At 40.9% G+C, this 144,179-nt stretch overlaps 3 protein-coding genes and 2 non-coding genes across 5 annotated transcripts; 1 reads left to right on the forward strand and 4 right to left on the reverse strand.

The window, feature by feature from the left end:
* Positions 1-3,768: 3,768 nt before the first annotated feature.
* On the reverse strand, positions 3,769-13,671 carry AHSG (alpha 2-HS glycoprotein). Its single transcript, XM_049775802.1, has 7 exons — positions 13,398-13,671; positions 10,316-10,426; positions 9,819-9,903; positions 9,039-9,202; positions 7,610-7,711; positions 5,984-6,067; positions 3,769-4,276 (listed from the first exon to the last, which is right to left on the reverse strand). Exons 1-7 carry the CDS (start codon positions 13,605-13,607, stop codon positions 3,998-4,000), a joined length of 1,035 nt encoding a protein of 344 aa, XP_049631759.1. The 5' UTR covers positions 13,608-13,671; the 3' UTR covers positions 3,769-3,997.
* A 36,771-nt stretch (positions 13,672-50,442) lies between these two features.
* DNAJB11 (DnaJ heat shock protein family (Hsp40) member B11) lies at positions 50,443-77,142 on the reverse strand. Its single transcript, XM_049775745.1, has 10 exons — positions 77,071-77,142; positions 74,041-74,197; positions 67,262-67,359; positions 64,962-65,094; positions 61,775-61,917; positions 59,540-59,622; positions 54,576-54,633; positions 52,604-52,715; positions 52,041-52,200; positions 50,443-50,910 (listed from the first exon to the last, which is right to left on the reverse strand). The coding sequence occupies exons 1-10, from the start codon at positions 77,136-77,138 to the stop codon at positions 50,846-50,848; spliced, it is 1,077 nt and encodes a 358-aa protein (XP_049631702.1). The 5' UTR covers positions 77,139-77,142; the 3' UTR covers positions 50,443-50,845.
* LOC126012280 (U1 spliceosomal RNA) lies at positions 65,627-65,790 on the reverse strand. The gene has a single exon (XR_007496800.1). It is a non-coding gene; the product is annotated as a U1 spliceosomal RNA (small nuclear RNA).
* A 3,329-nt stretch (positions 77,143-80,471) lies between the features above and the next one.
* Positions 80,472-80,598, reverse strand: LOC126012483 (small nucleolar RNA SNORA28). The gene has a single exon (XR_007496946.1). It is a non-coding gene; the product is annotated as a small nucleolar RNA SNORA28 (small nucleolar RNA).
* Positions 80,599-81,612: 1,014 nt separating this feature from the next.
* TBCCD1 (TBCC domain containing 1) lies at positions 81,613-104,708 on the forward strand. The gene is made up of 8 exons (XM_049775721.1): positions 81,613-81,647; positions 85,045-85,425; positions 87,193-87,342; positions 91,093-91,459; positions 95,432-95,618; positions 95,799-96,296; positions 102,691-102,841; positions 104,590-104,708. Exons 2-7 carry the CDS (start codon positions 85,087-85,089, stop codon positions 102,818-102,820), a joined length of 1,671 nt encoding a protein of 556 aa, XP_049631678.1. The 5' UTR covers positions 81,613-81,647; positions 85,045-85,086; the 3' UTR covers positions 102,821-102,841; positions 104,590-104,708.
* Positions 104,709-144,179: the final 39,471 nt, after the last annotated feature.

Consider the following 144,179-nt stretch of genomic DNA (forward strand, 5'->3'; position numbering starts at 1 on the left):
ACTGGGTTTTCATCAGAGACCGAAGTCCTTATAAATAAATACGATTTCACCCTAGTCTGACCTCAAGGTGGATAATCTGAGTGTGGTCTCTACTATATGATGTAGTGAAAAGGCCAGAGTATCATGGTGAACTATTAAATACGATTTTTCACTAGCTGAATGACTTCACTTTATATCTCTGACTCTTTATATCTGACACTTTATATCTCTGACACTCAATTTTGCCATAAATAAAAGTGGGACAATATATAATACTACAGTACTAAGTTAAATCAAGCATTAGTTATGCATTTTAACCACAATTATATTTTATACTATTATAATTTTCAAATATAAACACAATAAATAGTAAGCTTTTTAATGACTATCATCAAACCATTTATGTGTAGTGTAGAAAATAAAAACCAAAAAATTAAAAGAAATTCGATTACACTTAGAGTGGAAGTCTTTCTGGCATTTCTTCCATGCATATATAAATCAATTTAGTAAAGCTTATAGACTGTACCTAGAGTATGGTAACTGGCTTTTTAAATTCTAAATTTATTATAGTAAATAATACATTGATTTTTAATTACTACACTGCATTCTTATTCTAAGAAACTCTCTTTGAGAGATATATTGACTGTTTCCAATTTTCTAACATTACCACCAATATTATAACTACCATTATTGTGGAGATTGTCTTTGCTTACACTCTTTGCTTTACTCAGTACCATTGTTAGAAATTGAATTATTGAGTTAAAGACGATTCAAAATGATAAAGCTTTTGAAGTATAGGCACTGTGTTACATCAGGGGATAGAGAACCATAAAGCATATTTTCTTCCCTGATGAGAATATTTTCTAGTTAAGTTTGGAAAGTATAATCATATAGCAAGTTTAGAGGAAAGCCCACAACCCAGCCCTGCACAAAAGAGGAGACAAAAGGAACTGACAAAGAATTCCTAGAAGAGATAGCATCTTAGACTAAAGCTTTTCCTTTTGTTTGGTGGGGATGCCACTCCTGTGATACTCAAAGGCTACTAGGATGAATGCATTTTAGAAGATTAACAAATACATAAAGGTTCTTACATGACTCCAGGCCTTGTAATCAGGAATTAATACTGGTGAAACTTTGGATAATAGAAGAGAGGAGGGGAGAGGAGAGGAGAATCCAAGAGATGAGAGGAGAATACAGGAGGAGAGGGGAGGGGAGAGGAGAAGGAAAGAGAGCAAGAGAATGAGAATGGGAGAGTGTAAAAATAAAGTTACAAAACTAGAATGTCAGTCTGGGACCTGAAGGACTTCTGTGCTATAATGAATGATTTCTGTGGTACGCCCAAAGTATAAAGAAATCATATAAAATTTTAGAATTTAATAAAAACATAACTCCTTTAGGAAAAGGCTCATTTTAAAGGGTAATTTTACTCATTTGCTTCACTCTCATCAGTAGCTAGTCTGCAACTCCTGCATTTGGCAAAGACATTTTTAGAGAAATACAGACTCTGCATCGTGGTCGCACACCACTCTGAATATTTCTATTGCATCAAAGATACAAAACTAGGACATTACCATACTATCTTGAAGTAAAGAAACTTGGGTTTCTCAAGTAAAGAAACTTGAGCCACTTCTTTAAAACTATTCTTTTAGGATTATTTAAATTGTAATTTTAAGTTGGATATTTTAAATTGTCTTTATTAAAAACAGAAGTGTTTTTGATCACCCAATTTTCACCCCTGACTTCCCAAATGAGCAGCATAAGACTCGCCGAAAGGTGGGGTAACAACTAGACTGGGACAATCACTGCATCTATATAATGTTCAATACTTTAATGAACATTCCTATTTTAATGTCCATTAAAAATGGGCACATGTGTATCTGAAATTTTGTCAAAGATCATGCAAGATCTGAAAAACTTAAAATGGGTTTTAGGTGAAATTCTGCTCTCATGGCTTTGAATTTATAAGGACACTCCTATAGGAGTTATGTTTTTTATTAAAGTATTACTATGGGAATGGAACTTCTGGGAGGGTCACAGCATTTCCTGACAGGACCTGCCAACTGTTTTCTGGCAATTCTGTTGGTTTTGAGGTGATAGAAAGAATGTCTTCTGAATGATTTGGGTGGGGAGCTAGCGGAACCAGCCAGTGAAAGGTTGGGATGATTAATGAAAAAAGAAAAAGCAAAACAATACAAGGGACTTGATTTAAACTGATGGCTTTATTTTGGAACCAAAAATCTTAAGTATTCTTTTGAACCTTGAACCACATTTTCCTCAGAAATTATGCCATTTTATTTTCTAGTAAAATTGGGGGGGGGGAGCGAGGTGGCGCTAGAGGTAAGGACCAAGGAAAGGTAAGGCCAAGGAAAGGACCACGGTTCGATCCCCCGGCGTCCCATATGGTCCCCCAAGCCAGGGGCAATTTCTGAGTGTGTAGCCAGGAGTAACCCCTGAGCATCTAATGAGTGTGGCCCAAAAAAAAAAAAATTGGGGGGGGGAAGGTTATGTTACTGAGAAATGAACTGAGATGAATATGTGGAAGTTTTATTTAATGGCATAGTGTACTAGAAATATGAAAGCCTGCAAAGGATTTTAAATTACAACTCTTGTTAAAACTTTTTAAAAGATTGTGAAATTACCAAAATGCACATGAAATCAAGTTTTAATATACTGTATGATGGGTGGATGATGAGGCTGTCCATTGTACCATTTCTTTCTTTGAATTCTCAGGCATGGTTTGGCAGTGCAAGAACTCTGTAACATTAACAAATTCAATAAAAATTAAATATATGGATTTTGAAAGTGTAAAAAATTTTTTTTAATTTTATTTTTGTATTTTTTTGTGGGTTTTCTTTTTGTTTAGTTTTTGGGTCATACCCAGCGGCACTCAGGGGTTACTCTCAGAAATCGCTCCTGACAGGCTCGGGGGACCATATGGGATGCTAGGATGGAACCCTTGACTGTTCCTGGTCTGCTGTATGCAAGGCAAACACCCTATCTGTGTGCTCTCTTCTACTGAATCATATAGAATTTTTTTAGCCAGTCAAATTGAGCAGTGGGGTGTTATATACCAACTTTTGTGATACCAACGTTAATAAGTTCTGATAATCCACTGCCATCGGACCAGCCCAAATCATATAGAATTTTAAAGTCAGGCACTCATAGAGGGTGTCTGGGAGTTGGGTGGGAGAAATTGGTGGTGGGAAATTAACTGGTGAAAGGATGGGGCCTAGAACATTGTATGACTAAAACCCAACTATCAACAACTTTTTAACTCTGTATCTCACTGTAATTTAGTAAAATTAATAAAGACATGCATTGGGCCCGGAGAGATAGCACAGTGGCGTTTGCCTTGCAAGCAGCCGATCCAGGACCAAAAGTGGTTGGTTCGAATCCCAGTGTCCCATATGGTCCCCCGTGCCTGCCAGGAGCTATTTCTGAGCAGACAGCCAGGAGTAACTCCTGAGCACCGCCAGTTGTGGCCCAAAAACCAAAAGAAAAAAGAAAAAAAAGACATGCATTGTCTATATGAGAACTTATACTTCACACTGCTAGCAGTCAGAAATAACTTGGTTTGACCAGGAAATAGCCTCAGTTTTGATATTAGTGTGGTTTTTTGGGAAGAGATACTACACACATGAATTCAGGTAAGAAGGCAGTAATTATGACCATATATTAGCTTAGAACCATTTTTTTTATTAAGGAAGTTTCTTCGAGTACTTTTATTAATAAGCAGTATAAACTTGAAAAGAGCACCTCTAAAAGTTACAGTTTCAATTATATTTTTCAGGTCACGCAGAAGACAGAGACCATAACAGTGATGTTTAAGCATTCAAACAATGACAACCAAGTTGTTGGCCTGCTTTCCATCAAACTCAACCCTCACCTTTTCTGCTTCTGTCCTCTGAAACAGTTAATATTTGTCCTGGCTTTAGATAAGGTTACTACCCATAACCAGGTACTCAGGCACATAGTGGTGATGTTCTTGGTGCCAAAATTTCTTATATTTGACCTTCACTTAGATTTTAAAGTATCTGATTTTCCCAGGGCATGGACGAACCAGGGGGTTAACAACGGCTGGCTTAGGTTGTTTCATTCGAGTGAATGTTTCTCCTGATGAGGACTCCACTGAAGTAGCGCCTGAGAAAGCATGGCGCAGGTCATAGTGTGCCCGGTGCTCTGGAGGTCCCTGGGGAACTGGCATCACCACAGGTCCCATCACCATGGCAGCTGGGGCTGGGTCAACTGCAACAGGTAAGTCCACCACTGGGTCGATGACCCCTACATCTGCTGGGGGCTGCAGAAACAAATGCAAAAAGAGGAACATTTCCTTAGATTGTCCCTCTTCTTCTTCGAGTAGATCAACCACACTCTTGGGGAACTCTCATTCATTTCTTTCACAATATAATTTTTATTAGTAAGGAAACATTTCTAAAAAAACTGGTTAACCTCACACCACTGAGATTGGCACACATCACAAAAACGGAAAACAAGCAGTGCTGGCAGGGATGTGGAGAGAAAGAAACTCTTTGTCACTGCTGGTGGGAATGCTGTCTAGTACGACCTTTATGGAAAGCGATATGGAGATTCCTTCACAAACTGGAAATTGAGCTCCCATAGGATCCAGCTATACCACTCCTAGGAATATACCCGAGGAACACAAAAATACAATACAAAAATCCCTTCCTTACACCTATATTCATTGCAGCGCTATTTACAATAGCCAGACTCTGTAAACAACCAAGATGCCCTTCAACAGATGAGTGGCTATAGAAACTGTGGTACATATACACAATGGAATACTATGCAGCTGTCAGGAGAGATGAAGTCATGAAATTTTCCTATACATGGATGTACATGGAATCTATTATGCTGAGTGGAGTAAGTCAGAGGGAGAGAGAAAGATGCAGAATGATTTCACTCATCTATGGGTCTTAAGAAAAATGAAAGACATTTTTAACAGTATCTGAGACAAGAGAGATGAGGGCTGGTAGGTGCAGCTCATGACATGAAGCTCATCACATAGAGTGATGAGTGCAGTTGGAGAGATGACTACACTGAAAACTATCATAACAATGTGAATGAATGAGGAAAATAGAAAGCCTATCTCGAGTACAGGTGTGGGGAGGTGGGGAGAAGGGAGATCTGGAAAATTGGTGGTGGGAATGTTGCACTGGTGAAGGGCGTGTTCTTTACATGACTGTAATCATACAATTATAATCATATTTGTAATCATGGTGTTTAAATAAAGATAATTATAAAAAAAACTGGTTAGGTGTAAAAGATTGTATCAGAGCTACAGAAGGGTCATCTGGATTCTGTTGGTTCTAGAATCACCAGTTCTCTACTGCAGGGCTATGTAGCATTTTTAATGCCAAGAGCCATTTATAGCACCATTCATGGGCTACACAATACAAGAAGATGGGTCACGGTGATCAATAAAAGCATAATGTGTCCCATCATGCACCAGGTCCAGAACACATGATTTCATTCACCTTATAAGGTCCTCCCAGGCTGTATGTTTCCCATCATTGGTATAGGGAATATTTGAATTGTATGTCTAAAACCCACTAGTTAAAGCATCCTAACTCTTGGTTAACCTGAAGCTTGAAACATATTCCTTTTCATATGTGTGTGTGTGCATTTATAATATGGAAATATATAGAGAGCTCCTATGCCTGCAGCCCCTAGGACCTGCCAGGCAGTGTCTCTGTGATCTCAGAAACTATGCTCAATCTCTTGCCAACTCAAACAATGGCTATGGTACCACACAATAGCTCTGCCCTCAGACAATAGAAGTCATGGTTGCCACATTCTTTCAATTGTTGCTCACAACACAACTTTCATAGTGGGCTCAGAAAGAGAACAACAAATTTCTAGTAGTTATAAGGACACTTGTAACAAGGAAATGTAAACTTGTAAACATGTAAACTTGTAACAAGGATATGAGCTTTAGGGATGATGAATTCTACAGAGGAGGGGTGGCTGTCCAGGATGCCATTACCTGTCCTGGGAACACCGTGCAAGTCACTGCAATGTCTTCGCCATTGACCTTCTCAGTGAGTGTGGCCTTACAAAATCCATATTGCTGTCCCCAGAGAAAGAGAAATTAGATAAACTTATTCAAAATGTAGCTTTCTCTTCCAATTCATTGATCCCCAACCCCTACCAAGAGCCAAAGCATAAGATTGAAAGTGCAGTCCCTCTTTGTGAATATTTTTGATAGTTTCGTAGAACATATATATAATATACAATTCTTCATATACTATAGAAAATACAGAAAGATTTTTTTTTTAAAATAACGTATTTAAGCACCATGGTTACAAAAATATTGGTAGTTGGGTTTCAGGAATCAAATGTACACCACCCTTCACCAATGTAACTTTCCAGCCACCACTGTTCCCCATTTCCCTCCTCCCCCACTTCCTGCATCTCTTCCTATAAGCATTCTATTTCTCTCTCACTATCATTGTCATAGAAATTGTTAGTGTAATTATTTACAGAAAGGTTTTAAGTGAGAGAGATCACCCACAGTTCCAGCTATTGTGCTAACTGAAGAAATATTTCAGAGTATTCCTTTATTATTTTATTTATTACTTTATTATTCTTTGTGTTTATTCCTTTAAAATATTATTAAATATAATTTTAAAATCATATTTGTGATTATTCCATTTTTGTCTTTTCCCTTTCACTCATTAAATTCATACTTTTGTATTATTTATGTCTATTTTCTTTGAAAATGTAATTTAGAGAGTGCATATTTTTTATTTTCTGATGAGTTGTATTTTATTGAATGATTCCTTCCTGTTGGGCATTCAGAGGAGTCACTTTATGTCTATGAGAAATTAACTTTATAGACATTTTTCTCTCAAACATCTCTGATGTTTTCTTTAAGCTAAATTTCTGAAAGTGGAAATATGTGACTCAAAAATCTGAGTTTTTTGTGGGCCGGAGAGATAGCATGAAGGTAAGGCGTTTGCCTTGCATGCAGAAGGACGGTGGTTCAAATCCCGGCATCCCATATGGTCCCCAGTACCTGCCAGGAGCGATTTCTGAGTGTAGAGCCAGGAGTAACCCCTGAGTACTGCCGGGTGTGACCCAACCCACCCCTACCCTAAAAAATCTGAGTTTTTATAGCAGTATACTGAGAGCCTATATTTCAAACTCCATGGCATGTGGGCTTACTCAGAAAACAGCCTCTGTCTTTGTCCTAACTCCAGGGGCCTCCGGGGTGAGATTATTTATTAGTAATTGGAAGATTCCTTGTGATCCAGTTGCGTAAGAAATGGGGTATTTTTGGAGTATTTTGCACCATTACCTTTATTCTGCAACATCCGGGTACTAACTAATTTGTTTAATGTAGCATTTTATTTATTTACTTATTTTATTTATTTATTTTTTATTTTTCGGGCCACACCCGTTTGATGCTCAGGGGTTACTAACTCCTGGCTAAACGCTCAGAAATTGCCGCTGGCTTGGGGGGACCATCTGGGACTTCAGGGGGATAGTACCGGTCCTTCCTTGGCTAGCGCTTGCAAGAAAGACACCTTACCTCTAGCGCCACCTCGCCGGCTCCAGAATGTAGCATTTGATAACAAGCTTTGCTCTCTCCTGATCCTGGTCCACCTACCTTATCTGCCAGCATATTGCATGCAGCTGGGTCTGTGACATCTTTTGCAACACAGTCAGTGGCAGCCACGACAAACTCCACATAGGTAGAGGGTGGAAGAGACTGGTGAGAATAATGAGAATGCTTGTGAGGCAACTTGACTTAGTGTGAAAAAGGCTAGAAGGAAAAACTGGAAAGCAGAATAAACAGCACCGAAAATGGTAAGGAGTTCATTCACACAGCCCAAATTCTGTGGCTAGAAACACCCTTCATGGTTCCACAGGGCAGCTGTAGAATGCAACCTGAAGTGCTTGTGTGCAGATTTAGGTAGGTGCTTCCCTGAAGCATATTTACTGACTATTGTTGAGGGCAGAAGTGAGTCTTTAGGCAGGAACTCAGAGCACACTGATCTGATTGGGACTCTGGGCCCTTCCAGGTCCTGTCTTTCTTGGGGCTGCCCTCTTTTGTCATCCAAGTCTCAGGTTATTTCAAGATGGAACAGAAAAATAATAAGATAAATAGTTCTTTTAAATTTACAGAGAACAGAATAAAAAGTGTAAATAAAAGTATGGATAATACCGCTTCTTTCTTTCTTTCTTTCTTTCTTTCTTTCTTTCTTTCTTTCTTTCTTTCTTTCTTTCTTTCTTTCTTTCTTTCTTTCTTTCTTTCTTTCTTTCTTTCTTTCTTTCTTTCTCCTTCCTTCCTTCCTCTCTCTCTCTTTCTTTCTTTCTTTCTTTCTTTCTTTCTTTCTTTCTTTCTTCCTTCCTTCCTTCCTTCCTTCCTTCCTTCCTTCCTTCCTTCCTTCCTTCCTTCTTTCATTATTCTTGGGAAACTATGGGCACTTACAAAAGTATTTATTTGGCATAGTCTGAGGTGGGGTATATCAGAAGTACATATGCTGGCTAACAGAATTACCACCTATACAATGTGCTTCCAAATAAATACACTATAGCTGGCATCCTAGAACAACACTTTAGAAAGCTATTGCATTTAAATACTTTAAACTATTATACAGATATATTTTAGTGATTCCAGGGGCATTTGAGGATCCCTTGTCCTTATGGATATAAGGAGACCTGTGACTTTAAAAGCTTTTGTTAGGGCAATGCCAGAATGCAAGAGGGAGGAACAGGAATGTACACCAAAGAACCGCAGGGGCTGCTCCGGATAACTGGGAATTTCTTATCCATAACAGGGAGTCCCGTTTTCACTGGAGGGAAACTGGGAACATGGCAGGCAGCCTAAGTTACAGTGATTCAGTTTAGAGAAGGAGCAGAAGGTTCTTTGGTCTTCTTGATACTCTGGACACGTGTAGCCCTTGAGCTCTTTCTCCTTGCTCCCATTATCCTCCTCCCATTGCTGCCCTGCCCCTGTTCCATCTGTCACCCCTACTCCCTACAAACATTCCTGAGGAGCCACTACACTGGCCTCTAGGTTACACATGTCTTACCACAATTTGAGCCCGGGAAGCCTCCACAAGCTGGAAATAGGAGCCATTGTTCTGTGCATTGAAGGCGGCCAGGGCTGCGTTCACAGCATGCACCACCCTGCTGTCGTTCAACGGGGCCAGCAGGCGGCAGTGGGGGCAAACTTTGATCACGTCCTCGGCAGAGTCTAAGCACAGAGACACAACCGGCTCACAGAGGAATGTATTTTCAGACCTTCACCCCAACTTTCCTTATTTAGCAAGGCCCAGAAGCACACCAAATGTGTTCTGGCATTTCTCCACTGCCCATTGATCGCTCTGTCTTATGAAGATTCCAGGAGCCTCTTCTCTACTAGGAACAGTTTTTACCCCCACTGAGAAGAGGTCCTTAAAACACAGTTTCCTAAAGGGATAGAGACAAAATGATTTCGCTCATACGTGGAATTTAAAAACACACAGCAAGGTAGCAATGAAAGTCCAAAGGTGGCAGAATAGGAAAACAGATGAGGGAGGGGGTAAACTGCTGATGGTATAGTGTTGCAATTCTGTGCATGAGAAACCTTTATTAATAGCATTGCATTAGCAAGAATAGTAATTGTAGCTATTGTAATAGCAAGAGTCTCAATAACAAATTACTTTTTAATTTCCTTAAAACTTCTCAGATCTAAGTTATTTGGGTTCTACTTTCCCTTATCAAACAAATAATTTCAACTACATTCACTGAAAACAATCCTAGCCCTTTCCTCACTTTACCATGCAAAAAAAGAAAAAAGGAAAAGAAATCGCAATCAGAAACATATCTACCTGGAGTGGAATCACACTTGGCAAAAATCACAGAAAACTGGCCATCCTGTTTCAGCAACTGGACATCACAGTCTCCTTCCACGGCCTGGAGAAAGAAATTCTCCAGTGAGAGCCAGAAAGGAGCTCTGGCCTGTTTCACCCAGAAAGGGGGAGTGACACAAAAGGAGAGAAGCAAAGCCATCTCAAAGGGGAAGGCAGCATATCAAAACATTACATCCTCTGGGTTTAGCAAGGGCTCCCAAACAAGAAAGTGAATCCATTTTATCAGTTCCTGGGAAGGTATTCAATGACTCTTGGAGAATCTGGCACTGGCATCCTATGAAGGCAAACTGGGAAAGGAAGACAGGAGGCCAGTTCTATGCAGAATCATGGCAGTCTAGGCTGGGACAACCCTCCCACCTCCCTCTCTCCCCCATCAAGCACACACAGACACAGACTCCCATACACACACATATGCACATGCATGCAAGCACAGTGACCCTGAGGGTTTCACTCACATGCTGTGTCAACTGCCTCACAGAACAATTTGCCAGAGGAGTGGGGTCAAGTGCATGGCACGTGGTTTCCAGCATGTCGATTTCTATCTCATAGATCTCTCCCATGGGCCTCTGTGGAGAAATGGAAGGAAGAAATGAGGGACCTATCCTCTCATTCATCTGAGTAGGCCAGTCCTTGGACTGGAAACACTTACTTGGTCAAACTGAGGGGAAAGGATAGTCGTAAGGTTGGTTAGCCTGCAACTCTGTCTAGCTCCAGGCCTGAATTATATATGAAAGATTGAGCTATTTCTTGAGGTTCCCCCCTCCCAGTGGCATTTGTGAGGGGAGAGAGAACTTGGGCTTAGATGGGTGGTTGAGGCAACAGTCATCACTCTAAGCTTTATTTGGAAGAAAACTGTGACTATGAATGCTTCTCTGATTTTTGAAATTTTACCCTTTCAAGTTGTGCTTTGACAAAGTCAGTTTGGGATTTTTGGGGTAGTGCAATAACGTAAAGCTGTTTCTGGATGATAGCATACTGTCTCTACTCTCTCTCTCTCTCTCTCTCTCTCTCTCTCTCTCTCTCTCTCTCTCTCTCTCTCTCTCTCTCTCTCCCCTTTCCTTCCAAATGGAAAGGCTGCCCTTAGATTTTTGTCCCTAATTTTGTCACACCATGAATGCAAATTTGTTGCTCTCTACTGCTTTCCAGTGCACATAGGTGGAAGTCCCTAAAATCTCTTCCTCTTCCTAAAATGAAGCAGTGTCTAAAGGCAGAAAGAAAGCAGGCAGTGCAGGGGAGAGGAGCTTGCAATACTCCTTGCAGTTGATCTTGCCAGTTCACCTCTTTTTGAATCCTTGCTTTAAATCCCAGAAAATTCACCTCTTTTTTCCTTTCTTTCTTTCTTTCTTTCTTTCTTTGGGTTCAGCAGAACTTGAATCACTGGTACTTGAAAACATTAGCATCTCCTCTCTTGGAGAAAGCCCTTTATGATGTACAAATGTGCCCTCAGTCGATTCCCTAAAGACACAGCTGTGGTGAATAGGAAAAAAATGTCCCTTGATTTCTGAAGAAAAGTAACTCTCCAGTTCTGCTTTTGTGATACTCATAATGTCTGCCGCCCCCCTCAAAAATACATGTTGCATTTCAACATTATTCTCCTGCAACTGACCCATGTTTCTTCAAAACCACTACTCTTCAGTATGGTTGTAGCATGCCTAAAACTCATCGGGGACCACCGTGGTTTCAAATATTTAGTCCCATTGTGAGACCATGTTTGTTTTACTTCTTAGGCTGTAAATCTCATATAGGCACCACATATGCATTTGTCAACTTAAACTTAGGTTGAATCAAGAATATGTTCTTGGGGCCGGGCGGTGGCGCTGGAGGTAAGGTGCCTGCCTTGCCTGCGCTAGCCTAGGACGGACCGTGGTTCGATCCCCCGGCGCCCCATATGGTCCCCCAAGAAACCAGGAGCAACTTCTGAGCGCATAGCCAGGAGTAACCCCTGAGCGTCACAGGGTGTGGCCCAAAAACCAAAAAAAAAAAAAAAGAATATGTTCTTAATTGGAACATTTTTGACACTTAAAAAATGTTATTCATTGGTACCAGGTCCAGACACTTGCATGAACATTTAATGGAAATAAAAAAATGGTCAGACCTGAACATCAAACCCAAAGTCAATGACAATAGAATCTATACCTAACCCACAGCAAGCCGTACAAGTACTAGTATTCTGGGGGGTAAAGGAGGGAGATATGGGATGCATGCTGGGAACAGGGGTAGAGGGAGGACATCACTGGTGGTGGGAATGCTCCTGATTCATTGTCACTATGTATCTTAAATATTACTGTGAAAGATCTGTAATTCACTTTGGCCACAATAAAAATTTAAAGAAATGCTATTCATGTGTTTGAACCTATTTTCTCCTACAACCTCTGACAATAGTTCTTGCCCTTACAATAATGCTGGAGGAAATACCTTTTATCATATATATATATATATATATATATATATATATATATATATATATATATATATATAGTCTAATTTAGGGGTCAGAGAAATAGTACAACAATTACTCTTCTTGTCTTGAAGATGGCCAATTTGGAATCAATCCCTGGCACCTCATTCCATTGAACACTGCTAAAAGTAATACCTGAGCTCAGCTGGTTCAACTCTCCTTCCCACAAAATATCTAATTCCAAAACAAGTAGTTAAGTACATGGTCTCCTCACCTCTCCAAATCTTTCACTGACCTCAAAGCCTATTTTCAAGTCTGATGTTTACTGAATCTTCTTTACGACAGTTTTCCACCTTGGAGGTGGGTAAATATTTTTGAAAGGCAGTTTTTATAGAAAAGGGGATGCAGGTATTGAATAAAAACACAGCTGATGGGGGCCAGACAGGTAGTACTACAGGAAGGGTTCTTACCTTCTAGGTGGCCAACCTGGATTCAATCCTTAAAACCCCAGATTGTCCCCCAAACCCCGCCAGGAATGATCCCTAAACACCAGGAGTAAGTCTTTGGCACGGCATTGTATGACCCAAAGCAAAAATTCCAGCCTAATGATTATTATTTGTGCTTCCACAATTTCCTAATGTGCCAGACCATCTCTTATATAGGTCAAAGATAATACGTACCGTAGGGTTCAGAGGTATGAAGAGTTAAGGAAATGACATATCAGAAGGGTCTAGCAATGGAAGTTTCTATGAACAGCTAATATTATTCATTGCCTTCATGAATCAGAGACACAAAGCAAAGAAATAAAAGTAATTTCTAGCTAGCGGTAATTAGGCAACTAGAATTCAATCTCCTGGGCTCTAAGTTTCTAGCAAGTTGCAGACTCTAGTTGTGATGTTTAAAAATATCAATAAATGTGTCTTCATCTACCTTCCTCTTTAAGCCCCATTCAGGAACCTCCAGAAATGCATGGCTACAAGATTGAATGTTTCCTTTCAACCTCTACCTTCTTCATTCTACCCTCCTGGAGGAAACTATCAGAGCAATGATCTGTTTGGCTGGAGAAAAATGTCTTCTTTTGAGATACCCCAAACTCTGAGCTGGAGTTCCCTTATCTCCTGAACAGTAGCTTCACTTACCCGAGACCACACTTTTACTTTGTCAATCTGGTTCCAGGTATACTTGTAGCCCAGTTTACGATTGCTGTTGATGTAGTCCACGGCAGCCTGGGCTACTTGCTGTGATTCTGGGGCATCACAGTCTAGTTCCCTAAAAGCCCCTGGGCCCATTGGGACAGATCCACAGTCCTTGAGCAGAGCAAGGCACAAGATCAGGAAGAGTGACTTCATGGTCACTTAAAGAAAGGTCCTGGTAGGTGACTGGAGGCTTCAGGACAGCCCAGCTGCTGCACTGGGAAAGGTAGATGAATGGAGAGACTGAGGCTTTTATTTATCTGCCAGAGCCTGCCCAAAGAATTGCATAAGGACATAGGATAGTTTCTGTTCTGGTTCCAAGAAAACCCCTGCAAACATCAGCCCTGGAAAAGCAAACAGGTTAGGACATTGCCAGTCCCCAAGACATTTGCCAAAGTCAATGCTGCTGGGGGCTGGGAAGGGGGAGTGGGTGTGAGCATGGGAGATACTCCAAAGAGCATAGCAATGGCAGTGCAGAGAGGAGGTGAGAGAAGGTGAAGAGGGGCCGAGTTTGGGTTATGATGGATTTCATAGAGAGCGAGTCTATGCTACTGTGAGTCCAGTATGCCATGGGATCAGTGAGAAGAAATTATGCACACTCAGCAATTGATAAAATTGATAAAATTCTCTAATACCAGGAGGATTATGTTTTCTAAACATTCCTAAAGGGAGGGTAGAAGCCATAGAGCTGCAAAAGTAAAGATCATGTGGAATAAAAAAGGTCATTTATGGTAAAGGTCATAATTTTGAGTAAGATTTTTAGAGGAAAAATATGAAAGGGAGAAATTTATTTCTGCTTGCAGTAGGGAAGGGGCTTGGGAAATGAGTTCCCACAGCCAGGCAGAGCAGTGTCTTCAACTCTTTCATTTTTCTTTCTCCAAACCTCATTCATGGCGATTCCTCAGATGGACATTAGTTGTATCTCCTTGGGGACTGAGTGTGATTGGTGCTGGTAGTCCCAGGCTACCCCCCAGCTTCCTTGGACACCTCCAGCTAGAGCACCAGTATGGCAGAGGGAAAGTCCGGGTCTAACATCCTGTCCCAGGTAGAGCTCAGGGTCTGAGTTCAGCTGGTAACCAGAAAGCTGCAGGGACAACTAGGGACATAAGCACTGGCAGAGTATTTTTTGAGATCAATGCAAAACTGAGATCTATCTGAACAGAGTCTGAGCTATAGGGTTGTGTTTCAGACACTGCTTTTAAGTGGTTTTTGACAATGCCAGGTGAGAGGTACAAGGAAGCTTGTAGGAGAATGAAAGATATGGAAAACATCCTCAGAAAACATCCAGGCTTTGAATTAGCCTGGAGTAAAGAAGTTCTTTTATTATTATTATTATTATTATTATTATTATTATTATCCTTTATTTTAGACACTGTAGTTTAGAATTGCTCACAGTGCAGTTATTTCTAACATTCAATATTCCAATGCCAATCCACCACCAGTGTAACATTTTCTCTCCCATAGTCACCCAGTTTCCCAGCCTCCACAAAACCTGCCATTGGCAGCTATAAATAACTTATCTAATATTGTTTTGTACAATTAAATGGTAATAGATCTATCACAGTCCTTGAGCAGAGCAAGGCACAAAATCAGGAAGACTTCATGGTCTTCATGACTTCATGGTCACTTAAAGAAAGGTCCTGGTAGGTGACTAGAGGCATCAGGACAGCCCAGATGCTGCACTGGGAAAGGTAGATGAATGGAGAGACTGAGGATTTTATTTATCAGCTGGCTGCAAGCACCCAGGATCCACTCCATAGCCCAGAAGGTAACCAGCAAGAAGACTACTCAACAGCTTGGTGAGTTCCCCAACAACTCTTACTTGGCAAGTAACCAGAGCCAATCCGTGGGCCTAAAGAGAACCAGCAGGAGGGTTGGTGCAGCAAGCCCTCCCACTACCATCCCCCAGGCAGCAAACACCCAGTACCCACCCATGGACCAGAAAGGAACCAGCAGAGGACTGACCAACAGCATGCTACATGCATATCTTCTAATTAATGAACCTCAGCACAATGCGTAGAAAACACGCACTGCAAAGGACACAATGGGAAAAATAACATGGAATACCACCATGCTTAGAGAATGATGAAGGTAGCTCTGCAGACCCAACAAGTGCCAACCACTTATATAGCCTCTTCAATAAAGACTTTAGAGAGAAAATCTGGAGAGTATTCAAAGAACTCAAAGAAACCATGGAACAAATTGAACAGACCACAAATAAGAATCAAGAAAATAGAAATGAGAAAGCTCCAAAATGAAATACCAGGACTGAAAATCTTGGTAGGTGAAATGAAAACCTCTTTGGAAAGCCTCTCCAACAGAGTAACAGTGGCCAAGGAGAGAATCAGTGAGCTGGAATATGAGACACATAACAACTCCATACAACAGAAGAGGCTGGAAAAAAGCCTTAAAACAAATGAAGTAACACTCCTAACATATATGTACCCAATGAGGGACCAGCAAAATATTTTTAAAAGTTGCTGACAAATATGAAGGAAAATATCAATAGCAAGACAATAATAGTGAAAGACTTCAACACCACCCTGCCACTCTTTGATAGGTCAACCAGGTTAAAACCTAGTAATAAAATACTGTTTCTGAAGGGAGAAATGGAAGAGAGTGATTTAGTCAATATATAGAGGGTTTTCCATCCCAGAAGACACATTCTTCTCCAATGTATACAGGTCATTCTCCAGGATAGATCACATGCTAACCCATAAAACATACCTCTATAAAATAAAGAATATAAAAATTCTTTTCTTTTTTTGTGTGTGTGTGTGTTTTTTTTTGGGGGGGGGGTCACACCCAGCAGTGCTCAGAGATTACTCCTGGCTCTATGCTCAGAAATCCTGGCAGGCTTGGGGGGACCATATGGGATGCCGGAATTTGAACCACCATCCTTCTGCATACAAGGCAAATGCCTTACCTCCATGCTATCTCTCTGGCCCCAAGAATATATAAATTCTAAAAATTATCTTCTCAGTTCATAATGCATTGAAATTAGAAGTGAATTGCAGACACAGAAGAAAAACTTTAACACTTGTAAATTAAACAGCTCACTATTGAATAACAAGTGGGTGAAAGACAAAAATCAAAGAGGAAATCAATAGATTCCTGGAAACAAACAAGAGCAGAGACACAAATTATCAGAATTTTGGGGACACAGCAAAAGCAGTAGTAAGAGGAAAATCTATAGCTTTTCAAACAAACACATATCAGGAAGGAAGAACGGGCCTACATAAATAACTTAATGGCACAATTTATAAAACTGGTAAGTGATGAACAAAATATACCAAAAAATAAATAGAAGTAAATAACAAAGCTTAGAGCAGAAATTAATGAATTAGAAATCAAAAAAAAATTCAAAAGATCAGTGTAAACAAGAGTTGGTTCTTTGATAAAATAAACAAGATTGATAAAACCACTAGCAAAACTCACAAAGAAAGGAGAGAGAAAATTAATGAATTGAATTAGAAATGAAAAGGGGGAGATTACTACAGATACAATAGAAATTCAAGGGTTATCAGAGACTATTTTGAGAAATTCTATGCCACAAAACAATAGAACCTGGAAGAAAGAGATAAATTCTTGGACTCTTATAACCTCTCAAGGTTACCAAGATGATCTAGCATATTTGAACAGACTTGTAACTACTGAAGAAATTAAAATGGCAATCAAAAGTTTTCCCAAAATCAAAGCCCAGGCCAAGAATTCTTCCAAACCTTCCACGAAGACCTACTCCCTATATTTTTCAGGCTCTTCCAGGAAAATTGAAGAAGCAGAAACATTCCAAAATAATTTTATTCAGCTAACATCACCCTGAAATTAAAAGCAGACAAAGATGTCACCAAAAAAAAGAGAACTACAAACCAATATCCCTGATGAACACAGAAGCTAAGATGCTCAACAAAATCTTAGCAAATAGGATCCAAAGCCTCATTAAGAAAGTCATACACCCAATATCCATCAGATAAGGGGCTAATATCTAAGACATACAAGTAACTGACAGAACTTAACAAGAAAAGTGTCAGGAACCTGCTCTGGATGACGACATCACAACAAGAGCAGAGAATAAAAGCAGATAAACTGTCATTTTACTCTAGTGGACCAGATAATAAGTGGAAGAGAGACACTAACAAAAGACTCAACTTCTCACTTGTGCTGTCTCCTCACTATGTAGCCGTAGGTAGGCCATTCAGTCTTTCTCTTAACTAAGCCCTAAATTGAACCTAAGATTATAAATTTGGGTCTGAGTTTGTACTGTAGAAGAATTTTGAGGTTCTAAATTTGTAATGGAGAAATCCTATCACACATTGGAATGCTTTCTGCCCTTCCCCCTTCTTTGTATTCTCTTGAACAAAATCTATTTTAAACTTAGCAAAAGTAAAATAAAAAACTTATGGAATTTTGGGGCCTGAGTGGTGGTGCAGTGGTAGGGCGTTTGCCTTGCATGTGGCTGACCTAGGATGGACCTCGGTTTGATCGCCCAGCGTCCAATATGGTCCCGAAGCCAGAAGTGATTTCTGAGCGCAGAGCCAGGAGTAACCCCTGAAAGTCACCGGGATGGCCCAAAAACGAAAAAGAAAAAAATCTTATGGAATTTTTACTTTATTTACCTTATTCTAAAGCTGTTTTCCCCACGAATGAATATCTGAATTCATAGGAGGTTGTGGTAGTAGCTTCAGGTACAATTGTGGGAAACTTGCTGTTTATTCACTCTAGAAAGTAGATTGGGGAGCACTGGGTGTTTTATTTTTTTCCTGAAAAGAGGGAAACAGACCAAATAAGTTTGAGGAGCCTTTGCCTTAAAGTTTAGGTAATGCATGAAGTTCTGATTACAACAATAACATTGAAGATTGAGCTAAAGAATTGATTAAAAGTTTGTGAAGGAATCTCCATATCGCTTTCTATAAAGGTTGTACTAGACGGCATTCCCACCAGCAGTGAAAAAGAGTTCCTTTCTCTCCACATCCCCGCCAGCACTGCTTGTTTTCCTTTTTTGTGATGTGTGTCAATCTCAGTGGCGTGAGGTTGTACCTCATAGTAGTTTTGATTTGCATCTCCCTGACGATTAGAGATGTTGAGCATCTTTTCATGTGCCTTTTGGCCATTTGCCTTTCTTCTTTTTCAAAGTGTCTGTTCATTTCTTCTCCCCATTTTTTTGATGGGGTTAGTTGTTTTTTTCTTGTATAGTTCTGTCAGTACCTTGTAAATTTTGGATATTAGCCCTTTATCTGATGAGTATTGGGTGAATAATTTCTCCCACTCAGTGGGTGGCCTTTGTATTCTGGGCACTATTTCCTTTGAGATGCAGAAGCTTCTCAGCTTAATATAGTCCCATCTGTTTATCTCTGCTTCCACTTGTTTGGAAAGTGCTGTCTCCTCCTTAAAGATGCCTTTAGTCTCAATGTCCTGGAGTGTTTCACCTACATGTTGTTCTATATACCTTATAGTTTCAGCTCTGATATCAAGGTCTTTAATCCATTTGGATTTAACCTTTGTACATGGTGTTAGCTGGGGGTCTGAGTTCGCTTTTTTGCAAGTGGCTAACCAGTTGTGCCAACACCACTTGTTGAATAGGCTTTCCTTGCTCCATGAGCTTCCATACGATCCAGCTATACCACTCCTAGGAATATACCCGAGGAACACAAAAATACAATACAAAAATCCCTTCCTTACTCCTATATTCATTGCAGCACTATTTACAATAGCCAGACTCTGTAAACAACCAAGATGCCCTTCAACAGATGAGTGGCTAAAGAAACTGTGGTACATATACACAATGGAATACTATGCAGCCATCAGGAGAGATGAAGTCATGAAATTTTCCTATACATGGATGTACATGGAATCTATTATGCTGAGTGGAGTAAGTCAGAGGGAGAGAGAAAGACACAGAATGGTTTCACTCATCTATGGGCTTTAAGAAAAATGAAAGACATTTTTAACAGTATCTCAGAGACAAGAGAGATGAGGGCTGGTAGGTGCAGCTCATGACATGAAGCTCATCACACAGAGTGATGAGTGCAGTTGGAGAGATGACTACACTGAAAACTATCATAACAATGTGAATGAAGGAGGGAAATAGAAAGCCTGTCTTGAGTACAGGTGTAGGGGGGTGGGGAGGAGGGAGATCTGGGAAATTGGTGGTGAGAATGTTGCACTGGTGAAGGGGGGGTGTTCTTTTCATGACTGTAATCATACAACTATAATCATGTTTGTAATCACGGTGTTTAAATAAAGAAAATTATTAAAAAAAGAATTGATTAAAAGAAAATGTGTGAAAATGGTCACCTCTGCAGTGGAGCCATTTTGTCATTGTCTGAAAGTTTTCTAAGCTATTTGAGTATTCTGCTGTTGATTTTGTTTGTTGGGCTTATGTGATTTCTACAATAAATTCACATCTTATTTGGTGTATTTCTACTGGGAAGTAGTATTAAAATTATGGCAGTGTCATGCAGATGCATAAGCAACTGCACAGTCCAGGACTTTGAGGATCTGTGGAGCTGGGACAATGAGCACATATGGCGAAGATGATGGTTCATGGGTGTGGCTACTAGAACTTCTGGAAGTTCAGAGGTATGGTGGGGGAGGCAGCCCATCCTAGCCCCAAACCGTTCCAGGATGTAAGCCACAATAACTTCATACCTAGTGTTTTTGGCTGTTAAGAGACAATGCAGAGATTAGTGGAAAAGCAGTGAAGCTGGGTCTTTAACATGGCAATATATATATATATGTTTTGTTTTTGGTTTTTGGGTCACAGCTGGCAATGCTCAGAGGTTACTCCTGGCTCTACTCTCAGAAATCACCCCTGGCAGGCTCAGGGGACCATATGGGATGCCGGGATTCGAACCACTGACCTTCTGCATGCAAGGCAAATGCCTTACCTCCATGCTATCTCTCCGGCCCCAACATGGCAATATTTGTAGGGTGGGTCTGTGTGTGCAGTTGCCAGAGTTTCAGCATGGTGGTAGACTTGCTCCATACCCTTTAAGAGACCCAGTGAGATCAACTGTGAGAGTGGTATACCTCAAAAAACAGTTTTTTACTACTGGTTGTCAAGATGTTCAAACATAGATACCAATATGTTCTTCAACACTCAAAGGTCAATATCTGTGTAGGGAAGGATTTGTCCCGTGTTTGATGCTGCTTTGAAGAATAAAGCTTGGCTTAAAAAAGGGAGTGGATTCCACAAAGACCCCAACAACACTGATTTTCTGATTTTCTGGGAAAAGGATGGCAGTGGCAGGATAATAAGGTAGAGAAGGAAATTCTCAGGACTTCATATTTGTTCCCAGGTCTACATACTCATATAACGTCTCTATGCTGGAGGCTCAGATGTGTAGTCAGACTCCAGGTTCTCTTCCCAGAGGGGGCTCTTGGCTTTTAAACAAGAAAACATCTCTCAAGATGACCCTCAAAAGTGGACACTTGTGAAGAGATTGGTGCTCAAACATTCTACCCATGACACTCTATCATGAATAACTTTTTAATTTACTATGATTCAGCAAATTAATTTTTATTATAAAAGTATAATAAAGTAAAATAATTCCAACAATCAAAAAAAGATGACCCTCAAATTCAGAAGCAACTTTCCTATTCCCTATTTTCTTTAATGAGTTAAAAATTGACTCATGAACAAAGTTTTGGGGATGAGATGCTTTTAAAAAAATAATCTTGATTATTAAATATGGTCTGACTAAAATTCTGGCACAAAGATATACGCATTAAAATCTATTTATCCGGCACTCTTTTAGGGCGCTCACAGGTGGACGACCCGCAGCCGCCAGCCACCCTGCGCGCGACCCCCCCCCATAGACTGCAGAGGCCAGCCGTGCCAACGGGGAGTAGGGACCCCCGGCGTCCATGGTGAGTGCACTCTTTTAGGGCGCTCACACGTGGAAGACCCGCAGCCGCCAGCCACCCTGCGCGCGACCCCCCCATAGACTGCAGAGGCCAGCCGCGCCAACGGGGAGTAGGGACCCCCGGCGTCCATGGTGAGTGCACTCTTTTAGGGCGCTCAAACGTGGACGACCCGCAGCCGCCAGCCACCCTGCGCGCGACCCCCCCCCATAGACTGCAGAGGCCAGCCGCGCCAACGGGGAGTAGGGACCCCCGGCGTCCATGGTGAGTGCACTCTTTTAGGGCGCTCACACGTGGACGACCCGCAGCCGCCAGCCACCCTGCGCGCGACCCCCCCCCATAGACTGCAGAGGCCAGCCGCGCCAACGGGGAGTAGGGACCCCCGGCGTCCATGGTGAGTGCACTCTTTTAGGGCGCTCACACGTGGACGACCCGCAGCCGCCAGCCACCCTGCGTGCGACCCCCCCCCCCATAGACTGCAGAGGCCAGCCGCGCCAACCGGGGAGTAGGGACCCCAGGCGTCCAGGGTGAGTGCACTCTCCTAGGGCGCTCACAGGTGGACGACCCGCAGCCGCCAGCCACCCTGCGCGCGACCCCCCCCCCCATAGACTGCAGAGGCCAGCTGGTTGGCACAGAGACCACACCACCCGTTGCCTCAACTTCCAGGCCCCAGAGTTCATCCCACCTGACCCGAGCGTAGACTGGGGAGGACATTCCCTAGTACCTAGTGGGCCGGAGTCACCTGCCCAGCTGGGACAGGTGGGACGAATAGACTAGGTGAGCTTGGGCCTGCCCCCTGGACCTTTAGGTAACCTAGAGCAACCTAGCCCCGAGCCCCAGAGTGGACCGGAGACCCCCCCTAGGGCTGAGAGCAGCTACCGGGAGGGCTTGACTGGGGGAATTTCTTCCACGGTAACTCGGAGGAGCAGAGCTTCATTGACCCCCAGATAAGGGAGGGAACAGAGAGTCAGGCTCAACAGCGCCCGCAACCAGTGTGGCCAGAAGCGGAACTACACCTGCTGACAGAAATTAAGAGGAAGACTGACTTCCAAGTAGTAGAGGAGAGGAGAAAAAGGAGAGGAGAAACAGTGCCCCCCACCACTGTGGTCAGGAAAGGGCCAGTACTAGCTGCCAACAAAAGGGGAAAACAACTAACCAGGCCACATAAAGAGTACAGGAGGATCAAAACCTCAGCGAGTTCACCCAAAAGTCCCTCTAGAACCACCCTCAGGGAGGGAACCAACTCCCACACCACAGGGGATCAAAACAGGTGAAAATTAGAAGCACAGCACTCTAAAACACACCATTAAATACAAAGAAGTATGCATAAATCAAGGAGATCACTAATATCTGGAGATATGGTGACAAACTCTTGCAAGCTTCCAAGTCCACCAAAACGCACAGATACACGCGATGAAGACCTAAAAGCAGCCATGAGGAAGGAAATGCAAGAATTAATAAAAGGAATGAGAGAAACCCTAGCTATCGAGTATAAGAAATCTATGGATGAGCAAATCAGCCAAATTAAAGAAGAAATGTTAAAGAACATGAGAGATTCCATACAAAAAGAAGTGAAGGAATTAACAGACAAAGTAACAAGCCTTACAAGCAGAAACACAGAATTGGAGAAACACATTGAAGAACTCGAAGGAAAACTGCAAACAAAAAATGATCAAGAAACCAACAAAGAAATAAAAGGCAAAGCACTGGAAGGAAAGGTCCAGTATCTAATGAACAAGGACAAAAGAAACAACCTAAGAATTGTGGGTATACCAGAAGGGGAGGAAGTAGGGAAAGGGGAAGAACAAGTAGTCAGAGAGATAATAGCGGAGAACTTCCCCACCCTCTGGAAGGATACTGCAATGCCAATACAGGAAATAAAAAGAGTTCCCAATAAGATAGACCCCAATAAACAAACACCAAGACACATGGTAATCCAATTGGCAAAAAACAAAGAGAAAGAAGAACTCCTTAAAGCAATAAGGAAGAAAAGAAACCTCAAGTACCAAGGTAGGGACATAAGAATCAAACCAGATCTCCCATTTGAAATAATTCAAGCAAGAAGACAATGGAATGACATATTTAAACGACTGAATGAAAGAAATTTCCAACCTAGGGTCCAATACCCAGCAAAACTTACATTCATATGGGAGGATAGACTAAAAACATTCTCAAACAAGAACGAATTTGAACTATTTGTGCAAACAAAACCGATCCTAAACGACTTACTCAAAGACGAATTACACAATCCAAACCCCCGATTGTAACAAAAACCACCCTACACAACACAGCTACACAACAATCCTCTCTCTCAATAATCTCCCTAAATGTTAACGGACTAAACTCTCCAATTAAAAGACACATAGTAGAGAACTGGATTAGGAAAAATAAACCGGACTTCTGCTGTCTGCAAGAAACACACCTACAGATGCAGGATAAGCACAGGCTTAGAATAAAAGGATGGAAAGTAATTATTCAGGCCAATGGAAAACAAAAAAGAGCAGGGACAGCAATTCTTATATCAGACCAAATTGCATTCAACCTCAAGAAAGTGATCAGAGACAAAGAGGGTCACTACTTACTGATCAGGGGAACATTAGATCAAGAAACACTAACCCTGGTCAATATCTATGCACCTAATGTAGAGCCAGCAAAATATGTGAGGCAACTACTGGCAAACCTGGAGAAACACATGAAGGGAAATGTGATAATAGCAGGGGACCTCAATACTCCACTATCACCACTGGACAGATCCACCAAACAGAAAAATAGCAAAGAAATAAGAGCTCTGAATGAAAAATTAGAAGATTTAGGGCTAATAGACTTATATAGAGCCCTCCACCCCCAGAAAGCAGAATACACATTCTTCTCAAGCCCACATGGAACCTTCTCCAGAATAGACCATATATTAGGATACAAAGCCAACCTATATAAGACCACAAAGGTAAGGATCATTAGAAGTACCCTCTCAGATCACTATGCCACAGAGCTCAAAATTGAGGTCAAGAAGAAGCAATGGAGAAAAACTAATACCTGGAGATTAAACAACATGCTGCTCAACAACAGCTGGATCAAAGAACAACTCAAGGAAGAAATAAAAAGATTCCTTGAGACAAATGACAATGAAGAGACAACATGTCAAAATTTATGGGACACAGCAAAAGCAGTAACTAGGGGGAAACTCATAGCAATACAGGCCTATGTCAAGAATCAGGAAAATAACAAAACCAACAGTTTAAAAGATCACCTCAAAGAATTGGAACATCAGCAACAGAGAAGTCCAACCACATCCAGAAGGCAAGAAATAATAAAAACCAGAGCAGAAATAAACAACATAGAAACCAAGAAAACAATACAAAAAATCAATGAGACCAGGAGTTGGTTTTTCGAAAAAATAAACAAGATAGACAAACCACTGGCAAAACTCACCAAAAAAAAGAGAGAAAACACCCAAATCAGTAGGATCACAAATGAAAGGGGAGAGATTACAACAGAACCCCAAGAAATACAACATATCATGAGATCATATTATGAACAACTATACTCAACTAGGCTAGAGAACCCAGTAGAAATCGATAGATTCTTGGAAAAACACCCTCTTCCAAGACTGGAAAAGGAAGATCTAGAAAGCCTAAACAGACCAATCACCTCAGAGGAAATTGAAGATGTAATTAAAAAACTCCCTAAGAACAAAAGCCCAGGCCCAGATGGATTTACAGGTGAATTTTATCAAACATTTCAAGAAGACTTACTACCACTTTTCCATAGGCTCTTCCAAACCATAGAAAAAACAGGAATCCTCCCCAACTCCTTTTATGAGGCTAATATCACACTCATTCCCAAAGAAGGCAAAGACACTACCAAAAAAGAAAACTACAGACCAATCTCACTAATGAACATAGATGCAAAGATACTCAATAAAATATTAGCAAACCGAATCCAGCACTTCATCAAAAAGATCATACATCACGATCAAGTGGGATTCATCCCAGGAATGCAAGGTTGGTTCAACATATGCAAATCAATCAACATTATACACCACATCAACAACATGAAAGACAAAAACCACATGATCATATCAATCGATGCAGAGAAGGCATTTGACAAAATCCAACATCCTTTCATGTTAAAGACACTCAGCAAAATAGGGTTAGAAGGAACCTTCCTCTAGATAGTTACAGCTATCTATGAAAAGCCTACAGCCAACATTATACTCAATGGTGAGAAACTAGAAGCATTCCCACTAAGATCAGGAACTAGGCAAGGCTGTCCACTCTCTCCACTCTTATTCAATATAACCTTAGAAGTCCTAGCAATAGCAATCCGACAAGAGAAGGAAATCAAAGGAATTCAAATTGGGAAAGAGGAACACAAGCTATCTCTCTTTGCCGACAATATGATGATATACATCGAAAACCCTAAAGAGTCCACAGTAAAACTCCTAGAAACAATTAACCAATACAGCAAAGTGGCTGGTTACAAAGTCAATACACAAAAGACAGTAGCGTTTCTATATACAAACAATGAAGTTGAGGAGAGAGAGATTAAAAATACAATTCCATTTAAGATAGTATCAAAAAATATCAAGTATCTAGGAATCAACCTTACAAGAGAAGTGAAAGACCTATACCAGGGAAACTTCAAAACACTCCAGAAAGAAATTGAAGATGATCTAAAGAAATGGAAGAACATCCCATGCTCATGGATAGGTAGAATTAACATAATCAAAATGACTATCCTACCCAAACTCCTATATAGATTTAATGCAATCCCTATCCAAATCCAGACACAATTCTTTAAAGAATTAGAACAAGCATTCACAAAATTCATCTGGAACCACAAAAGACCCAGGATAGCCAAACAAATACTGAAAAACAAGAAGCTGGGAGGCATCTCCTTACCTAACTTGAAACTATACTATAAAGCCATAGTAATCAAAACAGCATGGTACTGGAACAGAGACAGGACATCAGACCAGTGGGTCAGAACAGAATTCCCAGACATAAACCCCCAGGTATATAGCCAACTAATATTTGATAAAAGAGGCAAGAATCTGAAATGGAACAAAGAAAGCCTATTCAACAAATGGTGTTGGTACAACTGGAAAACCACATGTACGAAAGTGAAAATCAACCCATACCTTACTCCTTATACAAAAATCAACTCAAAGTGGATCAAAGACCTTGAAATCAGACCCGAATCCATAAAGTTTATTGAGAATAAAATAGGCAGAACACTCAAAGACCTATATATCAAAAAGGTCTTTGAGAATGGAGCACCAATGGCAAGAACGTTAGCATCAAATATAAACAAATGGGACTACATCAAACTAAAAAGCTTCTGCATGGCAAAAGAAACCCTGCTTAACGCAAGAAGACAGCTAACAGAATGGGAAAAAATCTTTTCACTCGACATATCAGATAAAGGGCTGATATCTAGAACATACAAAGCACTCAGAAAGCTGAGCCCCCCAAAACCAAACAAAGCTATAAAAAAATGGGGAGACGAAATGAATAGACACTTCTCTGAGGAAGACAGAAGGATGGCCAACAAACACATGAAAACATGCTCACCTTCACTCATCATCAGGGAGATCCAAATCAAGACAACAATGAGATACCACCTTACACCAGTGAGGATGGCCCACATCAAAAATAATGGAAACAACCTTTGTTGGCGGGGATGCGGTATGAAAGGAACTCTCATCCACTGCTGGTGGGAATGTCCCCTAGTCCAACACCTATGGAGGAAAGTCTGGAGAGTGCTCAAAGAACTCAGAATTGAGCTGCCATTTGACCCAGCAATTGCCCTCCTAGGCATATACCCACAAGATGGAAGGACATTCATTCCAAAATACGTATGCACCCCACTATTTATCGCAGCACTCAGTATAATAGCCAAATCTTGGAACCAACCTAGGTGTCCAACAACGGATGAATGGATCATTAAGATGTGGTACATATACACAATGGAATATTACATGGCAGTTAGAAATGATACAATCACAGACTTTGCAGCAACGTGGATGGACCTAGATCATGTTATGTTAAACGAAGTAAGCCAGAAGACAAAAGATAAACACAGAATGGTAGCACTATTCTGAAACACCTAGAACATATATTTTATACACAACTAATACCTAACAATCATATAACAGGGTTTAACAGGGTAGAAACTCCGATCACTGTAATAGTCAACATATACGTGGGAGCAGTGTCCAAAATACATGAAAAAGGAACAATGCAAACTCTTGACTGCACATTATACCACAAGGAAAACAGCAACAACAGAAACAGCAACATGGAGAGAACAGGTATGTAACCAGACTCCTACAACAAAGGCCCACAATAATCCCTTAGAGATCGTAAACAGGAACACAAGTATAGAACACCGCGGGAAATCACGTAATGCAATGGCAACATACCATAACACTACGTTTTAATCCCTTTACCTTACTATATTTTAAAAATAACCTCTCAGCTTTTCTCTCCACAGGCGCCCTTAGATACAAAGGGCGGACAAACTAAGATGGCAATTCGGGATACCACACGAGATACCATACCTTGCTTGCACTATGAGACGGCCACGAGAAAACTCTTTAACATACACTTTATCTCTAGGTTAAACCTTCTTTTAGGAATCGAAGCACGTGACCAGTCAGACCACCAAAGCAGTACCTGCGATGTACAGACCTAAACTACAGGCTCTAGTCATCGAACACATTCAACCAAACCAGCATTCCCTTGCTATTCTCTCCTTTCTTCTCTCTATTTTTTTTCTCTTCTCTTTTCTTTTTCTCTTCTACTCTTCTCTTTACTTTTTTCCCTTTCTCTTCTCCCTTTCTACGGTATTTTCTCTTTTCTCTTCCTTCATACCCCTCCCATATACCTTCCCCTTTCTCCCCCCCGGAAATCCAACTATCCCTTCACCCCTCAATCCCATCCAGATCTCCCACCATATTAAAACTCTCCACCCTCAGTCCTTAATCTTTTAGGCATCAAGATCGACCTCCTACCCAATGAACCAGTACCCAGCACCCAGGCGAGGGGACACCCAACCGAACCCACACATCGTCTCCTGCAAGAAAAGACAGCCAACTCCCCTGTGGACACATGCTGCGAGACCCTCCCTACCAACTCCCCCTAACATGGACTGTTTCTTGAAACCGGACTTAGGTCCAATAGTATCCCCAATGCAAGAACTCTTCCAAGACCTCCCAGCTGCAAATTTTTACCAATCTGAAGGGGGGCAGGGTGTGTGATTGGAAGATGCCTGGGAACCCACACACCACAAGAAAAATCCAAAAGACAATGGGAAAACTGTACTTCCAACATAGGCATAAGACCTGTAATACACCAACTCTTTACCTGTTCTCTCCCAAATGCAAAGTAGTCTTTTGCACCACGTTGGTCCTTTAAAAACTTCGCTAACTCATTTTATTTTTTTTATTTTTTTTAATTAACTTATTTATTTAAATGTTTGCCTTACATATACATTTGTGGGCACATACACTTTTATTTCCTTTTTTTTTTTTTTAATCGTCTTTGGGTATGTGACCTATCTCTGTTACCCACTCTGTCCACCCCAAATACTCCGACATATAATGGAGCACCACTTCCCCCTGCAAAGGCACACTAAATAAAGGGGAAATCTTACATATTTAAAAAAAAAAGAGCTCTTATCTACTAGAGATAGGAACTCATAGTTGTTTACAATACAGGGTTATCTCCTACCTTGAAAATATGTCAAGTGGAATCAACTTAGACCTCAGGTGATTAGATACCATTCAACCAGCCTTGAACCCTGGATCCCAGACATAGAAACGGCACAGCTCCTCACAACAGCTGTAAGAAACAATCTCCATCTGGGACAGCCTTATTACTGCAGGGTCAACAACAAGGGCCAGCTCTAACATGATATCTCGACAATGAGGAAAATGTGAACAACTTGACCTTAGAGCAGTTTAGCCTACCTCACCAGCTAACGACAAGACAAAACCAGAAGACACGGCACCCTTTGGTAGGTCCAAAAGCCAAGATCGTGATTTACAGATGACTGGATACTAGAACCACGACCAGACTGTATACATCTTGGGACCAATAAAAAAGCCCTAGTCTAGGGTTTGAACTAAGACCTGCACAATAAGCATGATCCCCAGTCCCAAAGGTCCGGCAGAGACAATTGTAACGGAAAGGGGCTTCTGGAAGAACAAAGAAAGACGCTATCCTAGATGCCTTCCTAGGTTCAGCGCAAAGACCAAGATCACCAACCACAGAAGATGGATTAAAATGGCACTGAGGTAACAGAACCTCTAGATTCACAAAGACTGACTTCACCATAAGTCCCACCTCAGGATATGTACAGATACTGGGACTGCTAAACACAGAGCTCTGACGGTATCACACTGGACAGAGCAGAAGCCTTCCACACACCAAAAAAAAAAAAAAAAAAAAAAAACCACAACCTGGAGAGTAATGATCCTGAGCAAAGACTAGAGCTGATTCCATGACAGTATACTCCAAGGACGGAGAAACCCCATATCTTATAGGGCAAGTGAATTCCTTTTCGAATGACCCCAATATTTACTGTGCCAGGGCAGGAGGGAAAAAAAAATACAAAAAACACAAAACCTTGGTTATGTGTGTATATATATATATATAAATATATATATATATATATATCTTACCTTCATTTATTATTGTTATTATTATTTTTATTTACCTAGCTATTTTGGTCGATTCCTCAGTTTGGATGTGATTATTGAAATTGTTGGCCCCAATTATTCTTTTTTTTTTTCTTTTCTTTCTCTTCCTTTCTTTTCTTTCGTTATGTGCTACGCCATGTTTCTTATTTCAAGACCACGGCGTGTTTTTTGTTTGTTTGTGTTTGTTTTTAGTTTGTTTTGGTTTGTTTTTTATCTGTTTTTTTGTGGTGCTTATCGTTATAGCTGGAGTCCTCACTGGATATTTGACACTTCTTTTGGTACTGGTGGAGTGTTTCAACTTCTTTTTCTCCTTCATTTCCCAAATCGATGATGAGAACCTCTAGAAGGATTCTGCCCATTTTCGGGGTATTAAACTCTTACCCCGGTTTATTTATTTTCTCTTTTTCAGGCAAAACCACGCAACTTGAACTAGCTACCCCTGCCCCTACTTAGAGGGGGAAATAAGGGAGGCATCAAGACCAAACTGATGCAAGACTACTAAGTAGTTGGTTAGAGACAGAGGGGACCACATATTCTAGCCGCCCTGGGGGTGAGGGAAGAGGAAATGGGAGGTAAGACAGAAACGGGGGTGTAGGGAGGACAATTTGGGGATGGGAATCCCCCCTGATTTTATGTAAATATGTACCTAAAATATTATTGTCAACAATATGTAAGCCACTATGATCAAAATAAAAATTATATTAAAAAAATCTATTTATCCAGAAGAAGCTCAGGTGTGTGAAATATGACTCTGCTGTACATTACACAAAGCAGTCTTTGGTCACTATTTAATCTAGTGGTTTTTGGGAAACCTGATTTCCCAGATGTTTTGGTTGAAAGCCAGTCCCACTGGATTTGTTTCATTTTTTAAAATTAATATCTTTATTTAAACACCTTGATTACAAACATGATTGTGGTTGGATTTCAGTCATGTAAAGAACACCCTCCTTCACCAGTGCAACATTCCCATAACCAATGTTCCAAATCTCCCTCTACCACACCCCACCCCACCCCCACCTGTACTCTAGACAGGCTTTCTACTTCCCTCATTCATTCACATTGTTATGATAGTTCTTTGCATTAAGAGATCTAGGTTTAATCCGTAGAGTGATACTACTCCCCAAACACCATCAGGAGCAGCCTTTGAGAATAGATTCAGGAGAAGCCCCAAATAGCAAGAGATGTGCCCTACCTCCCCATAAAAAATGCATGACAATTTTGTCTGTATGTCTGGGGGTAGGGGTTAGCCCTGCAGTGCTAGTCTCCCAGTATGACCTCTACACCTTCTGGTTTGAGATTCCCACTGTTTTAGGGGTGGTTCTATTATCATCTCAAATTGAAGGTTGGGGGATAAAACCAAAGTCTCCTCTGGTCCTCATCTTGGATCACCCGGAGCATTTCTTTACTATTTTTGTTCTTGGATCTTGCACAAATGATTTTTTTTTTTTTTTTGGTTTTTTGGGCCACACACATTTGATGCTCAGGGGCTACTCCTGGCTAAGCACTCAGGAATTGACCTTGGCTTGGGGGGACCATATGGGATGCCAGGGGATCGAACCGTGGTTCTTCCTTGGCTAGCGCTTGCAAGGCAGACACCTTACCTCTAGCGCCACCTCGCCAGCCCCGAATGAATATTTCTAAAGCATTCTCTGAATCTAGAATACAAAAGCACAATTAATATCTCATCCATCCTCCTGTTACAAAGAAGGAAAAACTCAGCCACAATCTCCCATCTATGAATAAACAGCATTCAAAGTTTTGCTGCATTTCATTTTTCTTATGCAAAGCATAATCCAAATATAATTTGGAATACACTGCATATATAACTTTTTATTATCCTTTCCTTACCCTATTTAACATTATAATTTAAATATTTCCCATATCAAAACTTAAAAATGTTTGTGATGACTGTGCCATCAAGTTTGGCTTGATTGTGTCAATCATTATCTAATGATTTATCTAACCTTTCTCTTATGGTTGGGCATTTAATTTGCTCTCAATTGAGCAATGCCATGAACAAAAATGAAGCATTTACTCTGTACTTTCCTTAGTTGCTGTTGTTCTGACAAGGGTTATACACTTGGTTAAGTACTCCTAATGATCACACTTTTTTTGTTTTTGTTTTTGTTTGGGGGGAGGGTCACACCTGGTGGCACTTAGGGGCTACTACTGGCTCTGAGCTCAAATATTGCTCTTGGCAAGCACAGGGGGCCACATGGAATGCTGGGATTCGAACAACTGTCAGTCCTGGATCCACTGCATGCAAGGCAAATGCCCTATCGCTGGGCTTTCTCTCCGGCCCCATGATCACACATTTTAGTTGTGATGCTTGCACACATGTTCACTAAGGATAGTACTCTCTAGTTGCAGAACTCTCATCTATATGATGCCGGAGATTGAATTCAGGTCGGCTGAGTGCAAGGCGAGTGCCCTACCCACTTTACTGTGCTCTGGCCCTAAAAATAAATTCTTTAATTGAGTCACTGAGAGATAGTTACAAAATTGTTCATGATTGAATTTCAGCTACACAGTGCCCAAAACCCATCCCTTCACACCAGTGCACATTTCCTGCCACCAATGTTTCTCTCCTGCTCTCCCTTTACCCTCTTCCCTTCCAGTTTTCATGGCAGACATTTTCCTTCTCTTGTTCCCTCATCTTATTTTTTTCCTTTTAGGCACTGTGGTTTGCAATATTCTTGCTGAAAGGCTATCCTGCATATCACTGTATCTCCTTTCAGCACCCAGTTCTTGTCCAAAATGATCATCTCCAGTTATCATTGTTATAGTGTTTTTGACAAAGGGCTCCTTTGCCCTAACTGCATTCTCCCAAGCTTCTTGCCATGGACTTGTCTTCCTGGCCTTTGTCTTTATTGTATTAAATGGTATTAATACCTCTCTCTCTCTCTCTCTCTCTCTCTCTCTCTCTCTCTCTCTCTCTCTCTCTCTCTCTCTCTCTCTCTCTCTCTCTCTCTCTCTCTCTCATATTTTAGGGCCACACCGGTGACGCTCAGGGTTTACTCCTGGCTATGCTCAGAAATCGTTTCTGACTCAGGGGACCATATGGGACGCCAGGGATTGAACCAGGTTATCCACCGCGTACAAGACAAGCGCCCTACTGCTGTGTTATTGTGCCGGCCCACTCTCTCTCATTTTTAATTTTTTTTTCTTAAAAAGAAATGTCGAGGTGGGCAGAGTTATAGCACAGCAGGCAGGGCACTTGCCTTACATGCAACCAACTGGGTTCAATCACAGCATCCTATATGGTCCCTTGAGCCAGCCACGAATAACTCACGAGCACCACCCGGGTGTGACCTAAAGGGAAAAAGAAAAAGAAATGTTGCAGAGCCAGAGAGCTAGCACAGCCATAGGGCGTTTGCCTTGCACATGGCCGGGAGGGGCCCTGTTCGATTCCCAGCATCCCATATGGCCCCCTAGACTGCCAGGGGCGATTTCTGAGTGCAGAGCCAGGAATAACCCTGAGCACCACTGGGTGTGGCCCAACAACCAACCAACCAACCAATCAATCAATCAATCAATCAAGTTAAAAAATGTTGCATGTACTTACTAAAAATGTAAACAGATGACATTTTGCTCCGATATCCAAAATCGTTGCAACAAATAGTGCCAAAGTGAAGGTGCAGAGATTCCATTGACCCTAACGGCACCAACTTCAAAGTTTGAAAGACTTCTATTTGCCCAATTCATACACTCAGAAGGGTTGCTTGCCTCCAGTCATTTCTTCCATGCAGATTCAACTTCTTTGTATGCCAATAGGAGGTTGGCATTTACTCCATTTTCTGACCATTCTTCTCACAGGAGACACTATTCACTACATTGAACTAGTAATTTCTATTCACACTATACCTGATGATGTATTGAGGAGGTCATGGGCTTGTTAGAGGGAGTCTGAAACAACAGATCCAGCGGTCTGTGGAACTGGGACAGGATCTACAGCCTCCAGGGGCCAGGACTGTGCTGGCTGGTGGAGGCCCCATGAGGTAGATGGCGGAATTTCCAAGATGGCGGCTGAGGATGGCACCAAGTTCCTCTGAAGGTCAGTGGGACTCTCCTAGAGGGTAGTGTTATATAAAAACAACTCCTGGGCAGAAGCCAGTGTTTGTAGAAGCCAATCAGGAGGCAGGACAAAGACAGCGTACACCTAGGGTAATGGCTGCTGAAGACTGGATCTGACAACTGTGCCAGCAGAGCAGCCATGGGTCTTAGAGTGGATTGAGTTCAAGGGAAGAAAAAATAAATAAATCAGCAAGCAAGAGCTAGAAACCCAGCCTCTCGCAAAATGGAACACCAACAAGGTGACGTAAGCAAAAGCCAGAGAACAATTGGTCTTTGCAGGGAGGAAGTGGCATTGGTTGGTGTTCAAATCTTGGGCCAGTTCCTGGCTCTGCCCTTCTTGGGCCTTAAAGGGCCTAGGCTCCAAGAGTATTTATTTTTGATTAGCCAGGTATTTCTTCATTCATACACTTATTCTCTGTGATGTTAGGTGCCTAAGTGTGGATTGATGAGGAGGCACCATCTGCCCTGCAGGAACTCACCTTCATGCATTTGGTCAAGGAACATCTTATCAACCAAGAGTTATTACAAATATATATATATATATATATATATATACATATATATATTTGTGTGTGGATATAGATTGATATTGCTTCACATTATTATAAAACAAAACAATCAATGGTCCTTGTCTGAGAATGTCAAATATCTTATGATGGTAGCTTAGCAGTAGTTGTCTGGGAAGTAAGGCTAATGCATCAAATTTTGGGAACTGTAGATCTATCCATGGAATGATAATTATTAAACTCCAATAATCAGAAGAGATGACTTTTTTCTTTTGGCTCTGTAGGCTTTCCTCCAATCCTTCCCTTACAACCTTGACCGAGCACTGCAAATCAAAACCCAGAAAAGAAATGCATTTTAGGTGATAAGAAAGTAAGGGAGGGGGCCGGGCGGTGGCGCTGGAGGTAAGGTGCCTGCCTTGCCTGCGCTAGCCTAGGACGGACCGCGGTTCGATCCCCCGGCGTCCCATATGGTCCCCCAAGAAGCCAGGAGCAACTTCTGAGCGCATAGCCAGGAGTAACCCCTGAGCGTCACAGGGTGTGGCCCAAAAACAAAAAAAAAAAAAAAAAAAAAAAAAAAAAAAAAAAAAAGAAAGTAAGGGAGCAGGCGAAGTTCCCTTTTTAAGATAGTCTCTCATCTTCACGGTGGCACCTCCTTACATGTGCTTCAGGTCTCTCCCTTGGGGCACCTTAGTCAAGGTTCTGAGAAAGCTACATAACATAAACTACATAAAATATAAATCCAGAATAGAATGTTTGTGTTATGGTCTTCTTGTTCTTTCTTTTTTTTTTTTTTTTGGTTTTTGGGCCACACCCGGTAACGCTCAGGGGTTACTCCTGGCTATGCGCTCAGAAGTCGCTCCTGGCTTGGGGGACCATATGGGACGCCGGGGGATCGAACCGCGGTCCGTCTCCTAGGCTAGCGCAGGTAAGGCAGGCACCTTACCTCCAGCGCCACCGCCCGGCCCCCTTCTTGTTCTTTCGAGAAAGTTTTTCTTTTGGTCTGCTAGTAAGTCTCTGTGTGAAATTAACCTCAAGAACTTCAATACCTTTTCATGACCAGACAAGAAACTATGGAATACTACTGTTCTCTTTTTGTTTTTGTTTTGGAATCACAACCGGCAATGTTCAGGGAATCTTTACTGACAATGTTGAGGGGACTATATGGGATCAAACCCAGGTGGAGACCATTTGCAAGGAACATGCCCCACCCACTGTATTACTGCTTCAGACCCACTTTCTGTTTTCTTTTGATTAGAAGAAAAATATCTACTATGCTTATTAGTTGCTCTTCAATGCTGCTTTGTTAGAAGCACAGACACTGGTGTCAAAAAACAATTTTAGGATCAAAGAAAGTATGAGGACATAGGGATTTTCTAAATCTAGAACAGTCATCCCTCAAAAAAAAATCAGTATCATTACAAAAGATATTAACTCTTTATTCTGTAGAAGGTAATATATTCTGATCGTCCTTTTTTTTGGGGGGGGTCACACCTGATGGCAGTGCTCAGGCTTGCTCCTGGCTCTCTGCTCATAAATCACTCCTGGCAGACATGGGAGACCATATAGGATGCCGGAATTGGAGCCACCATTGGTCCTAGGTCGGCCACTTGCAAGGCAAATGCCCTACCGCTGTGCTATCTCTCCGGCCCCTAATCTAATGATTTTAATTGAAGAAACTGTACTATTCTCATCTTCTCTTACTTAATTAAGAAAAAGCTGAATATCAGAGAGCTTGTGGAACTTGACCACATCACGATTTGTACAGCCTAGTTTTAGCTCTATTATTATTTTTATAATAAGTTCAACCCAAAAGGTATAATATCAAATAGAATAAAAAGCTCAAATAAAGCAGAGGAAATTAGCTGTAGAGTATTGCCTGAAAACAGGACAAGTGAGTACTGTAAACTAAAGGGAGCATGGTCTTATGCTATAGATGAAGAAGAGCAAAAGTAATAAAAATGTGAGTCTTAATAAAAAGAAAATGTTAAAAATTATACATATAAATCCAGTCAGTAGAAAACTACTGGAAATCAATTTTTATGAGAGACTTTCACCTATTGACTTTAGTGATAACTCAGCTGGTGTTGAAATTATTTGTACCTCAGGTTTAGAAAGTAAATTAAAGGTTAATGATTACATTATTTCTGGTTAAATATTTTCTAGGAGATGCTAGCCTATGCAGAGAATCACATCTATCCTTCCTGTGAGTTTCTCTCATTGAAACTTTAGATTTCTTCAAAGCCAAGTGAATGCCACTTTCAGACAAGAAGGAAAAGGAGAAGTAAAATGAACCCCACACATTTCCTGGGGTCCTTGGATATAAAGATGTTCATAAAAACTGTGGCCTTCCCTTCAAAGAGTCAAATGGTTGTTTAGAGACCTCTGAATACAAGTAACTCATTGTACTTTCATAAGTGTGAGCAATTCTCTATTTACCAGGTAGATTACTATGATTAAATATGTCTTTTAGGGACCAGAGAGATAACACAGCGGTAGGGTGCTTGCCTTGCAAGCAGCTGATCCAGGACAGATGGTGGTTTGAATCCTTTAATCCCATATGGTCCCCTGTGCCTGCAAGGAGCAATTTCTGAGTGCAGAGCCAGGAGTAATCCTGACCGCCACTGAGTGTGACCCCCCCCCCAAAAAAAAATAAACAAAAAAAGTCTTAGACAGTGGATCAATATTGTAGATTTTGTGGATTCATCAATTTACTTATGTTCTCTGAACACACATTCACTTCAAAACTGTTTTGGATATGGACATTGCACTATACACAGAATAAAGATGTGATTCTTCTCTTTAGAATATTCATTGTTAGGTCTGGCTTCATAATACTTTGTTAGCTTTTGGAAGCACAATAGAAAAGTGCCAGTGGTTTCTGCCCTTAGACAGCATTATATCCAAAGGAAAACACAATCATGTGTTGGAAGGGTTGTCAGAGGATAGCTGTGGTTTTGCCATTTTCTGTCTTGAGTGTAGTTTTTGTCTCCTTCCCAGTGAACTGAGATCTGCACACCATGCCAACAGAGGGGATCTATGTCAGCCTCCCACTCACCTTCAAGTTTCTTTCCAGTTCTGAAATCAAATAGAGGACTTCTCTACCATGCTAGGAGATCATTTTATGTCTCAATGATTCTAGTTAGGAGAAAGCATTTCTTTTTTTTATATCTTTATTTAAACACCTTGATTACAAATATGATTGTAGTTGGGTTTCAGTGCAAAGAACACCCCCCCTTCACCAGTGCAACATTCCCCTCACCAATGTCCCAAATCTCCCTCCTCCCCACCTCACCCCTGCCTACTCTAGGCAGGCTTCCTACTTCCCTATTCATTCACATTGTTATAATAGTTCTCAATGTAGTTATTTCTCCAACTGTACTCATCACTCTTTGTGGTGAGCATCATGTAGTGGACCTTCCAGCCATCCTCTCTTTTGTCTCTGAGAATTATTGCAAAAATATCTTTTATTTTTCTTAAAACCCATAGATGAGTGAGATGAGTGAGACTATTCTGTGTCTATCTCTCTCCCTTTGACTTATTTCACTCAGCATAATAGATTATATGTACATCCATGTATAAAAAAATTTCATGCCTTTATCTCTCCTGATGGCTGCATAATATTCCATTGTGTATATGTACTACAGTTTCTTTAGCCATTCATCTGTTGAAGGGCATCTTAGTTGTTTCCAGAGTCTGGCTATTGTAAATAGCACGGCAATGAATATAGGTGTGAGGAAGGGATTTTTGTATTGTATTTTAGTGTTCCTAGGATATATCCCTAGGAGTGGTATAGCTGGATCATATGGGAGTTCAATTTCCAGCTTTTGGAGGAATCTCCATATCGCTTTCCATAAAGGTTGGACTAGACGCCATTCCCACCAGCAGTGAATAAGACTTCCTTAGAAGAAAGCATTTCTTTCATGCCCAATCATTGTCTCCTACACTTTTCCTTCATGAACTATGCACACTAAGCACATATATATGGATATGTAAATGCATGCAAATACTGATCAAATACTCCTGAAATTTAGGTCTTCAGAGACAGCTATATGATGTTCTATAACTCTTTCTTGACCTGCATCAAATTCATTCCTTCTCAGTTAATTTAATTTTGGGGCCACTTCATCATTTGACTCAATTGGCAAGACTAGAACCAATAGTTAGAAAGGCAGGAAGAATCACATTGAGATTGAGAGCTAAATAAATCAGAGTGTGAGCTTGAGTGTGCATGTGTGCATGAATGAAAGATAACTCAGATTACCAGAGAAGGCAATAAGTCTTGAACTGCAAGGCAGGAATGTTTCTTCTGGTATGTGTATAAGTTTGTGTATATGAGAGCTTGCCAATCATGTAGCTGATTCTGTTATTCTTAAATGGCACACAGGAGGGCTCAAGTATTACTAGCATTCACAGGAGAAGGGGAACATTATTACCAGCTTAAGGGAGGGAAAACAGGAAAGGCAATGTCATGGATGAATAGGGAGGCATTTTAGATATGACCCTAAAGCATGACTTAAATTCAGATGAGGAAGTGGGTGTCTGATCATAAGGAATATAATGCTGGTAAGAGTTGAAGTATAGCTTGTTTAGTTTTTGTTTAGTTTTGTGGCTACATTAGACAATGCTTAGTGTTTACTCCTGGCTCTGTACTCAGTCATCACACCTGGATAGTTTGGGGGGCAATAGGGGATGCCGGGGATCTAACCCAGGTCAGTCATGTACAAGGCAGATGCCCTACCTACTGTACTATCACTCCAGCCCTGAACTGTGTTTAGAAAATGACAAGAAATTCTGGTGAAAGTAGAATCTCAGTTATTGAGCAGTTCATATCTGGGCTCTGTCTGGAAATCAACCAATCCAGCCTGCCTTTCTGGGAACATCTTTTATCTCAAGATTTTTTTCTCAACTTTTTAATTGAAATTTTATTTAATTAGATATCTATAAAACTAATAAATTAAATTTAGACATATTTGTATATATATCAGAAAGCAGGGAAGAGGGCCAGGATTAGCAGGTTTAGTAAAGAAAAAGAGAAAGTTTTAATTGAATAGTGTGATTTTTGAAATAAAATTTGCAATACTGAAATATTAACAAATAACAGCTCAAATATAGACTAGAAGAAAATTCAATTGAGTCCATGCTATCTGACTTATTGTCTCTCCATCTTTTTAAAAAAAATTTTTTTTTTTTTTTTTTTTTTTTTGGTTTTTGGGCCACACCCGGCAGGGCTCAAGGGTTACTCCTGGTTGTCTGCTCAGAAATAGCTCTTGGCAGGCACAGGGGACCATATGGGACACCGGGATTCGAACCAACCACCTTTGGTCCTGGATCAGCTGCTTGCAAGGCAAATGCCGCTGAGCTATCTATCTGGGCCCGCTTTTAAATTTTCTGTGCATTGATTTTAGTTGTTTAGCAGTCAAGTGGTGACTGCAAGCAGGATTTCCACCAGTGTTCACCCATATCCTCTGCCCATAATTCTACTCTTCCATGATTCTCCATTTGTTTTGTAGAATTGAGTTTCCCCAAACAGAAGTCTGGAGTGATCTAAAGAATGGTGAGAGCACTGGTACTCTTAAAATCACCTATAGTCACTTTATGACAATGTCTTACAATCTCTATTCTCAACCCATTGGTGCTCAGGGGTTACTGCTGGCTTTTCACTCAGATATTGCTCCCAGCAGGCTCAGGGGACCATATGGGATGCCAGGATCAAACCTGGGTTTATCCCGGGTCAGTTGAGTGCAAGGCAAATGCCCTACCTCTGTGCTATCACTCTGGCCCCACTATTCTCAACTTTACTATAGTAAAATTTGCATTTAAATTTTTACCTTGGACTGGAGAGACAGCTCAACGGGTTGAGAGCAGGATTTGTATCCCAGAAGTCTAGGTTTTGATCTCTATACCACATGGTTTTCAGAACAGAGCCAGAAGTACCCCCACAGCACCACTAGATATGGCCCAAAACAAGCAAAAAAGTTAAAATTAAGTGTTATTCCTAGTGATTGGCCATGATATGAAGCTTACCACTAAGAGTGGTGAGAACAGTTAGAGAAATAATTGTACCAACAACTACATTGACAATGATATGAGAGAGAAAGTTTTTAACACTTGATCTGCTTTTGTATGTTTATTTGTTTCTTTTTTGGCCACACATAGCAGCGCTCAGAGGTGACTCCTGGCTTGGTGTTCAGAAATTATTCCTGGCAGTCTCAAGGAACTACATAGGATGCTGGAGATTGAATTCAAGTAGGCCGAGTGCAAGGCAAACACCCTACCCACTATATAATCTCTCTGGCCCCCTGATCTGTTTATTTTGATTATTTCTTTTTCAATATAAATTTCAGCCCCCTCTCCTGAATTAAATAGAACAAAGTTGCATAGGTAGCTAGTAGATTTTGTGTGATTCAAGAATGAGTACCTTCTGCTGCTGTCTAGGGTCTGGTGTTCACTACCAGATGACCATCTGCAGGAAGAGTGGGAAATAGGAGCAGAACTCACCTCCTTGGGAGAGATACAAGACCCAGAGGCCTGTTTGTCTCATAGTCAAAGGGAACAAGAAAATGGGTCTCTTTCAAACCTATCACTTGACTCATTCCAACTTGAAATCACTCTGATTCCTACTAGAGGAAGGAACTCCAGAGGGTCTGTTCCCTAGAGAACTTCAGGAAGTTTGCACATCACTGTTTTAATGCCTCGAGGCAAAAGAGCAAAGAGACCTTCTCTCACAGTCTGTGCAGAAGCTGACCCTGGTTTCTCCCTGACCTCAGGTGGGGCAGAAGAGGACAGTTTCCAGCAATCAAGCGAGTTCCCAGGACAAGGCCCAATAGTGCCAGGGACAGGCACTAGTACTCAGGGGAAATCAGTGAATCCCTACAGAAAATGGTGCAAAAACAAGGACCTACAACAATAATTTCTGTGTCATTTAATTAAAAAATTAAGTCAATTTCAACAGATGAGTGGCTAAGAAAATTGTTATACATCTACACAATGCAGTTGTTAGAAAAATGAAGTCATGAAATTTGCCTATACATGGATGGACATGGAGACTATAATGCTGAGTGAAATGAGTCAGAGAGAGAGAGACACAGAGTAGTCTCACTCATCTGTGGTATTTAAGAGAAATAAAAGACAGCTTGATAATAATACCCAGAGACAATAAAGATGAATGCCAGAAGGACTGGCCCATGATATGAAGCTTACCACAAAGAGTGATGAGAGCAGTTAGAGAAATAATCACACCAACTACAGTGACAATGATATGAGAGAGAGAAATAGAATGCCTGTCTTGAAGACAGATAGGGGTGGGGAAGGAGAGAAATGGGGAACATTGGTGGAGGGAAAGTTATACTGGTGAAGGGTGGTATACATGAAATGATGGAAACATTTTTGTAACCATGGTGTTTAAATAAATTATTATTAAAAAAGAATGAAAATTAAGTCATTTTGTTAGAAAAACAATAGCTTTCCCCTGTAAACAGCTAATTACAGTATATTTTGAGAAGTTAACTCATCTCTTTCTCACACACATACACACAAATGCAAGCTACACTTTTAGGAAAGATTACAAACTGGTGGCCAAGGAAAGTTTAAACCAGCAAAGACTACACACAGACAGCAGTAGAGGGAGTGGGTGGCAGGACAATTTTTTGTACAAAATCCAAAACTAACAGTTCAAGGTTGATTTACTTTGTGATGAAATAAATGCAAGTCCAAAGTCAATTTGTTATTCGTATATCCTCTGACCATGAGCCCAACGATAAGTCCAGGGAAAAGTTATTGACCTGCAAACCAAAGGCCTAAGTTGGAGCCAAGGGTGAACTGGAATGAATTCTGAAGCTCAGTATCTGAGTAGAAATTGAACCCTTTAGTGGCTACAACCTCATATCCACTTCTGCTCTGCTGCTGTCTGACAGAAACCAGCTCCCATCATGAACTGTGGAAAAGACTATTTTTCTCACTGTACACACTTACACAGTTTGCACAGACCTGCATATAAATATGTGCAGCTCTGATACTTATTCAGGTGTATAATTTGGAGCTAAGTAGCCTGCCGTGATGACTGCTGGAACTTGATTATATGCAGCAGTCTTAAGGGCTTATTTTTCCCCTGGTAAATATCATTTACTCGCTATTTAAATAACTAGGATTTACATTTCAAACAGTTCTAACACATTACCTTCATAAATAAATTCAGACATCAGTTACAAAGCATCTTTCAGGGGTCAGAGAAACAATACAAGGATTAAAGCACTTGGTTCTATTACGAGCTACACATGGTCTCCTTAGCCCTGCTAGCATGGTCCAGTAATCCCTAGGCCTAATGCAACACCTCATCCTCAGGTCCTTGCATTGAACCAGTGAACAGTTTTCTGAGAATTGGAGGAGAGGCTAAAACCTCCTCAACAACTCTTAGAAGGCCCTCTGTTCAAAATTAAAAAAAAAAAATCATCTTTCAGACCCCTACACAGAGTTTGTTTCAGTGGGGACTCGCTTGGGGTCCTTGACCACCTGGGTTGCTTTGCCACAGTTCTTCTATTCAGACCTGCTTTGTGTGCTGTGTAGAGAGTGGCGTGCTCTAGCTCTATATCGTATGTAAGAGAGGCAGGCACAGAATATGACTTTCAACAGAAGAAGAATGTGTGGAGGAGGAGTGAGGAAAGGAGGGGAAAGAATATGCTGCCAGGCTGTTACAAGAGTTGAAGAAATGGCAACAGTGCCCATGAAAGGGTATTTCCAGTGAGCTAGACTGTTCTTGGCAGGCATGGGCCCCGAATATTCCCTGGATCTCTCTCTCTCTCTCACCCCCCCCCTCTCTTCTCTTTCTATCTCTCTCCTTCTCTATTTTGGGCCATACCCAGTGACACTCCAGGATTATTCCTAGCTTTACACGCAAAAATCTCCTCTGGCAGGCTCAGAGGGATGCTAGGAATTGAACCCGGGTCAGTCCCAGTCAGCCGTGTGCAAGGCAAATGCCCTACTACTGTACTATCACTCTGGCCCCTCTCTGCTTCTTTTTAAATTTAAACACCGTGGTTAAAAGATTGTTCATAATACAATTTCGTTTTTGTTTTGTTTTGGGGCCACACCCAGTGATGCTCAGGGGTTAATCCTGGCTATGTGCTCAGAAATCGCTCCTGGCTTGAGGACCCTGGAGGGATCGAACTGCGGTCCATCCTAGGCTAGTGCAGGCAAGGTAGATGCCTTATCACTTGTGCTACAGCTCTGGCCCCATAATATAATTTTTTTAACAGATAAAATTGTTCATGATTGAGTTTCAGTCATACAAGGTACAACAACCTTCAGCAGTGTGCATTTCCAGTGATCAGTGTCCCCAGTTTCCCTCTCAGTCTCCTTGTTACTCTCTCCCCTTTCACCCATCCTCTCCTTCCTGCTTCTGAGGCAGGCATTTTACTTCACTCTCTCTTTTTTTTTTTTGACACTGTGGTTTGCACTACTACTAATGAAAGGGTGCCATTCATGTTACTTTATCCCTTTTCAGCACCCAGTTCTTGTCCAAAATGATCAGTTCTTACTATCAATCTTATAGTAGACCTTTCTCTACTCTGTGCTCTCTGATCTGTGTTGAAAGCTTCCTACCATGGACTGGTCCTCCTGATCTTCATTTCTGTTGTATCTGAATATCATTCCTACACTATCTTTTATTTTCCTTATATCCCACAGATGAGTGATATCATTCTATGTTTCCCCCTCTCCCTCTGACTCATTTCACTCAGCATAATAATGTCCATCCATGTATAAACAAATTTCATGACTTCATTTTTCCTAATGGCTGCATAGTATTGTGTAGATATACCACAATTCTTTAGCCACTCATTTATTGTTGGGCACCTGGGTTGCTTCCAGATTCTGGCTATTGTAAATAATGCTGCTTTGAACATCAGAATGCAGAAGGAATGCCCATTTATTTCATAAAATGTAAAGCTTCTCTGTAGCTTTGTGTTGGGCAGGAGTCTGAGCAGGAGGCCAGCAGAAAGAGGCAATGTGGCAAGTCTGCAATCTACCCTCCAGTCGGGCCAAGATTCTCTGACCTTTCTGCAGGGGCTTTAAGCACATAGCAGCTGCTGAACAAATTAGTAAATCATATATATATATATCTTATGTGGGTCTGGGAATTAGTCTCCTATATGCAAGGTATGAACTTTGGTGCTGAGTAAAGTGGCCCTTATATTTTCTTTTCAAAAAGTCACCTAACTTGTTCTTTTTTATTTTAAACTTTTTTTGGGGGGGGGCCCACACCCAGTGGTGGCTCAGGGATCTACTCCTGGCTATCTGCTCAGAAATAGCTCCTGGCAGGCGTGGGGGCCTATAATGGGGTGCCGAGATTCAACCCTTAGGTCCTGGATCAGTGCTTGCAAGGCAAATGCGGCTGTGCTATCTCTCCAGCCTACCTAACTTGTTCTTATCTTTTCCTCTTAAAAAAAAAGCTCCTAATTGTTGTTTCTTTTACTTTTGTTTTCATTGCCAGGGATCAATCCCAGAATCTCATCCATGTGAGTTTGTGCTGTACTCTGTACTACATCCCTGGTCAGGTTCTAATTGCTTTCCAAAATCCAGTTCTGTTCCCCTTTGACATAATTTATCTACACCCTCTCCCAGACCGAGACCTGGATTTTCAGGCTGACCCCAGAACAAAGCGACTATATATGGATCATAGATATGGGATGGACACATGTGTACAATCAAAGAAATTAAATGGACACTAGCAAAAATGGTCATCGGTAATTTTTAGTGAAAACTGAAAGCTTTTAGGTTAGGAGGACCATATGGAATGATGGGATTAAATCCTGGACTGGCCGCATGCAAGACAAACGCCCTACTCGCTGTGCTATAGCTCTGGCTCTGCATGTTACTTTTTTAAATAATATTTTTATTTAAGCACCATGATTACAAATATGTTTGTACTTGGATTTTAGTTATAAAAAAAAAAAGAATACCACCCTTCACCAGTGCAATCTTCCCACCACCATACCCTCTATCTCCCTCCTCCTCACCCCCTTGCCTGTATTTCAAGACAGGCATTCCTACTTTTCTCACTCACTACCACTGCCATGATAGTTGTTAGTGTAATTATTTTCCTAACTGCACTCACCACTCTCTGTGGGTTAAGCTTCATGGTTCTCTTAATGCAGTGACAGGGTGGAAGTCAGTCCCATCCCCTACATAAGTAGCCAGCGCCCCCTCGTGTGGAAACAAAGAAAATGATTCTTTCTGTGTCCAGGACTGAAGCCAGTGAGCTAGCCTGCAGCTGCCTGCTGTCAGTAATCAAGGAATAGGGTGGGGATTCTGACGTAGAATAATACCACCATTCTTAGAAACAGCACAGACATTTAAACTGAAAACTCTTAATAAGATGCCAGACTCAAGACTCACAAAATGGGGGGCCTGAGGAATGTGACTCAGTGATAAGAATGCCTGCCTTGAAGACATGAGCTGGGAGTTTGAGTCCAGTTCTGCATTAGCATTGGTAATGGCAGTACTGCTATTATAATAGCCAAGCTCATAAGTGTGCTATTTCAGGTGCCACAACAACTGTATAATGTCCAGTGCACTGCAAACTACAATAGTGAGTGACTGATAAGGGTCACCGCAGGGCATTGAGAATGTTATCCATAAAGTGACACAAGGGGCCAGAGTGATAACACAGCAGCTAAGGTGTTTGCCTTGCATGCGGCCAACCCGGGTTCAATCCCTGGCATCCCATATGGTCCCACTGCCAGGAGTGATTTTTGGTGCAGAAAGTAACCCCCAGAAGCACTACCAGGTATAACAGAGAAAAGAAGAAGAAGGAAGGAAGGAAGGAAGGAAGGGAAGGAAGGAGGAAGGAAGGAAGAAGGAAGGAAGGAAGGAAGGAAGGAAGGAAGGAAGGAAGGAAGGAAGGAAGGAGGAAGAAGGAAGGAAGGAAGGAAGGAAGAAGGAAGAAGGAAAAGGAAGGAAGGAAGGAAGGAAGGAAGGAAGGAAGGAAGGAAGGAAGGAAGGAAGGAAGGAAGGAAGGAAGGAAGGAAGGAAGAAAGGAAAGAAAGAAAGAAAGAAAGAAAGAAAGAAGAAAGAAAGAAAGAAAGAACGAACGAAAGAAAGAAAGAAAGAAAGAAAGAAAGAAAGAAAGAAAGAAAGAAGAGAGAAGAAAGAAAGAAAAAAGAAAGAAAGAAAAAAGAAAGAAAGAAAGGAAGGAAGAAAGAAAGAAAGAAGAAAGAGTGAGAAAGAAAGAGTGAGAAAGAAAGAAAGAAAGAAAGAAAGAAAGAAAGAAAGTAGAAAAGAGGGAGGGAGGGAGTAAGGGAAGGAAGGAAGATGGGAGGGAAGGAGAGGAAGAAAGAAGAAAGAGAATGAGAGAAAGGGAGAGAAAGAAAAGAGGAGGGAGGGAGCAAATACCCTGAACACTAAAAAACACTCAAAAAATGAATAATCACACAACAAAGAGAAGAAAAATTAAAAGGATAAAGTAAACTGAAAAGGGAGCATTTTACAGAAACATATATGTGCTGAATAAAATCATTTAAATACTTTCAGAGGACCTTTGAGTCCACTACCTGAAATTTTTGGCATGAGTGGCTAAATTTAGTCACTGAAATAGAAAACTGTAAAATGTAAAAGAATTTAAGTTTAACTTTTTTGTTTGTTTTTGTTTTGGGGCCACACATCGCTCAGGGGTTTCCTCCTGGCTCTCTGCTCAGAAATCACTCCCTGGCAGGCTTGGAGGACATATGAGATACCAGGGATGAACCAGGTCCACTCTGGGTCAGGCAACATACAAGGCAAACGCTCCACTGCTGTGCTATCACTCCAGCCTTAAGTTTACCTTTTAATCACGAGGCCAGCCACACAGTAATTCTCTGTTCTTCAATATCAGTGGTGGAGGTACTTATAATAAAAACATTTTTTTCCCTGCCGTTACTGATGAAGCATTAGGACCTCAATATATTACCAAGACAATGGCCAATTGCTGAGCTATATCCCCAGCCAATAATTGTGCTGGTTATATAATTATTACCAATGAAAAGTTTTATCACTACTGGATTTAATGCTCAGTCCTGGTGGTGCTTGAAGGACCATACGCCTGGATTAATGCCATTAGCTCTATGTGCAAGTACCTGCTGTACTATCTAGCCCCCATAGTCCTTGATTGTTTTGCAGTTTGTATCAAAGAAAAATTCTCCTAGCATTGTGTTTTAAAATTACAGTGTCTTCTGAACTACAAGTTTGCTTTAAAAACAAGTTAATCAGTTAGTCCTGTTGCTGTTTGGAAGAGAGCATACCTGACTGTGCTCAGGGTTTACATTCTGGCTCTGGGTTCAGGGGTTACTCTGGACCCATGCTCTGGTGGCTATATGTAGCCCTGGGGATTGAACCCAGGTTGGTCATGTGGCAAAGCAAACACTGTACTCTCCTGTATTATCTTTCTGGACTCTAATCACAGTTATTCTTAACAGTACTAAGAAATGTTTTGGGTCAGGCTTCTGCAATAAATTACCATGAATCTAAGGTCTTTAACAATAACTACTTATTTTTCATGGTTCTAGAGGTTAATATGTGCATAACCAAGGTGTTGGTTTATCCAGTGTCTGCTAAGGACAAGGGTCTTGTTTGGATCATTGTCTCATATAAGATTTGCATTGTAGCATAGTTGTTTATTTATCATATCTCTTTTTAAAAGGTCACTAATTCTTTTTAATAAGGACTCTTCTGAATATTGGGTGAATAGTTTCTCCAATTCTGTGAGTGGCCTTTGTATTCTAGTCACTATTTTCTTTGAGGTGCAGAAGTTTCTCAGTTTAATATAGTCCCATTTATCTGTTTCCACTTGTTCAAATCGTAAATTTCCTCTTGAAGAAACCTTTAGTCTGTCATGGAATGTTTTACCTTTCTGTTCTTCAATATACCTTATGGTCTGATATCGAGGTCTTTAATCTATTTAGATTTGACCTTTGTGCATGGGATTAGATGAAAATCCAAGTTCATATTTTTGCATGTGACCAGTTGTTCCAACAACACTTTTTGAAGAGGCTTTCCTTGCTCCATTTTGCGTTTCTTGCCCCTTTATCGATGTTTGATTGTATGTCTGGGGAACATTCTCTGAATACTCAAGTCTATTCCATTGATCTGAAGATGTCTTTATTCCAATACCATACTCTTAATGACTATTGCTTTGTAGTACAATTTAAAGTTGGGGAAAGTGATGCCTCCCAACTTGTTTTTCTTAAATTCCATAGATAAGACTATTCATCTCTTTCTTCTGACTTATTTAACTCAGCATAACAGTTTCCATGTCCATCCATGTGTAGGAAAATTTCATGACTTCATTGTGTATATGTACCAGTTTATTTAGCCACTCATCTGTTCAATCCAGTTTTTTTTTTTGGGGGGGGGGCACACCCGCTTGATGCTCAGGGGTTACTCCTGGTTAAGCGCTCAGAAATTGCCCCTGGCCTGGGGGAACCATATGGGACGCTGTTGCAATCTTTCCTTGGCTAGGGCTTGCAAGGCAGACACCTTACCTCTAGTGCCACCTCGCCGGCCCCTGTTCAATCCACTTTGAACTGACTTCAAATTGAATTTTTTTGGTAAGGTAGATATATGAATTCAGCTTTAATAATTTACACATGGTTATTAGTGTTCTTGCACCTTTTGTTGAAGAGGCTATTTTTACTCTATTTCATTTTCTCCTTTTGTCAAAAATTAACTGACCAATGATATTTGGTTTGCCCATGGGTATTTGATCCATTGATCAGAGTCTATCATTATTTCAGTACTATGTTATTTGATTACTATACATTTATAGTATAATTTAGATAATAAGATACCTCCCAATTTCTTGATTTTAAGTATGGCTTTAGCTACTTTTTAAATTATAATTTTATATATTAATATAAGAAAAGATACATTTATATATTCATTACTTTATTATTCCATACAAACTTTATTCTAACTGTTCCAAGTCCTTGAAGAATGTCTAAATTTGGGCAGTGACTTATTGAATCTATATAATTTAGGTAGGATGATCACTTTGACAATATTCTTTCAATCCATGAGTATAGTTTTTTTTTTTTTTTGGTCTTTCTTAAGTGACCTAAAATGTTCATGGTGTAAATATCCCACTACTTTTACTTTGATTCCTAGATGGTACAGGCACTAAGGTATTGGCTTTGAATACTGTTGACCCTGGTTCAATACCTAGAACAGCATGGTTCTTGAGCAGAGCTGGAAATAGTTCACAAGCTCTGCCAGTTCTCCCCTATTCCAATAAAGGGAGACTGAACTATAAATGGGTGACAAAACAGCATGAACATTTTTTTTTTGGTTTTGGGGCCACACCCAATGAGGCTTTGGGGTTACTCCTGGCTATGTACTCAGAAATCGACCCTGGCTTTGGGAGACCATATGGGAACAACTGGGGATCAAACCGTGGTCTGTCCTATGTCAGCCACATGCAAGGCAAATGCCCTACCGCTATGCCACTCTCCAGCCCCAGCATGAACATTCTTTTATGGGATCTTTATAGCCAAGACTAGTAACTAGCTTTTAGAATGACTGATATGCAAAATTCTTGAATACAGGGGGATGAGCAAATGCATACCCAAAATCATTTATCCTCATCTCTATTATATCCAGTTTCTTCAAGCTACTTTCTACCAGATGCTATGTACATTTTATTGGCTTTGGGGACCGGATAAGTGTCACTTTTTTGTAGAATGTGCATCCACCTTGCTTGATGAGAGAAAAACTCAACTAAGACATAAGCTCCAAAGAGGGAAACTAAACAAAGGGAAAGTGACAATACAGAGATGTAGACAACAGAATAGCTAAGACAACAAGAAACAGGAGTCAAGAAAAAAATAACAATAAAATGTATTTAAAAACAGGCTTCTCCAGTTGGCATCTTGAGTGAGACAGCTAAAATTGAACTCCAGCCCTTTGTGCTGTGTTCCTTTACAACCTGAAGTCGTCTTGCTTCTTTAATTCTGGAAATTCAGGTGGCAGCACCAGACATTAAATCCCCAAGAGAGAGGTATTATTAAATCTTTTTCTGAATTCAAATGGATAAATTCATGGGCCATCTTGTTCATTTCATGATGGCCATTGGAAGGAAAAAATGTGTAAGCCAAACTTGCATATTGAAGAAAAAACAACCCCCCCAAAAAAACCCACCCCCCAAAAAACCAAAATCAAAAAGCCCCTCTGGATAATAAATATCACTGATTCACTTATTTTAAACAAAGTCCAATTTTATTCACTTAGTATCCTTGCAGTCCATTGTATACCTTCTGCACCGATCCTTGTTTCAGTAGCTGTTTGATACCTGAAGAAAGAACAAACATGACTCTATTAACAAACAAAAAATTTAGTTGCAGCTTAAGAGCTTATTTGGGGGCTAGAAAGATAGTATAGTGATGAGACGTTTGCCTAACAAACAACGACCCAGGTTTGTCTCAGACACCACATATGATTTCTCTGACCATTACTAGGAGTCATTCCCTGGGCACCAGTGACAGGAATAAGCCCTGAGCACGACCTGGTATGGTCCAAATTCCAAAAATATTAAAAAAAAATGTGCTTGTAATCAAGGTGTTTAAATATTATTAGAGAGAGAGAGAGAGAGAGAGAGAGAGAGAGAGAGGGAGAGAGGAAGGGAGGGAGGACCGGAGTGATTGTAATCAAGGTGTTTAAATATTATTTTAGAGAGAGAGAGAGAGAGAGAGAGAGAGAGAGAGAGAGAGAGAGAGAGAGAGAGAGAGAGAGAAAACAATAGAAAGATTGCGAGAGAGCTAATTTCATGGAGGAGGCTTCTTCTTCACAAGGCTTCTTGACCACTCTGGACTGGAAATAAACAATCAGCTACCAAAGTTTGATTTCATCTCAGGTGGCTCCCCAATATTTTCAAGAAGATCCCTTTTCTCTGTCTTGTAGGTACACACAGCCTACCCTCATCCCACAAAATCCTCTCACAGGAGTCTTAAGAAGAGGGGCTCAAAATAGAAGGCTCTTCATATAGCTTTCCTTTTTTAGGTTTTGTCCTCTTTTCAGTTCTCCATACATTTTTATTTAGAACCCAATAATTGAGTCCTTTACTCAGCCAGACACACCTTGCCCCTAAGCCTCTTGTTCTAATAATGCAGACTCATTTCTCTTTTTATAGTTCAGCCTAATTGAAGTGGTTCTGTTTTCACACCCACACAACCTATCACTGCCTAAGCTTTGAAGTTCAGCTTACACAATTCTCTTTGCATGGTGACAAAGGGATTTTAGTATGCTTGTAAGAGAAAATGTTGAGTTCATACCTTGTTCTGTGTTCATCAGTGTTGGTGGGACACATAGGGTATCATTGGAGGGGTTTGTTTATATCATCTATTCTCTTTTAACTGCCCTGTATGCTTTGTAAAACACACACACACACACACACACACACACACACACACACACACTTCTTACCTTCTCTTGCTTCCTCTGTTAACTGTTCTTTTGGAAAATCCACATCAAAAGTGATTATCAAAGAGCCTTTGATGTTGTTGTTGTCAAAGTTGGGGAGTCCTTCCCCTTTCTTCCACAGCTTAGCTCCTGGTTTAGTGATCTTATCCCGGGAAATATGTACCTGGGAAAGAAAACAAAGTGAACTGGTACTTTCAAAGTCAAGCTTCTAATGAAGCTAAGTGGTGTCCCAAGTTCATGTCACAGTTCAGCAAAGAATAAAGGAAAACAAGCAAGGGATCCATCATCAGGATACTGTGAGCTAAAGACAGTTTTCAAAGGTAAAACTGAACATATCAACAAGTGAAAAAGTAGCAACTTGGTCCACAGTGATTATCAAGAACAAAACTGCTAACCGCTGTATAACCAGTCATGAGCAGCTGGAAGGGCTGTGACTCTGTTGCTGCGGTAGAGGTGAGAAGACAAAACACAGACTGGTAGAGAAGCCCCCACTCATAATGCTGTCAGATCAAAAAATAATCAACTTGCGAGCTTTACAAGGACAGGAAAAAAATGGATTTGCTTACCTTGTGACCATCCAAGTGAGCAATATCCATGTCAAAGCCCACCAGAGACTCAACTAGTGAGATTGTCACATTTGTATATAAGTCATCTCCTCTCCTTTCAAATATTGGATGCCTGAAAAACAGGATGGGGTGCACAAATTGTGAACTTCTTTCTTTGAGAAGAGTTGTTATTTTTTTGCTTTCTCTTGAGAGAATCTTTTCAGCAAATGGGGTCTTTTTTAAAGCTTTTAATCTTTAAAGAACAGGGGTCACTTCCAGTGATACTCAGCCAACTGCATTGGGCAGGTTAGTGCTCAGGTCTGAAGATTCAAAGCAGTGTAGGTCCTATGATGTCAGGGACATCCTAATTGTGCTCAAGATTCCTCCAGAGACCTGTACTAACTTAGGCTCAGCACAGCATAAGTGTTTAGAAAAATCTGAGAAAAGGATGAATACCACTCAAACTATCTGTTTACATGCTAGATACTCCAGTGTATAGTGTTAATCAAGACTTCAATTAAGTTATATGAAATTTATTGCTATCTATTCTTAAGTGGCTTACAATCAGAAATAAAACTATAACTAATTTGGGCCCGGAGAGATAGCAGAGGCGTTTGCCTTGCAAGCAGCCGATCCAGGACCAAAGGTGGTTGGTTCGAATCCTGGTGTCCCATATGGTCCCCTGTGCCCGCCAGGAGCTATTTCTGAGCAGACAGCCAGGAGTAAGCCCTGAGCACCGCCGGGTGTGGCCCAAAAACCAAAAAAAAAAAAAAAAAAAAAACAAAACAAAACAAAAAAAAAAAACCTATAACTAATTAGCCTAAGAAAAACAATTTCTGGCAGTGGAGGCTGACAAATAGGTTTGAGAAAGTTTCCTAATCTGGGTTCATAAGGTCTGGTCAGCTCTAAAGAGGCAGTAAGATGTGTGCTGGAAAGGATGTGATTAACTGAGATAGAATTCTGACAAATGACAAAATATCTAGAACTTGTGACGATGTCAATTCATTCAGAAAACAATCCAAGTACACATGTTTAATTGTGGGAAGCATTGAGAAAGACAAGGTGGATAAGGAAAAACCATCGGCACTGCAGATCCCATTTTTCCAAAAGAGCTCTGCTTTCCAAGAGAGAAATAATAAGCAAAAAAACGTGTGAATTGCAGGCAAAATTCTTTTCCTGTAGAAATTTACACAAACTATTTTAGGCACCATGAGTCAAAGTACTGATAATTGTAGGGTTTTGTAAATAAAACATTCCAACACTACACCCTCCACCAGAGGGTCAGATTCTCTCTACCCCTGTCCCAGTGTCATTTCCTCTCTCCCCATACTCTGTACAATATTATGCTTCCTTCTCAAGACCAGCTCTCACTTTCTGCTACAAGGCAAAATTAATTTTTAAGGGAACTTTGCACTGAGGGGAAGACAAGAGAAAAAAAAAATGCCCTTTCTTCAGAGAAGCTGCAGGTTATAGGAGAGGAGAGCCTGTCTATGGAAGGTCTTACATGATATGACATTTCTGCAGCTACAGTCTCACACCTCTCATTCCCTATTCTATTTGCCTTGCTTTGATAAGGCCTTACTTACCTTATTAACTCTTACTTACAGCTTTCTAGGGCCTCCTACCCAAGCAATGCTCAGAGGGTCAATCCTAGCAGCTGGTTGTTGGGTCAGTTCTCAGGCCTGGTAATATAGTGCTATTCAAGCCCATGGGTACTGGTAGGAAGAAGGAAGGTACTTGTTGCTGGAGATCAAACCCAGGACCTAGGGAATGCCTTATATGAGCTATTTCTCCTTTTAACATCTTTTAGATTTGCAGATCCTGACTATATAGAAAACTAGGATTAATCCTCTTTTTAAGTATTGCTATCGAGTTATAAGTAATCATTTAGGGGAATAAGATCATGAAACAAAAAATTCTTGTGAACACTCTGATGGTTAACCATATTTAAATGCAGAAGCTAAGAAAAGCTCTCTAAAATTAGATGACTTACTTGACAACTTTGATTCGGAACCGCAAGTCTCCTGGTTCCCCATCCACATGAGGCTCACCTGGTCCAAACAGATTATAGCATGTCATAAGTCACATAAGTCTAATATTAAAACAATATGGAAGATGAGAGGATATTTGTTTATTTATTTGAAATTAATTTAAGGTTTGGGTTTTTTTTTTTTTTATGGCTGCAACAGGTGTTGCTCAAGGATGTTTCCTGTCTCTGTGCTCAGGAGTGATCTCAGAGGTACTCAGGGAACCATATGTGTGCTGGGGATCCAACCAGGGTCATTGGGGTGCAAAGCAAGTGCCATAAATCCTATACTCTCTCACCAGTCCAGAAAACTTCTATTTAAAACAGGTCACATTCAGGGGCCAGGGTGGTAGTACAGCAGTTAGGGTACTTGCCTTGCATGCAGCCAACCCAAGTTTGATACCTGTAACTCCCAATGGTCCCAAGTCTGAAAAAAGTAACTCCTACCTAGACCATGCCCAGAGTAACTGATAGAGCAACCCTGTTCTTTACCACCTGAGTTATCTCTAAGGATGGAGAAAAAAATTTTTGTGTTTGGATACCACATCAGTGCTTACTTCTGGCTTTGTGCTCAGGGATCACTCCTGGTGAGGTTTGGGGACCAATATATGGTGTCACATTTTGGTTGAACCTGATTGAACCTGAGTTGGCTGCGTGTAAGGCTAGCAAGCATCTTGCCATTCTACTATATCTGGCCCAGAGAGAGGAGAGAGAGAGAGAAAGAGGAGAGAGGGAGAGGGAGGAGAGAGGGAGAGGGGGGAGGGAGGAAGGGAGAGAAAAAGAGAGGGGAAGAGGGAGGAAGGGAGAGAAAAAGAGAGAGAGGGAGAGAGAGAGAGAGAGAGAGAGAGGAGGGAGGGAGGGAGAGAGAGAACACCACCATCACAGATGTAGATTCTGTCAAGTCTGTGCAGGCACTATCCCTACCTTGTTATGGTAGATTTTAAATTATTAAGCAAGATTGCTTGTGCTGTAGGAACAAATAAAAAAATATTTCCTAGATACCAAATGATTAGATTTTTCAAAACCCAATCTTAAAAAACCCTGCCCTTTTATTGGGGGGGCACACTTGGTGGCACTTAGATGATATTATTACTCCTTGCTCTGTGCTCAAAAATCACTCATGGCAGGCTCAGGGGACCTCTGGGATGCCAGAAAACAAACCTAGGTCAGCTGCATGCAAGACAAGTGCTCTACCTACTGTGCTATCACTCTAGCCCTTTTTTCTGTTTTTGTTTTTGGGTCACACCGGCCACGCTCAGGGGTTACTCCTGGCTCTACCCTCAGAAATCGCCCCCAGCAGGCTCGGGGGACCATATGGGATGCTGGGATTCGAACCACCGTCCTTCTGCATGCAAGGCAAACGCCCTACCACTCTGCTATCTCTCTGGCCCCACTCTGGCCTTTTAGAGTTTTAAATGTAATGCTTAGAGACTGAGAGGTAACACAGTGGTAGGGCATTTGCCTTGTACTCAACCAACCAGGGACAGCCCGGGTCTGATCCCCAGTATCCCATATGGTCCCTGAGTCTGGCAAGAGTGACTTATTTTCTTTTACCTACTTACTTATTTATTTATTTATTTGGGGGGGGGGGCATAACCAGCGGCGCTCAGGAGTTACTCCTGGCTCTGGGCTCAGAAATTGCTCCTGGCTCAGGGGACCATATGGGATGCCGGGGATTGAATCCGCAGCTGTCTGAGTTAGCTACATGCAAGGCAATCACCCTACCACTGTGCTACCACTCCGGCCCCCAAGGAATGATTTCTGAGCCCAGAGCAAGGAGTAACCCTGTGTGCCACCAGGTATGACCCCTAAACTAAACTAAACTAAACTATACTACATGTAATGCCTAAGAGTTATACTGCTGAGTTAAAATTAATAAGGCTGCACTAACATTTTTCCTTGTTTATTTTTTGGGGGGGCACATCTTGTGGTGCTCAGGGTTTATGTCCAGCTTGGTATATGGGAACATGTGGTATGTAGGATCAAACCCGGGACTTCCTCATGTAAAATATGCACTCCAGACCTTTGAATCATTCCCTGGCCTATGAATGTTATAAATTATGGCTTGATTTAGGCTATCTCATAGGAATTCTTGGTAATGATAGTCAAAGAAGCAATAATGCTACTGCTTAACACAGTGGTGCCAGTGCATACCACTGGTGGCTCATAACTGAATGTGACAAAATTAACACAACTAAAAGTGAAATGTGCTAAAATGATTAACCTGGAGTCATAGAGATTGCATAGTAGGCAAGGCGCTTGGCTTACATAAAGTCAACCTGAGTACAATCCCTGGAATCCCATATAGTTCCCCAAGTACCTCTAAGAGTGACTCCTGAATTTTGCCAGGCATGCCCCTCAAACGAAACAAAATAAAAATTTTAAAAAACAAAAAAGATAATGATCACGAGAAACCTTTTGATTTCTAGAAGTGACTGAAAATTACTGGAAATTATACATGCATTTATGTGGCCATTAAGATATGGGGTAAAGGGGCTGGCGCGGTGGCGCTAGAGGTAAGGTGTCTGCCTTGCCAGCGCTAACCTAGGACGAACGGCGGTTTGGTCCCCCTGCGTCTCATATGGTCTCCCAAGCCAGGAGCGACTTCTGAGCGCATAACCAGGAGTAAGCCCTGAGCATCACCGGGTGTGATCCAAAAACCAAAAAAAAAAAAAAAAAAAAAAAAAAAAAGAAAGAAAAAGATATAGGGTAAAGTAGGGGATTAAGAAGTATTCACGGGGAGTCTAGCAGGAGGAGGTTTGGCAGGCCCCCGCCATGCCGGAGGCCTGCTTGGCCAGGCCTAGCGGGGGTGCGGGACTTGGGTAACCCCAGCACCCCTCTACCGCCTTGCTCCAGATCTCCAGGGCTTCCCCGGGCCACACGCCTGGGCAAGCCGGTGAGTTGGGTCCCTTGGTGGAGCTTGAAGGTACCCTAGGCCTTCCCCCACTACCCATGCAGCTCCTTAGGGAGGGTCTGGGTGGGGCTCTGAACTTCTGGTCTCCCAGCTTCTTGAAGGATCTCTCCTTCCTGGGAGCCGGGAGTCTAGCAGGAGGAGGTTTGGCTGGCACTGGTAATCTCTGTCCAGTCTACATTTTCAAAATCGCGCGGGGGCAATCGCCCCCGCGCGCACAAGAAACATTAATAGTACTCTCACAAGAAACATTAATAGTACTCACTATCATTGAATTATGTTTTTATGTATGCAGAATGTCCATTTTGTACTCTGCCCTTTTGCATACCCCTTCATAAGTTCATATTTCTCTTTAACTTCTTTAACTCCTATATCATTACTCCTTTTTTACCCTTTCTAACTTAAGTACTGTTGAGTCCTAAGTCACAGACCAAAGTGGTGCCCTAGAGTTAACACCCACCCAACTATTTTAAAAGGCATAAAAAGGACACATATCTTTTCAACATTTTATGGGTGTTTTCTTTGACGGCTATAACTTTTGCTAAATACTTTCTTATACAGTGATGATCCCCCCCCCCATGTTTTTTATCTTCTCTTTGTGAACTGCTCAATATGGAATTTGGTGTGAAAGAATCCCTCAGTTTAATACTTATGTTTGAACCAAGTCATGGGTCTTGTTGGAAATGTTCTTACGCCCCCATATATCTGATAGCACCACGTGGCTTTATATCTTGTTTGCGTAGGCACACTAACATGGGAAAATACTATACATACCAATAAGTTCTTATCTAATAGAAATGGGAACACACAAATCTTGTAGTGCAATGAGACCTTACACCCTGAACATTGACATAAAGACCTGGCACAGGCCTCAGAAGAATGGGCATTCTCCATTTACCCCTTGATCTAGAGAAGACATTTACAAAACATCCAAGGTTGTATATAACATCACCCGGAGGCATTCCTGTACCAGGGACGACCCTACAGCTGCTCTGACATCGATCTACTCAAAAGAGACACCCCTTAACACTGAGAAGACAACAAGAACAATGACCTGCTTACTGGACAGGGCTTGCTGTATTGCCCCTTAATTGTGAGGTTTGTCTATAACATCACCTGGAAGCAATCCTCTACCACGGAAGACCCTACCACTGCTCAGACATCGTCCTGCTCAAAAGAGACTTCCCTTAACACTGAGAAGACTTAAGAACAACAACCTGCTTACAGGACAGGGCTTCCTGCATTGCCCTTTCATGGTGAGGTGAAACGAGAAGGCACTCCACATCATGACTTCAATGTAGGACATGCAGATTCCAGAATCATGAGACCAACAACAGAGACTGTGTGATAAGTGTGTTGGCGCTACGGACAATGTCTTGGATCGAACGATAACTTGCCTGAGGCCTAGAGCTGGTCTTATGCCAGGAAACTTCAGGGGTAGGATCTCTTTGTATTTAGGCCAAGGTTATTCCTTTCCATGCCTCTCATATTTTGGTGGGCCTATGCAAACAACAATTGCCACTCTAACACCGTTTTTACTGTGTTCCTTTGACTCTAATCCTTAAAACGCACCCACTTAAAATTTGAGGTTAACTTAAGCTAATATGCATGTACATGGAAATGTAAAAAATACTATGCCTCTAATGTTTAAGGAGTTACGTAAGTTTGATGGCTTTAGATTGCCTGGTGTGCTGTTAAGAAATATTATAATGTGCTACAATCTGGGAACTTGAGGGACAAAGTAATTGCACATGGATTATGTTTTATTTATCTTAACTTTCTTTGGTGAAAGTTCAAAGTTAAGATATCAGCAAGGGGACTTCTTCTGATAATTATGTTATGGGTGATTGTCCTTCCACTGTAACTTTACCTTATCCTCTTTCTTTGCATCTTTTGTTCTCATAGTTCAAAATAAAAAAATTATAAAAAAAAAAAAAAGAAAAAAAAAAGAAGTATTCACAAGACAAGCAAGCACAGGACAGAAAGCTGTGATGATAAAGCATAAATATCACTATTTTACCTTCTCCAATAAAGGGGTATTCCATGCCATCTCTCACTCCAGGTTCTATTTCTACCTCCAGTGTTCGTTCTTCATTCACTAATCTGAGACAAAAAATTTAAGGGGAAAAAAAAAAAGAGAAAATATAAACCAAAGACAGATAATTCAAGTTTTAGCAGCTTTTTCTTATAAGATTGCCCTTGTCTGATATCTGATATTGCATTTTCTATACCAAGAACCAGGCACTCTGGCTATAGTCACTATAGTCAGTGACTATGGTCAGTCACAATAGTCAGTGAATCTACTGCCTAGAGCAGAATGATCATTATGAACCTCGTGATAGTAATAGCCATTCATACAAGCATCTGTGCTAATCTTACATTTGTGGCTGGAAGGCAAGGCCATGTAATCGGTAATCCAGGAAAAGTTATCCTATGTGATTCTCTTCCTAATTCCACCAAGAATAAATCCAGTTTGATAATTATGTTCAAATTAAACAACAGGTGGTACCGCTCTAATTTGAAATGTTATCTGAATTCTATATCTGTCAAGAAATCAGAAATAAAGAGTATACTCAGAAATAAAGAGCACTGCTTATTAAGTTCAGAAACATACAAGGAAATATTCAGAAGAAATGTCTTTGGAAGACAAAACATGATTTATTGGCTTTATTATCTAAGATGGAGGAAGGGAAACAAATCCTGCAAAGACCATTAGTATTTTATTAGACAACTGAAATGAACAGTGTTGCATATATGTTAATGTATTTAAGGGAAATGATTAGTCAATGTACCTTTAGGGGAATTAATTAGCCAATATATCTTTAGGGGGTGATGACAGTCCCTCTCTGTAATGGCAATTGGACTTGGACACACCCCACACAATGGATGATTGCCCCTTTAGTATAAAAGGGAAAGTCTGGTTTTCTCAAAGAAGAAATACAAATGGCCAAAAGACACATGAGAAAATACTCCACATCACTAATCATTAGGGAGATGCAAATCAAAACAACGATGAGGTACTATCTCACGCCAGAGTCTGGCACACATCACAAAGAACAAGAACAATCAGTGCTGGCAGAGATGTAGAGATAAAGGAATTTATTCATTTATTCTCATTCACTACTGATGGGAATGCTGTCTAGTCCAGCCTTTATGGAAAATGATATGGAGATTCCTCAAAAACTAGAAATTGAGCTCTCATAAGATCCACCGATACCACTCCTAGGGATATATCCTAGGAACACAAAAATACAATTCAAAAATTCCTTCCTCACACCTATATTCATTGCAGTACTATTTATAATAACCAGCCTCTGGAAACAACCAAGATACCCTTCAACAGATGAATGGATAAAGAAACTGTGGTACATATACACAATGGAATATTATGCAGCTGTCAGGAGAGATGAAGTCATGAAAATTTCTTATACATGGATGCACATGAATGTACTATGCTGAGTGAAATAAGTCAGAGGGAGAGACACACAAATAGTCTCACTCATCTATGGGTTTTAAGAAAAATTAAAACCATTATTGTAATAATACCCAGAGACAATAGAGAAGAGACCAGCTCACCACAAAGACTGGTAGGTGCAGTTAGGAAAATAACTACACTAACAACTATCATGACCAGGGCTGTGGAGTCGGTAGATAACAGGGCTATGGAGTTGGTAGATAAATGCTACGATTCCGACTCCTCAGTTTTTCTGTACTTCCAACTTCGACTCCAACTCTGACTCCAGGTACCCAAAATTTCCTCCGACTCAGACTCCGCAGCCGCAATCATGACAATCTTAATGAGAGAAGTATCTTTCGAATAGTTGTCTCGAATACAGGCAGGTGTGGGGAAGGGGGGGTGTTTTGTTTATGACTGAAACCCAACTACAATCATGCTTGTAATCATGGTGCTTAAATAAAGATTTTATTTAAAAAAAAAGGGGGGGGAGGAAAGTCTGGCAGTTATTGGGGGCCCAGAGTACAGACTGGCCTGGGAGGCCAGTGAAAGCATCAGTGAGATGCATCCTGCTTTGTATCTATTCTTCATTTTCAATTCTCTCTCAAACTTGAATCTATAGGCTTCCCCTGATACCCTCTGGCCTGTGATTTTCTACCCATCTCTCTCAGAAACCCCTGAGCAGCAGAAGACTTCAGACTTGCAGGCTGGAATAAAAAGATACTTATTTTCAATCTCTCTCTCCCCCCACTCCCAGGTGACTAGAAATACATAGAGAACAAAATAGATGATTGCACTTACTTGACATTAGGGCACTCATCACAAACAACCTCTTGGGTCATCTGGAAACGCCCTGGGCCCAATTGAGTAGTACGCATCTCTTGACGACAGTTACATTTTCGTTTGCCAGGAGCCTGCCTGGCCACAGGTTTGTTTCTAACTACCTAAGAAAGGCATAAATAGCATCAGCTTCTTGTGCAAATCAAACAGGCTTTGTCTGCCTCTGTGGGCGCAAGGCATCTTTGGCAAGCTAGCCCTTAGAAATATCTAAAACTGACAGAACTTTTGGAGAATCTATCAATCCACTCTCAAATGGGAATGAAGGAAACAGATATTTCAAGGATCCAAAGTCTTTCTTTCTTTCTTGTTTTTTTTTTTTTTTTTTTTGGTTTTTGGGCCACACCTGTCCATGCTCAGAGGTTACTCCTGGCTATCTGCTCAGAAATAGCTCCTGGCAGGCATGGGGGGGGGGGGGGGAACGACCATATGGGATGCCGGGATTTGAACCAACCACCTTAGGTCCTGGGTCGACTATTTGCCAGGCAAACGCCGCTGTGCTATCTCTCCGGCCCCTGACCCAAAGTCTTTCAAAGCTGGAGTAAGAGAAGGGAGGCTGAAAGAAGAGAACTGAAAAATACTGTGTATCATAATCCCATTTTTAAATTAGAATTAAGTGCTGCTGAGTTGAGGTAGTTCACAGTTCTTGTAGGAAATCTGAGCTGTGTGAAGCAGTTGTAAAAAGAACAATCAGAGCCTTCATATCACAGGTCAAGCTTAAACCCATAAAAGTGCCTCTTGTTTCAGGCCACTCAGTCTAGGACTGTTTTCCAGTGCTAATATTAATTCAGATATTTTCAACATGTAAGAAATGAAATAATATTCATCTCTTTGTAGTTTACTGGTCACCCTGATCCCTGGGTACATGGACAAGAAAACAAATGAGAAATATATCTGTGTTAGCCAGATAATCTATTGTTTACATTAGTAAATGGCTAATCCCAAAGCACATATTCGTGTAGCAGGATAACACATGCGAGACAAGGAAAGCCCCTATTAACGGAACAATTTTGAAATTAGTGCACACTATGGCATGTGCTACATTGTCAGCAATGCCCCAATCAATTTACATACACAGCATCATGGAAACCTCCTAATATTGCGAGATAGGTACTATTATTAGCTCCATTTGACAGAGGCGATCAAAGCACAGAAGCTTCAGAAACATGACTCAGGGCAGAGCCAGGATTCTAAACCAGGAACTGGAGCTCTAACCACCGTGCTCTGTCAAGAAAAATTTTCTTAAAAAGAATTTACCACAGTCTTATTTAAGCAGAAAGGTCATTACACTCTTTACACTAAGTAGCTTAAAAAGAATTTGTTCAGGAACACAGTTAATCACAAGGAAGTGATGGCTACATACAAGAAGTCTAGAAAAGAATATGAGAGTTAATTTGTCTCGCCTTTTTATTTCATCTGAACAACCTACAATAGGTATTTTGGGTAGAGATGGAAGAAGAAATTAGTCTGACCTTTTCTGTCTCACTTGAACAACTTATGACAGGTACAGCAGGTAGGACATTTGTCTTGCACACCGTCAACCTGAGTTCAGACCTTGGCATTCCATATGGTCCCCTGAGTCCACCAGGAGTAATTCCTAAGTGCTGAGCCAGGCATAATCCCTGAGCACTGTTGGGTATGCCCTCCTCCCCCAAATCCTTAAGTTCTGGTAAAAATATAGGTGCATTGCTTTCTTATTTTAGGGAAAAGAAAAATTTCTTAAACTTGATTCAAATACTAACAAGAGATTAATAAATTTGACCATATTTGTTGTTTCTACTCACTTGAATAAATCTTTAATATAAGACAAGTATAAACTGAGAATATATTTATATCTTATACAGCCAATGAAGAATCATTAGTAAGAATACTTACTTTAGAAATCAATGAGAAAAGGACAAGTCAAAAATGGACCAAAGACATGAACAGATATTTTACAGAAAGAAGTAAGTATGGCCCACATACACAGATACACATTCTGACTATAAGTGAAAAAATGCTAATTATTATATAATTGACACCTTGTATCTATTACATGGGCAAAAAATGAGACAAGCAATAATTAAAAGTATTAGAGAAGTGGCAGATGTCTTGAATCTCTTATAACTTGCTGGTGGAAGCATTGGTACCAATAAAGAAACATTACGGTATTATCTTGCACAAGATACATTACCCAGTAACTCCTCTCTTACTTAAAAAATTCTTGTTCATATGTACTTAGATATATACACAAGAATGTTCACACAGAGATCCAAGAGATTTTAGAGGTTGCCTTGCATGTGGTAATCCCAGTTTAATCGCTGGCACTGCAGGATTCCCCTGCCCTACTGGAAGCAATTCCTAACCACCACCAGCTTTTGCTCTAAGCCCCCACTGTTCCCACAAAGGAAAATGAATACTCAAGTATACTTTGGACTTGAAAAAAATAAGTGGAAATGACCTTCATGCCTTTTTAATCATGGTGATTACAACATGGAAATGACAATCCTGGGTATTAGAATTGTAGCTATCTACAACAGGATGAATTGTGATGATATAACAGTAAGTGAAAAAAAGTCCCAAAAAATAATGAATGAAATAAACTATATTATTTAAGTATTCCTATACGTAGTACAGCAAATAAAAATACAAGGGAATAATAAAGACAAAATTTAAGGTAAAATTTCTTCTGAAAGGGAGGCAGTGGAATGGAACGGGGAAGTAGTATAGATAGATAAATATAGATAGATAAAATTTGTTAAACTGGGGCCAGAGCAATAGCACAGTGGTAGGGCGTTTGCCTTGCAAACAGCTGATGCAGGATGAACTTAATCCTGGGCGTCTCATATGGTCCCCCAAACCAGCAACAATTTCTGAATGCATAGCCAGGAGTTACCCCTGAGCGCCATTGGGTGTGGCCCAAAAACGAACAAAATTGTTAATACTGTAGGTTTTTGTTGTTTTATTTTCCATGTTCTTGAGTTGTGTAATGAAGTTCCTGAGACAATAATTATTTCATGAACAAAGGATTATGACTAACTCAACTCTATACACCTGACATTATCCCTTCAAAGATAGAGAAGGTACCTAGAAATCTGTTAAGTCAAAGAACATGAAAAAAGGAATAAAAACAATTCTGAACCAATAAGCACAGTTATATTGTTGGACTTACTTCCACAAAATTTCCAGCATATACTTCTTCCAAAGTGACTTCTAGATCTACAATAATATCACTTCCTCTTGGTATATTTCTGTCTTGTTGACGAGGGTTTCCTCCAAACATGAAACCAAAGTCTCCAAAGAAGCTATAGGTAAGTGTAAGATTATCAGGAACAAAAAGGACAGTTCGTACCTTAAAATTAAGTGTTCTTTCATTGAAAAATTAATGCACTTTATCTACATGTTGTGCAAATGTTTGATACATTGGAGCCATATATTTAACACATTTTTCATATATTATCAATTTTATTGTCTCTATCATAAAAGATTTTTATCTTTTAATATGTACCATGCACAGAAGTTCAGTGCCAATGAATCCAAACAGGTTCAACCAATTAACTATGCTTTACATCAATAATTGGATATGATACTGAGAAAGTATACAGTCAATAAAAACCCAAAAATTATCTTAATAGTAATTTTGAATACTATAATCACTTTATGTCCTTTTTAGACACCAAACTTGGTAAAAGCAGCTATTACTCTGTACAAAAATCTTAGGCCATAATTAAATATGCTAAAAAGTATCACCTTTAGTGAAGAAACCCTAGCCTAGACCTTAGAGAAAAGGAAGTATTAGTGTTCCTTCTTGACCAAAATATTTTTTTTTTTTTTTGCCAGGGGAGAGCGCGCACGCAGTCCCCCACTACCATAAATTATGCAGTCGAGTTTCCCACATGTGGGGGAATCGCAGGGGTCAGCACGCCCGGAGTGCAATGGGCGAGCCTCACCCTGGGGAAACCACCTTCGTGATCATGGAATCGCCCCTGCCAGGTAAGCATAAAATACATTTCTTAAGTACGAAAGCAAAACTTCAAATTGGATATGTAACTTAACTGTGCAGGTACCCTAATTTTAATATGGGGCTAGAGAGATAGTACAGTGGGGAGGGTATTTGCCTTGCACATTCTGGGGAATTCTCTAAATCTTACATTAAATAGAAAGGAGGAGTTAAGCAGAGAGGGCAAAGGGAATTAGAAGCTTTTTTCTTTCTGAATCCCTCGGTATTACTTCAAATAGCTAACACAAAGAACCACTTCCCTTGCAGGTGTAAAATCAACCTGTAGGAAGAAAATACTCCATTCTACTTACTTGCATATCTTTATAAGTTCTGAGAATTTAAACTGGTGCCCTCAACATCACTATGGTATTTTCTATGCAATATTGATTCTTACTCTTCATCGAGAAGGGTTCACAAAATTTATCAGAATTTGAAGCCCCCACCCCAAATAAATACCTGTCCCCAGAGAAATGCACACTCAAACTTCTTTTTTTTTAATATATATCTTTATTTAAGAACCTTTTGGTTATACTAGATGCATACTCAAACATCTTATTTTTGTCTTGAAGCTCTAAATGGGTCAGAGTGGTAGCATAATGGTAGGATATTTGCCTTGCACCCAGCTGACCCAGGATGAATGGGGGTCTGATCCCTGGCATCTCATATAATCCCCTGAGCCAGGAGCAATTCTGAGCACAGAGCAGGAAATAACCCTTTAGCACCGTCGGGTGTAGCCCAGAAAACCAACCCCCCCCCCCCCAAAAAAAAAGAAAAGAAACTCCAAATAAAGAACTCCTAGAATATGGCGCCATCAGGGCACATGGGAATTCAAAGGTCAATAAAGAGGATCTCAAAAAGCAAAGAGGAAAGAAGTACTTATTATTCCAGTCATTCAGCATTCCCATAAGCTGTCCACAGCAGGAGATAAGAAGCCTCTATCTACAACCTTTTCCCAATGTTTATTATCATAATCGTTCCTTTCCTGTTAATAGGCTGTAAGGGACAGTTCTCAAGATTGGAATGATAGTACAGCATATAGGGCATTTGCCTTGCACACAGCCAACCCAAATTCAATTCCTTACACCTCATATGATCCCCAGAACGTGCCAGAGTACAGAGCCAGGAGTAAGCCCTAAAAACCTCTGGGTGTGACCCCAAAACAAGACCAATAAAAAAGATAGGCAGTTCTGATATAGGAGTAACGATTTCTCTTTCTGCTTACAAGAATATTTTTGCAGATTCCAAGACAACAAGTAGTCAAGCAGAAACTAAACTTCATCATGTATCCCCTTTACAATGGTTGGGGTTGATTTGTCTGATCTGGTTGGCTTTAGGGACAATCCTTTAAGTGTTCCCTGTCTTTTCTGGAGCTTTGTGAATAAAACATTAAATACTTGCCACTTTTGACCAATGTTCAATCTTTGAACAAGGGAGCAGTTACTCTATACATTTCAGCTGGGTTAATTACTTACTGTGAAAATATGTCTCCATGGGAGCTCTGATGACCATCTTTTAAACCCTCTTCACCGTAAGTGTCATATTGTTTCCGTTTCTCACTATCTGACAGAACCTGGGGACAAAACAGTGAAGTTAAAGATCTTTCATAACTTAGTAATACTTAGTTAAGATTCATTTACACACACACACACACACACACACACACATGCATGCACACACACAAACATACACACAGGTTAGTTTTACTCTAATTGCTAAGTGGGATATTACATTTAAGAATATAATTTTTTTCTTTTTCTGGGGGGTGGGTTGGCCCATATCCAACAGCATTCAGGGGCTACTCCTGGCTCTGCGCTCATAAACTGCTCCTGGAAAGCTCAAGGGACCATATGGCATGCCAGGGATCAAACTCACGTCTGTCCCAGGGTGGCTGTATGCAAGGCAAATGCTCTACATGTGCTATTGCTCTGGCCCTGGGAATATAATTTTTTAAGCGTGACATTAAGCACATTTATGAAGTTATTTTGATAGACTATGTTCTTTCATATATTCTTCATTAGTAATTTTCACATTGCTCAAACACGTTTGTAATGTGATCAAAAGTTACCTCATCATATAGAAACCTTATCTGAACCAATTTAGAAATGGCAGAGTTCCCTGCATCAGCACCAGGAATCAAACTTTCCCCAGGGGAGGCCCTAATACTGCTATAGCACCAATTTGCTCCAGGATAGGTTCATATGACACTTTGATAACAAGGAAAAAGCAACAACTTGATCTAAGGACAGGTTGCCCTACCTCACCACCTAACAGTGGGATGAAATCAGAAGACGGTCTGTCCTAGGATCTGTACAAAAACAAAGATCTCTAATTACAGAAGACTGATTAAGATAATCACAACTGAGCAGAACTTTTCCTGGGACCATAAAGAAAGACTTTCTCCTAGGCTTCGTCCTAGGATCTGTTCAAAAACCAAGATATCTAATTACAGAAGACTTTTTTTTTCTTCTTGGATTTTGGGTCACACCCAGTGACACTCAAGGGTTACTCCTAGCTTTATGCTCAGAAATCACTCCTGGCAGGCTCTGGGGACCATATGGGATGCCGGGATTCGAACTGCTGTTCTTCTGCATGCAAGAAACACCTTGCCTCCATGTTATCTCTCGTCCCCTAATTAAAGACTTTGACAACTGTGAACCATAGAACATGAATCATCTTGTTCTGCCTCATATTTCATGTCTTCCTATAATTTGAGAAAAGAAAAATAGGAAATGGATGGGACTCAGGAACACTGAGTAGAAATAACAAATGGTCAGCTCTAACTACCCACACCAAAGTCAACAACAATAGAATCAAAAGACCCAACTATAACAAGATAAACACAAAATGGACCTTTTACACTGGCAGTCAGGGGGCTAAGGGTGAAGGTATGAGATTCATGTGGGAAGTACGGTAGAGGGAGGTCAATAGTGGTGGTGGGACTGGCCCTAATTCACTGTCACAATGTGCTTGAACTAAAACTGAAAGACCTGTAATTCACATTGGTCTCAATAAAAAATTAAAAAATTCTTATCTGAGAGCCAGAGAGATAACTGTCGTACACAGTTAAGTTGCTTGTCTTGCATGCAGCCAGTCCTGTTTTGATTCTCTGCACTTCATATGGTCCTGTGAGCATCACTAGGAGTTACTCTTCAGAAAAGTCAGTAATCAGTCCTGAACACTGCACCAGGTGTGGTCCAAAACAACCCCCCCCCCCAAATCCTATTTGAGATGAACAAGGTGGTTCTAAAAATGAGGGCAGTAATTGAAAAAGGTGAGATGAATTCCTCAGTCATATGCTTTTAATTATTTGCTATATTATCTAAGGATCTGACTATGATAGATGGTCAATAGTGGCAGACGCAGCAAATCAGGTCATAAAATGTTCTCATTCCTATTTCCGTACTATATTCCTATCTCTCTTGCTGATCATATTCTCCATATCCCACAAAAACATTAAGAAAATGGCAAGTCAAAGGAATCAAATAAGCCATTCAAAAAGCTCTATACTGCTATGGTTTCATATACTCTTTTTCATTTTTTGGTGAATGAGAAAATTCATATATATCCAAACAATTTGCATAAGATATATAAGTATGTGTGTGCTATCTGCCATGTTTATGTTTGTAACATCTTGCATTAGAATTTCAGAAAGTTAAAAAATTACTCCATGAAATGTGTTCAAAATGAATTCCTGGGGCTGGAAAGATAGCATGGAAGTAGGGCATTTGCCTTGAATGCAGAAGGATGGTGATTCGAATCCCGGCAACCCATATGGTCCCTGAGCCTGCCAGAAGCCCTTTCTGAGCATTGAGCCAGGCGCAATCCCTGAGCGATGCTGGGTGTGACCCAAAACACAAAAACAAAAATAAATTTTCACAAATCAAAAAAGACTTTCTGAAATTTCAATAAGTGTGTGGAAAACTGCAAATACAGACACAGCTTTATGGCAACTCATTGGGCCTACTCCAAACATAACAATGAAATATAAAACAATTAAGTAAGCTTCTATATCATTTAAAATCTGCCTTCACTATGCAAATGAAAAGCCTCCCTTCCACTTAGACCAGTTTAGTACATATTATAAACCAATATAATTTTTAAGTAACTCTGTACTTTATTTTTTTAGTTTGTATTTGGCCCATACCTGACATTGGGCAGGACTTAGTCCTGGCTCTTCACTCAGGAGTCCTGGCGGACTTGGGGGACCAGTGGATCAAATGCAGGTTAACCACTGAAAAATATAAGGGCCTTACCCTTTATACTATTGCTCTAGTATAGTAATTCTATATTTTTAAGCCATTTCTTCAACCTTTTTAAATTCCTGTTTAAACAGCCAACTATAGAGAAGTTATTTTGAATGCATACTTGTGTTGGCATAAGTAAAGATTTAGAATTGGCTATGCCAAATTGTCCATGTGATGTAGAAAGATCCACAGTAAGAATGTACTATGATGTATTTAGAGAGATAAAGAGAAATTGAGTACGCAGGGAGTGAATAGCAAACACACACACTCACAAGTAAATATATTTACTAATTTTGCCATACTTGGTGGTATCTAGAGCTCTGTGCTCAGAGATCACTACAGGAGGAATTGAGGGACCATCTGTGAAGCTGAGGATCAAACCCAAATTGGCCACATGCAAGACATATGCCCTACCCATTGATACTATCATTCTGTCCCAAGACTATTTTTAAATCAGTTCAGAAACATCAGAGGCTATTTTAATAACCTCCCCCAAGTATCCTTAATATTATGAAGGTTAATATTAATCTCAGAACCATTTACTTCTCTACATTACTGGTGTTTTTGGGGGGGAGGTTGGGGGTGTCTAAGCCAAACTAGGCTGTGCTCAATGGCTATTCCTAGCTCTCAGTTCAGAAGTGACTCCTGGCAAAGCTTGGAGGATCATCTGTGGTGCTAGGGATTCACACTGAGGTCAGCCATGCACAAGATAAATGCTTTACCTTTCTGCACTATCTCCCAGGCTCTTTATTGTTCTTACAACTGAAGAATAAAACTATATTACCTGTTTTGGAAATTTTTTTAAAGTCCCCAATTCAAAGGTCAGCCAACCCAGAGTCTCCACTATTTAAAATCCCAGTAGTGCAGCATCAATTTCAGTTTGGCAGGGAAAACATAGTAAAAGTCTCTTCAGCTTTACTGGAATTCAGGTTGTGAACACCAATTTATCTAAGTTTGAATATTATAAAGGAAAACTAATTTGAACTAGAAAGTTCCTTAAAGTTAAGATGCAATCTTATAAACAGCCCATGAAAATAGCATGCTAGATCACAACTAGATAACAGAAGATGTTTTAAAGAGTCTAATAAAGACTGGAAGATAGTTCACAAGGTAGAGGTTTCCAAATTTACCTGGTCTATCACCCCTTCGCAATTTTTTTTTTTGTTTGTTTATCGGGCCACACCCATTTGATGCTTAGGGGTTACTCCTGGCTAAGCGCTCAGAAATTGCCCCTGGCTTGGGGGGGATCATATGGGATGGCAGGGGATCGAACCGTGGTCCTTCCTTGGCTAGCGCTTGAAAGGCGCTAGCTTACCTCTAGCGCCACCTCACTGGCCCCGCAAAAATTTTTTTGTTTAAAAAATACTCAGTATTCCCCTGGACATATCCTTTTTAAAAGTAAACAGCGTGTAACCCAACTGCATCTGAGGTTACTACCAACCCTCCCCACTATATTCTGAATCATTTCAACTTTCTCCAGGGGTCAATATCACCCACTCTAAGACTGCTCAAGGGCCAGAGTTCCATCCATAGCACTGATAGCTCCCAGCACATGAGACTGAATTAACATCACTGAACTGAGTATTGACTTTTCTCTCCCCTGCTGGGCCTCTGGACTGTGAGCTGTCCTTCTAGAGCCCCCATTTCCCATCATCAAATAAAGAACAAAGTAAACTCTTAATATCAGCTTCCTAATATTTTTTGAGTATTGGGCTTCTAATAATGTGACTGTTCATGGTAAATATAGTGTAAAAAGACTCCTTTTTATTTTTGTTTTTATTTTTAGGCCACACCCAGCAACGTTCAGGGGTTATTCCTGGCTCTGCACTCAGAAATCACTTCTGGCAGGCTTGGGGACCATATAGGATGCCAGGGATTGAATCCAGGTTCGTCCCAGATAGGCCATGTGCAAAGCAAACACCCTACATCTGAGCTACTGCTCTGGCCCTAAGACTAAATATTATTAACAAGAAATGCAATATTCTATAATTTGAGTGTCCACTAAGTAGGAATTTCAGTCTTCAGAGTTCCTAAAGTTATCAAGATAGGGAAACCTATTAGCTCTAGGTTTTAGCTGGGGATAAATTGAGGCTATCAATCATTTCCCTTAATTTAGGAGAGCTTGGTATTCTTCCTTCTTTTTGCATACTTTTTATACTGAAATATTTTCCGGATGTTTCTGGTCTTATCACCATGTAGGATTTTAATTTGAATCCACAAGCTTTATTCTAGAAATTTGGGGGCTAATTTTTGTGTCCTTTTAGAAAAGAGAATAAATAGTAACTATGGCTAACAACATTATTATATATAGTGTGGTAGACATGTTAATTAACCAAAGGAGCAAGTTCATAATACATTTCAAAGCATCACAATGCATACTTGAAATATATTATGCTTTTCCTACTTGAAATATATTATGCTTTTCCATCAGTTATATCTCAGTAAAGCTGAAATATAAGACCACACACCTCTTATTTTCTTTTTAGACAAAATGTGAATAACATATACAAAATAATTATATAAAAATTATGAAATGCTTATTTAACATTTTTCACCATAGTCTGAAATAGTTTGTATATAATAGTTTGTTGGGTTTTTTTTTTTTTTTTTTTTCTGTGCCATACCCAGCAGTGCTCAGGGATAACTCCTGGCTCTGCTCAGAAATCACTCCTGGCAGGCTTGGGATACCATATGGGATGCCAGGAATCAAACCCAGGTTGGGCATGTGTGCTATTGCTCCAACCCCCATGTGTATAATAGTTTTTAAAGGGGTAAATCACTTAGAAATATTCCTGCATTGATTAGAAAAAAGTAAAAGAGAAATAGAAACAAGAATAAGTTCAAATCAACAGTATTTCATAGTAGTGATTAAAACAGATGGTATAGGGACTGGAAAAATAGTACAGCAGATGTGTGCTTGCCCTGCATGCAGCCAACCCAGGCTCACTTACCTCCATCCTATATGGTCCCCCAAGCACTGCCCAGAGTGATCCATCTGCTGTGGAGCCAGGACTACCCCTGAGAACTTTGTGGCCCTGAACCCTCCAAAATTAAATAAATAAAATATACTAGATAATATATATAAAGATAGATCATTAGTCTAGAGGTAACAAATTTACACTATTCTTGCAAGTATAAGAGCTTATTGGGTCAGAGAGCAAGTATGGACGTTAAGGCATTTGCCTTGCATGTGGCCAAGTCTAGTTCTATTCATGACATGTTATATGGTCCCGAGTGCTGTCCAAAGTGAGCAGAACAGAAGATAGCCCACGTTTTAATTGACAAAGACTTTTTATTTGAATTATTCAAATTTTATATAAAGGAAAATGCACATATAATTATGAAATGTTCAACTTGTCTAGAAAAATTAAATGATCTCACAACACAGAAACTGCAATTTGTTGGCAAGAACTGGCTGGAGATGAATAACAGATATTCCCATGGAATGGTCTAAGAAAGTTTCAATGATCACAGTCCTTATCAATCTCAAATGATCCCCAACATGAAGAGAGAATGTTCAGTGTCATCCTTCATCTGACACTTTGCTGCACATTATGTGTTGAATCCATTCAATTATGTGGATTTGCAATTGTCATTTACAATTTTTTTTCTAGTTCTACTTCCCAAATTGACTGACTGATAACCAGTGTATTTACTAATTTATTAATCACACTTTCATTCTTTTAAAAGGTTTTGGGATTTTTTGTACTAAATGGAACATCTAGTACAATATAGTTATGAGTACTATTTAATTTTATCTACTATTAAAAAAATAAACAAAAGAGCCAGAAAGAGAGAAGGCACTTGTCTTACATGCAAATGATCTCAATTCAATCCTTGGCACTGTATATGATTCCCTGAGCACAGAGCCAAGAATCATGAGCACCACCAGGTATGGCCTAAAAGTCAGGAGAAAATCTAAAAGAGGAAAATGTTTCTCTGTTTTACATGTTTTTTTTCCTATATCTGCAGGTTTTATTCATAGTTTATCTTTTTTCCTAACTCACCTCATAAGCAGCACCCAGATCTTGGAATTTTTCTTGAGCTTGTGGATCATCGGGGTTCCTGTCAGGATGAAGCTGCAGAGCTAGTTTTCTGTAGGCCTTTTTAATATCCTTTATAGAGGCACTGCGTGGCACACCCAAGATCTTATAGAAATCTCGCCTGGGGAAAGGGAAGGAGAGAATACTGCATTATATATTTTTCTTTACATCTAGAGCTGTGTCTAAGCATATAGATTAGAAGAATGAAGGTATGATACTTACACACGTACAAAAATAACTAAAAAGGGACCACACTGTATAGAGTAGCATATTGAAATTATCAAAATGAGAGGTGATGTACTTTTTTGAGCAAGACTACAATTATGCAAAACACCTGCAGCATTCCTCAAATTGTTTTATCTCTAACAGTCACAGGTTATTTTCAAGAATAATCCTATTAACACAATTTAACTCTTTCTTTTCCTTTATTACTAACTTTAGATGACCTTTTGTTTTCAAAAGTCAAATATCCTTCCAATCTGATCTTTGTTATTGAAGATGATCATGTTATATATATTCTAATAGTCATACTCTTGTAATGTTAAAGATGAAGTGACCAAGCATGGAGGTAAGACATTTGCTTTTCATGCAGAAGGTCGGTGGTTCAAATCCTGGCATCCCATATGATCCCCTGAGCGCTGCTGGGTGTGACACAAAAAACAAACAAAAAAATACAAAACAGAGTCTTTGGGGCCGGAGAGATAGCATGGAGGTAAGGCGTTTGCCTTTCATGCAGAAGGACAGTGGTTCGAATCACGGCATCCCATATGGTCCCTTGTGCCTTCCAGGGGCGATTTCTGAGCAAGAGCCAGGAGTAACCCCTGAGCGCTGCTGGGTGTGACCCCCCCCCCCAAAAAAAAAAGATGAAGTGACCAAAGTCAGAGGTTATTAAAAAGGCAAAGTAAGAGACTAAATGAAAACTGATAAAAAATAACAATTGGGTCTGAGGCCCCTTTAGTGTTTTTGCTAAAATACAGAGAAAGCACCAAACTTGAAATGATACTAATTTGTTAAGGTCAAGTCTTAACATAGACACTTAATTAAAGCCCATATGCACACGCCTGAACATCTCAGCAGTTGCAAATATGCTTATGGTATGAGCTGGAAGATAAGGCAGGGATCCACTAATTTCCTTTCCAGGAACTATGCTGGTAAATAGAAGGTAAAGGGGGACTTTGAAAGAAGAACCCAATGGGAAGCTAGAAAAAGAGGGTAATAAAGTTTCAGGGCAAGGATCATATCCAGTTCATAAAAGACACCAAAAAATAATTGTTGGACAAAATGAATCCACATCCTCACAAAAATCAATTCCTTTTTCCAGTCATTCTAGCCACCTGAAGTTCTATCTCATAATGCACTCAATAGAGGAAGAGTAATCTGTTCACAGTGGAGACACCAGTACAGTAGCAATGATCATTTTAAGATGCATTTAGAAGAGCCAGAGCAATAGCACAGCAAGTAGGGCATGTTGCATGCAGCCAGCCCAGATTTGATCCCTGAATCCCCATATGTTCCCCTGCCCTACAAGGAGTCATCCCTGAGCACAGAGCTAGGAGTAAGCCCTGAGCACCTCCAGGTGTGGTCCAAAAGAACAAAAACAAGTCAAAAAAGCATTTAGGGGAAACGCAGATGGGACACAAAAGACAGAACATTAAAAAAAAAAAAAGGATTTCTTAAATAGTCAAATTTAGCAATATCATTTAAGCATTGCATATATGTGTTTTACAAGTAGCGTACCCCCCCCCAAAAGTACTGTCCCCAAAGGATTCCATGAAGTTGAATTTGGTACGTCATCCTCCCGCCAAATCTGTATGGAATTGATTATCTCTTGTGAGAAAAACCCAAATACATAGTCACTGAAATTAGTAACAAAAGAGAGAACTATAAAGAGTGAAGCTCCCAGTAGGCTTAATAAAATATAGTCAACATCTCAGAAAAATAGAAGGAAGTAAGTGATAGCTAGTATAGGCTAGCCTCAGCATTAGGTTCCCAAGAGACTCTTTTATGAATGAAGCTTATAGTGACAGTATTGACATTTACCTTGATGTTTTGTCTTAAACATCTTAGGCTACTCAGAAAGCATACTGTGAAAACTAATAAACACCTCTTAGAAGACGATTTTTAAATAAACTTTAGATCTTTCACAAGAAAAAAGCAAAGCTTTTTATAAGCTGGGGGGGGGGGGATTGAGATTAAACAGATTTTTAAAGATCTGCTAGGTCACACTTTCTCCATCTCATGCAACTTTTATAGAGTTCCAAGCGAAGACTCGACGATGGCCCGCATGTTAAAAGAAGAACACGCTGTCTCATTCTGTGGCCGCTCGACTTACACATACAGGATCATGAATTTAAAAAGACTGGAAGGATCCTCCCAGTGTTCACGGGGTCCCACCTTCCTTTCACATCGCCGGCACTTGATTATCAAGTTACAAGAAGAATTGAGGGGATTCCTTCAAGGTCACCCAATCACTCCTAAGTGAGACGGGGTAACCCGCGGGCTGCTGTGCAGGCTCTTTCCCTTCCTAATACCTACACCATTCGGATTCCCAAGGACTGCAAAAGACTGCAAAAGAATGCAAAAAAGCACGATGACAGCTGGTGCTCAACGACTGCAAGAAGCCTACCAAGCCCAAGGTTCGGCTCTGTGGGAGGTCGGCCTTGCTCTCCCAACCCAATTCCTTCGGCCCCAACTTGCTTCTTTGCATTTCGTCCGTCCCCCCACTTGAATGTCACCCGATGCCCCCACCGTGGCCCACGTTTCAGAGCAGGCACAAGACTGGAACCGAACTCTCCCTCACCCCGTCCTTGGGGGCGAACTGAGCTCTCCGGGTGGCGGTTTCGCTCCTGCACGCCGCCAGCGAGGCCACCCGGTGCCCAGCCAGGCCCAGCTCCGCGTCCGCAGCCTGGCAATGCCCCCCTGTTCCTCCTGATCCTCCTCCTCCTCCTCTCCAGATCACCCCCCTTTCCGCAGCCCGGACCGGCTCTCACCCACCCGGCGACGACGGCCCCGAGGAGGTAGAGCAGCAACAGGCAGAAGGTGCCCAGGTTCTGCGGGGCCATGGCTTCGGCTCGCAGACACCCCGCCGCGCCGGCTCCGGCTGGCCAGCAGCACCCCCGCACCCCGAGTCCGAGAGGCCGCCTCTCCTCGCGCAGGGTCTTCCTTTCCTTCCACTCGGGCCCGGCGGCAGCTGGCGAGCCCCCGATTCGACCAGCCAGCCGGCCCACTTCCCGGGAGTCCCGAGTCCCGGAGCGAGCGAGCGAGACGCCAGCCAATCGCCGCGCACCTCGTAGCCAATCAGCGCGCTACACTTCACCTCGAGGCAGCGCGGGCGGCCAATCAGGAGAGAGGACGTCGGAGACGCGCGCCGCCACGGAAAACTCACTCGGGCGGGTTGAGGCTATTACGTCAAAGTCGCGGCGACCGGAGTCTCCCCGGCGAAGGTGCCGGCGAGTCCGTTCCTCACCCCCCTCCCCACCCGCCAGCCCGCCCCGTTCGGACTCTTCACCAATCAACGGGCTCTTCTTCCAGACTGGCCAATGATGAGCGGAAGGTCCATCGTAGCTCCGCCTCTCGGAAGTTCTTTCAGGGGCGCTGGGATTTAGGTGACTTAAGGGCCTGAAACCGTCACTTCGGATCTATGCTCCGACAGCCGCATCACTTAAGCCTTAAGAGATGCTAAAGAATATTGTGAAAAACAGTAAGAAGAAGAGGTGACATTGGTGGTGGGAATGTTGCACTGGTGAAGAGGGGGTGTTCTTTATATGACTGAAATCTAATCAATCATATTTGTAATCAAGATGTTTAAATAAAGATATGATATAAAAATTAAAGAAGTGAAAAATGAAAAGGATTCCTCCTTTTCTTCTGAAATAGAACAGGGGGAAGGAGAGTAAGAAGAGGGCAAAGAATAGTAAGAAGGGGAAGAAGAAAAAGGAGGAAGAAGAGAAGGAAGAAGAAAAAGAAGAGAAGAATAAAGAAGACAAGAGGAGGAGGCTAAGGATGTGGTTCAGTTTGTAGAATAGATGACCTATATATCTCAATGGCCAGATTTGATCCCAAATGATCTCATGTCCATGCTCTATTTTTCTCACAAATTGTATGAATTCAATATATCTGTATGTATAAAATATGTGATATACGTATGCATACTAACTTCTAATAAAGCTACTGTAAAAAAAAGATGCTAATTTTGCCTTTCCTGACGAAATCTAATAGAACATTGTCTTGTTTTCACAGAGGAAGAGTCTGGAGGCCCCATAGACTAGACCCTTAAATTTGTTCATGCCTAAGACATTTTATTTTAGGGCAATATTGTGAAAAGAAAAAAACATTCCTAGATCACATCTGCCAAATGCTCAGGCATCACTCCTCACGTGATTTAGGGGAACCAGATGGGATGTTGGGGAATGACCCTATGTCAATAGCAAGCCAGGCAAGCACCTTACCTGTTGTATTCTCTCCATGGGCCCCCAGGTATTGTGAAATTTTCATGGGAGAAATGGCTGTATGTCGTTACAGACCGTATGAACAACCAGACAACTGCACAGTAAGTGTGTAATGAATAACATTATTAAGGGAAGAGGAGAGGTCCAACTCTTTCCTGTTCAACCCATTGAACTATTATATTATTCTGCCCTATACCCTCCTCCCATGCCTATATTCTCAATGTCTTCTTTCTTCCTCCTTTATTTTACAGAAGTCAGCGCATGCCATCCTCCTGCTTAAAAGCCTGGAATAGCTTTTATTCATTTGGAATTAAAACACCAGTTTTGGGGAAGAGGTGGAGTAAGCAAACCTGGTGGTTCTCAGATTTCGTATTCAGGAATCACTCACTCCTTGTGGATTCTGGGGATAATATGTGATGTGGGGAACTGAGCCCAGGTGGGCTGTATGCCAGAAAAACGACCTACCTTCTGTACTGTCACTTGGGCTCTGAAACACTACCTTATACTTAGCTTATAAATTATTATCTGTGCCCATAAGCCTAGATGTATGATGTATACATTTATGTAGTATGCTCCTTATCATATACCTGTAAAAACCAGATTCCTGGCTCATTTTGGAATGCACCACACTTATTTTTGTTTGTAGCCTTTATTCTGACTCTCCTTTAGATCCTAATATGGGTGCTCCTTTGTAAAACTCAGATATTGGGGGCCAGATTGATAGCACAGCAGTTAGGGCATTTGCCTTGCACGCAACCAACCTGGGTTTGATTCCTGGTATCTCATATGGTCCCCTGAGCCTACCAGGAGCGATTTATTAGCACAGAGCCAGGAATAATTGCTGAGCACTGCCAGGTGTGGCCCAGAAACAAAACAAATAAAACAAACCCCAAACCATCAGATAGCAACTTAAGTGCCACTGCCCCAGAGAATACTTTCCTGACTATTAACCCTCTCCTTTCTCAGTACTTAATTTTTATCTAATTTGCTTAGTCTCTACCCCTATCCATCACATTGACACAGAATGCCAATTTCCTAAGGCCTTGAATTTGAACTGTTCTGTCTCGTATTATAGAACAGTAATTTAGAGCAAAACCTGCTACAGAGTAAAGTTGCTTTGACTGATCTTTCAATGTTGGCTTATTTTTCAGGCCTTGCTCAAGTTCTGCATTGGACATATCCCATTTACCTACCCCTAATGTTCATTCTCAGCATCGCTTACTATTAGAAAGTATCTTTTATTTTCTCAATATGCATTACTATTCCTCTATTATGATCTATACTCCAAGAAAAAAAATCTATCACTTCCTGCTGTCCCCCACTCTTATACTACCATCGTATTGTCTACACCTTGCCAGACTCTAATAATTACTGTTGCACAAAACATGATGAGGACATCTGCTCAATGTCATCAATCCATTTATGGTGCAGCTTGAATCTGTTAGAATCAAACCCCATGCTCTTTACCTTTTAACAGTATGCAGTAACAATGAAGAACTAGTTACTGCTTTCAGGAAGATATCTACTGGGCTGAGAGCTCAATAAAAGAGGAAGAGATTTTGTTCTGTGATTTTATTTACCATTGCATCTCCCAGAAATGAACCAAGGAAATGGGAAAAGACCAACAAACCACAAAGTGGAGACTTAAAGGACCCGGTGATCTTTTTTTCCTTTCCCTATAGGATGGAATCCAGAAAAGTTTTATAAACATCTAAACAAGGCAAGAAAGCTAATGGTATCAAGGAGCTAATGACCATGGGAAAGGACTCCCAGGACTAAACTCAGGACTAAATGACCTTGGTTTGTACTTTGCGTTTTGAGTTCAGGATTTACTTCTGGCTCTGCAACCAGGGATCATTCCTGAAGGGGTTCAGATGGCCACATGAGGTTCTGGAGATCAAATACGGGTCACAGATCGCCTAAGGTTTGTTTGCTTGTTTGTTTAATGCTCTTTAAATGCATGCAATGGTGTGTCTCATGGAGAAGAGAACACTGGAATAGGTTAGAATTTCTTGCTCTAGCAAGCGCAAATTATGTCAGACAGTTTTGATCCACCTGCCACAGAGTGTTGCTGGCAATGGCCCGAGTTTTGTTTATCTCAGCCAGTCTTTGGCTGTGCGGTTCTGTTGAGTGTTGCTTTTCAGTTATCTGCACATTGTTTTCATCAGTGAAACAGAAGGGCTTTGGGGAAGACTGCAATAATGCTACTAGAGTGCTTTTACAGTCATCCCACAGTAAGCCTTATATAGATGTCAGTTGTCACATATTACTGATCACACAGCTAACCTCACGATCAGCTGTTGACTAATCACATGGCCCTGAAGCAAAAAAAACAAACAAACAACAACAACAAAAAAATAACTCCATAGCCCTTTGAGTTAAAAAGTGAGGCTCCATCCAACATGGAGGATGTTAGGACTCCATCACCATCAAACTGGCCTCTTTCTTTTTTGAAGTGATTTGAAAAAACTAATTTAATAATCATATTTTTTTTAATTTTCTTACTGCAATTTTTTTACCTTGAAATATTTAGTTTAATAGACACAGGCTGACTATTGCCTAAGGTTTCAAAAGCTTAAAATTATCATTGAATCTAGAAACAATATGCTATAAATGACATAAGAAAATGGAATGAAATATTTCTGTCATTCTAAGTATTTTAATGATGCGTATTATTAATACATTTTGCAGTTTTCCACCTGTATAGAAGTTAGCAATATATTAGCATGCCACATAGAGGATTTCACTTGGAAATTATATTTCCAATTTCTTTTATATGTATCTTTATTTAAACAGCTTGATTACAAATGATTGTAGTTGGGTTTCAGCCATGCAAAGAACACCACCCTTCACCAGTGCAACATTCCCATCACCAATGTCACAGATCTCCCTCCTCCCCTCCCCACCCCACCCCACCCCTGCCTGTACTCTAGACAGAGGCTTCCAACCAGGGAAGTAGTTAACTGGCCTCTTTCAACCCCAAGCGCGGCCAGCCGCTCTAGCCCAGCCCCGGAGGGTCTCGGTGGTGCGAGGCTCTGCGCTTGCGCAGTGGGTGCGGAGGGCGCCGAGCCGGCCCGGAAGCGGAGAAGTTGTGTGTGTGTGTCGAGGCGCTTCCCTTGGCAGGTAACACGCGCCGCCCGGCCCGGCTTCCGGGGCGCAGCCTGGGCTGGTTCGTGGCCGGCCTGGGCCTCGTCAAACTTCGGGGCGGGGGGACCCCCGAGCCTCACGACCGCCTGGTACCTCGTCTGCCGGCGCCTCGCTGTTCCGCTGCGTCGGACGCCGCCCCCCACCCCCAGGCGGCCTAGTTGCCCCTTTTGAAATCCCGAATTCCCGCGCTTCCTGGCCCCCTCCTCTGAGATCGGGTTTTGGGTCTCAGGTTTAGGGGGACGAGAGCTCGGTTCCTTCCAGCATTCGCTTTATTCCATTGGAGGGGTGCACTCAGAGCCCCCTCACATCGGTTCGCTTCTTCTAGCTTTGATCAGAAGGGCCCCAAACCAGTGCCAGTCCAAAGGCAAGACATACTGATCCTCGCATTTGTGTTCAGCACTCTTGATTCCTTTACCTGCCCCTTAGGTGTCAGGGCATTCATTCATTCTGCCCATCCTTCGGGACCCAAACACTCACATTTTTTCTGAATTTAAAACTGGCTTCTTTAAATGATGCAACCCAATTCAGACTGACTTGCATTCCAGTCAACGCTGTGACAGGTTAAATGTGTGACTAGGACTAGGACTTCCTTTTTTTTTTTTTGCCCGAAAATGGGACAAATCATGTTTCTCTAGGTGTTTCCCAGAAATGAGAGGGTGAAAATGTTTGGCACAGCAGCATTGTACTGATGCCGGTAATTCTTGTGAACAGATTCCGAAAGAAGTACGATTTTCTTAGAATCAGATGTTGATTGTAATATAATATATACACTCACATATATAATATGTGTGTAATAAATGTGAGTTTAATAGCCACAAAGCCTTTTCCATCACATACAGGTTTCTTGGTCGGTGGGGTGGGGCGGGGTGGGGTGGAGGTGGGGATTTAGGCCATACCTGGAGGTACTCAAGGCTCCTGGCTTTGTGCTTCAGGGATCTTTCCTGGCACCTAAGGCAAATGCTGGACTCATTTAGATCATCATCCATGTACATCATCTTTCTACCTCCAAGGAAGTCACTTTTTTTTTGGCTACACCCAGTGCTGCTCAGGGGTTACTCGTGGCAGGCTCAGGGGACCATATGGGATGCCAGAAATCAAACTCTAGTCCTTCCCGGTTTGTCCGATTGCAGGGCAAATCTCTGGCCCTGGAAGCCACATTATAAGTGTTGTTACTTAATATTTAGGAATGCTTCATGAAGGGCAGGTACTTTGTCCTTTTGTTGGTACAATTTGATACGTTCATTTTGGAAAATAAGGAAATGATTTCCAATGTCAGAAGTTTCAGAAATGTCAGTTACCTTATTTGGCAATGAATCTCTGAATCTTTGCTGGGGAGGACATAAATAGAAGAAAGACATGCAGAACTGGAGAGATAGTATGGTTGGCTGATACAGTGTTTGCCTTACACTTAGCCAACCTAGGTTTGAACCCTAGCATCTCATATGGTTCCCCAAGCCTGTTGGGAGTAATTCCTGAGAGCCAAGACTACCTCGCTGGATGTGGCCCAGAAACAAAAAGACTTGCAGAAACTATGGTATACGTGAAAACATTAAAACCTTTTGTAATAGAAAATTTTAACATATACAAAAGTGGAAAACACATGTGTTTATTATCAGCCATCTTCAGAAATTGCCTAATTGTTTGGGTTTTTTAGGGGGAGGGGGTCTGAAAATACAATAAATGGAATAAATGGTTACATTTTAGGATTATATGTACTTTTAAAATGGTATGATTTAGGGGCTGCAACGGTAGTGCAGTGGTATGGCGTTTGCCTTGCACACGGCTGACCTAGGACGGACCGTGGTTCGGTCACCCAGCGTCCCATATGGTCCCCCAAGCCAGGAACGATTTCTTAGTGCATAGCCAGGAGTTACCCCACAGCGTCACCGGCTGTGGCCCCAAAACAAAACAAAACAAAAAATAAAACAGTATGATTTGAAAATAAATAGTACAGAATTGTTTGCATGGTATTACCAATTTATGGATCCGAAAATATTAAGTTCGGTGTAGAAAAAGGGCAAGATGTACCATAAAGTACTAATGAGTATCTCTTTGTTGAGAGGACTGGAGATAATTTCCCTTCAATTTTTAGGTCTTTTATAAATATTTCACAAAAATCATGTAACAACAAAGAAACAACAAAAAATACTTACCTGCACCAATAGTAGAATTTGATGGAGCAACTTCACTGTAACAAAAGTTGCTTTAATTTCTGTTGATCTTTTGTTTTGCAGCTTATGTTTGTATAAGCATTCTAGTTTCCTCTTGGCTTTATTACGTACTTTATACTGAACTTATGTTTCTATCTAGGTCACCCAAATCTTAAACCAATCAGATTTAGTGCAAGTGTTTTGACTATAAAATTGTATTCCCTTATTTAACCAGTGTTCTCTCTCAAGGAATAATATTTCCTGAGAAATGTGAAATGACTTTTTTTTTTTTGGTTTTTGGGCCACACCCAGCTTTGCTCAGGGGTTACTCCTGGCTGTCTGCTCAGAAATAGCTCCTGGCAGGCATTCAGGGGACCATATGGGACACCGGGATTCGAACCAACCACCTTTGGTTCTGGATTGGCTGCTTGCAAGGCAAACGCCGCTGTGCTATCTTTCCGGGCCCAATAATATATATATATATATATATATATATATATTTATATATATATATTTATATATATATATATATATATATTGGTGAAATGACTTTTATTTATCCATCTTTCTTGTCTTTTTTATCCTGAGCAAGGATGGAACTAATACGTTATCTACTGACACACTCTTTTTAAACAACCACTTTGGATAATTCAAGTAATAATTATTTCTTCACAATAAATCATCTTGCTCAGGAAGAGGATACAGGGGTGAAGGTGCTTTCCTTCATATGAAACTGCCCTTTGTTCATTCTCCATCACAAAGTGCTACCTGAGCATCACTAGATGCTTGAAAACTTCCCCTCACCCCAATTATTTTTGCTTAAATAGATTGTAATGAAATCTGGCCAAAGAATCATTTCTTTTTATTTTTCTTTCTCCCCTTCAAAAAATTTCTGCATTTAGTGAATGAGTTAGATCCAGGGTTTTTGTTTGTTTGTTTGTTTTTGGCCCACACCTGGTGACGCCCAGGGGCCACAACTAGCTTGCGCTCAGAATTCGCTCCTGACTTGGGGGCCCATATGGGACTCGGGGATCGAACTGCCGGCCGTTCCCATCCTAGGCTAGCGCATGTGGCAGACGCCCTGACCACTGAGCAGATTCCCCAGCCCCTACATCTGCTTTTCAAATCAGCCTATTAAAAAATTATGGTAGGAGTTATCTAACAAGAAAATGTATAAAGGACTTTTGTTGCAGATCAGTTTGTAACGAAACTTTGCTTCCTAGGTATTCCAAGAAGTCTTTTATACAGATGTCTGTAGAGATAATATGGATCCATCTGGAGGAGTTCTCCTTTGGGTGAAAGCAGAACCCTTTATTGTGGGTGCCTTGCAGATCCCCCCTCCATCCAAGTTCAGTCTTCACTATATCAGGAAGATCTCTACTTATGTGCGAACCCGGGCCTCAGAGGGTGCATACCCGCGCCTGTACTGGTCTACCTGGAGGCACATTGCATGTGGGAAGCTGCAGTTGGCTAAGGATCTGGCATGGCTTTACTTTGAAATATTTGATAGTCTTGCAGTGAAGACACCGCAGGAGCGCCTGGAATGGTCTGAGATTGTGTCCAATTGCTTGTCTGAGGAGGAAATTGAAAAGCAGCGAAATCAGGTATGGGTTTAGCTGTATGTGTATATGTGTAATTATTTTGGGAAGTGGGCTATTTATTTTTGTATTAAGCTGTATAGTGTTGCAGTTTATTGAATTCTGTGACTCCAGAGCACTATTTGAGCTTTAGCAGTTCATTTGCAGTATTTAATAATTAGTCCATACTTAGCAATTCTTATTCACCTATTCCCAAGAGAGCAATACTACAGAAATTCTGTAATTGAAAGAGAAATATTTTCAACAACTTGAAAAATAATTTGAGGTGAATGCATGCTTCTGAACCTACTAACACTTTTCTGTCAGAACACCAAACGTGCTGATTTAGAAATGACTAACTCAGCATTTATGCCTCCATGAAGCTCATAGAAAGAAGGAAAAAAGAAAAAGCATAGTAACAAGCTCATTTGTGAAATTATTAAATCACCAAGGAAGTCATTAATACAGTGGTAGAAGGATTAGTGAACTCTTGTTGTTATAGGTCCAGTCTGTTAAATTGGGGAGGAGAGTGTTCCTTTAGGGATGAAAGCATCAAAGAAATTAAGTCATCCAGAAATTCAAAGCTATGATACGATGAATTTTAGGAGCATGTACTTAGTTGCAGAACATCCTGGAAGAAGGCCAAGTTTGAACATGGTGACTACTTTTGTGTGCATAGTTACAGCTTCCAGATTTCCCAGAAGGGAGAAATGGGGAAGGGTGCCTGCACTCATCCAAAAAAAGCCTGAGTGATATCAGCCCCTAATACCCAGTGTACCTGAAGTGTGGTCAGATTGGCGTCCCTGCAGGGAATCATTGAGGGTCAGTGTTGAGGCTGGGCCATCAGGGTAATGGTGATTCTGAATGATAGAGGCAGCAAGTGTGTCTTCTGCAAGGTGAGGCTTGGCCCACCCTCTCCTGAGATGGTCAGCTTTGTGCTGTGTGGGCTTTGTAGCCGTAATCTTTTACGGCTCAATTTATATCTCATTTGAGAAAGACTGAGTCTTTGGAGCTGACCTGGTTTGAATATGGCAACTGTGTTTGTGCCCTTTTTAAAGAATTTGATGAAAACCCAATGCTTCCCTGAAAATGCTTACACAATAAGCATTTGCTTGTAATTTCATACAGTATATCAATAACTGATACTTTCTTTCTTTTTTTTTTTTGTTTTTTTGTTTTTTGTTTTTTGCTTTTTTTGTTTTGTTTTGGGGCTATACCCGGTGACCCAGGGATTACTCCTGGCTATGCACTGAGAAATCCCTCCTGGCTTGGGGAACCATATGGGATGCTGGGGGATTGAATCGCGGTCTGTCCTAGGCTAGCGCTTGCAAGGCAAACGCCTTATCGCTCTGTGCCACTGCTCCGCCCCCTGCCTGACACTTTCATGATTAATCTCTGAGCCTTAGGTTAAGTCATCCTCTTATTCTGACTAAATTTTCTCCTCCCTTTCTTCCATTTACTTTTTCAAATTAGTGTGTGTGTGTGTGTGTGTGTGTGTGTGTGTGTGTGTGTTTAAACCTTGAAATAATCTTTGTCTGTTCTTAATCTTTTCTTTTCATCTATTTAGAGGGAAAAGATTTAGTTTTAGAAGGCCAGAGGTAGCCTGTGGAGGAGGTAAGTGACTATAAGCCAGTTAGTTTAGGAACTCTTACTTCTGAATATCCTAGACAGAGCAAGTTTTGACAGTTGTCTATTCTGTTTTGAATTTATCTTACGATGTCTACTTGATGTTGACTAGTGATTGAAGATGTGGTTTTAGAAGATGTTTTCATCATTTATTTTCTTCCTGTACAGCTTTCTGTGGATACCCTGAAGTTTTTGCTTTTCTTATACATCCAGCAGTTAAACAAGGTCTCTCTGAGGACCTCTTTGATAGAAGAGTGGCCTAGTCCTAGAAACAGATCTCAGTCTCCTGACCTCGCTGAAAAGTCCAGTTGTCATAAGGTACTGTTACATTTAGGCTTTTTTTTTATAAGGGATGGTATACAAACAAGATGATTTATTGGAATTGCTTATATCAGTGGTCCTCAAACTATGGCCCGCGGGCACATATTGTATTTGTATCTGTTTTGTTTCTTCATTGCAAAATAAGATATATGCATAAGAATTCGTTCATAAGTTTTGTTTTTACTATAGTAAAAACAAATGGTCTGAGGGACAGTGAACTGGCCCCCTGTTTAAAAAGTTTGAGGACCCCTGGCTTATATAAATGAGCAATTTGGTTGCTTTTGTTCAATTTTTATTTTTCTCACCAAATGACAAAGCAAATCCAATTTATTTGATCTCAGTCAAAATGGAGAAGTTATTTCTGTTCCTTTACTGCCATAGAAATCCCTTACATAATTTTGAGCAAACTATTCACCATACATTTTTAGTATCCCTATTTTTTTCCACATTATTGAAATCAAATCTGCTTATTTGTCGAAGTTAATGTACATGAGAAAATACAGTTTTTGCAAACTTTGCTGAGTCTTCTGGCACATTTTATAAAAATGCTATCCTCTGCGTAAGTGATTTGCCTAAATCTATTTAAACATAGCACGCTTAAGTAATTATACATGCATGATGTGTGATAATAACCTTGATGTTAAATTTAACTCTCCCATTGTGAGAGTTAGCATGTCTTTTTTTCTCTATTCTGATAATAGGAAAGCAAACCTAGTTTGGGAAAAATATTTTGGAAAAGAAAGTAACTAAAATTTGCTATGTATAGATTCTTCAGCATGTTCTAAGTCTAAATAAATTGATACTTGAACCTTTCATAATATTTTTTAGTTATAGCTTAATCTATGACATTGTTCCTCCTAGTTCTGCTTCAGATTCTTCTCACTTTTTTTAAAAGATCTCCCCTGACTCTTTATCTGTCATTGCTCCTCTGGAGTGTGTCTCTGATAAATTTGTCTCCTCATATCTTCTGTGCTCAGATTTTAGATCTCTTCAGTTACTCCGTTCTAGATTTGCTTCTTCCCAAGATGCCCATTTCTACCTTTAATTTCAGATGTCTGATTTCAGCACTATTAGAGATGTTATTCATTGTCTGCTCACAACGTGTAGTTGCAGCTGAAGAGTCACCATTGAAAGCTAGGATTTTAAGCTAAAGTAGCCTACATTCAAATCTTGCTCTGCCTCTCTTAATCTCACACAACTTTATTAATTTCTCTCATTCTTTGTTTTTCTTTAATAGAGGAAGACCATGTCTATTTCTGAATAGTGATGAAAATTTAGTAAATATTAGTATGAGATTTGTTTGCATCCTTACATTTAAGTTTCCCTTTATGTTATATTGCCTTTACAGATCAAAGTTTATCACCAACCACCCAGACTTTTTCTTACTACTCATAACTAAGTAGTTTTTATTTCTTGAAGTAGTTTTAATTCTTCATCTGAAGTAACTCTTTAAATTTCTGCTCCTTTTTGAACCCCCCCCCCCCAATATAAGTACTAATGGCTCTCTGGGATGGGAGGGATTGGTTTCTGTAATTAGATCCTAGCTTGTCACCTTACTTTTAGTTGGCAATAATCAACTTGCTCTGTACTTCCAAAAAATGCATCTCCTATCTAAACTCCATCAAGGAATTCTGGTTTTCATTGTTACTTTCACAGTGTTCTCCAAGTAGTTATCTCAGGTCCTCTGTGGTTTGGGGTGGAGGAAGGGGTTTTGCATAGTAAGAGAGAGTGTTAATAGCTCTCTTTGGTAGTCTCTTTGACATCTGAGTGAGAACTTATTCAAAAATAAAATAAATATAAAAATATAGCTAATTAGAAATTAGTTTGAAAAACCTTAGCATGCAAAGTAAAGTTCTGATGTCTAGGTATTTCCCAATCATAAACCTTACATGATTTAAAGTTAATATTTTAGCTGCCACTTTCTTTTTTTTTTTAATTTTTTTTAAAATTTTTTTATTTTTAATTATGAGAACAAGGATGCAAAGAAAGAGGACACGGTAAAGTTACAGTGGAAGGACAATCACCCATAACATAATTCTCAGAAGTCCCCTAGCTGATATCTTAACTTTGAAATTTCAGCCAAAGAACATTAAGATAAATAAGACAGAATCCATGTACAATTACTTTGTCCCTCAAGTCCCCATATAATGTAACACATTATAATATTTCTTAACAGCACACAAGGCAATCTAAAGCCATAAAACTTACATAACTCCTTAAACATTACAGGCATAGTATTTTTTTACATTTCCATATACATGCATATTAGCTTAAGTTAACCTCAAATTTTAAGTGGGTTCTTTTTAAGGATTAGAGTCAAAGGAGCACAGTAAAAATGGTGTTAGAGTGGCAATTGTTGTTTGCATAGGCCCACCAAAATATGAGAGGCATGGAAAGAAATAACCTTCGCCTAAATACAAAGAGACCCGACCCCTGAAGTTTCCTGGCACAAGACCAACTCTAGGCTCCAGGCAAGCTAGATCGTCCAATCCAAGACATTGTCTGTAGTGCCAACACACTTTTATTTTTCACACAGTCTCTGTTTTTGGTATCATGTTTCTGTATTAAAGATCCTGGAATGTGCATATCCTACATTGAAGTCAGGATGTGGAGCGTCCTCTCGTTTCACCTCACAATCAAAGGGCAATGCAGGGAGCCCTGTCCTGTAAGCAGGTCGTTGTTGTTGTTAAGTCTTCTCAGTGTTAAGGGAAGTCTCTTTTGAGCAGGTCGATGTCTGACCGATGTAGGGTCTTCTGTGGTAGAGGATTGCTTCCAGGTGATGTTATAGACCAGCCTGGATGTTTCGTGGATGGCTTCCCTGGTTCAGGGGTGAATGGAAAATGACCTTTCTTCTGAGGTCTGTGCCAAGCTGCCACTTTCTATATTAATCAAAAATCTATTTAAACAGTACTCCACTGTGATATTTTTTTCAAGTGTTCATTGTTTTTCTGATGCTCACAAAACTTATAAATCTATACTACAGGTCAGTATTGTATTATAGTTATTGTTTAGACTGGTTTTATTTTCTATTCCATTATATAAACTGAGTTTCTTGAGGACAGAACTATTTAATTTACTTAATTAGTCACTTAACCTGGCTGATAACACAAAGAAGAATTAAACTTATTATATCAAATTAGCAGAATCTAGGAATATTTGCCAAACACTTGCTTCATAAGAATAAATGAGATTTTTTTTTTTAAACTTTTAAAGGTGTTCAGTAGCTTTGTTACCTTTAGCGAGTTCCTTACCTTTTTATATGTGTATTTCCTCAGTTGTAAAGTGAGTGTAGTAATGGGATCTATTTTAAGGTTGTGATTAGCTTAAAGCATTAAATATATAACATTTGGGGCCGGAGTGCTAGCACAGCAGTAGGGCATTTGCCTTGCAAGCAGCTGAACCAGTACGGACCTGGATTCCATCCCCGGCATTCCATCAAGTCCACTGAGCCAGGCGTGATTTCTGAGCACATAGCCAGGAGTAATCCCTGAGCGTCACCAGGTGTGGTCCAAAACCCAAACATATATACAAACTGTACTTTGGCCCACTATGAATTGTTTTTGAATTATATGAGTTGGAGAGTCTGTTTATACCTATCATATACACAAAAATTTCACAAGGTTTATATTTTCACCTCCAATATTTCTTTGGGAATGAGGCAAAGTATAAGTGCAAAAAATTAAAATGTTTGTTTCAGGTCTTACAGAATCTATTCTGTTAAGAATACTTTCTTTTGATATTTTTTAGAACTGGAATGATTACAGTCACCAAGCTTTTGTCTCTGATCATCTGTCAGATCTTCTTGAGCTGCTTATAGATCCAGAACAACTCACTGCATCATTTCATTCAACCCCTAACAGTCTGGTCTCTCAAGAGGCTATTGTGGCACTTAGCTTTCTTATTGAAGGTACTGTGCAGAAAAGCAGGAAGATCTACCCACTTCATAAACTTGCACTGTGGGAACCACTGCATGCAGAGAGTGGTTTCTCAAAGTTCTCTAAGACCTTTTCTTACTACAAGCTGGAAGCCTGGCTGAGAGCCTGTTTGACTGATAATCCATTTGGTACATCTGCTTGCCTCAAGTCTGGAAAGAAATTGGCTTGGGCTCACCAAGGTATTTTTAAATATATTTTAAATAATACTACATTGAATGACAAGTTAGGAACCTAGTGTTTTCTGATATATTAATAGTCAAATATCTTATGTAGAACACCTAAAATTATTGCTCCTATAATAAGAAAATTAAAACCAGTATCTTCTCTCTTTTATATATAGCTTTTTCTTTTCTATCTTAAGGCAGTAACAGCTCAGATATTGATTTATTAATCTAGGTTATTTTGAAGTTAACAGACATTTCAGCTCTAGTGAATCTTCTCTTTCCATAACTTTTCTCATTTCTAACTTTGGGGGGCAGTGATAGGCACTGCCTGGTTGTACTCTAGGAATTATACAGAGCTGAGATGCTACCGAGGCTTCCCACAAAGCAACCACTTCACTTTTTAAGCCATCTCCGTGGCCCTCTTTTCTGACTTTCTCACTTTTATATGCTTATCTACTTGAGTATTTTCTACTCAGCATAGCAGAATTTGGTCATTCCATAATTACAACCTTAGACACTTGATTGAAGATGAGGTCCTTTTTTAACTACACATAGATCAGCAGATTAGAGATTTCTAGATTGGAATTGAAATTTAGAGAGAATCTGACCTTGGTTGTATCAGTATCTAGTTCTGATAATTCAGTAATAGATGCTAAAAGGGTAGGGATAGGTACAGATACCTTATAACTTTATAAGCCAAGTGTATTGGACTAGATGGCAAATTAATGGGGAGAAAACCAAACCCAAAGCACTAGAATATATTGATAAAACCTTTTAGTTTCAAGCACAAAGAAATCTTCTGTGCTCTAAATGATCATTAAGAAGAAGATATGACTTCTGTGTAGATAATCCATTTTGGGGCTAGAGCGATAGCACAGTGGTAGGGCATTTGCCTTACAGGCGGCCAACTCAGGACATACCCCATTTTGATTCCCAGCATCCCATATGGTCCCGCGAGCCTGCCAGGAGCGATTTCTGAGCTCAGAGCCAGAGAAAATTCTTGAGTTCCCTGACACCCCCCCAAGAAAACCACCCAAATTAATTTTGTGTTATATTTTTATAATACTGAAAATTAAAATGGTTGATCAATATCTTCAGCAGAATCTTGAAGCAAAGAGATTGTGATCCTACTATACCTGTGGAGCTCAAGGATTATTCCTGACTCTGAGAGCTCAGAAATTACTCTGGCAGATTTGGGAGACCATATGGGATACTGGGGATGGAACCCACATGGTCATGTGCAAGGCAAATGCTCTCTCTCTGTACTATTGCTCCTGCCCTTGCTACCAAGCTATTGATTAAATATGAGGTCAGAAAGTCTTTCATTTGTGAGGTTCCCATAATTATGGAGAAGATACACCTAGCGATGCTCAGGGGTTACTCCTCACCTTGTACTCAGGAATTACCCCTGCAGGTTCAGGTGATCATATAGGATGCTGGGGATCAAACCCAGTTCAACTGCATGCAAGGCAAGTACCTTTCCTGTTGTATTATTGCTCTGGCTCTGTAACAATTCTTTTTTTTGGGGGGGGAGGGGGGTTTGGGTCACACCCAGCAGCACTTAGGGGTTACTCCTGGCTCTGTGCTCAGAAATCGCCCCTGGCAGGCACCGGGGACCATATGGGATGCTGGATTTCGAACCACTGACCTTCTGCATGAAAGGCAAACACCTTACCTCCATGCTATATCTCCAGCCTTGTAACAATTCTTAATGTTGATAAAAGAAATAATTTATAGGTTCAAGTAAAGTTTAAAACATTGTTAAATTAGGGCCTTCTAGTAAGAAAAAGAGAATGTAGTTAACCTTTTAGTATTATACTAAAGTGTTGACTGTGGAAGATAGTAAAACCACAAATGATTTTGTTTGTTTGGGGGCCATGCCTATCTGTGCTCAGAGCTTACTCCTGGCTCTGTGCTGAAGGATCACTCCTGGAGGGCTGAGGACCATATGGGATGCCAGAGATCAAGTTTGGATCAGCCACATGCAAGGCTAGCACCTTAATGGCTGTACTATTCCTCTGGTTCCCAGGATCTCAAATAATTGATTTTTTACTACTAGAATTTAAATTTTCTACATTCACATATTTTAATGAAGGACTGACATAATTGTTGTGTTATCTTTATTGAGATAAAATTAGTTTATAAAAGGGCAAATGTAGGGTGTTTGCCTTGCACATGGCCAACCAGGCTTCCATCCCTGGCATCCCATCATCCCATATAGTTCCTTGAATGCCATCAGGAGTAATTTCTGAATGTAGAGCCAGGAGCAACCCCTGAGCACTGCCAGATGTGGCAAAAAAAAAAAAAGAAAAGAAAAAAGAATAAGTGGGCAATTTTGTGTTGTCATACCACACCCATCACCAGACATTGGTAACTCTCTACCATAGTCCATAAAATTCTTCCTTTCTAATCCCTCTTCTATAAGTTCTTTGTCAGAGCTTGAATTTTCATTGAATATTGTCTATTTCCTTGCTTGGCTATTAACTATAAGTGGGTATTTTTTGTCTTTCTTCCTTTGACTTATTTTATTTAGTAAATTATTTAGTAAAATTGGAACCGTTCAGTTCCAACCACATTGAAGCAAAAAGCAATAATTCATCTTTTTTTATAGATGAATATTATTTATATATTGCTTTAAAAAGAAGAATAGGTATATACTGCCATTTGGCTAAATATCTTTACAAGATTGTGGGGTTTATGTCTTTGGCAATGTCAAAGCTAGATACAGTCTGAGAAGCAAATTACATAATTGCAGGACTGTGTTAGCAGAACAGTTTACGAAGACTTTGTATCAGTGTGCAGGAAAGTATCATGAATAACAGGGAGATATGCTATTTGTACTGATCTTGGGAATAAGTACATGAACCCAGATGGAAATGGTATAGTAATTGATTAAGTATTATAATAATTTGAGATATTTTAGAGGTAAGGATGTCAATTAAGGCATGTAAATGAAGATATATGAAGTGAGCCAGGCCTGCCATTTTTTAGTCATAAGACCTTAGTGAACTTTATTTAATTTGAAGAACAGAAGTAAAAACAAAACAAACTTTTAATCTATGGGCAATATGAATAGATTGAAGATTTAAAGTTGACTTTTAACAAAAGTTCTGGACTGTGGCAAATATAAAGAAAAGTATCCCAAAGTGCGCTATGAAAACTAACTCTGCAGTAACTTTGTAGTAAAGAAAAAGCCTGATTTAAAAAATTACCACTACCTTAGTCGATCAATTAACATTTATGTTAACAAAAATAAGTCAGGTTAATAAAATGTGTCTGTCTTCTAATGTGATAAAAATGACACATTATAAGGGGCCTGATCAGTGGTGCAGTGGTAGGGCATTTGCCTTGCACATGCTAATTTAGGACGGACCACGGCTCAATCCATTGGTATCCCATATAGTCCCCCAAGCCAGGAGCGATTTCTGAGCACATAGCCAAGAGTAACCCCTGAGCATCATCGGGTGTGGCCCAAAAACCAAAAAAAAAAGGGACACCTTATAAGATCTTCCTGAGTGCTGCCTAAGCAAAGAGAAAAACATACAAATCTAAATAAAAGAGCAGCCTATAAAAAATGTGACTGTATCTTTACTTAGTGACTTTATTGCAAGGTACAGTAATATTCATAAATTCCCTTGTTGCTGTAATCTTATCTTTCATCTCTTTTCTCCTCTACTTTTTTCTTTTCATTTCTTTGTAATAATTTTAGTCCTACTTATCTGGAAACATATGCATTATGATTAACTATGTGACATATGGTCTTTAAATTAAATAAGGTGATTTATATTAATATATTGCAATGAGAATAAAACTACTTTAAAAAAAAAAGAAAAGTAGAAAGAATGATAAAGGAAACATTACCCAATATCCATGTATTATATTTTTGTAGCCTATATCTATATAGATTTAAATATGTATACACGAGGGTACTTATAATCTCACAATTGTTTTGAATTGAAACTGTCCCATTCATTTATCTTTCAATAGTTGAAGGGGCGACCAACAGAGCTAAGATTGCTTGTAATACTCATGCCGCCCCTCGGATGCACCGCATGGTGGTGATGAGTCAAGTTTACAAGCAGACATTAGCCAAGAGTTCAGATACTCTGATGGGTGCACACGTGAAGATTCACCGCTGCAATGAATCTTTTATCTATCTGCTCTCTCCCTTACGGTAAGCACCATCTTCATCCAGTTCTGACTTTGTGACATTCTCTTTTGACTATAATTGATCTTTCTTTTGCCATCAGGAAGTAGCCTTGTAATAAAATATTAGTAATATTATAATGAAATTGTTTTGTGTCTTAACTCTGATATAGAGGAAATTCATCTTTTTTCTTCTTCCACCTTTTAGCTCTGTGACAATTGAGAAGTGCAGAAATAGCACCTTTGTCCTGGGCCCTGTACAGACAGCACTTCACCTCCACAGCTGTGACAATGTCAAAGTCATTGCTGTTTGCCATCGTTTATCCATCTCTTCTACAACAAGCTGCATCTTTCATCTTCTGACACCTACCCGCCCGCTTATTCTCTCCGGGAACCAGACAGTAACTTTTGCCCCCTTTCATACGCATTACCCAATGCTGGAGGATCATATGGCCAGCACTGGCTTAGCTACAGTGCCGAACTATTGGGATAATCCAATGCTTGTATGCAAAGAGAACAGAGACACAAGTGTCTTCCGCCTTTTACCACCCTGTGAATTCTGTGTGTTTATTATTCCCTTTCAAATGGAAGGGGACACAACAGAGATACCTGGGGGTCTTCCATCTGCATACCAGAAAGCACTGGGTCAAAGAGAACAGAAGATACAGATCTGGCAGAAAACTGTGAAGGAGGCTCGTCTGACAAAGTGAGTGCTTTCTTTTTTTTATTTTTGTTTTTTTGGGTCACACCAGCAGCGCTCAGAGGTAATTCCTAGCAGATTCAGGGGACCATATGGGATATTGGGGATCGAACTTGGGTCAACTGCATGCAGTGCAAATGCCTTACATGCTGTATTGTCACTCCAGCCCATTGTTTTGGGGATTTTTTTAGATGTGGGGGTATCACACCTGATAATGCCTCTGCACTTAAGAATTATTCCTGGCAGTGCTAGAGGTATAAGGCAAGTACCTATCCACTGTACTATTGCTTCAGTCTCAAAACGATTGCCTGGGAAAGTGAATTATACTTAATTGTGCTGAAGTATTGCAAACTATAGTGTGCCTTGTGCTAAAACTTTTGTTTGGGAAATGAGAGAGTGGATATTTAAATGTTAGGCTTTTAAGTTTCTTTTGTTTTGTTTTGTTTTGGTTTTTGGTTTTTGGGCCACAAATCGGCATTGTTTAGGGGTTACTCCTGGCTGTCTGCTCAGAAATAGCTCCTGGCAGGCACAGGGGACCATATAGGACACCGGGGTTTGAACCAACCACCTTTGGTTCTGGATCGGCTACTTGCAAGGCAAACGCTGCTGTGCTATCTCTCCGGGCCCCTTTTAAGTTTCTTTTACGAAACTTTGGTTTAGTTGGCAGATTGAGCACTTTCTGTTTGTTTGCTTAAAGAAGGTAGATTTTTCTGGGGTTACTGGCTGTTTGTTTTTTTTTTTAATGTGGTCAAAGTGGATTACAATTCTTTCACAGTAATATTTGAGGCACATAGTGACAATGAATGAGGGGCATTCCCACCACCAGTGTTGTCCGCGCTACACCCCTGTATCCAGCATGCATCCCACATCTCCCTCCTTTACCCCCGTATTGCTAGTGCAACTGTTCCCCCTGTACAGCTTGTTGTGGTTTGGGTATTGAGGTATTGATTCTGTTGTCGTTGACCTTGGATTTGGTATTCATGTCTGATCAGTTTCTATTGCCACCAAATGAACATATGACTGTCTGGTCTTGGTACCATCCATTTTTCCCCCTTAAATTATGAGGCTGATTAAAGTGATTCCAGTAATGTTGTTCTATTGGAGATATAAGAAAAGATATGGAAGAAGAAAAGAAAAAAGAAAAGAAAAGAAGAAAAAGCCAAAGAAAAAGAAAAACTGGGTGTTATAAATGTCCATTTTGAAGAAGGGGAAAAAAGAAGAAAAAGATAACAAAACAAAACAAAGCAAAAACAAGAAGCAAAAAAAAAATCAGACCAGCAACTTCTTAAAAAACAGTTGTTTCTTCTTCTTCTACTCCTCCTCTTCCCCTTCCCACCCTCTTCCCCTTCTTCCCCCCCTCCTCCTCACATTAAACATTGGGGAAATTAGAATGGGAATTCTATTGGCCTAGGAGATACAGGGTACGGGAATTCCCTTGGCTTAGCCTTAGGAGATAAAGGATTTCTCTGCCCCTGAAGCATACTGCCATGGGAACAACTACAGGGTCCATACTCATTTATACACCACAAGGTATTTTTATGGTGACAGGAAACTTTCCACTCAGATGTGAGTGATGACATCCTGCCTCTGTAGCTGGAGACCTTGTTCTTTGCATAGGCCATAGGGCGAAGGCTAGGAGAGTTGTTTTTTTTTGTTTGTTTGTTTTTTTGTTTTTTTTTTTTTTTACGGTCTAGGAGTTCTGTTTCAAGCTGTTGTTGCATTCAGTCTTTTGTAATTAGTGATCTTGGTTTTTGCTCAAATCTTAGGACAGAGCCTAGGATGTAGTCTTTTCAGCATTGTTCCAGAAGTTCTGCTCAGTTGCAGTTGTCAAAGTCAGACCTCTGGGGTTAGAGATCTTGGCTTTTGTGCGAATCCTAGGCCGAGAGGTCTAGGCTAGAAACTTTTTCACTGATCCCTTGGTAGGTTTTGTCCAGTCCATGTTTGTCAATCAGTCTTCTGTTGATAGCGATTTTGGTTTTTGTTTAGGGCAAAGGATGATATGTCTCTTGACTGCATCATACAGTTAGGTGATGAGATAGGGCAGCCCTCTCATACCTCAAATTGTTGCAGTTTTCTCATGTCAGGATGTCATGTTAAAATTGATGCATGTTGGTGCTGGGACAGTATTTCAAGTTTCCCTGGGAGGAGTTTGGTTCATGGTGCGGTTGCTGGGATCTGTGTCGGTTCCATATCTGGGATCTGGGGTTTTGGGTTGGATAGTCGCTGTCCAATCACATGCAGTCTTAAGTTGGGTCCACATGACATATGTTCAGGGTGGGAGACGTCCCTGTATTATAAAAAGTATGGGTTCTTATCCCTTGTAGATAAGAGCTTGTTTCTGTGCATAACATTTCCCTTTATTAAGAGTGCCTATGCAAAAGGGCATGGTGATATATTATATTGCTGGTGGATTTGGAGGTAAGAATGATAGTCTGCACAATCTCTGTGCCCTGGTTTTGACCCAAGCTTTTATCCCCGGCAAGACTTTCCTTGTAGGTTTTCATACCAAGCAGAATCAAAACAGATAAGTTGGAGAAAGAGGAAAAAGAAAGAAAAAGAAAGAAAAAAAGTCTTTCCATAAAAAGAAAAAAAATATGTATAATAGAAGCAATAAATAAAAATACATTTAAAAAAAGGCTTTAAAGAAAAAATGCTGGGGCCGGTGAGGTGGCGCTAGAGGTAAGGTGTCTGCCTTGCAAGTGCTAGCCAAGGAAGGACCGCAGTTCGATCCCCCAGCTTCCCATATGGTCCCCACAAGCCAGGGGCAATTTCTGAGCGCTTAGCCAGGAGTAATCCCTGAGCATCAAACGGATGTGGCCCAAAAACAAAAAAGAAAAAATGCTCTTTATGAGGCTAACTTACTTTTGGGAATAAGCAGACCAGGAGGTACTATTATAGAGGAATTAAAAACATAAAGGAAATATAGGCTTTCCCATTGAGTCTTGTGGGGGTGGAATCCAGAGCAGTTTTTCATCACACATCCTGTCTTGTTAGGTTTGTGAATTTGTATCCATGAGGGAAGTGTCCTTGGACTGGGGTCCTTCAGGGGCTGAATCCGTAGTATGCACGATTATGAGGGTGAGAAGGGCCATAAAGCATGAATCAGCAGGTGTGTTGGTTGTAATTTCTTGCTGTGACATGTGATGTGGGGCTGGAAGGGTGTCCTTCGGTTTGGGAGCCTGGTTTATTGGAGCAGGAGGTTGATCTCGGTACCTACTGGGTTAATAACCGAGGTTAAAGAGGGTTAAATAAGGAAGGATAATGGATCAGGATTGGGGGATGAGAGGCTAAAAGGATTTCTGAAGGGGGGAGATGAGTAATATATAAGAGGGGCTATATACAATTTAGGCATGGCTTGTTTACAATTTAGGTTTGGCAATCAGAGAGGAGTCTACTTCTACAAACTCATGCCCCTATAAAGACAGACATTAGTGTTCTATTCTTAGGTTGTTATTGAAGGCCTGACCCAGGCCTTCACGCTGGTCTGAGCTCTGAAGATATGATTGAGTTAAGAAAAGATAAAAAAAAAAAATTGGTTAAGATATGGCTTAGGAGAGAAAGGAAGGGAAAACAAAAGATAAGAGAGAAGAGAAAAAAAGAATAAGTAAATACGGTAAAAATAAGTTAAAGAGGATCAGGCCAGTCGGTATTGGAGGGTTTTCCACTTTTGAGGCTCTTCATCACTGACGGGAGTGGTCTTTGCTAAATAAAGGTTTCAGGATTATATAGTGGCTGGAGCTTTTTAGGATAAGCACAGTTTTCGCATCTAGTGTACTAAGCAATGTGATGGTGAGGACTGTAGGATGTGGTTACCCTATGTAGTATTGTGCTGCATCTTAAGTATAGAGATACCTTTCCTAAGGAGCAACTGACAGCGGGAACTTTTTTTTTTAATGGATTGAATTGATGAAGAACAAAGGACAGGGGGGAAAAGAAGTGGGGAAGAAGAGAGAAAAAGAGAAAAATGAGAGAGAGAGAAAAAGGAAGTAGTGATTTACCAAAATGTGTTGGATGAATGGGACCTGTAGTGTAAGTCTGTGGTGTGCCATTGACTGTTCCAGTGGTCTGAATGATCATATGCTTTGGGTCCTAACAAGACATAAACAAAAGGAAGCAGGTAAATTAAAGTATTTTATCAAGACATTGACATAATGGGCACTGTATATGGTATCCAGTATGATTGACAGCAAGGTTTAAAATTAGGGTGTCCACCCTTTGTTTCCAAGGCCCTCACTGGACAAAGAAGCTGAAGGGTTATTTTATACTTGTTAAAATCAAGGCATTAAAGCATATTGTTAGTAATCACTGCAGCGGAAGACCAGACTTCCAATCATATTCTGCACCTGGTTCAGGCCATTGGAGGGAGTCCTGCAGGGGAGCTGGTTTTGTTTTCTCATTTGTTTCTCATTTCTCATTTGTTTTCTCATTTATCAAATGAGAAAAGTAGGCAGTAAGCCAAAAAAGTTTGGTACTTTCTTGTCTAGAACAAGAGATTGGACCAGATAATAGTTAAACCTAGAGCTAGCCAATAGTGCAAAGCTAAATTCTGAAAAAAGGTCAGGAGCATCTTCTCTTTCTTATCTTAAACAGTTACAGATACTCTCATTTAGAGCCTTTGCATCTTTTTGTTTCCTCCTCCTGGGATGTTCTCTATATTTCTTATGCTTAATCTATTACTTTAGTATACTTGACTATTATTATAAAAATGACATTATTCTGTGTTCATTTTTTATAATAGTATTTCCAATACTCTTCAGTTTTTACTTTGCTATATTTTTCTCCAAGGTTCTTAATGACTACTAAAGTTCATATGTGTGATAATTTTTTGTAATACCCATCTTATCTAATAGAATATATAATCCCCTAGGCATATAGACTATACCTCTAACACTGTGAGCTGTACCTTCTACTGTCATGCAGTTCTTATCCCTTAAAATATAAATACTTATCCCTCTAGAGCAGGGGTCCTCAAAATTTTTAAACAGGGGACCAGTTCACTGTCCTTCAGACCGTTGGAGGGACGGATTATACTAAAAACAAAAATTATGTACAAATTCCTATGCACACTGCATATATCTTATTTTGAAGGGAGAAAACAAAATGGTAACAAAGAGAGAGAGAGCGAGAGAGAGAAAGAGAGAAGAAAGAAAGAAAGAAAGAAAGAAAGAAGAAGAAAAGAAAGAAAGAGAAAGAGAAAGAGAGAGAGAGAGAGAAGAGAAAGAAAGAAAGAAAGAAGAAAGAAAGAAAGAAAGAAAGAAAGAAAGAAAGAAAGAAAGAAAGAAAAAGAAAGAAGAAAGAAAGAGAAGAAAGAGAAAGAAAGAAAGAAAGAAAGAAGAAGAAAGGAAGAAAGGAAGGAAGAGAGAGACAGAGAGAGAGAGAGAGAAGAGAGAAAGAAAGAAGAGAGAAAGAAAGAAAGAAAGAAAGAAAAGAAAGAAGAAAGAAAGAAAGAAAAAAGAAAGAAAGAAGAAAGAAAAGAAAGAAAGAAAAGAAAAAGAAAGAAAGAAGAGAAGAAAGAAAAAAGAAAGAAAGAAAGAAAGAAAGAAGAAAGAAAGAAAGAAGAAAGAAGAGAAGAAAGAAAGAAAGAAAGAAGAAAGAAAGAGAAGAAGAAAGAAGAAAAGAAGAAAGAAAGAAAGAAAGAAGAAGAAAAAGAAAGAAAGAAAGAAAGAAAGAAAGAAAGAAAGAAAGAAGAAAAAGGAAGGAAGGAAGGAAGAAAGGAAGAAAGAAAGGGAAGAAAGAAAGGGAAGGAAGGAAGGAAGGAAGAAGGAAGGAAGGAGGGAGGGAGGAAGGAAGGAAGGAAGGAGGAGGGAGGGAGGGAGGGAGGAAGGAAGGAAGGAGGGAGGGAGGGGGAGGGAGGAGGAAGGAAGGGAAGGAAGGAAGGAAGGAAGGAAGGAAGGAAGGAAGGAAGGAAGGAAGGAAGGAAAGGAAAGGGAGGGAGGGAGGAGGAGGGAGGGAGGGAGGGAGGGAGGGATGGATGGATGGATGGATGGATGGATGGATTTCCCTGGCTCTCCACTCAGGAATCACTCCTGGCAGGTGCAGGGAATCATATGATACTGGAGATCAAACCTGGGTTGGCCAGTGCAAGGCACTGTCTATCACTCAGGCCCCACTTAACCCTAACTCCTCTTACACTAGTCAAAGCATTAGTCAGTATTACTGACCTTCAGCAAATACATGTTTATTAAGTAATCATAGTAGAACACAGTATGTTATTACTGATAAGGCTTTAGAAGAAGCATACTGTGTCTTTTGTGTGTACAGACAAACAGCGCAGCAATTTTATAGGACAAGTAATAATTCAAAATAATTTATCCCGTTAAAGTGTTTTATGATCACTTGGTATAAAATCAATGAGGAGTCATGTTTCACCACCTTTTTGTCCTCTCAATTGCATTCATAGGGAGCAGAGGAAGCAGTTTCAAGTACTTGTAGAGAACAAGTTTTATGAGTGGCTGGTTAATACAGGACATTGCCAGCAGCTGGACAGCCTTGTGCACCTTGCAGCAGATCCAAAACAAGCAGTGGGATAAGATGTCTGCATCAGAACACTGGTAGGCCTTTATAATGTAGATAACTGAAAAATAAATTACTTGGGGAAAAATCTTGGAAACTAAACAAATTAGTATGTTACTGACCACTACCAAATTTCCCTACCCTTTTGCAGCCGCTTATACAAACCTCTTAGAATTCTTTTTTTGTTTATTTGTTTTGGGGCCACACCTGGTGATGCTCAGGGGTTACTCCTGGCTATGAGCTCAGATATCACTCCTGGCTTGGAGGACCATATTGGACTCTGGGGGATTGAGCAGCGGTCCATCCTAGGCTAGTGTGGGCAAGGCAGACACCTTACCCCTTGAGCAAGTGCTCCAGCCCCACCTGTGAGGATTCTTACAGATTGATTACTATTGTTGTTTTGATCATTTCATTTGCCAGGATAGTTTACTAGGCTCCTTTTCTGCAATCTTGGCTTCCTCATTCTCATTTTGCCAACCTCCAGTATTTTTTATTTCACAGTCCAGTATAACCACATATCTACTATTTTATTTATTTGAATATTTTGTTGTGTTTGTTTTGGAGCCACACCAGGTATTTTCAGGGGTTAATCCTTTGTGCTCAGGAATCACTCCTGAGCAGTGCTTGGAACCTTATGGGATGTAGGAATTGAACCTGTGTTGGCTGCATGAAAGGAAGGAAGAGTCTTACCCAATGTATATTATTCAAGCTCCACAAAATTATTTTAAATTTAAAAAGAAAAAATTTTGGTTTGGGGCCACACCTGGCGCAGTAGTCAGAGCATATGTGGTACCAGGGATTGGGCTAGGGTCAGAGTGAAAGTGACTGCATACTAGACAAATGCCTTACCTTCTGAATATATATTTTCACTTCTCAGTTGAGCATTTAACTGAAATGGAATTGCAGTCATGTCTGGCATCTTTCTTTAGCATCATGTTCTCAAAGTTTATCCAGTAAGCAAGTCATTTACATTGTTCCTTTTATGACTAGTAATATTTCTTATACTGTATGAGTATGCCACACTTTATGTTTATTACTGGTGGACATTTGAGTTGATTTTACTTTTTATTATTATTATTATTATTATTATTATTTTTTTTTTTTTTTTTTTTGGTTTTTGGTTTTTGGGCCACACCCGGCAGTGCTTAGGGGTTACTCCTGGCTGTCTGCTCAGAAATAGCTCCTGGCAGGCACGGGGGACCATATGGGACACCAGGATTCGAACCAACCACCTTTGGTCCTGAATTGGCTGCTTGCAAGGCAAATGCCGCTGTACTATCTCTCCGGTCCCAAGTTGATTTTACTTTTTAACTATACTGAAATATGTCCTCTCTACTTATGTGTATAAGTTTCTACCTTAGCATACGTTTTTATTTCTCTAGAACATACAAATTTATGTCAAATTTTTTTTGGAGAACTGCTTTACAAAGCTATAAAAACATTTTGTTTGTATAATCTTAATTATTTACATCTTAAAAGTCATGTATGACATTTTATTTTGCATTTGAAAATATTTTGTTAATAAATGCTGAAATTAAAAATATACAAAGGAAATGGAGCAGTAGAAAGGTAAAGTTTTAATTTAGACTAATCCCCTGCCATATTATATATCTACCTATGAATTTCTTCTATTATAAACTAACGTGATCCTCAGAAAAAGGAATATAATTAACTCTAAATTTTATGTAACTTACTATTCTAAACTATCAATAAATGCAGTTTTTCTTATTTCCATGAAGATAATAGAAAATTTAGGTATTGATGTTTTTCTTTTCTTATCTTTCAGAATCCTGGAATTGTAAGGATGCTTGGCAGATGGTGTGTATCGAAACTAAATGGGGAAGGTGCTTGTGCTGCTTAAAAGACCTTATTGGATCTTTATCCTGTTTAATACCTTCCCTGAATTTCTATTCCATACTTATTTAGTCCCTTTAACAGAAGATTCATCTTTGCAAGGCTAAATAGAAAAAGTGAATGAAGGCACTTTACTATATACAAGTTAGTATTGAGCTCATTCTAATTTGAAAGAAAAAGTCACAATTATATGATTAAAGGGTTTTAGACTTTCTAGAATTTAAATAAGAATTCTGTTGTTTATAACTGTATAAAAGGATATTGCTATGTTTTTAAAAAATAATTGGAAGGATAATTTGTTGTGTTGGTATATAAATATAGCAGAAATAGTTTTATGCAAAGATGTTTTAGTAAACTCTAAAAACAATGAAATTTTGTAAGGTTTTTATTATTTGCTTTATATTTCTAATAAACAGGAATTTTCTCCTTTGATAAAAAGATAAAGCTTTTCTTAACATTTGTGTTATAGCAAAATTTTATAATGTTATAGAAAAATAAAGTTTATGTTTGACTGAAGAAAGTTGTGCTCTTTGAGATAAAGAGAAAGTTACCAAATTAATAAAATTATTCTGATTGCTGATAAATATTGTCTCATATGCTTTGTTGCCACATAATTAGTAACAAAACCTTAAAAGGGGGTCGGAGAGATAGCACAAAGGTAAGGCATTTGCCTTGCATGTGGCTGACCCGGATGGACCCAGTTCGATTCCTAACATCCCATATGGTCCCCCGAGCTTGCTAGGAGCGATTTCTGAGCACAGAGCCAGGAGTAACCCCTGAGCATCATTGGATGTGGCCCCGAAACCAATAAGTAAATAAACTGGAAAAAAAAACAATACCTTAAAACAGGGGTCCTCAAACTTTTTAAACAAGAGGCCAGTTTACTGTCCCTCAGACCATTGGAGGGTCTGACATAGTAAAAACAAAACTTATGAATGAACTCTTATGCACACTGCATATATCTTATTTTGCAATGAAGAAACAAAACAGATACAAATACAATATGTGGTCCGCAGGCCATAGTTTGAGGACCACTGCCTTAAAAGGACTTGATCTTATTATTGTGTTTAATTTAGTCACTGTGAAATTTCAGAGTTATTTATGATAAGGTTTCAGGCATGCATGTTTCAATATCAGACCTTTAACAAGTGATGCCTCCTTAATTGCTGCTTTTTTAAAAAAATACATTTCTATATTATGGTGTACAGTTCTGTTACTGTTACAGTTTTACACATAACACTTTACTTTTAGCATTATCCAGTTGAACACTTTCCTCCACCATAAAGGGATTTGATCTTTTATTTCTTTTGGTTTATTTTTTTGGGGGGGTCACACCTGGCGGCACTCCTGGCTCTTTGCTCAGAAATTGCTCCAGGCGAAGCCATCTTGGGTCATGCTGTTTTCAGCTGGCTGAGACTGGATTTCATCAGCATAGCTGCCAGTGATCCTGCCTGCTTCAGAGGTGGGTCAGGAGGTACACACACTGATTCCTGCTGGTACACACACTGATTCCTGCTGATTTCTGCCGAGAGTCAGAAGGGCGCAGAAGCCATCTTGGACCACGCGATTTCCAGCTGCCAGAGACTGGATTTCATCAGCATTCCTGCCAGTGATCCTGCCTGCTTCAGAGCTGCCTGAGACTGAATTTCATCTGTGTTCCTGCCGGCGATCCTGCCTGCTTCAGAGGTGGGTCGGGACATACACACACTGATTCCTGCTGGTTTCTGCCAGGAGTCAGAAGGGTGCAGAAGCCATCTTGGGTCATGCTGTTTTCAGCTGCCTGAGACTGGATTTCATCAGCGTAGCTGCCAGTGATCCTGCCTGCTTCAGAGGTGAATCTCAATTTTCTGGATGACCCTGGAGACCACAGTGAAGATTTTGGAGGCTTCAAGCTCTTTCACCTTTGTCAGTAAGAGGTTGGGAAGCCCCAACCATCTGAGGGGATTACCCATTTCAGACTAGGATTAAAGTTCTAAAGGATTTCTGGGAACTCAGATACCAGCACCCCTATCTGCCTGTCTTCTTTGCTGTGCTGCATTTTTTGGCCTGATTTCATCCTGTGAGTGGCTCATCTGCAGATGGCTCCGCCTTCCCTGGAGCCTTCCCTGGAGGTGAGTTTACACGCCCAGAAAGGAGAAGCCGCTGAACTCTGCTGGAACTCAGATGCCAGCACCCCTATCTGCCTGTCTACTGTGCCGTGCTGCATTTTCAGCCTGATTTCATCCTGTGTGTGGCTCATCTGCAGATGGCACGCCTTCCCTGGAGCCTTCCCTAGAGGTGAGTTTACACGCCCAGAAAGAGAGGAACGAGTGTGGCCACTCCGCTTCGCTTCGCAGTCGTGCACATCATTTAGCCAATAAATACAACCACAACACGTAGAAAAACCCACAATACAAGTGTGAAAATGGGGAAACAACGCAGGCCATTGCCAGACATAGAGAATGACAATGGCAACTCTGATGACTTGAACATGACCAACCAACTAGTCAGTCTCTCAGATAAGGAGTTTAGAGTCGCAATATGGAAGATGTTCAAAGAACTCAAAGAAAGTATAGAAGAGAACACAAATAAGAATCAAGAGAAATGAAGATAGAAATCAGAAAACTCCAAACCAAATTTCAGGTCAAATATCAGGTCTGAAAAACTCAGTAGATGAATTAAAGAAAAACATGCTTGAGCTTTCCCACGGGTTAACAGCAGCTGAGGATAGAATTAGTACATGGGAAGATGAGATGAATAACAATTCCATACAGCAGAAGAAATTGGAAGAAAGCCTTAAAGCAAATGATCAAACAATGGAAAAATTACTCAAAGAATGGGAACAGATGAAAATAGAAGTCTATGAGAAGCTCAACAGAAACAACTTAAGAATCATTGGAGTCCCAGAGACCCAGGAAGAAAATTTCCAGGAAGAATCAACGGTCAAGAACATTGTTAAAGAGAAACTACCAGAGCTAAAGAATACATGCGATCAAATCCTGCATGCCCGAAGAGGACCAACTAAAAGAGACCCCAGAAAAAAACACCCAAGACACATCCTAGTCACAATGACGAATCCCACAGATAGAGACAGACTTCTGAAAGCAGCAAGATCGAAAAGAGAAACACCCTAGAATAGCTAAAGCAATCATTGGGAAAAAGATTATGGGAGGAATTACTTTCCCCAACTTTGAACTGTACTACAAAGCAATAGTTATCAAAACAGCATAGTATTAGAATAAAGACAGGCCCTCAGATCAGTGGAATAGGCTTGAATACTCAGAATGTTCCCCAGACATACATTCACCTAATTTTCGATAAAGGAGCAAGAAATCCTAAATGGAGCAAAGAAAGCCTCTTCAACAAGTGGTGTTGGCACAACTGGCTAGCTACTTGCAAAAAATTGAACTTAGACCCCCAGCTAACATCATGTACGAAGGTTAAATCCAAATGGATTAAAGACCTCAATATCAGCCCCCAAACCATAAGATATATAGAACAGCACATAGGCAAAACACTCCAGGACATTACAGGCATCTTCAAGGAGGAAACTGCCCTCCAAGCAAGTGAAAGCAGAGATTAACAGATGGGAATATATTAAGCTGAGAAGGAAGCACCTCAAAGGAAATAGCGCCCAGGATACAAGAGCCACCCACTGAGTGGGAGAAACTATTCACCCAATACCCATCAGATAAGGGGCTAATCTCCAAAATATACAAGGCACTGACAGAACTTTACAAGAAAAAAAATCTAATCCCATCAAAAAATGGGGAGAAGAAATGAACAGACACTTTGACAAAGAAGAAATACACATGGCCAAAAGACACATGAAAAAATGCTCCACATCACTAATCATCAGGGAAATGCAAATCAAAACAATGATATACCACCTCACACCCCAGAGAATGGCACACATCACAAAGAATGAGAATAAACAGTGTTGGCGGGATGTGGAGAGAAAGGAACTCTTATCCACTGCTGGTGCGAATGCCGTCTAGTTCAACCTTTATGGAAAGCAATATGGAGATTCCTCCAAAAACTGTAAATCGAGCTCCCATATTATCCAGCTATACCACTCCTAGGAATATACCCTAGGAACATAAAAATACAATACAAAACCCCCTTCATTGCACCTATATTCATTGCAGCACTATTTACCATAGCAAGACTATGGAAACAACCCAGATGCCCTTCAACAGACGAATGGCTAAAGAAACTGTGGTACATATACACAATGGAATATTATGCAGCTGTCAGGAGAGATGAAGTCATGAAATTTTCCTATACATGGATGTACACGGAATCTATTATGCTGAGTGAAATAAGTCAGAGAGAGAGAGAAAAATGCAGAATGGTCTCACTCATCTTTGGGTTTTAAGAAAAATGAAAAACATTCTAGCAATAATAATTTTCAGACACAAAAGAGAAAAGAGCTGGAAGTTCCAGCTCACCTCAGGAAGCTCACCACAAATAGTGATGAGTTTAGTTAGAGAAATAACTACATTTTGAACTGTCCTAATAATGAGAATGTATGAGGGAAATGGAGAGCCTGTTTAGAGTACAGGCGGGGGTTGGGTGGGGATGAGGGAAACTTGGGACATTGGTGATGGGAATGTTGCACTGGTGATAGGGGGTGTTCTTTACATGACTGAAACCCAAACACAATCATATATGTAATCAAGGTGTTTAAATAAAAAGAAGAAAATAAAAAAGAAAGAATTCATTTGTGAATCCATCAGGGCCTGGGCTTTTGTTTTTGGGCAAATTTTTGATTACGGTTTTAATTTCCTCAATCATGATGGGGGTGTTTAGATATGCTATATCTTCTTTATTTAACCGTGTAAGTTTATATGAGTTCAGAAATTTATGCATTTCGTCCAGGTTCTCATATTTAGTGGCGTAGAGTTTCTCAAGGTATTCTCTGAATACCCTTTGAATCTCTGCAGTATCTGTAGTGATCTCTCCCTTTTCATTTCTAATACGCGTTATCAAGTTTCTCTCTCTCTTTTGCTTTGTGAGTTTTGCCAATGGTCTATCAATTTTGTTTATTTTTTCAAAGAACCAATTTCTGCTTTTGTTGATCTTTCGGATTGTTTTTTGGGTTTTCATTTCACTGATTTCTGCTCTCAGCTTTGTTATTTCCTTCTGTCTCCCTATTTTTAGTTTCTTTTGTTGATCATTTTCTAATTCTACAAGCTGTGTCATTAAGCTATTCATGTATGCTCCTTCATCCTCCCTGATGTGTGCTTGCAAAGCTATAAAATTTCCTCTCATTACTGCTTTTGCTGTATCCCATAGGTTCTGATAGTTTGTGTTTTTATTGTCATTTGTTTCCAGGAAATTTTTTATTTCTTCTTTGATTTCATCTCTGACCCACTGGTTGTTCAGTAGTAGACTTTAATTTCCAGATGTTAAATTTTTTCTTCCGTGTCCCTTTGTAGTTCACATCTAACTTCAGAGCCTTGTGGTCAGCAAAGGTAGCCTGCAAAATTTCTATCTTCTTGATTTTATGGAGGTATGTTTTATGTGCCAGCATGTGGTCTATCCTGGAGAATGACCCGTGTACGTTGGAAAAGAACATGTATCCAGGTTTCTGAGGGTGGAGTGTCCTATATATATCTACTAGGCCTCTTTCTTCCATTTCTCTTTTCAGGTCTAGTATATTTTGTTGGATTTCCATTTGGTTGACCTATCAAGTGTTGACAAGCCTGTGTTGAAGTCTCCCACAATTATTGTGTTATTATTGATATCCTTCTTCAGATTTGTCAATACTTATATTAAATACTTTGCTGGTCCCTCATTGGGTGCATATATGTTTAGGAGAGCGATTTCTTCCTGCTGTACATATCCCTTGATTAGTATATAATATCCATCTTTGTCCGTTACAACTTTTCTGAGTATAAAATTTGTGTCATCTTATATTATTATGGACACCCCCGCTTTTTTAAGGGTGTTGTTTGCTTGAATGATTTTCCTCCAGCCTTTAATTTTGAGTCTACGTTTATTCTGACTATTCAGGTGTATTTCTTGTAGACAGCAGAAGGTTGGCTTCAGTTTTTTGATCCATTTCGCCACTTTGTGCCTTTTAATGGGTGCATTTAGTCCATTGACATTGAGATAAATAATTGTCATGGGATTTATTGCCATTTTCGTGTAGAAGTTTGGTGTGTTTTTTGTTCTGTCTTGTCTTTAGAATAGATCTTTCAGTTTTTCTTTTAAGGCTGGTTTTGAGTCTGTAAAGTTTTTGAGCTGTTGTTTATCTGTGAAGCCATGTATACTTCCTTCAATCCTGAAAGTGAGTTTTGCTGGGTGCAATATTCTTGGCGAAGTATGTATTTCATTGAGTTTTGTCACTATATCCCACCACTGCCTTCTGGCCTTGAGTGTTTCTGGTGACAGGTCTGCTGTAAATTTCAAGGATGCTCCGTGGAATGTAATTTCCCTTTTTGATCTTGCTGCTTTCAGAATTCTGTGTCTATCTGTTGGATTCATCATTGTGACTAGGATGTGTCTTGGGGTGTTTCGCCTGGGGTCTTTTTTAGCTGATACTCTTCAGGCATGCAGGATTTGTTCACATGTTTTCTTTAGCTCTGGTAGTTTCTCTGTGATGATGTTCTTGACTATTGATTCTTCCTGGAGGTTTTCTTCTTGGGTCTCTGGGACTCCAATGATTCTAAAGTTGTTTCTGTTGAGCTTATCAAAGACTTCTATTTTCATCTGCTCATATTCTTTTTTTTTTTTTTTTTTTTGGTTTTTGGGTCACACCCAGTAACGCTCAGGGGTTACTCCTGGCTATGCGCTCAGAAGTTGCTCCTGGCTTGGGGGACCATATGGGACACCGGGGGATCGAACCGCGGTCCGTCCAAGGCTAGCGCAGGCAAGGCAGGCACCTTACCTTTAGCGCCACCGCCCGGCCCTGCTCATATTCTTTGAGTGATTTTTACATTGTCTGATCATTTGATTTAAGGCTTTTTTCCAATCTCTTCTGCTGTGTAAAGTTGTTATGTGCCGCATCTTCCAGCATACTAATTTTATCCTCAGCTGCTTTTACCTGTTGGAAAACTCATTCATTATGTTCTTCAATTCGTCTACTGAGTTTTTCAGACCTGTTATTTGACCTGATATTTCAGTTTGGAGTTTTCTGATTTCTATCTTTATATTCTCTTGATTTTTATTAGTGTTCTGATCTATACTTTCTTTGAGATCTGTGAGCATCCTCCATATTTCTTCTCTAAACTCCATTTCTGAAATACTGCTTAGGTGGTTGGCCATTGTTGGGTCATCAGAGTTTCCATCTTCATTCTCTATGGCTGATGTTGGTTTGCGTAGTTTCCCTATTATCACACTTATGCTGTGGGTTTTTCTACGTGTTGTGGTGGTATTCATTGGCTAGGTGGAGTGCGCAGCCACAAAGCAAAGCGGAGTGGCCGCACTCCTCTGCTTCGACCCCTTATAGGTGGGCTTAAGGGGGCCAACAAAGTCAGCTTTATCCGCAGCTCTGGCCCGGAAAAACTCATCTCAGCTGAGGCAAGCCATCAGTGGATGGATGCCATAGAAGATCAAAGTCCCAGGTTCAAGCAAGCCGGGGGAAGCCCCAAAATGTCTGCCAAGCTTAAGGGGCCCATCAGAGTCTGTCTTATCCACAACTCCAGACTGGAAAGACACACCTCAGCTGAGGCACGCCCTCAGGGGATTACTGCTGGAGAAGATCAAAGTTTTCAGGTTGAAGCAAGCGGTGGGGGGGGAGAGCCCCAAAATGTCTGCCGAGCTTAAGGAGCTCAGCAGAGTCTCGTATTTATTATTTCAACACTGCATGTAAGTTGTATTACTTAAAACATTTTAACTTTTACTGTATCTTGAGAAAGCATTTTTCTAAATATCTAACAATTATGAGTTAAGTCAGTTGGGGTTTATGTTTTGAATGTAACAGGCTGGAGTAAATAAACCTTGAGCATATTGTGTAGCCAACACCCCCAAAAATACAAAAACAAAAAGCTCTCAGGTTGAGTTGTTTTTCCCAAGAATTTTTAATATACAATAGTATAAAGTAACTAGTAACATACATTTCCTTTTAAAGGGAAGAATAAAGGGCAACCAACAATAAAACAATCCCCAGTAAAGTTCCAGTAAAATTCTTCAATGAATTAGAATATACACTATTAAAATTTGTGTGGAAGCATAAAACTTCACAAATAAAACTCTTGCAAATCCATTATAAACACAATAAGTTGGAGAGTATTTTATTATTTTACTGTAAAATATAGTGTTGAGCTATAGTAATCAAGGCAGCATGACACTGGAATAGAAACAGAATTTTAAGACACTATTTAGGTTTGAGGCTCATGAGAGATGAAATACTCAGATATATGTACAATTCATATATGCCAAAGAAGTTGGGTGGATGGAATGGAACAAAGAAAGTCTTCAACAAATAATATTTGTGAAATTAAATAAACATTTTGATAAAAAAATGAAGCTAAATCTATATTTTATACTCTAAAACTAATTTAAGGTGGACCAAAGGCTTAGGTTTTAAACAAGAAAGATCACATTGAGAAAACATTGAAAGAACTCTCTCAAGATCCAGACAACAAAGGGGATCATTAGTGACTTGTTCTACTACCAGGTGAAACATTATGAAGTTGAAGACCTTCTGCACAGAAAAAAAGGCTAAACAAAGACACCTCAAAGATTGAAAATATAATTTAACACATACTACTGCAGTTAAAAATCTAACATTCAAAATCTATAAAGTATTCACAAAGTTCAGTAGCACAAAACTAATAACCCCATCAAAAATGAAGAGAAAAGATGAATAGACACATCCTTATTGGCAGTTATATAGTCAGTAAATATATGGAAATCTATGCATTATCACTCAGAATCAGGAAAATACAAAGTAAAAGAATGGCAATTATTAATAAAACTAAAAACAAAAAAGTCCTGGCAGATGTAAGAAGAAAAAGAAACCTTCATTTACCTAATTTGTCCTCTATAAAAATAATATTAAGATTTCTCAAAATAAATAAGAATAGAGCTTCCATTTGACTAATTTATTCAAATTTTCAGTATCTAAAGAACCTCCAAATACAAAAACATTTATTTGAAAAGAAATATGTATAAATATAAATGCAGTTCATATTAATTTTATTATATATCATTGACATGGTTTTAACACTTCTGATATTTAATGTTAAAATATACACTATTTTATTTGGGGCCACACTTGGAAGTGCTTATGTATGACTGTTACCTCTGATCTTAGAGATCACTCCAGGCAGGGCTTGACAGATTCATATGGAGTTCAGAGGATCAAACCAGGTTGAGAATAGCAAGGCAAGAGTTTTGTCCTCTGAACTATTTCTTCACCCTCCATGGCAACATATAAAATAGAAATAGAAGTGCCAGAGATATAGTATAGAAAGTAGGTGCTTGCCTTGCATGTGACAAACAGGGTTTGATTCCTGATCTCTGATCCAAGACCATCAGGAGTAATGCCTTAGTGAGGAAACAGAGGCGAATCTTGAATACTTCCAATGTGGCCTCAAACAAATTTTTGAATATAAGTTTGAAACATTTCATGGGGGTCTCTATTTTTTAATTATTTTAAATTTTATCTTTGAACTATACAGTTAGAAAGTTGTTTATGATTGAGTCAGCTGTAGAATAAATGAGCACTCATCCTTTCACCAATGTACACATTATTCAGATATCTGAAATTCAACTTTTATTTGATTCTCAATTTTAATTGTTTGGTTTGCCTGTTTGTTAAATTAAATCACTGTGAAATAGAGTTTAAAAAGTTGTTGAGGAGCTGAGAGTTGGCACAGCAGTAGGGCATTTGCCTTGCACACCGCTGGCCTAGGATGGACTGCAGTTCAATCCTGGCGTCCCTTTATGATCCCCCAAGTCAGGAGCGATTTCTGAGCGCATAGCTGGGAGTAGTAACCCCTGAGTGTCTTTGAGTATGGCCCAAAAAGTAAAAAAAAAAAAAAAAAAAAAAAAAAGTTTTGATAATTGGGGCCGGAAGGGTAGCACAGAGATAGGGCATTTGCTTTGTTGATGGCTGACCCAGGATGGATGCAGGTTCGACCCCCCATATTTCTGAGTACAAAGCCTAAGCACTGCTGGGTGTGGCAAAAAAATAAAATAAGGGGCTGGAGAGATAGCATGGAGGTAAGGCGTTTGCCTTTCATGCAGGAGGTCATCGGTTTGAATCCCGGTGCCCCATATGGTCCTCTGTGCCTGCCAGGAGCAATTTCTGAGCCTGGAGCCAGAAATAACCCCTGAGCACTGCCGGGTGTGACCCAAAAACGACAAAAAAAAATAAATAAAATAAAATAAAGTTGAGTATGGTTATACAATGTTCCAACACCTATTCTTTCACCAGTGTTCATTTTCTGTCACCTATTTATCCCACACTCGCATGTTGCCAACTCCACTTGCAGCCTACCTTTAAGGCAGACTCACTCTCCCTCACTCTCTCTCTTCTCTCTTTTCTCTCTCCTCTCTATCTCTCTCTCCTCTTTCTTTTTTTAAGACACTGTGGTGGTTTTTGTTTGGTTTTATTTTAAGGCTACATCTGGCACTCCTAGGGGGTTACACCTGGCTCTATTCTCAGAAATTATTTGTGTAGGGCAAATTACTTGCGAGACTCCTAAAATTGCATTCTATAACAAAAAGGACTGCAAACTTTAGCAAGTTTACTTTAGCAAGTTAAACTCTTTAGGTCTTTATTATATGTGTGTTCTTAATAATGAGGTTGGGTGATTTATCTCATGAAAAAAAAAAGAAAAGAAAAGAAATTACTTCTGACAGGCTCAGAGGGTACCATATGAGATGCAGGGAATTTATCCCAGTTTGCCTCAGGCAAAGCAAATGCCCTGACCTCTGTGCTGTCACCTGGCTCCTAAGCACTGTAGTTTGTAATACTGTTACTGAAGGAATGTCATACAAATCACTATACTTCCTTTCAATTCTCAGTTCTTATCCAGCATTATCAACTCCAATTATTATTGTCATAGAGGTCTCTTCTCTGTCTTAGCTACACTCTCCCTATCCTCTCTGTTTAATGTGGCATTATTCTCATTCTATGTATTATCTTACTATATCCCAGAGATGACTATGTCTTTCCTTCCTCTGACTCATTTCACTCATCATAATACTCTTCATATCCATTTGTGTATAAACAAATGTAATGACTTCATTTGTGTAGAAAATTCCATAGTTTCTTTAGCTACCCAATTTTCTCTTAGACACGTGTTGTTTTCAGATTCTGGTTATTGTGCTGTCATAAACAAATGAGTGTAGATGCTTTTCTTGCATAGTGTTTTTGGCCCTTAGGATATAATCTCAGGAGCAGTAATACTGAGTGTAATAGAGGCTCAGTCTCCACTTTCTTTGAGAATGTCCATATTGTCCATTTATCAAAATAGTTAGAACACCCAACATTCCTACCAGTGGAGAATGAGTGTTTCTTTCTCCCCACATCTATACCAGCACTAGTTATTCTTATTGTTCTCTTGATGTGTGCCCCATCCCTGTAGTTTGAGATTATTTCACAATGTTTTTTTTATTTATATGTCCATGATGAATAATGATGTATAGAAGTTTTTTTATGTGCCTTTTGGGCATATGATTTTCTTTGAGGAAATTTCTGTTTATCTCTTTTTTCCATTTTTTAAAATGAGACTGAATTTTTTTTGTTTGTTTTTGGGCCACACCCTGTGATGCTCAGGGGTTACTCCTGGCTATGCACTCAGAAGTTGCTCCTGGCTTCTTGGGGGACCATATGGGACGCCGGGGGATCGAACCGTGGTCCGTCCTAGGCTAGCGCAGGCAAGGCAGGCACCTTACCTCCAGTGCCACCGCCCGGCCCCGAGACTGAATTTTTAAGCTCTTCCAATACCTTATTTATCTTAGATATTAACACTTTATCAAATGGGTATTGGGTAAATAATTTATCCCATTCCATGGATGGTCTTTGTATCCTATTCATCATTTTTCTTTTATGTGCAGATGCTTCTTAATTTAATATAGTCCCATTTGTTTATCTTCATTTCCACTTGCTTGGTTAGTAGTGTTTCATCTTTGAAGATACCTTTAGTTTTAAGGTCATGTAGAATTCTGCCCAGGTTTTTCTCTATGTACCCTGTGATTTCATGTCTGATATAAAGGTTTTTAATCCCTTTTGATTTGATCTTTGTGCATAGTGTTAGAATGAAGTTTAAGTTCTGATTTTTGCACCTAGCTCATCAATTTTTCCAGCACCACTTATTGAAGAGGCTTTCCTGTTCCACTTCACAATTTTAGCTTCATATATTATTCTTGATGTTTATCAAAGAAACATATTGGGTTGCAAAGATCAAACCCATGTTGGCAGCATACAATACAAGCATCCTAACCTATTATTGTTCCAGTTCTGCGATTTATTATAGAGACACAAAACTTATTCTATATTTAAGATAATTGATCCAGTCTGGAATAGGCAAAAACACACATATTGTTTTTTTTATGATTGAGTACAGAGTAGTTTTTATGAGTGGCACAGAGTAGTTCAATCTTCTTGTGGGAGACCCTTGGCCTTCACCCCCACTATGTAGAAAAGTTTCTTCTTCAAATTGGCCTCTGTTGGGGCCCGGAGAGATAGCACAGTGGCGTTTGCCTTGCAAATAGCCGATCCAGGACCAAAGGTGGTTGGTTCGAATCCCAGTGTCCCATATGGTCCCCCGTGCCTGCCAGGAGCTATTTCTGAGCAAACAGCCAGGAGTAACCCCTGAGCAATGCCGGGGTGGCCCAAAAACCAAAAAAAAAAAATCAAATTGGCCTCTGTTGATTATTTTAAAGTTCTATATATTCACTGTTTGCAGCATGGTTTCCCTATGTCTTTTGGTATAATTAGGTCATATGGCTCTTTGTGCTTTGTATTTTGAGTCTTAGAGAAATTTTATCACCATTTTGTAGTTGTTTTGGGGCTCACACACAGGGCTGCTCAAGTGTTACTCTTGACTTTATACTCAGGAATTACTGTGATGGGTTTGAGGGACACACAGCATGCCAGGGATTGAACCTGGGTCATCCTCATACAATGCTCTTTTCACTATTATTCCTGCCCCATTTTTGTTTTGTCTTTCCCATGTCTGGCCAAACCCAAAAGTGAGATGTTTTGTAAAACTGAGCCATTAGTCATCTCTAAAAAGTGTTAGGGTCCTCTTATAAATGAAGGACTGATTAATATTTATTAGAAAGACAGCAATTTTGCCATAGTTTCTAAACCCACAAATGGGTACAACACACTCCTGAAGAAGATAAAGAGGTTTTTGGGTTTTTGTTTTTTTTTTTTTGTGGTTTATGGGTCACACCCGGCAGTGCTCAGGGGTTATTCCTGGCTCCATGCTCAGAAATTGCTCCTGGCAGGCACGGGGGACCATATGGGACACCAGGATTCGAACTGATGACCTTCTGCATGAAAGGCAAACGCCTTACCTCCATGCTATCTCTCCGGCCCTGATAAAGAATTGTTTTATGAAAAACAGTCAAGTTCCTGGAAAACCATTTTATTTTAAAGTCAGGTATAAAATAACATATTGAGCTGTTTTTCTATATAACTAGAAAAACAAAGTTTGGAATTGTGATAGCATTTGGTTTATTTCCTTAGTATCTTAATGGATTGTTTATAGTCATATAATATTGTTCAACATAATTTTATAGCATAAAGCAATCATCATAATTGTTCTCATTGTATGTCTATGGATATCTGGGCCTGAGATGTCCTAAATTGGCTCAAGCAGCCTTGATTTCATGATCCAATATTCATATATACATATATATCTTACACATTTACATATATATTATAATAATTATGGAAATATTCATTTATCTCTATTAAACATAAATACAGGAATTTTATATATAATATGCTTTCTATGCTGTAAAATGTTAATTCTGATAATAATGTGAGGCCATCAATTACCAAAACTAATAATTACCACCACATCACCTTATTCTTTTACCTTAGTGATTGACAACAATGTATTACCAAACTTTTTAGTGGTGGGATAGCCAAACTTTAGAAAATAACTTATTTCATCATTCATCATTCATCAGTATAGTGGGAAATGTATTGTCTTAGCTTTGGAAGATAGACATTTGAAGTCAAGATTTTCTCAAGATCATGGTTTATTTAAAGGTTCTAGTGGATAACCAAATCTTGGGTTTCCTGGGGTTTTAGTGGCTAGTGAAAAACTTGTCATTCTTTGTCTTATGCTTGTGTATTTTCAATCTCTGCCCCTGTTTTTTGTATGCCCCTCTTTCCTCTATGTGTCTCTGTTTGTCATTCATCTTCTTATGAAAAAATAACTTTTGTATTGTTTTATATGAGTCCATAGTAAATTAAATAATTATATCTACTAATAACTTACTTCCAAATAAAATAATTTCCTGGGGTACTATCTATCAATGGGAGAATGCATGTTATTATTACACTACTAAAAGGATCATTTTAATTTGAGCTTCCAATCAACCAGGTCAATTTATTTTATTTAGAATCATCCAAAAATTGACACAATTTGAAGTGCTCCTCTGCTTCGACCCCTCATAGGTGGGCTTAAGGGGGCCAGCAGAGTCAGCTTTATCCACAACTCTGGCCCAGAAAGACTCACCTCAGCTGTCAGGGGATGAACGCCAGAGAAGATCAAAGTTCCCAGCTTGAAGCAAGCCGGGGGAAGCCCCAAAATGTCTGCCAAGCTTAAGGGGCCCAGCAGAGTCTGTCTTATCCACAACTCTGGCCTGGAAAGACACACCTCAGCTGAGGCAAGCCCTCAGGGGATTAATGTCAGAGAAGATAAAAGTTCCCAGGTTGAAGCAAGCTGGGGGAAGCCCCAAAATGTCTGCCGAGCCTAAGGGGCCCAGCAGTCAGCTTTATCTGCAACTCCAGCCTAGAAAGACTCACCTCAGCTGAGGCAACCCATCAGGGGATGAATGCCAGAGAAGATCAAAGTTCCCAGGTTGAAGCGAGCCAGGGGAAGCCCCAAAATGTCTGCTGAGCTTAAGGGGCCCAGCAGAGTCTGTCTTATCTACAACTCCAGCCTGGAAAGACACACCTCAGCGGAAGCATGCCCTCAGTGGATTAATCAAATACCTAACTTTTTCTTCCAGTACTTTACCTTTATTTCCTTATTGGCTTCTTTGTCATTTTTGGTTTGTAGTTTTTTTTTCTTTTTGAAACATTCTTTTAATTCTTCTCTGACACTATTTTTACTGAGAAAATAAAAGGGAGAAACAAGGAAAATGTAGCTCTACAAAAGAATACAATTATATTTTTTCTTTTTATGTGAACTAGATAATGAGAACAAATGGAGTCAGGCTTATACTCTGGTGAACACGCAAAGTATAAAATATATTTATTAATTTTACTAATGCACCTAAGTTTTGATAAAAATTATTTTTATATATGAAATGATTTGAAGGCAAAGGAAATTATTTTTACTTCATGAGTATAGCAATACATTCTTTCTTTTTTACTTTTTTTTTGGGGGGGGGGTTTGGGTAACACCCAGTAGTACTCAGAGATTACTCCTGGCTCTACACTCAGAAATAACTCCTGGCAGGCTCGGAGGACCATATGGGATGCTGGGATTCGAGCCACTGTCCTTCTGCATGCAAGGCAAACACCCACCTCCATGCTATCTCTTCGGCCCCGAGTTGGTTTGTAGTTTTTCTTCAACTTCTTCTTTGTGATTCTCCAACTCAGTAATTCTCCTACTATGGCTTGCTAAGACTTTTTATTTCCCTTAATTCCATTTGTATGGATTCTTTCATGTTCTGTAAAAGTTTTTCTTTGAGTTTGTTGTTTTGTTTATGTATGGATTTCTTGAATTTGCTGGCTAGTGATTCCATGATTTCTTTTGCCCTGGCTTGCAATGTTGCTTTTACATCTTCATCTATTGGGCCCATGCTTTCTGGTGGACTTGGGAACTTGCAAGGATTTCTCTCCATATCCCTCTTTGTTATTGTCTTCCTTAGTTTGCCCATATTTCTTTGCATTTGGTGGTTTGGATTGAAGTGACTGAGCTCCATAGGTCTGCCTGGGTCAACTGCACCTCCCCCTACCTGGCATACAGGTTGTTCAGCCCCAGATGCAGAGATGAGCCCCACAGGTCGGCCTAGATCACCCGCACCCCCCCCACCAGTTGGCAGACAGTGTTCTTCAGCCCCTAGCTGTAGACAGAGACCTAGCCCCACAGGTCCAGGTGGATCAACCGCCCCATCTGGCAGATGGTGTGATTCAGGCCCAGCTGCAGAGACTAGCTCCACAGGTCAGCTTGGATCAACTCCTCCTCCTCCTACCTGGTAGATGGCATCGTTAAGCCCCCATATTTTTCTTATATTTCCTTCCCAAAGCATCCTTACCACAACATGATACAGAGTTTCATGTGCAGTGCTCTTCCTAGAATCATATGCAGTCACTGTCCTTATCATGTTCTCTGAGTAGGGTCAATCTTTCCCTGAAATGAACAAGTCTTTACACGGAAAGGGAAGGATCCTTGAGAGTGATCCCAGGTTGTCAGCTTACTAGAAAGAGCTGCAGTGACATGAATATTTCATAGTGCTTGACATCTGATTACATCAGACTATCTACTCTTTAGAATAAAGAGAATTATTAGTATTTCATGATAATCAAAGATACCAAATTGATCACTCAGATTATGAAATTCAGAGCAATTTGCTGCATCAATTCAAAGAAATGAAAGTTACATATAAACGTGATGAACATGATGGTTCACCATATGGAATTTTCTGTATATCACTATATTCACATACTAAGTTTATGAGTAAGGTTATAATTTTGAAATGCCAATTATTTAGATTTTACAATGCACTTTGATATCCATGAACTATTAAAATCATGACCGCAGTCTAGTGGGTATTTATAGAAGCAGGCATGAATAAATCCTACAGTGCAGAATGTGAAAGGCTAGATCAGGGGGCCCAAAGTTGTATAAGTGTGGAACTAGAGGCATGAGGGGAGAGAAAAAGCCTCTGAAGGGATCCTTGTGCATTTGAAACTCTTCTGAAGAGAGGAGTTGTCTCACAGGATTATACTACACTAGGAACACCCTTGTATTATTTCAATGTAATGTGAATATTTCTCAGTTATTCTCTTACAAAATAACATTTTGAAACACTCCACAGCTAGGTCTATCCTTCACCGCCTGAGATGGTTCTTTGGCTCCTTGACTCTTTTAAATTTCATGCATATCATTTACTCTGTCTATAGTGAAGTACCTATATCTATAACAGGTGGGGATTTCATAAATAGATGCCATCCCACTAAATACATCAACATCTTTTTTATTTGCATAATCCTCAGCAGTGATTGAATATCCTGGTGATACTTGTAGAAATGTGTCTGCTCCAGCGATTGAATTTTGTCCTCCTACTTTCCAGGCATGTGCTCTGTCCTTTGAGCCAGCTCTTATCACTTGATTTTACAAGAACTTGCCTTTTCTTTTGTAGAATGGTTGCTGTTGTTCTCTAGAGGAGCACTTGATCAAACCCAAAAGAAAGCATATTATCTTTCCCTTTTGTCCAAGGTGGAGGGACTGCACTTGGTGTCCTGAACATGCTCAACATGTACTTGTCCCCATAAGCACTCTCCATGTACTTTTGTGCCATTTTGTCCTATATTCAGTCATTTCGCTGCAGTGAAATGCCAGATATCAGTCGTGCTTTATTTTAGAGAATTAGTATTTGGTTCTAGTGTCTCTGGAGCCTTAGCTTTTCCATCGTTGCTAAATCTTTATTCCTTGCAGGAGTACTTTTGAGTAACATGAGTGAGAAGGACATGGAGGGCACTGCTCTGACAGGATCCTAAAAAATTTTCTAACTTTCTCACATGACAAAGTTGAGGATGATGTGTGTTAGTGAGGATCTGCCATGCAACTGCAAGCTCCCACCAGGTGAAAAATCCCCTTCCTCAGTTTTAGGCATCCTGCCATTCTGCCAGGGGAGCAGAAAGGATTTCCTGTTAATAGAAAACAAGTATTTTTTATCCACAGCACCAGGTCAGCTTTTACATTCCTCTTCTGACCCATCCCTTCACCACCTCAAGCCCAGGTTCAGCTATATTTCAACTTCATTCACTGTCAAGCATCACTGTGCTGTTTAGGCATGTCTTATCCCTTGATCTGGAATGTCTTGCCTATAGTCAGATGAAGATATTCATGAAATTCTTAAGATGATACACAATAAAATAGATGCCATGGGATGGCAATACTCAAAATGTCGCTGATTTGCCCATGAAGTCGTTGTGTTCGTAAGAAAAATGGTAATGAGATGGAGCCTCTGGGTTGAGGGCTGTGGAAGTTAAAATACCACAGGCCTGTACCCAGAGGTTGTTTCTTGTGTCTGGAGATCCTGGCACCACGTGGGATGAGGTGTGAGAGCCCCTCCAGTATCTCTCTCAAGATCTAGAACTGGTTTGTGTAACCTGAGCACACCTCATTGGTAGTGATCCACATAGAATAGACAATTATGGCAGGATATGACTGGTAGGAGCAGAGAGAAAGAAAGCATGAAATGTTGAGTCTTCTACCTCTGACCTGGTATTCAGACTTCTGGGACTTACTAGGCATTTCCTGTTTTACAGTAACTCAGTGGATCATCTCACTGTACCAAAGAGACTAAGATCCCCAACATGTGTGTTAACTTACATGTAGAGTATACTTCAAGCTGTCTCTCTAACTCAACATACCTGGCACTGACTTTTCTAACACTACATTCATCTGGCGTCTTGTTTCCTGGGTTAAACTTCTCTGAGGTGTGTTTCTTCCCATTTCCTGCCTTCCTTGGTTTTCTTGCTGCGGCAAAGGGTCTCTGGAACCCCCAATGTTCACTTCCATTCTCAAATACAATCTGTAGATTTTGCAGGCCATGTGTCAGTCTGACTGATATTCTGCTTATGTTCTGTTGTTCTGGGTCTCCTTCACTGGGAAGGTTGTGTGGAATGCATGTTTTGGTGGTTGAGTTTGTGTCCTCAAAAAGAAGAGAATCTCTTCCTGAGCAAGCTAATTATTAGCTTTTAGACTCATCTTGTCAAAATTAGCCTTGGAGCAGTTAGATTCTCTCTTTCCAGAAACCCTATAGGAATTGGAAAATGTATGTGTCGCAGTGCTAATCTCATCAGGATTCAACTTACCAGACATTCTTATTAAAAAAATTTTTGTACTTGAAACATTGCCCTCCAAGAGGCATCTTTCAGGTTGTCAGAAAAATCTGTGCCTGTGAAGGTATAGATCCCTGTGGGGAAACAGAGGTGGCATTTGAGACATGGGTAGGAGAAGAGTTGGCATGTTGGGTACACTCTGGACCAGCTTTATCCTCTTTGACAACTTAGACTGGCCCTGAACTGCGATGGTGTCTGAGATATGGCCAGGGGAACAGGGGAATGAGGCATACTGGGTACACCCTGAACCAGTTTCATCCTCAGGGGGCCTTTAGACTGGCCCTACTCTGAGCTCTTTTATGTGTAGATTAGTGGGGAGAGAAAACAAGAGTTCTTTTGCTGCTGGGGACTTGGGAGAACATTTCTGGAGCATAAAAGTGACAAAAACTTCGAGAACAAATTGAGGGGAGAGGTACAAATTTTGAGGGAGGAAAAGGGCTGAATAGAAGTCTCAGTGCACTGTTCAGGGCATGGGTAGGGGCAAAATCTCAGAGGACTATATTGAGGAAAGCTGCCCGCCTTTCGGCGAGGGGCTGTGCAGGTCCTTTGTCAATAAGTGGATGTCACCACACAGGCTCCAGTCTGTGAACCCATTACTGAGAAGGGCCTCTATCACCCATATGTCCATTAATCAGGTGCTGTGTGAACAATCAAGTCACTGGACAGATGGCAATGCGGGCTCTTTCCTGTGCTGTGGGATGCAAGAGCAGTGGGAAGCAGGAGGTCTTCGGAGGACTGTGGAAATGACAAGGCATGAGCTGGGCAGCAGGACAGGATCTGAGGCTCACATGCAAATGCAGCTCCTTGAACAATGGGCGAGTCTTCTTACACAGACTCTGATGGCTTACTTTTTTCAGAAAGCCTTTTGGAGTCAGGTGTGGGGTAGGAAGCTCTGTCAGAGCGAGATGTGTGGGCTGTGAAGTCATTCTGCAAGGAGCCGAGTATTTACAGAGACCCCTAAAGAGAGTTATATCAAAGAGCAAGTCCTAACTAGCAGTGAAGGAAACAGAAAGTCATTGTCTCCTAGTCCTTAGATCCTGGCTGCCTGGAGTCATTGGATGCAGGGGAAGGATTTACACTCAGTTCTCCCTGCCCTCCAGCTGTCCTCCAGACATCTGTCCCCATTCTCGCAGCCTCTGAGCCTGACTGACTCTTGAACGCTCTCTCAGGAACTATGGAACATATAACTGATATTTGGGAAGAAATCCTGCACTTTATGAGTAGCAAGGTTGAAGAGGACATGTTGGCCATATTTAAATGTGAGGGTTGGGAGGGTTTTGGGAAATGCTTTATTTTAATTGGGTGAGGAGGAAGGGCTGAAAGAGATAGGGTCCCCCTCAAGTGAACCCCAGAAGGCTAGTGAAGGAGCAGAGTATGGCCCCAAACCTGCCCTTAGTGATCAGATGCCCCTCCAGCAGCTTTTCTTGGTCTTGGATTAAGGCAAGTTACATATGGTAGATGGATGCAGTGGCTCTTGCTGGCTTACAGAACTTTCCCTAATTTTCTGACCATCCTGCTGCAGATAAATGAGAGGCCAAGTTGAAGTTCTGAGGCATTTTAAGTCCCAGGAGGGGAACCAGAGTGCTCCCAACACAGGAGCTGTAGCCATGACCACCGGTGGCAAGGCCAACCAGAACACCACAGCCATGACTGGCATGTCCTCCCCAACCTCTGAGGAGCTGGGCAGCACTTATCCCATCTCTGGGGCTATCGCCCCGCCCATATCCCCCTCTCCACATGACAGCGGATTGCAACCAGCTCAGGGACTCGGAGAAAAACTGTATTTCTAAAAACAGTGAGGACCCTGGAAACAAAAAAAGCACTGCTTTTCTCGGACCAAAGAGTAGACATCGTGACTAAGACAGTGGAGCAGCGCATACTACATTTCATAGACTGTGCTGAGGATAAGGACAGGGTACAAATTTATGTCATCTAGACCTCTGAGACCAGGGAGACCATGGATATGGAAACCAAGACCTGAGCCTGGGGCAGAGCTGCCATTAAGAGACCCAGTTTGGAGAATTTCCCAAGACCACGCCCTATACTTCCCTATTCTTCCCTTTACATCATTCCCTTCACTTTCCTTCCCTTCCCTTCCCTTCCCTTCCCTTCCCTTCCCTTCTTCTCTTCTCTTCTCTTCTCTTCTCTTCTCTTCTCTTCTCTTCTCTTCTCTTCTCTTCTCTTCTCTTCTCCTTACACTTCCCTTCCATTTTCTCTTCCCTTTTCCCCTCCCTTCACTTCCCTTTCCTTCCTTCCCTTCTCTTCCCTTCCCTTCCTTTCCTTCCCTTCTGTTCCTTTCATTTCCTTCCCTTCCCTTCCCTTATATTTTCTCTACTATTCTCTTCTCTTTACTTCTCTTCTCATCTCTTCTCTTCTATTATCTTCCCTTCCCATCCCTTCCTTTTCCTTCTCTTCCATTTTACCTCCCCTTTTCCCCTCCCTAACCTTTTTACATCCTTCCCTTCCCTAATCATCCCTTCCCTTGCCTCCCCCTCCCTTCCATTTTCCCTTTCTTCACCCTTCCCTATCCTACCCTTTCCTTCCATTCCTTCCCTTCCCTTCCTTCCCTTTCCTTCTATTCCCTTCCTTTTTCTTTTCTCTTCACTTCTCATCTGTTCTCTTCACATTTCTTCTCTCTTCTCGTCTTTTTTTCCCTTCATTTCCCTTCGCCTCCCTTTCTCTTCCCTTCCCTTCCTAACCCTTTCCCTTTGCTTTTATTCCCTTCCCATCCCTTAGGTCCCTTCCCTTCCCTTCTTTCCTTCCCTTCCCTTCCCCTCTTTTTCCTCCCCTTCCTTTCTTGTTCTCTTGCTTCTCTTATTTTTTAATTTCTCTTCTCATGTCTTCTGTCTACAGAAATTCTCTTGAGAAAGCCACAAGATGGCAAACTGAATTTATCACACAGCAGTGCCCAAGATGATATGCAAAGAATGACTGAGTGAAAACTGGCTACCAGAGGCGCCCTAGCTGCAGAAAGGTACCTCCATTGTCTGTGAAGGCAGACAGCATGGGTCTGCCCTTGCTTCCAGATTAGATTCTGCGAGACGCTGGGTGGACCTGTCTTTTTGAGAAACCTCTTCTCTTCTCTTGTTTCTACTGAAATTACCTGTGACCACCAAGAAAGGCCCAGCCAAACCTGTCTTGTCAAGTTATCCAAGCAGAAAACAAAGAAAAATTAAGCAAAACAGGCTACAAGAGGTGCTTCAGCAGCAGAAATGTGTCTTCTTTCTCTGGGAAGGCACGCTGGAGGTCAGCCTCTGCTCTTGGTTTCACAACTCGGAGAGACTGAGTGAACTTCTCTCCTTTGTGTGTTTTCTTTCTCCTCTGTTCTCTTTTTTACTCTTGTCTCCTCTAATTTATTTTGTTTCCTGAAACTTCTGAAAAGGCCAAGAAAATCTCCAAAACTGTTTCTTTGAGATGCCAAAGCTGAACATTCAGGAATGTCTGAGTGAAAACCTGATACCAGTGGTGCCCCAGCAGCGGAAAGTTATCTCCATTTTTTGTGAAGACAGGTGGGTGCTTCTGTCCTTGCTTTAAGATTTAACACCTGGGAGAGACTGAGGGGACATGTTGCCTTTGAGACATTTCCAGGCCTAAGGCAGGGCCTGACCCCTCTTCCTACCTTCACAGACAAAGGAGGTACTGTTCTGCTGCTGGGGCACCTCTGGTAGCCGGTTTTTACTCAGTCTTTCTTGGCCTTTCTTGGTTTTCTCAAGAGAGTACCAGGAGAAATAAGAGAAGAGAAACACAAGAAGTCGACAAATTTCCTCAGGCTCTTCTAGTTCTCAAAATTGATTCTTTAATAATGCGTAATGCCACAGCAGCTGAAATATACCTCCTTTGTCATTGAAGGCAGATGAAAGTGGTCTGACCCTGCTGTATAATTAGCAAAGGGAGATGGTGTGTGGACCTGTTTTCTTTGGGTATTTCTTATTTCTTCTCTGATCTTCTCTTATTTTCTCTTCTCTTCTATATCTTTTCTCTTCTTTTTCCTTCTAATCTCTACCTTTCCCTTCCTTCCATTTACCTTTCTATTCCCCCTCCCTTCCCTTCCCTTTCCTTCCTTCCCTTTCCTTCCCTTCGTATCCCTTTCCTTTCCTTCCATCCCATTCCTTCCCTTCCCTTCCCATCTCTTCTCTTTTTTCTTCTCTTCTCTTTTCTCTTCTTCTCTTCTCTTCTCTTCTCTTCTCTTCACTTCCCTCCCTTCCATTCCCTTCCCTTTTCCCTTCCTTCTCCCTTCCCTTCCCTTCCCTTCCTTCCTTCAATTACCTTACAATCCTTCCCTTCCCTTCCCTTCCCTTCCCTTCCCTTCCCTTTTCTCTTCTCTTCTCTACTCTTCTCTTCTCTTCTTCTCTCCTTTCCTCTCCTCTCTTCTCTTCTCTTCTCTTTTCTCTTCTCTTCTCTTCTCTTCTCTTCTCTTCTCTTCTCTTCTCTTCTCTTCTCTCTTCTCTCCTCTCCTCTCCTATATCCTTCCCTTCCCTTCCCTTCCATTCCCTTTCATTCCCTTCCATTCCCTTCCCTTCCCTTCCTTCCTTCACTTCCCCTACCATTCTTCCCTTCCCTTACCTTTTTTCTTCTCTTCTCGTCTTTTCTTTTATTCTCTTCTCTTCTCCTCTCCTCTTCTCTTCTCTTCTATTATCTTCCCTTCCCATTCCTTCCTTTCTTTTCCCTTCCATTTTCCCTCCCCTTTTCCCCTCCCTAACCTTCTCTTTACTTCCTTCCCTTCTCTTCCTTTCCCTATCTTCCATTCCCTTTTTTTTCTTCCCTTTCATTTTCTTCCTTCCCTTTCCTTCCCTTCCCTTCTCTTCTCTTCTCTTCTTTTCTCTTTTCTTTTCTTTTCTTGTCTTGTCTTCTTTTTCCTTCCCTTCTCTTTTCCATTTTTCTCCTTTTCTTCCCTTCCCTACCCTTCCATTTTCTCTTCACTTCGCTTCCCTTCGCTTCGCTTTGCTTCCCTGCCCTTCCCTTTTCCCTTCCCTTTCCTTCCCTTTTCCCTTCTCTTCCCATTTCCCGTCCCTTCCCTTTTACCTTCCCTTCTTTATTCCTTATCTTCCCTTTTCCATTCCCTTTTCCCTTCCGTAATCCCTTCCCTTTTCTCTTCCCCTTTCCCTTCACTTTTCCATTCCCTTTTCCCTTCCCTTTTTGCTTCCCTTTTCTAGGGTCTGCCAAGAAAATCTCCAAAACAGTTTCTTTTTCTTCCTTCCCTTTCCTTCCCTTCCCTTCTCTTCCTTTTCTTTTCTTTTCTTTTCTTTTCTTCTCTTCTCTTCTCCTCTCTTCTCTTCTTTTCTCTTCTCTTCTCTTCTCTTCTCTTCTCTCTTATCTTCTCTTCCCTTTCCTTCCCTTCCCTTTTCCCTTCTTTCTCCCTTCCTTCCCTCGCTACCCTTTCTTCCATTCCTTCCCTTCCCTTTTCTCTTCTCTTCTCTTCTCTTCTCTTCTCTTCTCTTCTCTTCTCTTCTCTTCTCTTCTCTTCTCTTCTCTTCTCCTCTCCTCTCCTCTCCTCTCCTCTCCTCTCCTCTTCTCTTCTCTTCTCTTCTCTTCTCTTCTCTTCTCTTCTCCTCTCCTCTTCTCTTCTCTTCTCTTCTCTTCTCTTCTCTTCTCTTCTCTTCTCTTCACTTCTCTTCTCTTCTCTTCCCTTCCCTTCACTTCCCTTCGAATCCCTTCCTTTCCATTTTCTCCCCTTCCCTTTCCTACCCTCCCTTCCCCATCCCTCCCCTCCCCTCCCTTTCTCTCCCCTCCCCTTCCCTTCTCTTTTCCCTTTCTTCACCATTCCCTATCCTTCCTTTTCCTTACTTCCCTTCTCTTCCCTTCCTTCCCTTCCCTTCTATTCACTTTTTTCTTTTCTCTTCACTCTCTTCTCATCTCTTCTCTCCTCATCTGTTCTCTTCACATTTCTTCTCTCTTCTCCTCATCTTTTTTCCATTCATTTCCCTTCGCCTCCCTTTCTCTTCCCTTCCCTTCCCTTAGGTCCCTTCCTTTCCCTCCTCCCTTCGCTTTCCTTCCCTTCCCCTCTTTTCCCTTCCCTTCCTTTCTTTTTCTCTTCTCTTATTTTTTAATTTCTCTTCTCTTGTCTTCTGTCTACAGAAATTCTCTTGAGAAAGCCACAAGATGGCAAACTGAATTTATCACACAGCAGTGCCCAAGCTGATATGCAAAGAATGACTGAGTGGAAACCAGCTACCAGAGGGGCCCTAGCTGCAGAAAGTTACCTCCATTGTCTGTGAAGGCAGAGAGTATGGGTCTGCCCTTGCTTCCAGATTAGATTCTGCGAGAGGCTGAGTGGACCTGTCTTTTTGAGTGTTTCTCTTCTCTTCTCTTGTTTCTACTGAAATTACCTGTGACCACCAAGAAAGGCCCAGCCAAACCTGTCTCATCAAGTTATCCAAGCAGAAAGACAAAGAACGATTAAGCAAAACAGGCTACCAGAGGTGCTTCGGCAGCAGAAATGTGTCTTCTTTTTCTGGGAAGGCACGCTGGAGGGTCACCCTCTGCTCTTGGTTTCACAACTCGGAGAGACTGAGTGAACTTCTCTCCTTTGTGTGTTTTCTTTCTCCTCTGTTCTCTGTTTTACTCTTGTCTCCTCTAATTTATTTTGTTTTCTGAAACTTCTGAAAAGGCCAAGAAAATCTCCAAAACTGTTTGAGATGCCAAAGCTGAACATTCAGAAATGTCTGAGTGAAAACCTGATACCAGTGGTGCCCCAGCAGCGGAAAGTTATCTCCATTTTTTGTGAAGACAGGTGGGTGCTTCTGTCCTTGCTTTAAGATTTAACACCTGGGAGAGACTGAGGGGACATGTTGCCTTTGAGACATTTCTAGGCCTAAGGCAGGGGCTGACCCCTCTTCCTGCCTTCACAGACAAAAGAGGTACCGTTCTGCTGCTGGAGCGCCTCTGGTAGCCGGTTTTAACTCAGTCTTTCTTGGCCTTTCTTGGTCTTCTCAAGAGAGTATCAGGAGGCATAAGAGAAGAGAAACACAAGAAGTCGACAAATTTCCTCAGGCTCTTCTAGTTCTCAAAATTGATTCTTTAATACTGCTTAATGCCACAGCAGCTGAAATATACCTCCTTTATCATTGAAGGCAGATGAAAGTGGTCAGACCCTGCTGTCTAATTACCAAAGAGAGATGGTGAGTGGACCTGTTTTCTTTGGGTATTTCTTTTTTCTTCTCTGAGCATCTCTTCTCTTCTCTTCTATTCTCTTCTCTTCTTTTCCCTTTCGATCTCTACCTTTCCCTTCCCTTCCATTTACCTTACTATTTCCCCTTCCATTCCCTTCTCTTTCCTTCCTTCCCTTCTCTTCCCTTTCCTTCCTTTCCTTCCCATACCTTTCCTTTACTTTCCTTACATCCTTTCCTTCCCTTACCTTCCCATCTCTTCTCTTTTCTTTTCTTCTTTTCTCTTCTCTTCTCTTCTCTCTTCTCTTCTCTTCTCTTCTCTTCTCTTCTCTTCTCTTCTCTTGTCTTGTCTTGTCTTCTCTTCTCTTCTCTCCTATCCTCTTCCCTTCCCTTCCATTCCCTTCCCTTTTTCCTTCCTTCTCCCTTCCCTTCCCTTCCCTTCCCATCCTTCCCTTCCCTTCCCATCCTTCCCTTTTCTCTTCTCTTCTCTTCTCTTCTCTTCTCTTCTCTTCTCTTCTCTTGTCTTCTCTCCTATCCTCTTCCCTTCCCTTCCATTCCCTTCCCTTTTTCCTTCCTTCTCCCTTCCCTTCCCTTCCCTTCCCATCCTTCCCTTCCCTTCCCATCCTTCCCTTTTCTCTTCTCTTCTCTTCTCTTCTCTTCTCTTCTCTTCTCTTCTCTTCTCTTCTCTTCTCTTCTCTTCTCTTCTCTTCTCTTCTCTTCTCCTCTCCTCTCCTCTCCTCTCCTCTCCTCTCCTCTCTTCTCTTCTCTTCTCTTCTCTTCTCTTCTCTTCTCTTCTCTTTTCTCTTCTCTTCTCTTCTCGTCTCGTCTCTTCTCTTCTCTTCTCTTCTTTTCTCTTCTCTTCTCTCCCTTTCCTTCCCTTCCCTTTTCCCTTCCCTTCCCTTTTCGCTTCCCTTCCCTTTTCCCTTCCCTTTTCCCTTCCCTTTTCTTCCCTTTTCCCATCCGTTCCCTTTTCCCTTTCTTTCCCTTTCTTTCCCTTTTCCCTTCCCTTCCCTTTTCCTTCCCTTTTCCCTTCTTTTTTCCCTTTTGTTTTCCCTTCCCTTTTCCCTTCCCTTGTCCCTTCTCTTTTTTCTTCCCTTTTTTCTTCCCTTTTCCCCTTTTCCCTTCCCTTTTCCCTTCCATTTTCCCTTCTCTTTCCCTTCCCTTTTCCCTTCCCTTTTCTGGGGTCTGCCAAAAAAATCTCCAAAACTCTTTAACTTCCTTCCCTTTCCTTCTCTTCCCTTCCCTTCCCTTCCCTTCCGTTCCCTTCCCTTTTCTTCTCTTCTCTTCTCTTCTCTCTTCTCTTCTCTTCTCTTCTCTTCTCTTCTCTTCTCTTCTCTTCACTTCTCTTCTCTCCTCTTCCCTTCCCTTCCCTCCCTTTTCCATTTCTTCTCCCTTCCCTTCCCTTCCCTTCCCTTCACTTTCCTTTCCTTTCCTTTCCTTCCCTTACAATCCTTCCCTTCCCTTCCCCTCCCTTTTCTCTTCTCTTGCCTTCCCCTCGCTTCCTTTCCCTTCCCTTCCATTTTCCCTCCCATATTCCCCTCCCTAACTTCTCTTTACTTCCTTCCCATCTCTTCCTTTCTTTAACTTCCCTTCCCTTTTTGCCTTTCCCATTCCTTTTCTTCCTTCCTTTTCCTTTCCTTCCCTTCCCTTTCCTTCCCTTCCCTTCCCTTCCCTTCCCTTCCCTTCCCTTCCCTTCTCTTCTCTTCTCTTCTCTTCTCTTCTCTTCTCTTCTCTTCTCTTCTCTTCTCTTCTCTTCTCTTCTCTTCTCTTCTCTTCCCTTCCCTTCCCTTCCCTTCCCTTCTCTTCTATTCTCTTTTCTTCTCATCTCTTCTCTTCTCTCCCTTTCCATCCCTTCCCCTTTCCCTTCCCTTCGCTTTTCCCTTCCCTTCCCTTTTCGCTTTCCTTCCCTTTTCCTTTCCCTTTCCTTCCCTTTCCTTCCTTTTTCCCGTCCTTTCCCTTTTCCCTTCCTTTCCCTTTTCCCATACCTTCCCTTTTCCCTTCCCTTTTCCCGTCTTTTTTCCCTTTCGTTTTTCCCTTCCCTTTTCCCATCCCTTTTCCCTTCATTTTTCCCTTCCCTTTTCCCCTTTCCCCTTCCCTTTTCCCTTCCCTTATCTTGGGTCTGCCAAGAAAATTTCCAAAACTCTATCTTCCTTCCCTTTCCTTCCCTTCCCTTTCCTTCCCTTTCCTTTCCTTTCCTTTCCTTCCCTTCCCTTCCCTTCCCTTCCCTTCCCTTCTCTTTCCTTCTCTTCCCTTCTCTTCTCTTCTCTTCTCTTCTCTTTTCTCTTATCGTCTCTTCTCTTCTTCTCTTCTCTTCTTCTACTCATCTCTTCTCTTACCTTTCCTTCCCTTCCGTTTTCCTTTCTCCCGTCCTTCCCTTCCCTGCCTTTCCTTCCCTTCCTTCCCTTCTATCTTCTCTTCTTTCTTCTCTTCTCTTCTCTTCTCTTCTCTTCTCTTCTCTTCGCTTCTCTTCCCTTCTATTCCATTCCTTCACTCCCCTTCCCATCCAATCCCTTCCCTTTCCTCCCCTCCCACCCCCTTTCTTTCCTTACCTATCCTTCCCTTTCCTTCCTTCCCTTCCAATTCCTTTCTTCCCTTCCCTTCTATTCCCTTCATTTTTCCTTTCTCTTCACTTCTCTTCTCATCTCTTCTCTCCTCATCTGTTTTCTTCACATTTCTTATCTCTTCTCCTGGACTTTTTTTCCCTTCATTTCCCTTCGCCACCCTTTTTCTTCCCTTCCCTTCCTATCCCTTTCCGTTCACTTCCATTCCCTTCCCTTCCCTTCCCTTAGGTCCCTTCCCTTCCTTTCCCTTCCCTTCCCCTCTTTTCCCTTCCCTTCCTTTTCTTTCTTTCTTCTCTTATTTTTTAATTTCTCTTCTCTTGTCTTCTGTCTACAGAAATTCTCTTGAGAAAGCCACAAGATGGCAAACTGAATTTATCACACAGCAATGCCCAAGCTGATATGCAAAGAATGACTGAGTGAAACCGGCTACCAAAGGCGCCCTAATTGCAGAACGATACCTCCATTGTCTGTGAAGGCAGACAGTATGGGTTTGCCCTTGCTTCCAGATAAGATTCTGCGAGAGGCTGAGTGGACCTGTCTTTTTGTGTGTTTCTCTTCTCTTCTCTTGTTTCTACTGAAATTACCTGTGAAGACCAAGAAAGGCCCAGCCAAACCTGTCTCGTCAAGTTATCCAAGCAGAAAGACAAAGAAAGATTAAGCAAAACCGGCTACCAGAGGCGCTTCAGCAGCAGAAATGTGTCTTCTTTCTCTGGGAAGGCACGCTGGAGGGTCAGCCTCTGCTCTTGGTTTCACAACTCGGAGAGACTGAGTGAATTTCTCTCCTTTGTGTGTTTTCTTTCTCCTCTGTTCACTTTTTTACTCTTGTCTTCTCTGCTTTTCTATTTTGTTTCCTGAAACTTTTCTGAAAAGGCCAAGAAAATCTCCAAAACTGTTTCTTTGAGATGCCAAAGCTAAACATTCAGGAATGTCTGAGTGAAAACCTGATACCAGTGGTGCCCCAGCAGCGGAAATTTATCTCAATTTTTTGTGAAGACAGGTGGGTGCTTCTGTCCTTGCTTTAAGATTTAACAACTGGAGAGACTGAGGGGACATGTTGTCTTTGAGACATTTCTAGGCCTAAGGCAGGGACTGACCCCTCTTCCTGCCTTCACAGACAAAGGAGGTACCATTCTGCTGCTGGGGCGCATCTGGTAGCTGGTTTTCACTCAGTCTTCTCTTCTCTTCTCTTTTCTTTTTTCTTTCGATCACTACCTTTCCCTTCTCTTCCATTTACCTTCCTATTTCCCTCTCCCTTCCCTTCCCTTCCTTCCCTTCTCTTCCCTTCCCTTTATTTTCTTCCCATCCTTTTCCTTTACTTTCCTTCCATCCTTTTCCTTCCCTTCCCTTCCCTTCCCTTCTCTTCACTTTACTTCTCTTCTCTTCTCTTTTCTCTTTTCTTCTCTTCTCTTCTCTTTTCTCTTTTCTTCTCTTCTCTTCTCTTCTCTTCTCTTCTCTCTTCTCTTCTCTTCTCTTCTCTCCTCTCCTCTTCCCTTCTCTTCTCTTCTTTTCTCTTCACTTCTCTCCTCTCCTCTTCCCTCCCATTCCATTCCCTTCTTTTCCCTTCCTTCTCCCTTCTCTTCGCTTCACTTCCCTTTCCTTCCTTCCCTTCCCTTACCATCCTTCCCTTCCCTTCCGTTTTTTCTTCTCTTCTCTTTTCTCTTCTCTTCCCTTCCTCTACCTTCCTTTCCCTTCCCTTCCATTTTCCCTCCCATATTCCCCTCCCTAACTCTTCTTTACTTCCTTCCCTTCTCTTTTTTCTTTACCTTCCCTTTCCTTTTTTCCCGTCCCTTTACTTTTCTTCCTTCCCTTTCCTTCCCTTCCCTTCTATTCTCTTCCTTTCTCTTCTCTTCTCTTCTCTTCTCTTCTCTTCGCTTCTCTTCTCTTCTCTTCTCTTCTCTTCTCTTCTCTTCTCTTCTCTTCTCATGTCTTCCCTTAAGCTCCCTTCCTTTCCCTTCCCTTCCATTTTCCCTCGCATATTCCCCTCCCTAACTTCTCTTTACTTCCTTCCCTTATTTTTTTCTTTACCTTCCCTTCCCTTCCCTTCCCTTTTTCCCTTCATTCCTGTTCTTTCTTCCCTTTCCTTCCCTTCCCTTTTCTTTCCTTCCCTTCCCTTCCCTTCTCTATTCTCTTCTCTTCTCTTCTCCTCTCTTCTCTTCTTTTCTCTTCTCTTCTCTTATCTTCTCTTCTCTTTCTTCTCTCTTCTGTCTTCTCTTCTCTTCTTTCTCTTCTCTTCTTTTCACTTCTGATCTCTACCTTTCCCTTCCCTTCCATTTACCTTCCTATTTCCCCCTCCCTTCCCTTCCCTTTTCTTCCTTCCCTTCTCTTCCCTTCCCTTCCCATCCCTTTACTTTATTTTCTTTCCATCCCTTTCCTTCCCTTCCCATCTCTTCTCTTCTCTTCTCTTCTCTTCTCTCCTCCTCCCTTCCCTTCCCTTCCATTCCCTAACTTTTCCCCTTCCTTCTCCCTTCTCTTCCCTTAACTTCCCTTTCCTTCCTTCCCTTCCCGTACCATCCTTCCTTTTCCTTTTCTCTTCTCTTCTTTTTCCTTCTCTTTCCTTCCCCTCACTTCCCCTCCATTTTACCTCCCATATTCCCATCCCTAACTTCTCTTTACTTTCTTCCCTTTTCTTTTTTTCTTTACCGTCCCTTCCCTTTTTTCCTTGCCTTTCCTTTTCTTCCTTCCCTTTCCTTCCCTTTTATTCCCTTCCCTTCCCTTCCCTTCTCTTCTCTTCTCTTCTCTTCTCTTCTCTTCTCTTCTCTTCTCTTCTCTTCTCTTCTCTTCTCTTCTCTTCTCTTCTTCTCTTCTCTTCTCTTCTTTTCTCTTCTCTTCCCTTCCCTTCCCCTCCCTTCCTTTCCCATCCTTTCCATTTTCCCTCCCATATTTCCCTCCCTAACTTCTCTTTACTTCCTTCCCTTCTCTATTTTCCCTTCCCTTTCCTTTTCTTTCTTTCCTTTCCTTCCCTTTCCTTCCCTTCCTTTCCCTTCCCTTCTCTTCCCTTCCCTTCGCATTTCTTCTCTTCTCTTCTCTTCTCTTCTCTCCCTTTCCTCCCCTTCCCCTTTCACTTCCCTTCCCTTTTCCCTTCCCTTCTCTTTTCGCTTCCCTTCCCTTTTTCCTTCCCTTCCCCTTTCCCTTCCCTTTTCTCTTCTCTTTCCTTTTCTCTTCCCTTCCCTTTTCTCTTCTCTTCCCTTTTCCCTTCCCTTCCCTTTTCCCTTCTTTTTTCCCTTCAGTTTTTCCCTTAACTTTTCCCATCCCCTTTCCCTTCCCTTTTCCCTTCCCATTTCCCTTTCCTTTTCTTTGGTCTGCCAAGAAAATCTCCAAAACTCTTTATCTTTCTTCCATTTCCTTTCCTTCCCTTCTCTTCTCTTCCCTTCCATTATCTTCTCTTCTCTTCTCTTCTTCTTTTCTCTTCTGATCTCTTCTCTTCTCTTCCCTTTCCTTCCATTCCCTATTCCCTTCTTTCACACTTCCTTCCCTTCCCTGCCCTTTTTTTCCTTCCCTTCCCTTCCCTTCCCTTCCCTTTTCTCTTCTCTTCTCTTCTCTTCTCTTCTCTTCTCTTCTCTTCTCTTCTCTTCTCTTCTCTTCTCTTCTCTTCTCTTCTCTTCTCTTTTCTTTCTCTTCTCTTCTCTTCTCTTCTCTTCTCTTCCCTTCCCTTCCCTTCCCTCCATTCCCATCCCCTTTCCCTTCTTTCTCACTTCTCTTCCCTTCACTTCCCTTTCCTTCCTTCCCTTCCCTTAAAATCTTTCCCTTCTCTTCCCTTTTCTCTTCACTTCTCTTCTCTTCTCTTCTTTTCCCTTCCCCACCCTTCCTTTCCCTTCCCTTCCATTTTCCCTCCCATATTCCCCTCCCTAACTTCTCTTTACTTCCTTCCTTCCTTCCTTTCCTTCCTTCCTTCCTTCCTTCCTTCCTTCCTTCCTTCCTTCCTTCCTTTCTTTCCTTTCTTTCTTTCCTTTCTTCTTTCTTTCTTCTTTCTTTCTTTCTTTCTTTCTTTCTCTTTCTTTCTTTCTTTACCTTCCCTTTTCTTCCCTTTCTTTTCTTCCCTTTCCTTTTCTTCCTTCCCTTCCCTTTCCTTCCTTCCCTTCCCTTCCTTCTCTTCTCTTCTCTTCTCTTCTCTTCTCTTCTCTTCTCTTCTCTTCTCTTCTCTTCTCTTCTCTTCTCTTCTCTTCTCCCTTTCCTTCCCTTCCCCTTCCCTTCCCTTTTCGCTTCCCTTCCCTTTTCCTTCCCTTTTCCCATACATTCCGTTTTTCCTTCCCTTCCCTTCCCTTTTTCTTTCTCTTTTCCCTTCCCTTTTCCGTTTCCTTTTCTTGGGTCTGCCAAAAAAATCTCCAAAACACTTTCTTTATCTTCTTTCCCTTCCCTTCTCTTCCCTTCCCTTCTCTTCCTCTCTTCTCTTCTCTTCTCTTCTTCTCTTCTCTTCTCTTCTCTTCTCTTCTCTTCTCTTCTCTTCTCTTCTCTTCTCTTCTCTTCTCTTCTCTTCTCTTCTCTTCTCTTCTCTCCTCTCCTCTCCTCTCCTCTCCTCTCCTCTCCTCTCCTGTCCTCTCCTCTCCTCTCCTCTCCTCTCCTCTCCTCTCCTCTCCTCTTCTCTTCTCTTCTCTTCTCTTCTCTTCTCTTCTCTTCTCTTCTCTTCTCTTCTCTTCTCTTCTCTTCTCTTCTCTTCTCTTCTCTCTTCTCTTCTCTTCTTTACTCTTCTCTTCTCTTCTTTTCCCTTCTGATCTCTACCTTTCCCTTCCCTTCCATTTACCTTCCTATTTCCCCCTCACTTCCCTTTTCTTCCTTCCCTTCTCTTCCCTTCCCTTCCTTTCCTTCCCATCCTTTCCTTTCCTTTCTTTCCATCCCTTTCCTTCCCTTCCCATGTCTTCTCTTCTATTCTGTCCTCTTCCCTTCCCTTCCCTTCCCTTCCATTCCCTACTTTTTTCCTTTCCTTCTCCCTTCTCTTCCCTTCCCTTACCTTTCCTTCCTTTCCTTCCCGTACCAATCTTCCCTTCCCTTTTCTCTTCTCTTTTCCTCTCTTCTGTTCTCTTCTCTTCTCTTCTTTTCTCTTCTCTTTCCTTCTCTTCCCTTTTCTCACTTCTTCCATTTTACCTCCCATATTCCCATCCCTAACTTCTCTTTACTTCCTTCCCTTTTCTTTCTTTCTTTACCTTCCCTTCCCTTTTTTCTTCCTTCACTTTTCTTCCCTTTTCTTCCATTCCCTTCCCTTCCCTTCTCTTCTCTTCTCTTCTCTTCTCTTCTCTTCTCTTTTTTGCTCTGCTCTTCTTTTCTCTTCTCTTCTCTTCTCTTCCCTTCCCCTCCCTTCCTTTCCCATCCCTTTCATTTTCCCTCCCATATTCCCCTCCCTAACTTCTCTTTACTTCCTTCCCTTCTCTATTTTTCATTTCCTTTCCTTTTCTTTCTGCCCTTTCCTTCCCTTTTCTTCCATTCCTTTCCCTTCCCTTCTCTTCCCTTCCCTTCGCATCTCTTTTCTTCTCTTCTTTTCTCTTCTCTTCTCTTTTCTTCTCTGCTCTCCCTTTTTTCCCTTCCGTTTTCTTTTCCCTTCCCTTTTCCCTTCCCTTCCCTTCTCGCTTCCCTTCCCTTTTCCTTTTCCTTCCCTTCCCTTTTCCCTTCCCTTCCCTTTTCTATTCCCTTCCCTTTTCTCTTCCCTTCCCTTTTCTCTTCCCTTCCCTTTTCCCTTCCCTTCAGTTTTTCCCTTCCCTTTTCCCTTTACTTTCCCTTCTTTTTTCCCTTCAGTTTTTACGTTAACTTTTCCCATCCCCTTTCCCTTCCCTTTTCCCTTCCCATTTCCCTTTTCTTTTCTTGGGTCTGCCAAGAATATCTCCAAAGCAATTTATATTCCTTCCATTTCCTTTTCTTCCCTTCTCTTCTCTTCCCTTCCATTCTCTTCTCTTCTCTTGACTTCTCTTCTTATCTGTTTTCCTCTCTTCTCTTTTCTTCCCTTTCCTTCCATTCCCTATTCTTCTTCTCCCTTCCTTCCCTTCCTTGCCCTTTCCTTTTTTCCCTTCCCTTTTCTCTTCTCTTCTCTTCTCTTCTCTTCTCTTCTCTTCTCTTTTCTTTCTCTTCTCTTCTCTTCTCTTGCCTTCCCTTCCCTTCCCTTCCCTCCATTCCCATCCCTTTTCCCTTCTATCTCTCTTCTCTTCCCTTCACTTTCCTTTCCTTCCTTCCCTTCCCTTACCATCCTTCCCTTCCCTTCCTTTTCTCTTCACTTCTCTTCTCTTCTCTTCTTTTCCCTTCCCCACCCTTCCTTTCCCTTCCCTTCCATTTTCCCTCCCATATTCCCCTCCCTAACTTCTCTTTACTTCCTTCCCTTCTTTCTTTACCTTCCCTTTTCTTCCCTTTTTTCTCTTCCCCTTCCTTTTCTTCCTTCCCTTTACTTCCCTTCCCTTCCCTTTTCTTCTCTTCTCTTCTCCCTTTCTTTCCCTTCCCCCTTCCCTTCCCTTCCCTTTTCCCTTCCCTTCCCTTTTCGCTTCCCTTTCCTTTTCCTTCCCTTCCCTTCCCTTCCCTTTTCCCATACATTCCCTTTTCTCTTCCCTTCCCTTTTCCTTTCCATTTTCCCTTCCCTTTTCCGTTTCCTTTTCTTGGGTCTGCCAAGAAAATCTCCAAAACTGTTTATCTTCCTTCCCTTTCCTTCCCTTCCCTTCTCTTCCCTTCCCTTCTCTTCCCTTCCCTTCTCTTCCTCTCTTCTCTTCTCTTTCTCTTCTCTTGTCTTCTCTTATCATCTCCTCTCTTCTCTTCTCTTCTCTTCTCTTCTCTTCTTCTCTTCTCTTCTCTTATCTTCTCTTCTCTTCTACTCTCCTCTCCTCTCTTCTCTCTTCTCTTCTCTTCTACTCTCCTCTCCTCTCTTCTCTCTTCTCTTCTCTTCCCTTCTCTTCCATTCCTTCCCTCCCTTCCCTTCCCTTCTCATCTATTCCCTTCCCTTTCCTACCCTTTCCTTTCCTCCACTCCCTTGCCCTTCCCTTCCCTCCCCGCATTTCCCCTCCCCCTCCCTCCTCTCCCATTCCCTCCCCTTCCCTTCCCTTTTCCCTTTCTTCACCCTTCCCTATCCTTCCTTTTCCTGCCTTTCCTTCCCTTCCTTCCCTATTACTTCCTTCCTTTTTTTCTCTTCCCTTCTCTTCTCATCTCTTCTCTCCTCATCTGTTCTCTTCACATTTTTTCTCTCTCCTCCTTGACTTTTTTCCCCTTCATTTCCCTTCGCTATCCTTTTTCTTCCCTTCCCTTCCCTTCCTATCCCTTTCACTTCACTTCCATTCCCTTCCCTTCCCATAGGTCCCTTCCCTTCCCTTCCCCTCTTTTCTCTTCCCTTCATTTCTTTTTCTCTTTCTTCTCTTTTTATTTCTCTTCTCTTGTCTTCTGTCTACAGAAATTCTCTTGAGAAAGCCACAAGATGGCAAACTGAATTTATCACACAGCAGTGCCCAAGCTGATATGCAAAGAATGACTGAGTGAAAACTGGCTACCAGAGGCGTCCTAGCTGCAGAACGATACCTCCATTGTCTGTGAAGGCAGACAGTATGGGTCTGCCCTTGCTTCCAGATTAGATTCTGCGAGAGGCTGAGTGGACCTGTTTTTTTGAGTGTTTCTCTTCTCTTCTCGTTTCTACTGAAATTACCTGTGAAGTCCAAGAAAAGCCCAGCCAAACCTGTCTCGTCAAGTTATCCAAGCAGAAAGACAAAGAAAGATTAAGCAAAACCGGCTACCAGAGGCGCTTCAGCAGCAGAAATGTGTCTTCTTTTTCTGGGAAGGCACGCTGGAGGGTCAGCCTCTGCTCTTGGTTTCGCAACTCGGAGAGACTAAGTGAACTTCTCTCCTTTGTGTTTTCTTTCTCCTCTGTTCTCTTTTTTACTCTTGTCTTCTCTAATTTATTTTGTTTCCTGAAACTTCTGAAAAGGCCAAGAAAATCTCCAAAACTGTTTCTTTGAGATGCCAAAGCTGAACATTCAGAAATGTCTGAGTGAAAACCTGATACCAGTGGTGCCCCAGCAGCGGAAAGTTATCTCCATTTTTTGTGAAGACAGGTGGGTGCTTCTGCCCGTGCTTTAAGATTTAACACCTGGGAGAGACTGAGGGGACATGTTGCCTTTGAGACATTTCCAGGGCTAAGGCAGGGCCTGACCCCTCTTCCTACCTTCACAGACAAAGGAGGTACTGTTCTGCTGCTGGGGCACCTCTGGTAGCCGGTTTTTACTCAGTCTTTCTTGGCCTTTCTTGGTTTTCTCAAGAGAGTACCAGGACAAATAAGAGAAACACAAGAAGTCGACAAATTTCCTCAGGCTCTTCTACTTCTCAAAATTGATTCTTTAATACTGCTTAACGCCACAGCAGCTGAAATATACCTCCTTTATCACTGAAGGCAGATGAAAGTGGTCAGACTCTGCTGTCTAATTAGCAAAGAGAGATGGTGTGTGGACATGTTTTCTTTGGGTATTTCTTTTTTCTTCTCTGATCATCTCTTCTCCTCTTCTCTTCTCTTCTCTTCTCTTCTCTTCTCTTCTCTTCTCTTCTCTCCTCTCCTCTTCTCATCTCATCTCTCCTCTCCTCTCCTCTCCTCTCCTCTCCTCTTCTCTTCTCTTCTTTTCCCTTCTGATCTCTACTTTTCCCTTCCCTTCCATTTACCTTCCTATTTCCCCCTCACTTCCCTTTCATTCCTTCCCTTCTCTTCCCTTCCCTTCCTTTCCTTCCCATCCCTTTCCTTTACTTTCTTTCCATCCCTTTCCTTCCCTTCCCATGTCTTCTCTTCTATTCTCTCCTCTTCCCTTCCCTTTCCTTCCTTTCTTTCCCGTACCACCTTTCCCTTCCCTTTTCTCTTCTCTTCTCTTCTCTTCTCTTTCCTTCTCTTTCCTTCCCTCACATTCCTTCCATTTTACCGCCCATATTCCCATCCCTAATTTCTCTTTACTTCCTTCCCTTTTTTTCTTTCTTTACCTTCCCTTCCCTTCCCTTTTTTTCTTCCCTTTCCTTTTGTTCCTTCACTTTTCTTCCGTTCCCTTCCGTTCCCTTCCGTTTCCTTCCCTTATCTTCTTCTGTTCTCTTCTCTTCTCTTCTCTTCTCTTCTCTTCTCTTCTCTTCTCTTCTCTTCTCTTCTCTTCTCTTCTCTTCTCTTCTTTGCTCTGCTCTTCTTTTCTCTTCTCTTCTCCTCTCCTCTTCTCTCCTCTCCTCTCCTCCTCTCCTCTCCTCTTTTCTCTTCTCTTCTCTTCTCTTCTCTTCTCTTCTCTTCTCTTCTCTTCTCTTCTCTTCTCTTTTCTTCCCTTCCCTTCCCTTCCCCTCATTTCCCTTCCATTTTACCTTTCATAATCCCATCCCTCACTTCTTTTACTTCCTTCCCTTTTCTTTCTTTCTTTACCTTCCCTTCCCTTCCCATTTTTCCCTTCCCTTTTTTCTCTTCCCTTTCCTTCCCGTTTATTCCCTTCCCTTTTCTTCCCTTTTCTTCCTTTCCCTTCCCTTCCCTTCCCTTCCCTTTCCTTCCCTTCTCTTCTCTTCTCTTCTCTTCTCTTCTCTTCTCTTCTCTTCTCTTCTCTTCTCTTCTCTTCTCTTCTCTTCTCTCCTCTTCTCTCCTCTTCTCTTCTCTTCTCTTCTCTTCTCTTCTCTTCTCTTCTCTTCTCTTCTCTTCTCTTCTCTTCTCTTCTCTTCTCTTCTCTTCTCTCTTCTCTTCTCTTCTCTTCCCTTCCCTTCCCTTCCCTTCCCTTTTCCCTTGTTTCTCCCTTCTTTCCCTTCCCTTCCCTTTCCTTACCTTCCTTACCTTCCATTTCCTCTTCTCTTCTCTTCTCTCCTCTCCTCTCCTCTTCCCTTCCATTCCCTTCCCTTCCCTTTTCCCTTCCTTCTTCCTTCTCTTCCCTTCACTTCCCTTTCCTTCTTTCCTTCCCTTCCCTTACCATCCTTCCCTTCCCTTCTTTTTTCTCTTCTCTTCTCTTCTCTTCTATTCTATTCTCTTCTCTTCTCTCCCTTTCCTTCCCTTCCCCTTTTCCTTCCCTTCCCTTTTCCCTTCCCTTCCCTTTTCGCTTCCCTTCCCTTTACCATTCCCTTCCCGTTTCCCTTCCCTTTTCTTTTCTCTTCCCTTCCCTTTTCTCTTCCCTTCCCTTTTTCCTTCCTTTCCCTTTTCCCATCCCTTTTCCCTTTTTTTCCCCTCCGTTTTCCCCTTACCTTTTTCCATCCCCTTTCCCTTCACTTTTCCCTTATTTTTCCCTTCCCATTTCCCTTTCCGTCTCTTGGGTCTGCCAAGAATATTTCCAAAAATCTTTATCTTCCTTCCATTTCCTTTCCTCCCTTCCCTTCCCTTCTCTTCCCTTCCATTCTCTTCTCTTCTCTTGTTTTCTCATCTCATCTCTTCTCTTCTCTTCTATTCCCTTTCCTTCCCTTCACTTTTCCCTTCTTTCTCCCTTCCTTCTCTTCCCTGCCCTTTCCTTCCTTCGCTTCCCTTTTCTCTTCTCTTCTCTTCTCTTCTCTTCTCTTCTCTTCTCTTCTCTTCTCTTCTCTTCTCTTCTCTTCCCCTTCTCTTCTTTTCTTTTCTCTTCTCTTCTCCTCTACTCTCCTCTTCTCTTCTCTCCTCTTCTCTTCCCTGTCCTTCCATTCCTTCCCTCCCTTCCCTTCCCTTCCAATCTATTCCCTTCCCTTTCCTCCCCTTTCCTTTCCTCCCCTCCCTTGCCCTTTATTTCCCTCCCCGCAT

Source organism: Suncus etruscus, chromosome 6, assembly GCF_024139225.1.
Source record: "Suncus etruscus isolate mSunEtr1 chromosome 6, mSunEtr1.pri.cur, whole genome shotgun sequence".
NCBI lineage: Eukaryota > Metazoa > Chordata > Mammalia > Eulipotyphla > Soricidae > Suncus > Suncus etruscus.

Excerpts from the sequence above, each read along its gene's own strand:
- AHSG (XM_049775802.1), bottom strand. The coding sequence starts at position 13,607 with ATGAAGTCACTCTTCCTGATCTTGTGCCTTGCTCTGCTCAAGGACTGT. Across the intron at positions 9,203-9,818 it reads CAAGTGTGATTCCACTCCAG|ACTCTGCCGAGGACGTGATC; the intron begins GTAGATATGTTT and ends CTCTGTGCTTAG. Across the intron at positions 6,068-7,609 it reads GCAATATGCTGGCAGATAAG|CAATATGGATTTTGTAAGGC; the intron begins GTAGGTGGACCA and ends CTCTGGGGACAG.
- DNAJB11 (XM_049775745.1), bottom strand. The coding sequence starts at position 77,138 with ATGGCCCCGCAGAACCTGGGCACCTTCTGCCTGTTGCTGCTCTACCTC. Across the intron at positions 52,201-52,603 it reads CTCACTTGGATGGTCACAAG|GTACATATTTCCCGGGATAA; the intron begins GTAAGCAAATCC and ends TTTCTTTCCCAG. Across the intron at positions 50,911-52,040 it reads AACAGAGGAAGCAAGAGAAG|GTATCAAACAGCTACTGAAA; the intron begins GTAAGAAGTGTG and ends TTCTTTCTTCAG.
- TBCCD1 (XM_049775721.1), top strand. The coding sequence starts at position 85,087 with ATGGATCCATCTGGAGGAGTTCTCCTTTGGGTGAAAGCAGAACCCTTT. Across the intron at positions 87,343-91,092 it reads AAAAGTCCAGTTGTCATAAG|AACTGGAATGATTACAGTCA; the intron begins GTACTGTTACAT and ends GATATTTTTTAG. Across the intron at positions 96,297-102,690 it reads AAGGAGGCTCGTCTGACAAA|GGAGCAGAGGAAGCAGTTTC; the intron begins GTGAGTGCTTTC and ends TTGCATTCATAG.